The sequence below is a fragment of the Homarus americanus genome, unplaced genomic scaffold, assembly GCF_018991925.1.
Source record: "Homarus americanus isolate GMGI-L3 unplaced genomic scaffold, GMGI_Hamer_2.0 scaffold11221, whole genome shotgun sequence".
NCBI classification, from domain to species: Eukaryota; Metazoa; Arthropoda; class Malacostraca; order Decapoda; family Nephropidae; genus Homarus; species Homarus americanus.
Window position 1 is genome coordinate 1 of NW_024712522.1, and position 106,932 is coordinate 106,932.

Here is a 106,932-nt window from a genome sequence, read left to right on the forward strand (position 1 = left end):
ACAGTACACTCCCTCCTCCACCACACCAGCGTCCTCCAGCTCCCAAGGCATCTGTTCAACCCCCACCCGCCCTCTCACCAGACGTCACGTTTCAGCTTTTTCGTGAGTGGAGGCGGCGTTGGACAGATTACTCCACGATGGTGGACCTTGACAGCATGCCTCCAAACAAACAGCTCATCCAACTGCGGATGTGTTTGTCGCTGGAGACCCAGACAGTTTTGGAGCACACGTTGCACGTGCCTCCCGACTCTACCTCTTCAGTGACGGATGTGCTCGACCTTTTACAGGAGCATGTTAAGGGTAGGAACAACGAGGCTTTGCATCGCCGTGCCTTTACCAGCTGCAAGCAGGCGGAGAACGAATCCTTTGACGACTTTTTTGTACGTTTGAAGAGTTTGTCTGAGGAGATCAACGTCTGCAAGGCGCACAGCCGGGAATGTGAGGAAGCCTGGATCAAGCACGGGATCTTGACAGGTGTCAGGCACGAAGAGTTGATGCAGCGACTCATCCCCATGGACGTTTCCTCCACACTCCAGGTGGTAGTGACTGAATGTCGGTCATACGAGGCCACCAAGTCCGCCACCTCTGCCTTACGGGCCCCACCTGCTGTGAGAGCTATCTCACAATACAAGACGGATAAGAAGGCGGCCAACAACGCGAAGGCTGCCACACGTTCTTCCACGCCTCCGCCTAGTGCTTCCTGTGGCAGCTGTGGAAAGCAGCACAGCCCCAAGACTTGCCCGGCCGCCGACGCACTGTGTCGTGGATGTGACCGTAAGGGCCACTGGTCTAACACAGACAGGTGCCCTGCACAAGGCCGCAAGTGTCAGGCCTGTGGTCGCTATGGACACTACAACAAGTGCTGCCGCCAACCCAAGCCCAAAAGCCCGAGACGAGGAGGACAGCAGTGCACTTCCCTCAGGGTGGTTCGCACGCAGCCCCCTCCAGATGGCCCACGCAGCCCCCTCCAGATGGCCCACGCAGCCCCAAGCAGCAGCGGAGTCACATCAGAAGGGTGGAATCGACCACACGCCCCAGGGCTACCCCTGCCCAGATCCTGTATGGTCACCCTCTCCGCTCTTGCGTTCCTGCACACACCAAGGCCTTTGCGAAGGACTGGCAGACCAGAGCCGAGAGCTGCGACCGCCGCGCTGCTTCACGTGCCCAGGACGCCAATGCTCGGTATGACGACCGTGCCCGCCCTCTTCAGCCCCTGGAGATTGGTGCCCTTGTCCGCGTCCAGGACCCGACGACGACACGTCGGCACAAGGTTGGCATAGTGATGGGCGTCGGCCAGTCGCGGGACTACAAGGTCAGGATGCCGAGCGGCCGTGTCTGGTGGAGGAACCGCCGCTTCCTCCGGCCAGTCCCACCCCCTGCTGCTGGCCCCCTGACCGAGGACGAGTCACCTACACCTCACGAGGATCCGCCCCACAGTGCACCTCGACGCTCGGAGCGACTTAGGACTAAGAAGTCCGCTCAAGACAAAGACTATGAGCGTGAGGGGGGAGGGAGATGTAGGTTATGTATATAAGCTACTGTGCCGAGTAGCAACCCTGTACATAAGCTACTGTGCTAGAGTAGCATTTATATATATAATCACGTGGCAACACTGCACGTGTTATGTGGCAACATTGCCCCGAGGCTGCCATATGGCAAGGCAGCCTCAGTCTGACTGTGTGAGCCGTGCATGGCACACGCTGGTCACCACTTGTATTTCTCTCATCCACAATAAACGGACTCAGTGTTACTCAGTGTTTCCCTAGCCATCACTGCATTCTTCAGGGCACACTAGTAACCTTCAGTCTGGACCAACACCCACCAGTGTCTTGGAATCTGGTTTGAGCAGAAACTCACTTTCAAGCCGCAACTCGAGTATCTCAGGCACAGGACGAAGAGCAGACACAATATAATGAGGTCGCTCACCAGCACAACCGCAGGAGCAAACTTTCATGTGCTCAAAGCCTACTACATGGCCGCCATCAGATCGCTGGTAGATTACAGTGCTCCAGCACTCATTGGACTGAGAGAAGACCAGATAGCTAAGCTAGAAGTTATCCAAAATAATGCTCTTAGTACACTGCCAGATTCTGGGGTCACTAAGTCTAAGGGGATGACTTAACTCTAATCTTAATTTCTAAGGGTAGCTGCCACCAGACCCACTCTGGGCAGCATGTAGCTCGTTAGGTAGCGTGCAGAGTGGACTAGGCATTGGGTTAGGTTTTCCATTGACCAGATCGATAAGGGTAAAGAAGGGTGAAACCATAACATGTCTTAATTGATTTATTCCTTATAAAACATACTGGTAAAAAACATATACATGAATTGGCCTTCCTCAGAAGAACAACGGAAATGTGGTTACCCAGATGGGCACCAGACTCTTACATTAATGGCGTGTCATCCACATACTTATTGCATAACAATCTGTGACCACCTTACCTCGGTCATTCCTTCTTACACTATCCCTTAACACATCAGACTGCTCCACCTGTATGGAATATAGCACCGTCGGTTATCATACATAGTAGCACCATCTCAACACACATGTACACTCCATACCTGCAAGTATGTGACTCCTTGTGACTTTTAGGTATACACAACAGGCACCTCGTTCTCACACCGCCCTCGGTGGGTAAAGACGAGGGCTTCACCTAGAGACATACCAGCACTATTTCTACGCCTGGCATTATAGGTCGCTCTAAGTGACGACCGCAGAGTTTCTGACGGTCTCCTTATTTGTGATTATTCATTTGGAGTGGTGCGCTGGAAATCCACAGGTTCACAGTGGATTGGCATAGCAGGGAGTAGTCACCACCTGTTGTGACGCTCAAAGGGATAATGGCGGCCGAGCGGCAAGGCACTCCGACCACATGGAACCTGAGGTGACGGTAGAACGAGGAAGACTGAGAAATAATGCCTGACGGGCGGTTATCCCACCCCTTAACACATTCCTATTACACTTATATATCCGGCAAAGCTTTAAACTGTAATGACTTCTATTTATAAACCTTAATTATAGGGCGGGATATAGCCCGCTAGGACACTGACCTGAGGTGACGGTAGAACGAGGAAGACTGAGGGCATTGCCCGGCCGCTCCTCATCACGTAGGCCTACAGTTTCCAATCCTTAATTTTCACTTTTGTTTCTTATGGTTCTCACCTGAACACTTTTCGGTATATTGTCACTCATGCCTGATAAACACATATTTTAATCCTAAATTACACACTAAGATAAGGTCTTGGTTTGCTAGTTCTAGGGTAAATTCATGGGGTTATAATATCAACGTGGCATCCGAGGCGGGTACATGACGCGCCTTGAAACAAAGGCTGAATGTTCATGGCGGGGGTGTATCAACTTCACTTAAAACTGTAATGAGGGATCCTCCTCTCACACATTGCACTATTTGAACACGGACATAAGATTCTCTGATCACTGTACCTGTCGTGGGTATATGTCACGTGAGGATACGAAGGTGTATTAAGTTCATACCGACGCATACAAGATATTTCCTTTCAAGTATAGTTTCTGGATCACTTCCAACACCTCACATAGTTCTGATACATTTATCCTTTTTCCAGATCATGGTTCTCATGTATGTTCATATGATATCTGTGGAAGTTATGTTCGCTACACGCTAACAGACGTAAATAGTATGACCTTCAAACCCTGATCCACACTTAGTCTTACAGTACACTAGTCCGGCTCAACTGGACTTTAACATTCATCTTATGCATACCCTGAGTTCTCCTTAATGCTATGAATACATACACTTAATATGATATAACTGTACCTGGGTACAATACAACACATGATCTAGGAACACTGAGTAGGTGAGTTGTCCTTTATCAATGTTTCCCGTTTTCTGAGGTTCTACAAGCGGTGGATTTGAATGTTACATAGCGTAATATGAATTAAATGGGATTTTTAGGAATGACAATGATGTGCGCAGTACATCAGGACCATGCTCGGAGCACCCATGTGGACCAGAATTTGCAATTTGCAAATGGAAACTGAACTACCACCCCTGGCAGTACGAGTCAAGCAGGTGACAGCCGGTCTCCTCGCCAAAATCTGTAGATCAGATAAGCCCACAGCTGCCAAAACGCGAATCAGTGCCTCCCTCCACCTCGACCACAGAGAGCGAGGGGCCACCTGGTCGCACGAGGCAAGCGAGGTCATTCGACACCTGCAAGCAGAAACACTAGTCAAGAACAACCAAGACACACGAGACAATGGTTACGTAGTTCCTCCACCATGGAGCCTTCCACCAGCCACATTCAAAATTACCGACCTAGGCGATAGTAAAGCCAACCTCCAGAAGGAGGACCTCAAAAAAATAACTCTAGAAGCCATAGCCACCGAGACACCGGCTGATGCAGCATCTTACTTCACAGACGGCTCGGTGGATCCAAAACATCATACATCCGGAGCGGCCTTCTACACCCAAGGTCAGACCCTCCGATGGAGACTTTCTAATGACTGCTCTACCCTACAAACAGAGCTGGTAGCAATTTCAAAGGCCCTACAACACGCTGCAACCCAACACAACAAGTCCATCATAATTCACACGGACTCGAAATCGGCCATGCAGGCACTGCAACACAGTCAACCAAGAGACAACGTCCACATCATAACCTCGATCCTCGCACAGCTACAGGAATTCCAAAGACAAAACCGCCCAGTCGTCTTACACTGGATTCCCAGTCATGTAGGGATAGGGGGAAACGACGTGGCAGATGAAGCAGCCAAGACAGCCAAACGCTCTAGTAGCGTACACATTCAAGTTCCAGCAAGTGTGCAACAGATCAAGAATCACCTCAGAAAGACTAGCAAGCTCCACATCCAAAAGAGCTTCCTTCACGCATTTAACGCTGGTTCCCAATCAGCCAAATGGTACCTGGCGGCTACAAAAGGGGAACCACCTTTCGCAGACAAGAAAACACCAAGACAAACCCAAGTTAGCTTTCATCGACTACGACTAGGGTACAAGTGCTCCTGGCAGACGATCGGAAATGACGTCATGGAATGCACCTACTGTCAGGAGCCAGCAGCCAACCCACTTGAACACTATCTCCTCGACTGCAAAGTCACACAAAGTCTCCGAAACAGAACTCAAAACTTCCAAGAAGCACACACAACACCAGCGGCCACTCTAACCCGAAAGGCCGAAACAAACCACATTCACCACCTTCTCCGGGTCATCACACGATACCCACCACCCAGATAGCTTAGAAAGTATCCTCTCCCAGCAAGTGCGGACCCCAGTTCGGGGGGCGCGCCACTCCGAAACTGACCACGTCCAAGAGTGGGGTTTGGTGGTAAGTGTCCACTGATCGGGGGTCCGCTCACACTTGCAACCTGCAGTATCCTTCCATATCTGCAGGTAGGACAACCTCCAATCCCAATCCGGTCTGGCTGCTCCAGGAGCTCCAGCCGGAACCACCGAACGGGCCGCCTATAGGCAAAGGCCCGTGTCGGACTACGGTCCGACAATCTCAACAACAACACACAACTGCGGAGGTCATTCTACTCTACTCTCCTGAACCAGCAAGACCTCTCAACAAGCTCCTCACCAACCAGCTCCCTCAGCAAGCTCCTCACCCAACAGGACCTCTGAGCAAGCTTCTCACCACACAGCAACTCCCTAGCACTGCACTGTACATACAATATATATATATATACAGAAAATGCATTGTGAGTTTCTATTCTCCATCCATCCTGAGTGTGAGATATCTTACATGTACGTACGTATGTGAGCCCATACAAAGAGATAATAGACAAGCAAAGAGAATTTGACAACCGGCCACATGCAGTACGCTACAGGACCTCTGTGGGCTCCAAGAATGGTCGAAGAAATGGCTGCTGAGATTCAATGTCATGAAGTGTAAGAGGATGCACCTGGGGCGTACCAACGGTAAGGAGGCTTATCATATGTCCCAACGGGATGAAGAAACTGCACTATTTGAGACTTAATGTGAGAAGGACCTTGGTGTGTATGTTGACAATGAGCTGAAGTTCTCGGGCCATTGCGAGAAGAAGGTAAATCAGGCAAATAAATTATTGGGTCTGATAAGAAGGTCGTTCAGATATTTAGACGGTTCCGTCCCTCGTAACGATCTTCAAGAGTGTTGTGCTTCCCCATCTGGAGTACTGCCACCCCGTCTGGTCCCCGAGATATGCTAGGGACTGTCAGTTGGTTGAAAATGTTCAAAGGAGGGCCACCAGACTGGTGCCTGCACTTCGGCACCTCAGCTACCCTGAGAGATTGGAGCGCCTGAACTTGCCTAGCTTATACTACAGACGGGCAAGGAGTAACCTAATTGAAGTGTATAAGCATCTCAAGGGGCACTACTCAGTCTAGTGTAAGGAGCTGGTGGACGCTCGCCCCACAAGGGGTCACAGCCCAAGATTGATGAAGCCGCAATTCCAGAAAACTGTGAGGGCAAACTTTTTCGGAGTGAGAGTTGTAAACTCTTGGAACAATCTACCAGAAAGTGTTGTGACGGCACCGAGTGTGAGCTCTTTCAAGACAAGACTTGACCAACACTGGAGTAGGTTCAGGTACATTCAGGAGCCGGTGCATGCCCAGTACTTGCCAATGGTGCGTGACAGAGACGTGACAGATCGCCCAAGCGGCTAACGAGCCGATCATTTGGTGAATAGGATAAAAGAAAAGGAAAAGTAACAGAAACATGACTGATCGCCCAAGCGACTAACGAGCTGATTAGTGGTGTGGAGGATAAAAGTAAAAGGAATAATTTGTAACCTGCAATTTGGTATTCGACAGGTAACTCACGTGAGTCTAGGTTTATCCATGTTTTGGTGAATGCTATTTTATCGATTTTTCGGTACATACCAACGCCCTGATTTCATCCATTTTGTTTCTCATACTTCTGCTGTTTGAGTAGTAGACATTAAAGTTAGTCGCATTCTGAGTCCTCTCTTTGTCAAGTTTAGGTTTTAACTCCCTGCCTAATTTAGTTTTGTCATAATTTCTAACACTATTTCCCTGTAACCTTTCACTTTGTTTACCCACTCCCACTGCAGTCCCCTCCAACCCCGTGCTCACATGTTCCCCTAGCAGTTTAAAGACTTCGACGTCTTTTGAACTGCCCTCTCTTTGTATTTTGTCTTTGGGTAGTTTCACTTGAAAAAAAAATTAAAATCTTAAATATCACGGTTAACGATTCAAATATCTTATGAAATATATGTAATTACTATATGGTATTTAATATATTAAAAATTTAGAGTGAACAAAATATAAAATATTATGAGAGTGATTGTCAGTCTGTTATTCTTTACGGTGAAAACAACGGCAGACTCCTGATCCAACAACAGTAACGCTGCCACGTATTAAATTTTACTACGCTTGAAACCATTTTGAACACCTTAATGTCGTTGATAGGTTGACAGAACCATCTTAAAACCCTCACGTCTTAGGTGAGGTTCGCTAGAAATAAAAGAAGCCTGAAACTACATTGGATAATTAAAATAGGATGCAGTAAGTATGTGCGCTTGACCAGCAAGAGGTGCATCTCACATTGCACCCAATCTGTCTAACAATATATGCTCATATAACTTAATTTTATCAATTTTGGGGCCCACGTTAATTGGATTTTGGTGTAAATGTATACTTGAGTTATGTTGTCATATACCTCAATTTTCCTCGTTAATGTGCAGAATTGTTTTTCATTGTAATGCTCTATTTTGGGATATTCTTCAGGTAAGAAAGGCTAATATTAACGACTATCTCGCTGGTGCATAATTTATTTTGATGTTTATATTCTTACTGTATTTCCACTAATAAGCTCTGATATTATAATAATCATTGTTGGGGTGTTAGGTCAATTTAATTTGGTAATTATTTAGGACTAACCTGCGGCCGTAATTTATTGAAAACGATTATAAAACCGCCGGATTTTTACTGATATTTTATAGTGGATACTGTTTTAGTTTGTGCAAATGTGTTAAAAAATGGATAATTTTAAAATAAACGTTACTTAACGTGTGGGTATGAAGAACAGACCTATCCAACCTAACCAAACAAACCTACCTAACCTTACCTAACATTCTCACCGCTCCCCGGACCCCCTCAGTATATTAAACTGAAAGAACTTACTATGATGTGATGAAATGCGAGGCATTTTCTGGACGTGAGATGTATCGGTGCTTACTGAGCCCGAGCAGCGGAGTGATTTGTTATTGAGATGGCAGGAAATGCGAGCCACAGCATCGATGAAGTGATGGATGATTGTTTCTAAATAACAACTGACTTAGCACACAAACCCAGTTCTATTTCACAGTATTGCTGTGAACAATACTTTGTACCTAAAGGAATGATGACGTGGTCTTTGAAAAACTTTAGCCTCGTCTTTATCCTTAAATTCGCAAATTACGTCCATATAAGACCGGCGACGACCTTCACACACCATGCTGAAAATGAAGCTGCCGCGGGGAAGAGACGAGACTCCTCTCTTGAACGCTGCCTTATTACCGCCGACAAGACAAGCTAGTGTGTGCCTAGGCGCCTAATTATCCATGAAACGAAAAATTGGCACAACAAATGATTATCATATCAGAACTCACTGATGAAAATAATGTAAGGAAATAAACGATAATGAAAATAACTCGTCGGCGGGTTAGTCCTATACATTAAACTTTAATTTAAAGTTAGGTGGTAAAATTGCAGATTACAGCAACCAAAGAATCTGTTGAAAAAAAAAAGGTGAAATTTCAGTCATACACCAGTCTTTCTCTCGCTGTTGTTAATCTATTTTTCGTAATGTTTAGACAATTCTAAGACCTTTTTTTCTATGATATTTCCGCCGGAAATTAAGGATAACCGAGATATTAATTTTTCAATATTATTAGATTTGGTCAGCCACAAGTGTCGCCATTTGGTGTTTACGTCTCACAGAGAAGGTCTGACCACCCATCACGCAGTGCTCCTTACCTCCGTGTTGGCTTCTTAAGCACCTACAGCGCATGTGCGAGGGTGGTTTGGGAGTTTCTTATTGGCTATAGCAATAGGAGACTTATAATTGGGCAAGAGATTTCTGTCTTAGCCAATGAACAATGTGTGGGTGCGTCGGGAGTGGAGATTTGATTTTTCAGTACCATAGTAACCAGATATGGCTGAACAGGTGGAAAGAGCTGTGCCGACATTACGCTAGAGGTTATTTTATGTCAATTGCAGAGTTTCATTAGAAAAATAGTGTTAGGTTAGGTTTGGTTTTGTTGGTTGGTTGGTTGGTATTTTATTTGTGATTTACTCGAAAAAAAAAATTTTCGTTAAAATTAATGGGTTGGGGGAGGGGGGTATCTCAAAAACTACTGATTTCCGGCTGATATGAATATCAAATTCGTTTGAAACTCATCAAATAACATCGGAAAAAAATAACTTTAATATCCAAACAAAGACCGGTGCATAAGTGAAATTTGACCCCCAAAAGTTTTTTTATGATGGTTTTTTGATACGATTGGTTCAAATCTGACATTCGTTTTTAATTGGAAATCACTCGTTTTGGATTTAGCCCCCCCCCCCCTCCTCCCTCTAACAATAATGGGGAAAAGCGTGGAAATTCGGTGTTCTGGGTGGGGGAGAGCCAAAACGAGTGATTTACAGTAGAAGCGGATTCCAAAATTGTCTGAATTGCAACAAGAAAACACCAGAACACAGTACGCAACAGAAATTCTGTTATACTATACGAAAAATAGTAAAAAATAATAGTTCTATCGATTGCGTGTTTTGAATTCCCAGTACTCTATGCTTGCGAACTCATGCAATATAACCAAACTAAACCTTAACATAAGAACATAAGAAAATAAGGAGTCTGCAATAGGCCGGTTGGCTTGTGCATGGCAGCTCCTGTCGAGAGTTACTACCACACTCTATCATCCATGAATCTATCTAGCCTCCTTTTGAAACTTTCCAGCATTCCAGCACTTACTACAAAGTTGCTAAGCTTGTTCCACTCGTCCACCACCCTATTTGTGAACCAGTTCCTTTCTATCTCCCTCCTAAAGCTAAACTTATCCAACTTAAATCCATTGCTCCGAGTTCTATCCTGCTCGGATATTATCAGTACTTTATCTATATCCCCTATATTGATTCCTTTTACCCACTTAAATACTTCTATCATATCTCCCCGCACTCTTCGGCTTTCTAGGGAACGCAAGTTAAGTTTCTTTAACCTATCCTGATATGGAAGGTTTCTAAGTCCCGGAATCATTTTCGTCATTCTTCGCTGCACCGACTCTAGTGAAATGATATCCATTCTATAATAAGGGCACCAGAACTGAACCGCATAATCGAGGTGCAGCCTGACTAGCGCAAGATATATTTGCAATAAGACCTCTGTACTCTTATTACTTACACTTCTAGATATAAAACCCAATACTCTGTTTGCCTTATTTCGAACATTAACGCACTGTTTTCTAGGCCGTAGGTCCGGGCTTACAAGTACCCCTAGGTCTCTTTCACAAGTCGACTTCTCTAGGTTAATGTTGTTAAGGCTGTATACATTGTCAGTATTTGTTCTTCCAATATTAAGTACGCTGCACTTGCTGGTGTTGAATTTCATTTGCCATTTTTCAGTCCACCCCTGCAGTTTATTTAGATCCTCCTGTAATGCATTTGCATCCTGCCCTGAATTAATTTGCCGCCCTATTTTGGTGTCATTCGCAAACTTGCTTATGTCACTGCTAATCCCAGTATCTAGATCGTTTATGTAGATTATGAACAAGAGTGGGCCTAGTACTGACCCCTGGGGAACCCCACTGGTTACACGGCCCCACTCAGATTTAACACCATTTACGCTGACCCTCTGCGTTCTATTGGTGAGCCATGATTTTATCCAATTTAAAACTTTCCTCTCGATACCATGAGCCTTAATTTTTCTCAGAAGCCTCTGATGCGGTACTCTGTCAAATGCTTTGCTAGAGTCTAGGTAAATAACATCGTAATTTTCGTTATTATCTACTACTTCGAAGACTTTCCTAAAAAACGTCATCAGATTTGTGAGACAAGATTTTCCCTTTGTAAACCCATGTTGAGAGTCGTAGATTAATTTGCTTTTCTCTAAATGCGATCGGATGCTATCTGCTATAATTGATTCAAGAAATTTCCCCACTACTGACATCAAACTGATCGGCCGGTAATTTGATGCTGATGCTCGGTTTCCCTTTTTGAATATGAGTACTACATTTGCCTGTTTCCACAAGTCTGGCACAACTTCGGTGTCTAATGATTTTGTAAATAAATTTACGAGGGGTCCGCTAATCTGTTCCCTACACTCTTTCTAGACTCAAGGGAAAATTTCATCCGGCCCTGGGGATTTTGTCTTCTTTAGTTTATTTATCCTCTTTTCTGATACAGTGACCCCTCCGTTAACGAACCCAATCCGTTCCAGAAGGTCGTTCGTTAACCGAAACCATTGTTTCAATGGGTTTTTGGGTAATTGGTTCCAGCTCACCGAAAATTTCCTAAATTCAACAAAAATGATAGAAAAGTTCACTTACTTTGAGGTGTGTATGTAGAAGGCTCCTGGATGATGATGGGATTTAGAATGGGGGTGGAGGAGAAGAAAGAAGAGAAGTCATTGGGGTGGAAGAGAAGTCACCCCATGGCGCCATTTCACCCATAAAATTTTAGCTCTCTGGTGTAATTCAAGATTATTTTCTTTAAATCAACACTGCACTGCATTATATATTGTCAATATGTAAAATATATTTCAAAATGACCAATAATTTGCTTGGAAACACAGAAAAAAAGCATTTAGTTGAAGAGAGTCTCAAGCAAGATGTTACCTCCAGTGAAAACAGAGAGAGACTAACTCCTGTTTGCTGTGTTAAGAGGCTGGATGCCGCGCATTAAACTAGTCACTTTACCTTCAATTATGTTCAATAATTGTTAAAATGACTAAAAAATTGAATATTAAACTTTTAAAATTATTGAATAGTATAAACTTCTTGATATTTACTAAAATAGTAAGGAATTTAAGCCCTAGAACCGATTAATGTATTGGCGGACTGATACTGAAGCTGGTTGCCCGGTCAGTGCAAGCGAAAACATGTTGAGGTCGGTTCGTAAGAACTTCGTTAACCGAATTTTTTTTCGTTAACTGAATTGAAGATCCTTATGGAAGGCAGTTCGTTAATCGAAATTACGTTAACCGAGGTGTTCGTTAAACGAGGGGTCACTGTAGTGATATTCTTTAGTTTCTCTTCTTCCTTTCCCCTAAATATCAGTTCCACCTCTGGAATTTCCTCGCGAATTTCTTTTGTGAAAACTGATAAGAAGTAGTTGTTCAATGCTGTGCTTATTTCTTCACTGCCATTTATCACTTCTCCCCTCCCTGACTTTAAAGGCCCAACTTTGTCCTTGACTTTTGTTCTATATACCTGGAAAAATCCCTTGGGATTCACCTTGGATTCTCTTGCTATTTTGACTTCATAGTCTCTCTTTGCTTTCCTTACATTTTTCTTAGCATTCCTAGATAGTTCATTTTACGTATTTTTGAGCTGCTCCTCCCCTCCCTTTAATTTCTTATAAATTCCTTTCTTTATTCCTTTGTCATGTTTAAGTTTTCTGGTCATTCACCTTGGCTCATTTTTATTTGACCTAATTTTTCTGTATGGTATATTTTGTTCTTGTGCTTTATGTAGTATACTAGTGAATATATTATAGTCATGATCAATTGTTGTGTCATCTATGACCTCACCCCCTTCCTACTGGGGACTGACGTGACTGTTCCCAGGTGACCTCACCTAGGTACCTTCTTAGCCCCTGATAATCCACCAACCGAAAGTTTCGGACTCTGACCATATTTTCATTGTTTTTTGTTTCCCAATTTAGGGTGAACCTGATTTTTCTGTGATCACTGTTACCTAGTTCTTCCCCTACTGTGATATCTCTGATAATATTTTCTTTATTTGTTAATTCTAGGTCTAATATATTGTCACCTCTAGTAGGTTCTGTAATTAGTTGTTTAAAAAAATTGTCCTGTACTGCATCTAGGAAGTCTTCAGATTCATAGTCACCTACAATGTTGTCCCAGTCAATATTTCTGAAGTTGAAATCCCCCATAATGCACAGGTTGTTGTATTTTGCTGCCCTACTCATTTCCTGCCATATGGGCTGAGCTGCTTCTTTCCCAAGACTTGGGGGCCTGTAAATCACTCCCATAATTAGTTTTTCTCTTCCTTCCGTGATTTCTACCCATACAGACTCAGTTCCTATTTCACCCTTTATTGAATTATTAATACAACATTTTAATGTATCCTTGATGAAGAGTGCGACCTCTTCCCCCTTCCTACCTTCCCTGTCCTTGTGAAAAAGGTTGTACCCTTCTATGTGGTACTCTGATTAAAAAATTTTGCTCGCCAGATTCATCCAAGTTTCGGTGATTGCTATGACGTCTACATTCTCGGTACATACAACCGCTCTCAGCAAGTCTATTTTATTTCTAACGCTCCTACTGTTTGTATAGTATACATTTAAACCTACTCTTCCCTGGTCCTGTTTTACCCCTTGTCCTGAGTAACTAATTTTACTTCCCAGGACCTGCTTGTTTTTTGACTCCCACTTTCCCCGACCTCTCTCTACTGGCGAAACCCCCCCTTTGGAGTGACAATTTCACGCTCCAGGGATGCAGACAACGTTTTTACCCCCTCACGAGACAAGTGTACTCCGTCACGACTGTACAGGTAGTCATTGCCATAGAATCGTTGCCAGCTATCAATGAATGCCCAACCATTGTTTGCACAATGTTTTTCCAGTCGGCAATTTATAGCAATTGCCCTGGACAGCCATTCACGACCAACCCCTCTTCCAGGCAAGACACCACATACTATCGGGATCCTTCCCCTATCTCAGATCTTCCCCAGCGCCTCCCGATACCTCTTGAAAAGTTCCTCACTCCTAACCTTTCTTATGTCGTTTCCTCCCACACTAAGACACACTACTGGATTGGTACCCTCCCCTGACAAAACCCTATCTATCCTCTCAGCTACATGCCCTTACCTAACCCCTTAGCCGGGGGCTCTGTCCCTAGACCCCTGGTCAGCCTCCATGAGAATATACATAGCCGTTACAGCATTTCTTACCTTACTTTGAGTCAGGGTTGGAGTCTGAGTCAGGGATTTGCGACGGAAGTGTAATACTGTATAAGAAGATGGTGTTATTTTACTTTTGGGCATAGTGCACCCGAAAGTTATAAACCACTGAAACATTTAGGTCTCCTTATTCTGGGCATTTTGAACCCCCATATATACCAGGTGGAAATGGATAATAGTGACACAATTGAATTTAATATATTTTACTTAGTGTTCAGTCTTCGTCTGTGAGGAGATGTTATTGGCGCATCATGCATGCGCAATACTGACTAACGTCATCCAGTCATGACAAATGATGTGTCGATACCATCACGCGATATTTTTTCGACCAATCACATTTGATTTTTTCAAAGGAAGCATCCCGAGTACGATTTTAATTTAATTGACGAGTTTCACAATGGCCGTGTTGGAGGTTGGTTGTCATTTGTGCACCTACGATTATTTTAAATTTATTGCTGAGTTCTACAAGAAAGAAGATCATGTTATCCAATTCATACATATCCCTGGTCCTTCCACTTCTGACTAAGGTACAGGCAGTCCCTGACTTACGACGGGGTTAGGGACCCAAATCCAGGTTGTTTGTAGAATTGATCGTAATTCGTAAATGCGAAAATAATACATAGAAAATCTAAAATGGGTGTCTCTTTTTCTTCTCAGCACCACAAAACTCTCGGCTATTTTAAAGGGAATTACAAACGAAAATTTTGTCAGTACACAGCACAATCATTAACGTCGGGACTCGAAAATACGTAATTTGAAAAAGATTTGGTACGACTGGGGCGGTCGTATGTCCGGGTGGCCGTAAGTCGAGTACTGTAGGTCATAAGTCGAGGAGTACCTGTATTGTACTTTCGGACATGGCACGCCCCAAAGTTTTAAACTACTGAAACATTTAGATTAGTTTAAGCTAGGCCTTCCGCCTGGCTAGGCTTCAGGTTAAGTTTTGTTAGGTTATATGACTTGTTTTCTCCCCACCCAAAAACCCTGATTTCCCAGGCTCTCCCCCTTTATTGTTGGGGGGCTTAAATGAGCAACTTCCACTAAAAATGAAGGTTAGATTCGTTTAAAACACACCAGAATACACTGGAAAAACATATTGGTCTACCCCTAGGGACTCATGACCTAAAGTAAAAATTTACCCCAAAAATAGTTCTATTGATTGAGTGTAGTGAATTTCCGGAATTCCGTGGTTGCTGTTTACTGCAGTATTACCGATTAGGCTAGGTTAGGTTAAGTTGAACATGGTATTATTACAGTTTCAGCCACAACTCGATTAGACCAATTTTTTTACGTTACCATTAGTTATATCTTGTCAATAGGAACAACTTTTTCTAATACCACTTCTGTCGCAAATGGAAATTAACTGAAAAGGTAAATTCACATAAGAAATTAACGTAAATCTGCGGTCAATCTGGAACTCCCAAAAAAAAAAGTTTCAGGGATTAGCCCACCCGGGCACAGGTCACTGACCCACATCGGGGCCTGGGGGGCGATATTGTAATAATATTAATAATGATGATGCTATTAATAGTAATAATAGTAATAAAGAACCATAAATAAATGCAAAAATGAAAAAAAATCAAGAGTGAGAAACAAAATATGTATGTTGTGTTGTCAATAGTAAGAGAAGCAATTGAGACCCTGCAATTGTGTGTAAATGAGGTAGAAAGTCAGATCAGCAACCTGGGACTAGGTCACAATTTTCGTGATGACATGTTCTTTGACTTTTCCATTTTTTTTTCACGGTTTCTGTGCTGGTTCATATTTATTTACTAAAGTGGTTAATGTTTTAAAGCAAATTCTATTGGAATATGAATGGCAAATGAACAAAAATGAATAAAGGGAATTAAATGAGGTAGGTTAGGGAAAGGTATTTTGAAAATGTATGTTTTATTTCCGTTGACTTTATGTACTATTAACCGACCTTTCGGATTATCCGTCGGCCCTTTCCCCCCATATGTGGTCGGTTAATCGAGGTTTTACTGTACCTTCTGTTTAATATAGCGGGGACGGTGGTTAATATTTAGTAGTCGCCACATCAAACTGAATATTGAGTCATACAGTTGAGTCTGGATTTACGCGGTTTTGGTTTACACGTTTGGTCATTTACGCGGAGCCTTGCCAGAATTGAAATGCTTGATTTACGCGGGAAGTGGCGTGGGCAGGGTGCGCACAAGGTCACCCAGTCATCAAAACATTACTGAGTTCTTCACCCGCCACCCACCACAGCCGGCTCAAGTCATTGATAGTGAGGATATGGACTTTGAGGGGTTCGTTAAAGAGGCCCTGCAAGCCTATGTGGTGGATAGTGATACAATTGATACAAGTGATACAGGTGAGGGCCAATAATCTGCCCTCTGCTTCGGAACCAACCCCCCATCCCCGTATACCCAGCCATCTTTTCTAATAACCTTTGTGTTAAAAAACCTAATACTATTGATATTTCTCTTAATTGTTAATTGTGTGTGCATACCATCATAAAATTAAGATGTTATTTTGACTACAAGGAACGTATTGTGTCGGAAAAAGTGGAGTTTGGGGGTCGGCCCAGTCTCTATTTCAATTAATCCCATATGTTCTGTTATTTCATTTACGCGTTTCTCGTTTTACGCGGTACTCCGTGGGTTCAATTGACCGTGTAAATGAAGACCCAACTGTATGGGGGGATAGAGAAAAAAAATAAAATAATTTATTCTATAACATTTTCTTTGGAAATTTATAGTGTGAGTTATTTTAACTTTTATTTAATAGTATTGACCAATCAGCGTGAGTGTTGATGTGACTTCATAGTCATGCGCTCCAATCAGCATGAGTGCCGATATGATGTAATACTTGTGTGCTAATCAGCACAAGTGTCCATCCGCAGGCAGTTGGATGATGGCATCTGTGTGAGAAGGATGTATATTGGCTAGCTGGCACATTATTCAGCTCATTTTGGGCAATGAAGCAGTAGCTGTTTACATTTTTAGGGTTCACGGTGTTCTTGTTTTATCTGTAGAGTGTCAGTTCCGTGTAGATCGCCATGCATGGTACTGTTCTGTGGTAAGAGACGGACACTGACGAAGTCACCACTTGCTCATTCAAGTCACATGACCATCCTCCTGAATTTCATACTTAAGGTAAGTTTCTGACACACTTGGGCTTGATTAGGTTAGGTGGTTTTTTCTTCAGTTTTTATGTCATTTGACCTTCCTTTTTTTTTTCAATATCTCAACTACTGCTCATTTCCAAGGGCATTGAAGGTATTTGCATTTAACAATTAGTCAGTTGGGTGGTGGCAACTAAAAAAAATTACTGGAATGGCTAGGAAGTTAGGTTAGGTAGGCTTCTTTCGTTGGTTAGGTCAGGTTGTATGGGTGGGTGATAAATCCAAAATGAGTCATTTCCAATGGAAATGAAGGTCAAATTCAAAAGAATCGCATCAAATACCATGGGAAAAAATTGTGGTCGAACAGTAGTTGTGGCTGAAACCGTAAATTGACCAAACCTATAAATAATCATTTTAACGCATTTGCCATAACTACGAGTGTCCACTATAAAACATAGTGAAATTGCAGTGTTTTTATTATTGTTTTTTATGAAAAATCAGCGGTGGAAAAGTCGTCAATAATTACCAAGAAGGAAATGTCTGAAAACTGTACTACCACCAGAAAGAGATGTTCGATTGTGTTCATATTTTTCACAGATGATGCTATTATCATAGTAAGCATTGGCTAATATTTTTTTTACTAACCCACTGACTTGTAATTTGTTTCAATGTTTATTTTCTGTTAACATTACAGCTCCTCCTCGACTTACGACCACCCGGACATACTGTACAACCGCCTCAGTTGCACCAAAATTTTGTCAAATTATGTATTTTCGAGTCCCAGCGTCAGTGATTGCCCTGTCTACTGACAAAATTTTCGTTTGTAATTCACTTTAAAATGGCTGGCAAGCTTAAAAGTGAGAGTTTTGTGGTGCTGAGAAGGAAAAGAGACACCCATATTAAATTTTCTATGTATTATTTAAGCATTTTCGACTTTCGACCATTTTGACTTACGACCTGGATTTGGGTCCCTAACCCCATCGTAAGTTGGGGAGGAGCTGTACTTGGTAAATAAATATATATATATATATATATATATATATATATATATATATATATATATATATATATATATATATATATATATATATATATATATATATATATATATATACAGTCAACCCTCACTTTTCTGAGTTAATGCTTAACCCACAGAATTACGCGGAAAGTGAAAGCAACATCAAAATTGAATAACATAACATGTGGGATTAAATGAAATAGAGACCAGCTGACCCCCAAACTCCACTTTTTCCGACACAATACCTATGTTCTAGTAAAAATAACATCTTAATTTTATGATGGTACATGCACACAATTAATACTTAAGAGAAATAGAGAAATACAGTCGCCAAGTTAATGTCCATTCAAATAATGGACTCGACTCCCTCCCCCTCTTCTCACAGTACACTCACTGGCTCTTCCCGCTGAGAAATTTTGGGGGGAAAACCAGGTATAGTAATAAATAATTCCTCAAACTAAAGTTAGGATAATATAATTGACATTGCTGGATTCCTTGTAAGACCAGGAATATTTTGAATATAAATGTCATATATTTTTCACAAAAGATAACATATTTACTCAGAGTAAACATTACATCTAAAATTTGTATGTCTAATGCAAAATCTATGATGTTTACATTCAAAATGATCATCAAATTGTAAGAATTCCAGCAATGTAAATTATATTCTGGCCGGGTAATTTGTATGAATTTTATGAGCTAAAACAAATATCTTCAGTTAATAAAAAAAAAAATATTCTTCAGACACTATCTGTCAATCAAAGTACCCCACCTTGCTTTCCCCCCTCTTCCAACAGAGCCAGATGGTCAGTCCGTCCCAACCCTCCCCCCAACCTCCCACCAACCCTCCCTTCAAGAGAAAGGGTGGGTGAAAAAACTAGATTTTAACATTTAGTATTAAATATTACCTCAGATTAAAGTTAGGATAATATAATTGACATTGCTGGATTCCTTGTAAGACCAGGAACATTTTGAATATAAATGTCATATATTTTGCACAAAAGATAACATATTTACTCAGAGTAAACATTATATCTAAAAATTTTATGTCTAATGCAAAATATATGATGTTTATATTCAAAAAGATCATCAAATTGTAAGAATTCCAGCAATGTAAATTATATTCTGGCCAGGTAATTTGTATGAATTTTATGAGCTAAAATAAAAATCTTCAGTTAATAAAAAAAAAAAATTTCTTCACACATGCCAGGTGGTCGGTCGCCGGTCCCTCCCTCCCCCCCCACCCCCCACCAACCGTCCCTACTAGATAAATGTGTGGGAATACCAGACTGTTTACCTTTTTAGTAATAAATAATAAATCAGACTAAAGTTAGGATAATATAATTGACATTGCTGGATTCCTTGTAAGACCAGGAATATTTTGAATATAAATGTCATACAGTTGTACCCCACTTAACGCGGTCAATTGAACCCAGAGGGTCCCGCGCTAAGTGAAATCCGCGTTAAGTGAACAACAGAACATATGGGATTAATTCCAATAGAACCCAGCCCGACCCCCAAACTCCACTTTTTGACGACACATAGCTATGTTGTAGTAAAAATTCTATCTTAACTTTATGATGGTATGAAAAAACAAGTAATATAGAAGAGGTTAGGTTAGGAAAGATAAAGGTTAACATAGGAAAAATGAAGGTTACCTAAGAGAAACTAAAAGTTAGGTGGAACACTTACGGTAGTAGAAGAGATGGAGTGGGCATCTCACGGGGATGGAGGCTGGATTTCGGCAGAGGGCAGATTACTGGCCCTCAGGTGCATCACCATCACTGTCACTTACAGTTGTCAGGGCTTCCCTGACAAATCCCTCAAAGTCACTTTCACTGTCACTATCACTGGCTCTGGCTGGCTATGGTGGGTTGCGGGCGAAGAACTCGGTAATGCTTTTTAGACGGCTAGTGTTAATGTTGTCTTGATACACCGTGATGTACGGCTCCATAGCCTGCACCAGCCGGGTATGGAAGACTTCATAGCGGTCATCGTCATTGTCGCGGGAAAGGAAAGACTTCATTTTTTCTGCACACTCCATGGCACCCTTAATATCACTATGACTTAACTTGTCTTCTTCGGAGAATGACGCACCTTCTTCCTCTTCACTGACGTGCTCATCTTCCAACATCTCGTTGGCAGTCACTTCAGGATCTCTGATCACCTCCAGGATGTCTTCGTTGGTGGTCTCGGAGAAGCCTTCAGCTGTAATATTGTGCGCAGCTTCTCTGGCAAGGTCCACTGCTACTGCAACAGTCTGAACCTCACCAGTGACAGGTTGACTCCTCCTCTCAGCTGGTATGCCATGCAACACATGTCTCCATGCGTGACGAATCGTAGCAATAGACAGCTGACCCCATGCCTCCACCAAGAAGTCTACAGCTTGTTTGACGATAAACTTCTTCCAAAACTGTTTGACGAGAACTTCTTGAGTCGCCACCTCTTGTTCCTTGTCCTCGTCGCTTTTACTCTTGCTGTCGGTGTCATCCATCTTACGCAACTCATCCTTGGTGTTGGTAGAGTCGTTCAGGAGCTTGAACTTCTTTGCAGAGTACGCAGCTTTCACATTGCAGATCAACTCCTGGTCCATGGGCTGGATTAATGACGTAGTGTTGGGAGGAAGGAAGACCACTTTTACGTTGGGGTGACGATCCATAAGTAGGGGCTAGTGTCCAGGTGCATTGTCAAGGAGCAACAAAATGTTGAATGGAACATTCTGTTGCTCGCAGAATTTCTTCACGTCGGGAACAAAACAGTCGTCAAACCAGAAAAGGGACAGAGAAGAGGACATCCACGCCTTACGTGCGGTTAGCCAGTGGACATTAAGCTTGTTCATGTCCATATTCTTGTAGGCGTGGGGCTTGCGGGCTGTGTGAATCACCGATAACTTTGGTTTACAGGTACCGGAGGCATTGGTGGTAAAGAGGACGGTGATGCGTTCCTTCTGCAACTTCCGACCCCTTACCTTGCTGGCAGACTGGACAACGAAGGTCTTGGAAGGTAGCTTTTTCCAGAAAAGACCAGATTCGTCCATATTAAACACCTGGTCATCAGTGTACTGTCCTTCCTCCATAACCTCACGTAAGAACGGAGGAAAATCTCTAGCCGCCACACGGTCAGCACTCGCTTCCTCACCACCAATGTTGGTGTTGGTGATCTTGTTCCTCTTCTTAAACCTATGCAGCCAACCAGAGGAAGCATTGAAGGGTTTGGGCTCTGCAATTCCCAGCTTACGTGACACTACTGCGTACAGTTCACGTGCGTACTCCTGCACTGAGCGCGTGTCCACCGCCATGTTGCGTCGTGCCTGACGAATCAAATAACTCACCAACAAATTTTCCACCTTTACCAGCACCCTGTTCTGGCAATACTTGATCATTGAAGCACCTGCAGACTTTGTGATTTTCATGTGTTCTTTAATCTTGGCTGAATCCTTCTTAATAGTGCGAATCGTAGATTCGTTGACGCCATGCCGGCGCGAGAGATCAGCTTGAAGTGTTCCTTTCTCCAAATCTTGAATGATCTGGTATTTCACTTCGTAGCTTAGGCCACGGCGTGTCTTCTTGGGCTTAGGGCGGCTGGGTCCAGGTAAGGAAAGGTTTCTCTCTGGTGGCGGTGGTGGTCCGCCGGAAGCCATTTCACAGAACAATGGATGCACGTATACACGGGGTGGCCTGGAGGGATGAAACTACCGCGGCAGCGTGCTCTTTCCTTCCTCCCTCCCTCCCCGGGTGGACACGTCTTATTACTTTAAACCAATTACAGCTAGCAGCAGAGGGGGGTAGGGATGCATGGCCAATCACAGTCCGATATGTCATATGACATCAGTGATAACGCAACAAAGACACACACTGCGCAACCTTACAGCGCGGCTTGCCCAGGCGGAGGGAGGGAGGAGGGAGAGGCAGGCAGGCGGGTGGCGTGGGCAAATCTAAAAATAGCATCTCGAGCCGGACACTCACCGCGTATATGTGGAAAAAATCCGTGTTAAGTGAAAGTTCAGCTCTGGCGAGGCACCGCGTATATGATAAAACGCGTTAAGTGAAACCACGTTAGGCGGGGTAATACTCTATATTTTGCACAAAAGATAACATACATACTCAGATTAAACATTTTATCTAAAAATTTTATGTCTAATGCAAAATATATGATGTTTATATTCAAAATGATCACCATATTGTAAGAATTCCAGCAATGTAAATTATATTCTGGTCGGATAATTTGTATGAATTTTATGAGCTAAATTAAAAAAAATTATACTTCACCGTGTAAAGGGGTACACCCACAGCGGAATGTGAGCATCCTGGGTTCTGGCAGGGCACAGTGCAAACGTGGAAAAGCGGAATGTGGGACCGCGTAAAGTGAGGGTTGACTGTATGTATGTTTATATACAGTATATATATATATATATATATATATATATATATATATATATATATATATATATATATATATATATATATATATATATATATATATATATATATATATATATATATATATATATATATATATACGAACGAACCCGACGACTTACGACTACGTGGACTAACGACCGTCGGGACTTACGACCGCCGCAGATTTTTTATTAAAAAAAAAAAAAAAAAATTATTTATTTTTTTTCAAATGACACGCATTTTCTATACCGAAACGTTTCCAGTTAATGTAGTCACCATGTATAATTAGAAAATTATGGGGGCCCCATGTGCATTCAGCTGACTACATTAAAGGTTAAGTGCTCAGTCACACTATATCCATTCCTTATTATTTATTACTTTCACTGTACTGTATCCATTCACCATTATTCATTACTTTTACTGTACTGTATTTCATTGTAGATTTTTTATCTATGTCGGACTTACGACCATGTCAGACTTACGACCATGTCAGACTTACGACCTGGATTTGGGTCCCTAACCCCGTCGTAAGTCGGGGTCTAGCTGTATAGTGAAGTCTCTGGTGCACTCTAAGATTAAGAGAGAAAACGGAGGACTCAGGCGTCCTGATGTGAGAGAAAACAGACTCGTATGATGGGGGACCAAATAAGAAAAACATAGCTACATGTTTTGTGGACTACAGTATTAAGCGTACCCTTTTCATCACTTTGTAGTAAACCTAGCCATGCCTATGTGTGTTTTATGATATTTACCATAACATTATATATATATATATATATATATATATATATATATATATATATATATATATATATATATATATATATATATATATATATATATATATATATATATATATATATATGTGTGTGTGTGTGTGTGTACAAGTAAATCACTGTAGGTGCGAGTGATCTAGGTATATGCTGATAACCACAAGGGAGGAAGAAAACACGAAGTTCCCAAGCGCTTTCATGTAATTCACATCTTCAGGGGTGAGTACAGACTAAAGAGATGTACAAAACAAGGTGTATATATACAGAGGAGGGTGAGATCAGGTCCACAATGGTCAGGTATTAGGTAATGACCCTACTAATCTTTAAATAGCACGGCAACAGTCGGTAGTCAGATCAGAGGGTAAGGTGACCCAACCTTCTCACCTGATTACAAATCTTCTTAATTACAAAATTTGTACATGCCATTACTCAAATTCATGATGAATGCTTCGGTATGTTTAATGAGACTAGATTCTATGATGTTCCTACTATCAATTGAATTACAAGGTAATATTGAGGAGGCATTATCCCAGTCAATGCAATGCTTGTTATCCCTCAAATGAACAAACAGAGCATTGGATTCCTGGCCTGTCCTTACACTATATTTTTGTTGTTTAAGTCTGGTTACAAGATCTTTACCTGTCTGGCCTAAGTAAAACATATTACATTCCTTGCAAGGAACTTTATAAATGCAACCAATTCCACAGTTTGGCTGTGTGAGGAAAGAAGGATGTACTATAACAGGTTATTCTAGTGTGACAGACATCCACAGAGAAATGGTGGGCACTGCGGGCAAGACGTGTGTTGCGAGCCCACGGCCTTGCCGGCGGTACACAGGATACCAAATCCACCGAATATTGCTCGTTAAAGTACCTGTAAAAGAGAGAGAGTGAAGCAACATTGTAGTTAAGAGAAAGGGAAGAAAGATTGTCGACTAAAGGAGGAGAGTTAATAAGACGAAATGCCTTTGATTCCACCCTATCTAACAGTTGGACAGAAGAAGAGCCACTCCAGATATGAGGACAGTACTCCAAGTTAGGACAAATGAATCCTTTATATACTTGAAGCAACTGCTCAGGAGTGAAGTAATTACAGCATCTGTACAGCATTCCCAGCTTTCTGGAGGCAGCTTTAGCAATGTTAAGGATGTGTGGCTTCCATGACATTAGAGGAAATGGTGAGGCCTATCTATTTTAGAATTTGGCAGAATGATATCGTCCTGAAATGTGATTGGTGGGAGATCATCTAATTTGGAAAATGTAATTGGTAAATACTGTGTTTTATTACTATTGAATTTAACCAAGTTTCTACCTACCCATTCGGAGATGCTGCACAGAACCTCATTGATAGATTTAATGATATCAGCTCTAGAAATGGATCTAGTTTGAGAGTTAAGGGAAAGTAGGTAATGTGAAGTATGAAGAGTAGAATCATCAGCGTAAGAATGGATAGAATTAGTTGTAGTGTGAAGTAAATCATTGATAAAAAGAAGGAAGAGAGTAGGTGAAAGAACAGAACCCTGTGGGACACCACTACTGGTAGAGAAAGAGCGAGAGAGCGATCCCTCGACAACAACTGCCATGGATCGGTTCTCAAGGAAGCTAGAGATAAGAGAACAAAGTGGGGGATAGAAACCATGAGAGGGAAGTTTAGAAAGCAAAGACTGTCAAATGGTTTGGGGATGTCGAGGGCCACGACGAAAGTTTCCCCATATTCCCTAAGAGGATGACCAAAGATGGATGCAGTAGGAGAGCAGATCACCAGTTGATCGCACCTGGCGAAAGCCATGCTGGTGATCCGACAAAAGAGAATGGCATTCAAGGTGATGGAGAAAATGGGAGTTCAAGATAGTTTCGAAAATCTTAGAGAGGTATGAAGTTAGGGCAATGGGGCGATAGTTAGAGGAATTGGAATGGTCACCCTTCTTTGGGATGGGCTGAACCAAGGCATGCTTCCAAGAAGAAGGAAAAGTTTGGGTTTTGAGGCAAAGGCAAAAGAGGCGAGCAAGCACAGGGGCCAGAACTTCAGAACACAAGGGGGTATTCCGTCTGGTCCATGCGCCTTACTCACATCCATCCTGGAGAACACACCAGCAACCCTGCGAGTGGAGATTATAGGAAGGTGCATAGGTTCAGTAGGAGGGATAGAGTAGGAATCGTCTAAGGTGGAGTTAGTGGTGAATAAGTTGCCAAAGAGATTGGCTTTGTCAGTGGCAGAGTTGGCTATAGTTATCAGGTTGGAAGAGAGAAGGACAAGAGGGAGTGCAGAAGTTATTACAGATGTTTTTGGTTAAAGACAAGAAGGATTTACTGGAGGAAGAATTAGTCTTGCTTTTTATAAAATTCCACTTGGCTCTACGAAGAATAGCCTTGCAACGATTACTAGAAGTAATGAAGGAAGAGTGGGTAATAGGAGGAGGAGATAGTTTCATAACTTGATATGCCCTATCTCTCTCCCTGCATGCAAGAGAGCAGGAGTGATCAAACCATGATTGTAAAGTGAAATTTTTTGGTAGAAGATGGGATAAATGCACTCATACCACCCTGTATAACCCCAGCAATGCTGTCAGCACATACCGAGACGTCCCAAGTGGCAAAGCAACATTCATTCCAAGGGAAGTCGGTGAAGAATCCTCAAAAGGATTGCCAGCTTGCCCTCCGATAGTGCCATAGTTGACATTTAGAGGGGGGTGGGGGAGGTGGTCGTGCCCAGTTTGATTTAATTTAAATAAGATTGTGATCAGAAGACCCTAGGGGTACAGAAATTTAGTATGAATAGTGTGAGGGGTTAGAGGTAAAACAAAGATCAAGAATGTTAGCAAGTTGAATGCGTGTAGGGTGTTTGATTATATTTGTTCCAAATCATTAAGTAAGGAAAAAGAGAGTGCCTCAGTTCCACCTGGGTTATCCCTTGCAGAGCCAAGCCACTCTCTGTGATGTACATTGAATTCCCCAAGGTAGAGGCTCTCGGTGTTGGCGTGTGTGGATAGCAACGACTCATGGCAAGAAGTGAGATAGTCAAAGAGTTCCAACTAGTTGGTAGAGTTAGGAGAACAGTATAGGAAACAAAGAAAAATAGTGATAGTTGGTAGAGATATTTTGAGCCAGATTACTTCATAAATGGAAGATTCAAGATCTGTGAGTCAAGTTATAGGTGTATTCCAGTAGGCTCATACACCTCCCTTAGAACGGAAAGGGATATAAAGGTTGTAGTTGGAGACTTGAAAAGGTTTGGGTGAAGTTGTTTTGGTCAGTTGAAGTTCGGAAAGTAGTAAGAGGTCGGGGGAAGAGGTTTATAGATGGTGCTCCACAGAAGGAAAATTGGATTGCAGGCCGCAAATGTTGGAAAAATGAAGTGTGAAAAAAGCTGATCCTCCAGCAACCGCGGTGCGTCAGTTGAGGCCCCAGTAGTTTGATGATGATCAGGTCGGTCCTGGGGTTCACAACCTTTCCGACGAGTGGAACCCATCCGAGAAGGCCCCGCTTCAATATTAATATCATCTGACATAGGAGAATAAAATAGAATGAATAGAGCAAATCAAGAGTGAGTACGTTTATATTTGTTGTGTTGTCAATAGTATGAGAGACAATTGAGACCCTGCAATTGTGTATAAATGTGGCAGAAAGACAGATCACAAACCTGGTGAATATTAAAGGCACTGATAACTTGTTTCCAGTGTGCATATAAAAAATAAGCAAAACCAATTGAAGTGCAATACTTTTGGGTACAACATCACACTTAATATGTATAAAAATCAATTTCTAATGTCTCTTTGGCTTTGTTATAATACACAACAATTTCTGACTTACTTTATAAGTAAGGATTCAGACAAATAATGCAGCCAATGTCACCAAGATGTGAAAATAGCACATTCTAAATCTTTTGGCTCATGACTTGGAAATTGATAATACCTGTATAAGAGAGCATGTGGTAAAATGTGCCTCCGCAAGATACCGTCAGGAAGGTGGGCAACGTTTTGTCTTGCCCCAGGACACTAGATGGAACACCAAACTAGACTGCCTGAAGATTTATCTAAACAACTGGCCAATTCTCATGACAATCTGTGAAGTCAACAGGGAAAAGATTGATCTCAGAATAAGAAATAAGGTGTCCAACCTTGTGTTGAAGCGGTCTGCAGAGGAACTACTGGCTCGATTGGAGATAGCCGAGGCTCTACATAAGGTGCAGTGACAAATGAACAATTGCTGAAGGAGTTGACATTTGAAAAGGATTATGCACACGCTTAGGAAACACTCAGGAAGTGGCAAAAACAGGGATTTTTTTTTTTCCCCAAGTCATCACCAAGGCTCACCTTCTTGCCAACACAGTCCATCCTTCTCTTCAGAGAAAGGCACTCGGTGAAGAAGTGGTGAATATTGCAATAGAATATGTCAATGAGAATACCCCTCACTTATCCCCACCATCATGAACTTTCAGGCAAAATCATCTTTCCAGTCATTTAAGTTTACTGACACTGTGACCAAGACTGTATCAGCTATTGAATGGTGGAATTCTCACACAAGTGTTTTGGGCAGTGATATACTCTCGGCAGTACAACAACTCCTGTCAGCTGTAGCCCCATCTTCAGGTTTTGAATAAGACTTCTCCTATGGACTTGTTCATTCAAAACTAAGGTACAGAAAAAGCAGCAAAACTTGTGTTTCTATTTATGTCGCTCAATGCACACACACGGCTAATGGTTATGATAATGAAGGTGCTTAAGTGCCTTATGTATGAGGGATTAAAAAAAAAGCATACATAAAATTGCTAAAATGAAATGAAAGTTTCTACCACAAAACCAGGAATTACAAAACCCGTATAAAAATAAAATTGCAAAATATCTTCAAATGAAGGAGTTTGTGTTTCATTGAGATAATAATGTTAAATTGTCAGGAACTTGATTGAGTTTTCTGGGAGCAATATTAATATTTAAAGAATAAAGATATCAAATCTGAAGTTAAAACAAAATTCAAGGCAAAAATTGGTGATGGTCTGGCAAGGTTATGACAGCACTACTGGTGAGTTCACTAAACAGTAGTTTGAAGCCATATACAGGTTGTACCTCTCTAGTCCGGAAACTCCCGTGGTCCGGAATGATTTTAGTTTGTCCAATAGGTAGATAGGCAACTTTTTTTTTTTTTTTTTTACTTATCTGAATTATTATTATTATTATAGGAGTATTAAATTTTTGCCCCTCAGGCCCTAATGTGGGTCAGTGACCTATTCCCGGGTGGGCTAATCCCCTTAAAAAAAAAAAGCCGCGGGAAATTAAGGTTTGTTTACATCCGGCAGTTCGGCTGCTCTCTCTCTCTCTCTCTGCTTGTCTATACAGAGCACAACATTTAACCCTTCAATATATATGAGCAGTAAATAAGTGTTGCTTTCATATTCTTATGTAAAGTAATGACGATATATTTTCACATGTGTGCACTTACATACGAGCAGTCTCACTTTTTTTTTTACCATTAATGGTTAGCTACTTATATTGTTCCATTTATTAACATTAAATAACATATTCATTTTTTTACATTAATTTTACTACAGCTAAACTCAGGGTCTTATTTTCTTCAGTTTTATATGTAGAACCAATCAGCACTGGTTTCGTAAGCTTTAACATAAACAATGCCGGCAGCCATCTCGTCTCCTCTAATATTCCACGTATTATTAATAAATTGTATTGTTAATTTTGCACACACGTACATTAATTCAATAAAAACAAATTCAGAAACATTAATTAAAATATATATGAACAGTAAATAAGTGTTGTTATTTGTATGTAAAAAGTAAAGATCTATAGCCACGTAAAGATGCGCACTTACATACGCGATCTCTTTTTTCTTTACCATTATCATTAGCTACTTCTATTGTTCCATTTATTAACATTAAATAACATTACTTAAAACAACCATATTAATTTTCCTACAGTTACAGGCAAGGTCTTATTTTCTTCAGTTTTATATGTAGAACCAGTCAGTCACTGGTTTTGTAATCAACGAAAACAATGTTGTGTCATTTCCTCGTGTGTTTCAATATTCAACGTATTATTAATGAATTGTATTGCTCATTTTGCACACATAAACATTAATTCAACAAAAAAGACATTCAGTAATAAACAATAATGAATCTTTTATACATAAGAGAAATGACGCTGTTTACACGATTATGCACGTCGTCTGCACGTTGGCGGGCTGTTCAAACCCGTCGAAATTCAAGTTTCCGCCGTCAAAATTTTTATTAATTATTTTTTTGTGTTCCAATAAAATACGTTAAGAATTAAAAACTCGCGAAATTTGAGAAGCTACTATACGACATTTAACCCTTCAAAGAGACCATGATGCAGAGAAAGTGTTGCTAGTGCTTCCAAGCATAAGGCACAAGTCACTATCTATCCAGGAAAAGGGTGAATTTCATGGTCCGCATTTCCAGGGTCCGCACTCGTCAGGTCCCCGAGGTTGCCGGACTAGAGAGGTACAACCTGTAGTAAAATAATAACTTTGAACTACAAAGTTTTAACAGCTTCCTATTATAGTGAAATGACACTGATTGGTCAAGAAAAAAAATATATATATCACATATTATGAAGATGCAAATAAAATACCATTTTCCTGAAATGTACAGTCGCCCTTAACATACGCTGGGTTACGTGTGAACAGAGAGGCCTGCGGATGTTAATAATCCGCTGCGATATGTGCTGCCCTCCCCAAAACCCTGGCCCCCCATCTCCTTATTTACCGTGTATACCTGTGTGTAGTTCGAGTTTTTAAGACCAAATTATTTGGCAAAAAATTAGGGGTCGACCTCTAAACGGGTAATAGTTTTGTTAGGTTGAAAAATACTTACCAGTAACTACCAGTAAACAATGGAAACGATGCACCAACGCACCACCAGCTGTGAGTGTCGGTACAGTTGCCAGGGTAGATCTCTTGCGTCATCATAGCAAGCCCAAAGTAGCCAAATCCATGGTATGGTAGCACAGGACGATGTAAAACATAAAGTATTCATTTATTAAAGTTTATTTATAGATACTGTACAATGTGTACATAAATTTTTTTTCATTCCATTTGAAACATCAATCTTTGTTAATTAAATTTGAAACAAAAGAAAACTACGATACCGCATTTTCATTAAAATATTACATCACAAGTATACTTTACCTTTACTGTGACTGAATGAATATACGTATTCTCAGAAATAAATATGGAAATATAATATTTTTGCTGGAATGACGTACATATTACAGTGGAAAGTGGGATAAAATCATGACGAAAACAATGACTTTCGCTTTCTTTCGTTATTCAAAAGATTTTACCGTAATCGCTTTTCGAATGGTTTTCAGTTAAAAAACTGTTGTACTCGTACTGTATTACAATAATATTCTATCCTATCATTAGCCTTATAATCCCACAACTGAAAACCATTCGAAAAGCGATTACGGTAACATCTTTTGAACGAAAGAAAGAGAAAGTCATTGCTTTCGTCAAAGTTTTATCCCACTTTCCACTGTAATACATACATCATTTCAGCAAAAATATTACATTTCCATGTTCTCAGAAATAAATGGTAGTTTTGTTGAAATGTAATGTACAGTATTTAATATTAAAATGCAAAAATAGCTATAAAAACAATTAATACACCCGTAATGTACTGGCTGGCATCTCGTCCCTGCTCCCGCGTCCAAGGTCACCACTCCTCCCAACTCGCTCCCTCCGCTCCCTCCACCTCCTCACCGTCACTACTGCCGACAACAAACACAAATGTTTTGTGAATAACTGCACTTCCACTTCCTATGTACAGTACTGAACTGTACTGTGCTGTGCATTTTTACAAACAATAAACATGGCAAGAAAAGCTAATAAAAAAAAAGAGATAAAAATTTCACTTTACTGTACAGTTCCTATCCTCGGCGACAGGACGGGGGTCATCGGGCTCATCGTCACTCAATTCCATAACGGGTGGTGAAGTGGGGGCGACGGTGGATTCAGCTGCTTCCTCACTGCCGCCAGTGATTGATGGTGTTAAATCTCTCCTTCGGTGATCAAAGAACATGGTGATGGGGAGTTGCCGTCTCTTTCTTTCATTTCTTCCATGATGTTTTTGTATGGAGCGAAAACGTCATCCATCCCTCGCATGAATTTCAGGGCACGCACCATGGAGGGGTCCATACTATAGGCCAGGTTTTTCAGTGCCTCAATATTCCTGGTCATCTCCCCAACTTCTCCAACGTTATTTCTTGGTGCTCTTCCTCATCCTCTTTCCCTTTCGCTTCCTCTTCCTTGCCTGAGTCTACTAACTCCTGTAGATCCTCCTCGGTCAGCTCAGTGTCGTGCTCTTCAATTAGCTCCCTAATCTCGTCCTCTGCCATGTCCCGGAAGCCTTCAGCAGCCACTTTCCTTGACAGTGCCAGGGTCTTTCTGAATATTTTCATTAAAATCCATCAAAATCATTTTCCTTGTCATCATCTTAAGCACCAAACAGCTCCTCCCAGTCTTCTCCTTGAACAGGGCTAGAGGGTACGTGTTTTTCGAATCGTTTTCAATTAAAAAAATGTTACAGCACATGTATATTTTACCTAAACTGTGCCTGAATGAATATATTCTCAGAAATAAATAGTAGTTTTGTTGAAACGTGATGTATTTCAATGTAAAATAGGATAAAATACATGACGAAAACAAAAGACTTTACCTAACCTTCCAATGTTCAAGAGATGTTACTCGTTTTTTTAATAGTTTTCGGTTAAAATACTGTTATATTACAATGATATTCTATTCATACTGTGCTTGATATACTACATTCACGGAAATGTAATATTTTTGCTGAAATGACGTACGTATTACAGTGGAAAGTGGGATAAAATCGTGACGAAAACAATGACTTTCGCTTTCTTTCGTTCAAAAGATGTTACCGTAATCGCTTTTCGAATGGTTTTCAGTTAAAAACTGTTGCATCACAAGTGAATTAGGCAAGCAAGATAGCAGGTTGTACTTCGCTTAACGCGTTTCACTTTAACGCGATTATATACGCCGTGCCTCGCCAGAACCGAACTTTCACTTAACGCGGTTCATCTAATTTACATACGCTGGAAGCGGCGCTGCTAACGATGCTTAATTAGGTCGCCCAGTCATCGTACCACCGGTTCTTTCACCGCCACCCACCACAGCGCCGCCCAAGTCAGTGATAGTGATAATTATAGTGAGGATATGGACTTATATGGACTTTGAGGGTTTGACAAAGAGGCCCTGGGTAAGCCGCTGTGGTGGATAGTGATACAATTGATACAGTGATACAGGTGAGGGCTACTATTCACCTCCTCTGCCTCGAACCAACCCTCCCCATCCCTGTGTGCTCAGCCAATTTTCTACTGATGTAAGTGTTAAAAACCTAATATTATTGATATTTCTTAATTATTAATTGTGTGTGTACATCATAAAGTTAAGATAATATTTTACTACAACATAGTTGTGTGGTCAGCCAAAAAGTGGAGTTTGGGGGTCGGCCAGTCTCTATTGGAATTAATCCCATATGTTCTGTTGTTCACTTAACGCCGTACCCTGTGGGTTCAATTGACCGGCTTGTTGGCAATAACTGTACAGTAATACAACAGTTTTTAACTGAAACCATTCTAAAGCGACATGATCTTTTGAACGAAGAAAATGAAGTCATTAGCTACCACTTTCCACTGTAATATACGTGACGCTATTTGCGCAAAATATTATCGCTATTCTCAGAAATAAATAGTAGTTTTGCTGAAACGTAATGCATTTCAATGTAAATTCCATAAACTATACGAAACAAAAAGACTTACCTAACCTTCCGATGTTCAAGATATGTTGCTCGTTTTTTCGTAGTTTTCGTTGCAACACTCTTATATTAGTGATATTCTATTCATACTGTGCTGATATAATACATTCACGGAAATGCAACATTTTGCAACTGCTAATGCTGATGTCAACACAAGCGCGGGTTAAGCAGCGAGACGGGATTGAGTGGGAGGAGAGCTTTCAGTGTGAGGTTATGGAGCAGGCGTGTCCCGTGTTCGTTACACGCGATTTGACAATTACTTCAATGTACAGAATATTCCTCCGTGGGGAATCAGCGTATTTGCAAATCGTGTATGCTAAACCAGCGTATGTTAAGGGCGACTGTACTGTATAAGTACAGGTTGTACCCTCTCTGGTCCGGCCATGCTGCGGGAAACTCCGTGATTGGAACGATTTTAGTTTGTCCAATAGTTTGTCTCTCTCTCTCTCTCTCTCTCTCTCTCTGCTTGTCTATACAGAGTACAACATTTAACCCTTCAATATATATATGAGTAGTAAATAAGTGTTGCTTTCATATTCTTATGTAGAGTAATGACGATATGTTTTCACATGTGCGCACTTACAGAATATTCCTCCGGTAGGGCAATCCGCGTATTTGCAAATCCGTGTATGCTAAACCCGCGTATGTTAAGGGCCGACTGTACTGTATAAGTACAGGTTGTACCTCTCTGGTCCGGCATTCTGTGGTCCGGAAACTCCCGTGATTCGGAACGATTTTAGTTTGTCCAATAGTTTGTCTCTCTCTCTCTCTCTCTTTCTCTTTCTCTTTCTCTCTCTCTTTCTCTCTCTCTTTCTCTCTCTCTCTCTCTCTCTCTCTCTCTGCTTGTCTATACAGAGTACAACATTTAACCCTTCAATATATATATGGGTAGTAAATAAGTGTTGCTTTCATATTCTTATGTAGAGTAATGACGATATGTTTTCACATGTGCGCACTTACAGAATATTCCTCCGGTGGGGCAATCCGCGTATTTGCAAATCCGTGTATGCTAAACCCACGTATGTTAAGGGCCGACTGTACTGTATAAGTACAGGTTGTACCTCTCTGGTCCGGCATTCTGTGGTCCGGAAACTCCCGTGATTCGGAACGATTTTAGTTTGTCCAATAGTCTCTCTCTCTCTCTCTCTCTCTCTCTCTCTCTCCACAGATTACAACATTTAACCCTTCAGTATATATGAGCAGTAAATAAGTGTTGCTTTCATATTCTTATGTAGAGTAATGACGATATGTTTTCACATGTGCGCACTTACAGAATATTCCTCCGGTGGGGCAATCCGCGTATTTGCAAATCCGTGTATGCTAAACCCACGTATGTTAAGGGCCGACTGTACTGTATAAGTACAGGTTGTACCTCTCTGGTCCGGCATTCTGTGGTCCGGAAACTCCCGTGATTCGGAACGATTTTAGTTTGTCCAATAGTCTCTCTCTCTCTCTCTCTCTCTCTCTCCACAGATTACAACATTTAACCCTTCAGTATATATGAGCAGTAAATAAGTGTTGCTTTCATATTCTTATGTAGAGTAATGACAATATGTTTTCACATGTGCGCACTTACATATGCGCAGTCTCACTTTTTTTTTTTACCATTAATGGTTAAATAACATTACAGGTACTTCAAACAAGCATATTATTTTTTTTTACATTAATTTTACTACAGCTACAATCAGGGTCTTATTTTCTTCAGTTTTATATGTAGAACCAATCAGTCACTGGTTTTGTAAGCTTTAACATAGACAATGCCGGCAACCGTCTCGTCTTCTCGTGTGTTTTAATATTCCACGTATTATGAATAAATTGTATTGTTAATTTTGCACACACAAACATTAATTCAATAAAAACACATTCAGTTCAGAAACATTAATTAAAATATATATGAACAGTAAATAAGTGTTGCTTTCATATTCTTATGTAAAGTAATGACGATATGTTTTCACGTGTGCGCACTTACATACTCGATCTCTCTCTTTTCTTTACCACTATCGTTAGCTACTTCTATTGTTTCATTTATTAACATTAAATAACATTACTTAATAAAACCATATTAATTTTACTACAGCTACAACCAAAGTCTTATTTTCTTCAGTTTTATATGTAGAACCAGTCAGTCACTGGTTTTGTAATCAACGAAAACAATGCTGTGTCATTTCCTCGTGTGTTTTAATATTCTACTTATTATTAATGAATTGTATTGCTCATTTTGCACACATAAACATTAATTCAATAAAAAAGACATTCAGTAGTAAACAATAATGAATCTTTTGTACATAAGAGAAATGACGCTGTTTACACGATTATGCACGTCGTCTGCACGTTGGTGGGCCGTTCAAACCCGTCGAAATTCAAGTTTCCGCCGTCAAAATTTTATTTATTTTTTTTGTGTGTGTGTTCTAATAAAATACGTTGCATTAAAAACTCGCGAAATTTGAGAAGCTAATATACGACATTTAACCCTTCAATATGTCTTAAAAGAGACCAGGATGCAGAGAAAGTGGTGCTAGTGCTTCCAAGCATAAGCACAACTCACTATCTATCCAGGAAAAGGGTGAATTTCCATGGTCCGGCACCAGTCAGGTCCCGAGGTTGCCGGACTAGAGAGGTACAACCTGTATTAACAAAATCATTGAAAGTCCTTTATATGTCTTTACCCCGAGTTTTTCCTTTTAATGGTAGAATTTTCAGCAGTTCCTCTTTGGTACTCATGTCTTTAAACACCATTCTAATGAAAATGCATAATAGTGTTGTATCGACCACATCACGTATGTCTTTATTCAGTTGTTCACCCAAATCCTCAGTCATAAATTCACAGTGCCTCATGACAGTGTTGCTTGATAACTGAACATCCTTAATAGAAGACAGTACAGTAGACTCGCAACTTACGCATACTTTTCTTATGCGATTTCAACTATACGCGGATTACCCGGGGGTTAGATGACAATTTCCAATTTCAAACTCAAAATTTTCAAAATGGGTCATAAGCGCGCCAAACGCTAGCCTGCCAAAGCTCCACCCTCGCCATCCCACCTCTCTGTCTTCAGTTGCCGCACGGGTATTGTCGGAATAACACCTGCCTCTCGCGTGTGTCAATTTAGTGCACTTAAACCTCTCTCATACTTGTTCCTGGACTGGCTTCATAAAATCTTTATTTTTCAAGATATTACAGTGAAACTTTAGTCACCCTTAAACTATTCTTCAAGAGGCCTCAATGCAGTGCTGATTCCCCTCCTCCCACTTCTGGAAGCAGATCTGGAAGTCCTTATTGGTGAGGCTGGAGAACACCCTCTGCGATGTGTCCTGGATCTCCATTCTGTCCATGATCATCTTCCCATTTAGGTTCAAATTGAACTTTGGAAACAGCCAGAAGTCACAGGGGAACAGATCTGGAGAGTATGGAGGGTGGGGGACCACTGGGATGCCATGCTGTTTCCAAAGTTCAATTTGAACCTCAAGGGGAAGATGATCATGGACAGAATGGAGATTAGATAAAAAAAATCTGCTGAAATGAACCACACTTCCTGAATATTGTACAGTGGTCTTATCAGATTTGCTATAGGCCTACTGTGAACTAAGACACTTGAGTATGTAAGCAGGCTGAGGCTGATCAAGTATTGCCACATTCGTCAGGTTTTATATATTTATTCAGTATTATATTATCATATGATTGGCCTCTTATGGTTCATCATACTTAATATAACATCTTCAGTAATAGAGAAAACCTACAATACAGTACTGTATGTAATTTGTAATATGACTTGAAAATAAAAGGATAAGATGCATCAGAAGGTTATTTACTCAAGATGCGTTTGTGCGAGAGCTTTCAGCAAACGACCAGCTTACAGCTAGGGTGTGTCATACGGAGGCGAATTTTTTTTTTTTAGTTTGAAAAATCGGCCCATGGTATTAATGATGTAGTTCTATGTGCAGAATCATGTGATATCTTCAGATTTGAAAAGTTTTCATTTTTTGCTAGGTAAATTTTAACTTGAAATCTTATGAAAATTCAGTATTCCCACCCTTTTACCAACACCACTAAATAGCTTATTTAAAGTAAAGTAAATGTATCAGGTTAATTTATTAGGATGAAAATGATCCAGAATAGTGAAACGAATGATCTTGACACATTTATTAAATTTAATATTCCTTTAGGAAACAAAATCATCAAATACAAAAACCGGTTTTACTACTACGACCCGGTGTTGCTGCACACCATAGAGAACATGTCTTTCTTGCTTCTGTTTCTACTCATCACCTCCTTGCTGACCACCTGAGCTCGGATGTAGCCTTCCCTCCTCTCCTGGCTGTACACGTGACTGCTGGCCTCGCTCACTTGCTGTACACAACGCTCTATACTCTGGGTGTGCGAGGGCCAGGCAGGGACATGCATGGGGTTGTCCAGGAAAGCTCTGACTTGAACATTGGTGAGGCTGCAGGTAAGAGGGGGCTCACTGCCAGCCTGGATGTTATTCAGATCTATGAGATCAGTGAGGGTCTTGGCACCTAGATTGACTTCAGGAGTCTTCCTGACCCTGAAGGAATCGTCACCAACTGATTCGTCATGCCCAGATCCTCTCACAAGTCTCATATCCAAGATCTTTTTGACTGTCACTCTTCTCTCCTCCTCATCCTTACTGCAGAGCATTGTCTGCAGAACTGCCTCGGGATGAGCATACCAGGAAGATCTCCTCACAGTCTGCTCCACAATCTGAACAACCTTCCTTGGCTGACTCCTCAGGAGCTCAAGCTGGAAGAGAACATGCCTCGGACCTTCGGAGAACGATGACTTGACCTTGGTGTTGAACCAATTTGGCAAGTAGACACTCACGATGAATTGGACAATAAGTCTCAGGTTGTGAAGCTGGTTCCCTTTCAGTTTATGATGAGCAACCCAAATTCTGCAGAACCTGAGAGCCGTTGTGAGCCACCTAGAATGTGAGACTGGACCTATCTGCAGGTAAGCAAGTCTATCAGGCATGACCCCAGTTTTGATGGCACTGCAAATCATGTAACCATAGTACTGGTCAGTACTCAGGTCGTCAATGACAGTATGTGCAAGCTCAACGAGTGGAGGGCCAACTGTGATTTTTTCAAAGCTCGGATTTATTTCTAACTCAGTGGCAGAGTCCAGCATCTTGCCAAGAGGACCAGACCATCTGTTGTTTGAAAGAGTCTTGCCATCCAGCTCCTGGATCAGATGTCTGAGTGGCAACTCGGTGTGGAGGTCACAAACAATCCAGACCAGCTTCCTCCCAATCTTCCGCTCTATCCACTGTATGACCCCCCCTTGCCACCCTGTGTTCGTGTTGGTGCTGTCCCCTCCAATGGCCTGCAGGGTCTGGTCTACGTTCCTCTCTCTGAGCCAGTTCACAATGTTATCTGCCACTATCTCAGCTGGTTTCCTGATGTCATCTTTCTCTGGAGTGAAATGCCACAAATACTTCCCTCCTGGTTCACTGCAGCAGGAGTAGTGTTCCTCCTTCACCATGGCAGGGAACAACTTGTCAGAATCTCCAACTTTCATGAACACTTTAGTGTCATCCCTTCTCCCATCAAAGAACAAACAATTGATTCCATTTTCTCTTATCCCCTTATCAAACTCCTCTTCTAGGTTACTGACAAGTTTCTCCTGAGCTCTCCTTACTTTGTTATGATCTATCACCAGGTGAACATCATCAGGTGTTATCAAACCACCGTCAATCCAGGCAGCTGTTGCTATCTCTGCAGTTTCTTTGAGACCAGTGTGGTGTCGCATGCTGGCCAGAGCTATGCTCGGGATATCTTTCCTATTTCGAATCTTATGCCTGGAAGGTTTGGGATCATTATTTTCTGGGTTAGGGACAAAGTCACCATTCTCCTGGTCAGCACTCGGATCAGCCATGGGGAAGTCATTAAACTCTGAATCAGCTTGACTCCAATCATCGGCCTTTTTTACCTCACCCTGGGCCTTCTCAAGTCTCTTTTCCTCGGCAACTCTTCTCCTCTTCTGTCTCTCTGTGGCAGCCTCCTGTCTCTTGGACTCTGGAATATCTTGGCTAGAAATCATGAGAGCCCCTATACTGCCAGTCTTCGCTCTCTGTGCTTTGACAAATGCCAGTTCGGTCACAGGAATCTTCAGTTCACGCTTGCAAATACAGAAGATGTGGGCCTCGGATTTACAGTCACGATCGCATCCAAACTCAGGACAGAGAACAATTGGGCACTTGCAAGTAATTATGTCAAATAACTGGTCCAGTTGCTTGGCAAAGCTGTCCTTAACTGCAAGTTTTCCTCTCCCAAGAGAGATATCTCTTGCCTTTTCCCAACTGGCTAGCAGTCTCACTAATCTTCTTCTGACTTGTTATGACTGGAGGCTTGAACTGAGCGTTAGCCAGAGTGTACTGTGCCAAGACAGCTTTGGTCATATCACTGGCAATGTCTTTGTTTGTGTAAGTTCTTTGGTTCTTTTCACTGATTTGCCTGATTAAAACACCGTATCTCAAAGCATCTCTCAATGTAGGCAACTCCGACTTCAGGAGCTCTCTCCCAGACCCAAGATAGTGACTGAGATGGCTGGATTTTTGGTTCCGTCCTGACACAAGCAGCCATCGCAAATATTATCAACTTATAAATGCATCAGAATCTGAAACAGAAAAAAAATATTGTTAGTTGGGTTGTTAAAGAATGAAGTCAGAAAGCAATGTTCACTATTTAATTGTAATGCACTAATGCAGCTGTACGTTAGATTTTCGATAAATTTCACGCTAAAATTTACCTAGCAAAAGGTTGCAAAATATTGAAACTGAAATTATTTTCTGTTTATATACACTAAAATCTACCAAAAAAGTGATGGGCCATTAGTTTTAGCTGATCTTCCCTCCTATGACACACCCTATTACAGCAGGGGTCACTATAACACACTGTATAGTATTTGAGAGGAAGATTACCTTCGTAAAAATTTTATTTACTACTTTGAGTTTTATATGATGGATCAATTTTGGCTACTTGTACACTTAAACAAATAATGAATAAACTAGATGCATATGAAAGTGGACCCTTCATTAATGAGCGGTTCAATTTACGTGATTTCAGTTAACGAGTTACCTTCCGTAGTTACCTCCCATAAGGACTTTCAGTTCTTTTAAGGAGTACAAACTCTATTAACGACAGCCTTACGAGAAACACGTTCAGCTGATCGATTCGTCCGCCAATAATCGGTTCTCGGTTTAGCTTTGTTTCCAGTGGAGTAAACATTGAGAAAGTTGTGCTCTTGAATATTTTTTGCATTTTAACATTAGAATTATTGGTCATTCTGAAATTTAGTTAACATTTTGATAATATACAGTGCAGTGTTGATTTAAAGAAAAAATTCTGGAATTAGTTAAATAAATTGTGAACTTAAAATTTTATTGGTGAAATTATCAAGCATGGGTCTGAAGAAATTTCAGAAGGCGATTTCAATTCAAGTGAAACAAAAAATTAAGAAATACGGAGAAGGCATTAGAACCAATGCACTCTGTAAAGAATATGGCATGTCATCATCGACTGTGTCTCCAATTATTGCACCGTTACGGTTAACGGAGATATCACTCGTATACTTACCATATTTTACAGCATGTAGGATGCACTTTTTTGTTTGATAAATGGTTTAAAAACTCAGCCTGCGTCCTATATGAGAATACCCCAGTTGCTGTCTCCACTAGGCTAAATTCGACCTAACCCAACTCCAGAATTGAAAATATGTTAGTAGGTGCTCCCCTACTTATGAAAGAGCTACATTCCTGAGGCTTGTTTGTAAGCCCAACTTTACTCTTGTAGATACCAAACATATTGTAAAAAATGAAAAGATTATGGATATTTAGTACAGCTATACCCTTTAATACAGCCTTAAAACCTGGCTCACTTCTGTTTGTTCTGTCTGGAATTTTCCAGTCTCATCCACATTAAACACCTGTTCTGGCAGGTAACATCCCTCAGTGATGATGTTTGTATCTCTGAAAGTTTGTAAGTTGAACGTTCTTAAGTAGAGGAGCACCTGTATTATTATTTTTAATTACGGTAATAAAAAATTATTATTGTAAGTATAAAAGCTTGATTTATAACTACTGTACTGATGATGTTAACATGAGATGATTTATGTCCATACAACAGATACCCAACTCTTCAGAGGTAGCTAAGCAGTAACCATTTCTGAACTCTTAACAAGCATTACAATCTGTTAATGCCATACGTGCAACGTTTATTTTTCAATCTACAAATACCCGATACCAATGAAAATTTACAGATAACTTTCTTTTCACATTTGCATCTGATAACATCGCTGGCGGCAATGTGGCCAGATTGGACTCGTTACTATAACCACCAGGCTACTGGGCCAAGCTGCGAGTGGTTATGGTTGATTTTCAACTCATATTTTCAGACAGATGTTCATAATATTCTTCATTTATTTTTATTCATTTACATGCACACACCATCCTACATACTTATTGTGAAAAAAGTAAAATAAAGAATTGTCCTAAAGGCAAACACATAAAAGGAATATACAGGGTACATTTCTTTGCACACGTATTAGCTGGTTCAGTTGGGGAGTGGGTGGATGTCCGGTTGATGGGAGGGGGTTGTTGCTAGAGAATCGGTGGAGGCGGCATCTCGGTTGCGATGGTGAACAGGGAATACAGATGTATGTGCAAATGGCGACTATCTTGAAATTTCATTTGGCTTTTATTACGGGTTTGGGAATACAGTATTTTTTGTTGTAACTTATTTATTGATATTATTTGTATTTATTCCTCACATTTACTGGTACTGTATACAGTGGTCCCTCGGTTAATGAACACAATTCGTTCCAGAAGATCATTCGTTAACTGAAAACATTGTTTCAATTGGATTTTGGGTAATTGGTTCCAGCTCACCGAAAATTACATACAAACTAAAAATAAATGCAGTAAAGTGCACTTACTTTGAGGTGTGCATGTAGAAGGTTCCTCGTTGATGATGATGATGATGGGAATTAGAAGTGGGGGTGGAGGAGAAGAGAGAAGAGAAGGCAGTGGGGTGGAAGAGAAATCACCCCATGCTTCATGCCTCCATTTCACCCATAAAATTTTAAGTTCACTTGGTGTAATTCAAGATTATTTTCTTTAAATCAACACTGCACTGCACCGCACTGGATTTACGCGGTTTTGGTTAACGCGTTTGGTCATTTACGCTGTGCCTTGCCAGAATGAAATGCTTTAATTACTCGGTAAATTTGGTCATTGACTCGGGAAGTGGCGCAGGCAGGGTGCGCACAAGGTCGCCCAGTCATCAAAACATTACCGAGTTCTTCACCCGCCACCCACCACAGCTGGCCCAAGTCATTGATAGTGATAGTGAGGATATGGACTTTGAGCGGTTTCACATAGAGGCCCTGCAAGCCTCTGTGGTGGATAGGATACAATTGATACAGGTAAGGGCCAATAATCTGCCCTTTGCCTCGGAACCAGCCCCCCTCATCCCCGTGTGCCCAGCTATCTTTTCTACTAACGTAAGTGTTAAAAAACCTAATACAGTATTACAGTGACCACTCCGTTAACGAACTCAATCTGTTCCAGAAGGTCGTTCATTAACCGAAACCATTGTTTCAATGGGTTTTTGGGTAATTGGTTCCAGCTCACCGAAAATTTCCTAAATTCAACAAAAATGGTAGAAAAGTTCACTTACTTTGAGGTGTGTATGTAGAAGGCTCCTGGATGATGATGATGATGATGGGATTTAGAATGGGGGTGGAGGAGAAGGAAGAAGAGAAGGCATTTGGGTGGAAGAGAAGTCACCCCATGGCGCCATTTCGCCCATAAAATTTTAGCTCTCTTGGTGTAATTCAAGATTATTTTCTTTAAATCAACACTGCACTGCATTATATATTGTCAATATGTAAAATATATTTCAAAATGACCAATAATTTGCTTGGAAACACAGAAAAAAAGCGTTTAGTTGAAGAGAGTCTCAAGCAAGATGTTACCTCCAGTGAAAACAGAGAGAGACTAACTCCTGTTTGCTGTGTTAAGAGGCTGGATGCCGTGCATTAAACTAGTCACTTTACCTTCAATTATGTTCAACAATTGTTAAAATGACTAAAAAATTGAATATTAAACTTCTAAAATTATTGAATAGTATAAACTTCTTGATATTTACTAAAATAGTAAGGAATTTATGCCCTAGAACCGATTAATGTATTGGCGGACTGATACTAAAGCTGGTTGCCCGGTCAGTGCAAGCGAAAACATGTTGAGGTCGGTTCGTAAGAACTTCGTTAACCGAATTTTTTTTCGTTAACCGAATTGAAGATCCTTATGGAAGGCAGTTCGTTAATCGAAATTACGTTAACAGAGGTGTTCGTTAAACGAGGGGTCACTGTATTGATATTTCTCTTAATTATTAATTATGTGTGCATACCATCATAAAATTAAGATGTTATTTTTATTACAACGTACGTATTGTGTCAGGAAAAAGTGGAGTTTGGGGGTCGGCCCAGTCTATTTCAATTAATTCCATATGTTCTGTTATTTCATTTACGCATTTCTCGTTTTACGCGGGCCTCCACGGGTTCAATTGACCGCGTAAATGAAGACTCGACTGTATATTGTCAATATGTAAAATAAATTTCAGAATGACCAATAATTGTACTGTAAAAATGTAAAAATAGTTTATGTTCAAGAGAGTCTCAAGCAAGGTGCTTCCTCTACTGAGCAGAGACACAAACTGACGCCATTCTGGGTGAGTCAAGTGGGTGTTTGGCGCGCTAAAAACTAGTTCCATGTACAGTACTTCAATTATGTTAAATACTGTAATTGTTAAAATGACTAAAAATTTTAATATAAGACATGGAAAATTATTGAATAGTACAACCCTCTTGATATTTACTCAAATGGTAACGAATTTAAGCCCTAAATCCGATTACTGTATTGGCGAACTAATACTACAGCTGGTGAGCAGGCGAAAACATGTTGACACAATTTCGTAAGGATTTCGTTAACCGAATTGAATATTCTTATGGAAGGTAATTCATGAACCGAAATTTTTTTAACCAAGGGATCACTGTATATTGTTTGAAGAAAGCCATGGTTACTCCTTGCTAAGATGGGGGTGTGTATCTTATATGCCGTAAAATATGTTATCTCTTGTGCTATGAAAAATTTCGAATGTGAATATGATTTAGATCTCCAACTTTGGGTTGCAGCTTAGCTTTGAATGCCATTTTTTTTTTTTTTTTTTTTTTTGCATGAATTGTCCAAAACTCACACTGTTGCTTAGAATTGGGGGCAACTTACATTCATCAAAATATGGTATTACATTCTTTGCTTATTAATGATTAGTTCCAATAAGGAAAAAGGAAAAGTACCGTGATATCTCGGCCTATAAGGGGTGCATAAGACGGCCCCCCAAATTTCCATTTAAAAAGTAGCTTTTGAGCTCTATTCGCTGTATAAGACCAGTACCCCAAATGTGACACTTACCCACTGACTCAGTAGTCCTCTACCAACCATCCTTGGTTTTTTAAAATAAGGCCAATTCACTTCAAGTAATGTCATCAAATGTTACCCGCTGGTGTAGTGTAAACACTAGTGACGTCACTGAAGCGTCTGCTATTTACCGGTAACTGGAACTAATGTCGGTGTCGAGTAAAATTTTTCCATTTACTTGAAATGGATTTACCGATTTATTTGTTTATTTATTTATTTATATATACTGTAACATATTAAACACACTGCAAGTATTTTCTTTAATTTATATGCTTGCTTCACACGAGACGATCGGTGGTGGGAGTGTTACCTCGTCTCGGTGGTGGGACTGTGTTCCCACTGTTTACCGTACTTTTTTTTTTAGTAAGTTCTTTTTTGTTATATTTTTTACTAAAAGTGTTATTTTATGTGGATAAAAATGTTACAATGGACTTAAAACTATAAAAAATCATCTAAGCATGCTTGAAAACATACATATCGACACCAAGATCACCCAGATTGACCAACTACATCAATTTCTATAAGAAAAATCAACTTTTGAAGGTCAATATGGCGGTCACCTTGAAAAATGGTCGCCATCTTGAATTTTTAAATGGCCAATCAGGCAGACTTGACTAGTAACCATTAGAGAATTACCATGCCAAATTTGGTGCTTGTACCACCATTTTCATGATTCTCTTGAAAAATTGCATTTAGCTGCCCCACTAATGTCACCACTCCCATCTCAACATGACACTCGTATACTGAAATATTGTATTTCATACTACATATGACTTTACAAAAAGAAATGTCCACGTCTGGTTAAATAACTCTTGTAGATATAATACCAGTTGAATAAACGAAACTAAAAAACTGGAGATTGTAATTACAGTGAAGCCTTGACAACTCCATTATGAAGTTAGGGATTAGATGACGCCAAATACAATCACCTTAATGCACTTTAAGAGAGAGGAGTCACCGTGCCAGGGCTTAATATTATCCTGGACCCTAGAGGTTGATGACGTATTCAGTGTCGGGCAGAAATACATCGATGTACACAGCACATGATCCCAATCAACTCCAGTATAGGTGTTAATAATGTAGAGGTGACCAGGTGTGTTGCACGTTGGTAGTGTTGGATGGTGATGCAGGAAAGAGGTAGTGTGTTGAGGGTGGTGTGTGGTTATGACTCACTCCCACAACCCCCCCACACCACTCACACATCCTCACAACTGTACCACAAAGCCCCCACACTACTCATACAGCATCCTCACAACACTACCACAACCCCCCCACACCACTCACACATCCTCACAACTGTACCACAAAGCCCCCACACTACTCATACAGCATCCTCACAACACTACCACAACCCCCCCACACCACACACATCCTCACAACTGTACCACAAAGCCCCCACACTACTCATACAGCATCCTCACAACACTACCAACCCCCCCACACCACCACACATCCTCACAACACTACCACAACCCCCCCACACCACCTACACATCCTCACAATCACACAAAGCACATCACTACCTCCTCCTAACACTACCACTGCACAACCCCCCCACACCACTCACACATCCTCACAACTGAACCACAAAGCCCCCACACTACTCATACCGCATCCTCCTAACACTACCACTGCACAACCCCCCCACACCACTCACACATCCTCACAACTGAACCACAAAGTCCCCACACTACTCATACCGCATCCTCCTAACACTACCACTGCACAACCCCCCCACACCACTCACACATCCTCACAACATGACACCACCCAACACTACCACTGCACAACCCCCCACACCACTTACAACTCACACTACCACAACCCCCCACACCACTCACACATCCTCACAACTGAACCACAAAGCCCCCACACTACTCATACAGCATCCTCATAACACTACCACAACCCCCCCTACACCACTCACACATCCTCACACTACCACAACCTCCCACACCACTTACACATCCTCACAACTATACCACAAAGCCCCCACACTACTCATACAGCATCCTCACAACACTACCACAACCCCCCCACACCACTCACACATCCTCACAACTGTACCACAAAGCCCCCACACTACTCATACAGCATCCTCACAACACTACCACAACCCCCCCACACCACTCACACATCCTCACAACTGTACCACAAAGCCCCCACACTACTCATACAGCATCCTCACAACACTACCACAACCCCACACCACACACATCCTCACAACTGAACACAAAGTCCCCACACTACTCATACCGCATCCTAACACTACCACTGCACAACCCCCCCACACCACACACACATCCTCACAACTGTACCACAAAGCCCCCACACTACTCATACAGCATCCTCATAACACTACCACAACCCCCCACACCACTCACACATCCTCACAACACTACCACAACCTCCCACACCACTTACACATCCTCACAACACTACCACAACCCCCACACCACTCACACATCCTCACAACACTACCACAACCCCCCACACCACATACACATCCTCACAACACTACCACAACCCCCCACACCACTCACACATCCTCACAACACTACCATAATAAAATTAATTATTTCTAGTGTGGTCGACTTCCTACACAAAGACAGGCTATAAATAGCCGTCTTATCTCAACCTCCTTCCTTCCCCCTACATCCCTCTGTTCTCAGAGAGGTCTTGGTAAATAACTTTTGTTTGTTTATTTTCATTGTTTGTCTAATTTATCATGTTGTATCAAAGTAATATTACTAAAAGTTTTAGGCAGCTACCAAATGGGGAGATTCTACTGCCTGGGAAGATATTGGAAGCACAATGTACAGTATTGTCTAATGGTAGACCCTACTTCCATATGGCATCACGAAAATTGTGACCAAGTCTTAGGTTGCTGATTTATCTTTCTGTCTCATTTACACACAATTGCAGAGTTTCAATTGTTTCTCTTCCTTTGACAACACAACATACATACAATATAATGTTTCTCACCTTTGATCTTTTTTCCATTTATTTATTGTTGGTTATTTAAAATAATGCCAATTCACTTCAAGTATTGGCATCAAATTATACCGGCTGGTGTACACTAGTGACTCACTTAAGCGGCAGTTATTTAATTGGAACTAATGTTGGTGTGAGTAAAATATTTCCATTTACTTAAAATAGATTTGCCGATTTATTTGTTTATTTATTTATTTATAATATACTGTAATACATTAAACACACTGCAAGTATTTTCTTTAATTTATATACTTGTTTCGCGAAAAAGGGAGGCTAGCATTATAACTGGTAGGTGATCATTAAGGACCAAACTCCGAATCCATGACTCCATGAAGTGACTTCTGTTCATCATTTATATCCTAAATTTACCACTGTCGGTAGTTTCAAGAATTAACGCAGTCATTTACTGAATATTCTTTGTAAAAAAATTAATTTTAAATTAATTATTTATAGGAGATAAGTATTATGATCAGTAAATATACAGATATGCATTACTGACCACCTCCGAACACAAGGACGGCTAAAAATAGCTACAGGCGGTCACAGTCAAGGTCACTTTCCCTGGTAGGACTTTGTGAGTGGTTTACCATGTTTCCATCACCACTCTTGACACGCAATATTTAAGAGGTAAGAATTTTATACTTGGTGATTAAGACGACCCCCTAACTTTGGGCAGATTTTTTTAATGTTCAAATTCCGTCTTATAAGCCGAGATATACGTAATTGGAAAATATAAATCTCTTAGTATAACAGACAAGCTGAAAATTATTAAAAGACTTGAGCTTTAATTATTGGAGGATTCACATAAAATATTTTGTTTTTAGGAAGACATTTCTAATTTATGCAATGTTAAGTAATAAAAGATTCCTACATCAAAATGTTTTGGATTTTGAACTTCCTTTTCCCTCCTTTAGTTAGAAATAATGTAGTTCTTCTGTGCAGCACAGTAGAACGTTGATATAACACGAAATACATTCCAAGAGAGGTTGCTTTAAATCGACGTGTTGGTTCAATGGAATAAGTTAGTTTGGTACTTGAGAGAAACACAAAGTGCTAAAAATATGAGAAAAATAAATGGTGTAATGATATATATGCAACAAGCACTCCCTGCAGTTGAGTTGAGAGCTGGTTGGTACTGTTACTGCGTGGTACTGCATTGTACTGCCTGCTGCCTCGCGTCCCTCCCCCTGCCCCGACCGAGAGTCTACCCAGATGCACCTCAGCCCATCTCCTAGAATAAACAAACGCTCATAAATCAACACAGCTAAAATTACGGGACGCGAAATGGTCTGTTTACTAGCGATCAGCTGATGTGAGAGGGTGGTCGAGCTGGCGGCGCACACCACCTGCCTCTCGTCTGCCTCATTCCATCTCTACCACTCATCATGCACTTTCACTTTTCTCTCAACTTAGTTTTTCATTACTGAATGCTATCAAATAGAGATTTTCACCCACCTTTAGTTAGGGAAGTCATCCTCTGAAGAAGCAGAGCCCAACTCGACCACTGTCTAGTGGTGTGGCTGTGGAGGAACCTGACATGTGGAAAGCATTGGATGAGGCCGTGTCTGCTTCTTCCATCTCACCATACATAGTAGATTTCAGGTGGAATTTACCCTTGGCAACATTTGGTGAAGCATAGGTTGCTCTAATTTTCTTCTTGTTGAGCTTGATAGTCCGGACAGAGCTCTCCGACAGTCCAAATTGGCGCCCCACTCCTGAAGCACCACTTCCACGCTGTAGTGCTTCCAGCACCTTGTTTTTCTGCTCCAGTGTAATTGCTTGCCTTGATTTTTTGTACTTTGTGGGAAGTTAATGATGTAGTGGCTGGCTTCTTGGAGAAAGTGGCGATGGTTGATGCATGTGGTAGAAGGAGATAGTGTCACACATTTTGTCCGTTCACTAAAGCGTCAGTGCGAGAACTGAGGATGGGTGAGGGTGTGGGAGGATGGCGGGCAGCCTTGTAGTGTACCCAGAGAGGCGTCTGGCGAGAAAAATTAGGCGGGAAACTTAAAATTGTGTGAATTTCCGTATGACTCGCCATATTTGACTCATGTAAAATAGAAAAGATTCGCTTTAAATTGATACGGTGTCCTCAATTGTGGGTGTCGCTTTAAATCAATAATCTTAAATTGATTTGCATTAAATCGACGTTCTACTGTACAGTGTATCCAGCTGGATTAACAAATTAAACATAGCTATTGGAGGGTCATGTCTAGGGACCCCCTAGTTACTAAGGGGTCCCTGGTAAGGTGTCCTATACCTGTACAGTACAGTATTACATGTCACCTGACTCTGGACTTTACTAGATAAAGGGAGGGATTTAAGCATCAGTCCTCCAACTTTTAAGAAATTTGTGACATGTTTCTAATGTCTTAATGTTGATGAAAGTTCTTTTTTTTTCAGGTAAAATCTAAGTCACTCAAGATGCAGCAACAGATTTTGGTCCTGGTGTTTGCAGGATGGGTGTTGGTTGTCAATATCCTGCAAGTAAAAGCTAGTCCTTCCCAGAGAGCAAATAATACAAATGATACTGAAGGGGCCTTACAGAATGACTTGAAAACTTCAGGTGTTGCTGCTCATCAAGAAGATCTATCTAAGTTAAGTGATTCTCCTCAAGCAAGGCAAGAAAATCAAACTGAGAGTGTCATATCAGATTCCCATGAAGGGCTAGTGGACAATATTACAAATGGTAGTAAAATTGAAGGTGGTGTTGACCAAGGAAAATTAGATTCTTCAACAGAAACATTTCATTTATATGAGAGTATGAAAAATTTTAATACGTCAAATGTTACATTGGGAGGTGAAGACAGTTACAGTGCAAGAAATTATGTGAATGTTAGTATAAAATTGAATGTATCCACAGAAGCCAATCAAAATAATCCAATCACTATTCCTAGTGTTGAGCATTCTGATTTACTGAAAGAAGAAACAAATGGAAGTGTGAACACAAGAATCAAAGATAATGAGAATTTAATTCCTGATAAACCTTTTAAATCGTCTGGCTCCTCATTTCTATCATCACCAGGAGCAGCACCATTACCAGATGTAACACCTTTGTCAAAAGGCATTCCATCACAAGAGAAAATAACAACATTACCACAGGTACCACCTTCATCACTGGGAGGTCTGCCAGGTGGACAAAAGCCAGCCAGAACTCCAGAGAAACTTAATTCCACGAAGACATCAATTGTGTCAAATGTAACTGATGTTATCTCATCATCTACAGAAAGTGTATATATCCAAAAACCAGAAGACAACCTCCCATATCCAGGGGAAGATGATGTTGCTGTCACTGATTCTCAGTCTTCAGAGGTGAAGAGTAACCTGGATTCTCCAAACGAAGAAGGTGAGACAAAATATGAATGGTAAATTAGATATTTTCAGTTATAAAGTAATGTTTTCATACTATTCATAGCAATTAACTCTACCTTGGTGACATTATCACCAAATGATTATGGATTTATCAGAAGCTTTCCCATGTAGCTTCCTCACCCTTCTGTTGGCTATGTTGATACTGTAGCTACTTACTATGGTTACATCCTCATAAAGTGATTTGCAAGATACTCTCCTACAGTGATGGACTGGCCATTGGGAGTTTGGGCATTTTTTCAATGGGCTGGTCTAGCTTAGATACCCTAAGTAAACAGAGACTGGACAATTTCCAATACAGTATTGTGGTGTCTCAGTATTTAGTAAGGTGCATCTGATTATTTTATAGCAGTAGATCCTTTAGGGAATATTGGTACTGTACTTTATATAAATAAAGTAATAAAGCACGGACTTGAAATTAGACTCGCATTTTTAATAAATTTTTTCTGATTATTTGAGTATTTTCCATTACAGTATAGTCTGGATTTACGCGGTTTTGGTTAGCGCGTTTGGTCATTTACGCGGTGCCTTGCCAGAATTGAGAGGCTTTAATTACGTGGTAAATTTGGTCATTTACGCGGAGAGCAGCTGGCGGTCCAGCCGCGCGCCATTTTGGATTCAAACCTCCCGCCATCCCCGCCATGCCTGACTACAAGCGGGTGGAAGCGGCGCGGGGAGGGGTGCGCAGTATGTCGCTGTTGCGTTATCGGTGACGTCATATGACGTATCGGACTGTGATTGGGCCACGCATCCTTACCTCCCTCCCCCACTAGCTGTGATTGGTTTAATGTAATATGACGTGCCCTGCCACGGGAGGGAAGAAGCCGCTGACCTAGCAGGGCCTGCCTCATTGTTCTCAGTCCGCGTATACAGTTCTCTCTTGTGCCAGCTATTCCCCTCACAACTCACAATGGCTTCCTCGGGACCCCCACCACCAGAGAAAAACATTGAATTACCTGGACCAAGCCATGATTGTGTGAAGGAAATCATCGAGTTGCAGGAGAAAATAAAGCTCATCCTTAACAACGACCCAAACAAGCATTGGTATGAAGCGTCTAATAACCATCTGACGAAAGTTATGGAGCCATATATCCAGATCTATCTCGACAACATCAATGCTAGTTGTCAACGTAGTATTGAGGACTTCCTCGCCCGCAACCCACCACAACCACAGCCAGCCCAAGTCAGTGATAGTGAGGATATGGACTTTGAGGGGTTTGTCTGGGAGGCCTTGCAAACCTCTGCGAGTAGTGAAAGTGATTCACCGGAGGGCAAGTAATCTGCCCTCTGCCTTGGAACCAGCCGCCATCCACCTGTGCCAACCCAGCATTTCTACTAGCGTAAGTGTTAAAAAACCTAATTATTATTAATATTTCTCTTAATTATTAATTGTGTGTGCATACCATCATAAAATTAAGATGTTATTTTTACTACAAGGTATGTATTGTGACGGAAAAAGTGGAATTTTGAGGTCGGCCCAGTCTCTATTTCAATTAATCCCATATGTTCTGTTATTTCATTTACTCGTTTCTGGTTTTATGCGGACCTCCACGGGTTCAATTGATCGCGTAAATCCAGACTATATTGTATTCATTTTTTACATTAATTTTACTACAGGGTCTTATTTTCTTCAGTTTCTTATCTAGAACCATCGTCACAGATGTAAACACTCAACGAAAACAATGCCGTCGCGTCTCCACTTGTGTGTTTTAATATTCTACATAGTATTACAGTTGGCTCTCACATTTGGACTCTTATTTAGACTGTAAAAACCTCGCAAAATTCAAATTGTCCAAATTTAAATACAACTTCCTATGGAGAAAATTAATTTGAGTCTGGTATTTTCGATGTTCGGCTAAATTTTGCCATATTTACCCTACCTTTTTGGCGAATTACTACCTGTAATAAAGCAACATCCTAATAAACCAACGAAAATAACACAGATAATGTTAAAAAAAACATTAAAACAACACAGAAAAAGTTTTTATGCTCTACAGCTTCAGCTAGAGTTGAACCTGATGACTTGGCAACTTCGTCATCCGAGTAAAAACACACACGACAACATTGACTATCCTTATGTTTTCAACTTTACCACCACTGGTGGGTAGATTTTTTTTTTAAATTCAGAAATATTAATTAAAAGATATATGAACAGTAAATAAGTGTTGCTTTCATATTCTTATGGAGAGTAATGGCGATATGTTTTCACATGTGCTCACTTACATATGCGATCTCACTTTTTTTCTTTACCATTAATGTTTAGCTACTTTTATTTTTCCATTTATTTCATTAAATAACATAACTTAAAACAACCATATTAATTTTTTTACATTACAGTCAGTTCTGCTATAACGCGATAGTTGTGTTCTTGTAAAATATCGTGTTATAGAAAATCGCGTAATTGAAATAACAGGGCTTATGGAGAAAATAGGGTTAGGTGCAGATTACTCGAAATAAAAAAAAAATTCGTTGTTAGCCTAACACGAAGGATAGCACAGTCTAAATAAATGTTACATTCATATCTAATAATGAAATCATACAGTAAATGTTACACTTTACCTTGAAAAAATATGAATATAACTTGATGGGAAGGGCGATTTTGAGGTTGATAACATCGAGCTTCTCTTCAAGTGTTATATCCTTTCTTTTACGATCATCACCGGGAATTCGATCACCAGAACGCTTCTTGGAGATATTCTTCTTTACCATATTCACAGTTAATACCACAAAATTGGAGAAATAGTACGCAAAAATTGCGTTACAGCAAACAAGCGTTCGCGTTATACAAATATCGTTCCTCTATTCATAAATTGCGTTAGAGCAAATTCGCGTGACAGTGACCCCTCGTTTAACGAACGCCTCGGTTAACGAAATTTCGGTTAACGAACTGCCTTCCATAAGGATCTTCAATTCGGTTAACGAACAAAAATTCGGTTAACGAATTTCTTACGAACCGACCTCAACATGTTTTCGCTTGCACTGACCGGGCAACCAGCTTTAGTATCAGTCCGCCAATACATTAATCGGTTCTAGGGCATAAATTCCTTACTATTTTAGTAAATATCAAGAAGTTTATACTATTCAATAATTTTAAAAGTTTAATATTCAATTTTTTAGTCATTTTAGCAATTATTGAACATAATTGAAGGTAAAGTGACTAGTTTAATGCGCGGCATCCAGCCTCTTAACACAGCAAACAGGCGTTAGTCTCTCTCTGTTTTCACTGGAGGTAACATCTTGCTTGAGACTCTCTTCAACTAAACGCTTTTTTTCTGTGTTTCCAAGCAAATTATTGGTCATTTTGAAATATATTTTACATATTGACAATATATAATGCAGTGCAGTGTTGATTTAAAGAAAATAATCTTGAATTACACCAAGAGAGCTAAAATTTTATGGGTGAAATGGCACCATGGGGTGACTTCTCTTCCACCCCAATGCCTTCTCTTCTTCCTTCTCCTCCACCCCCATTCTAAATCCCATCATCATCATCATCATCATCCAGGAGCCTTCTACATACACACCTGAAAGTAAGTGAACTTTTCTACCATTTTTGTTGAATTTAGGAAATTTTCGGTGAGCTGGAACCAATTACCCAAAAACCCATTGAAACAATGGTTTCGGTTAACGAACTTTTCGGTTAACGAACGACCTTCTGGAACGGATTGAGTTCGTTAACCGAGGGGTCACTGTATAGCAGAACTCGCTGTATGTAATTTTACTACAGCTACAACCAGGGTCTTATTTTCTATAGTTTTATATGTAGAACGAATCAGTCACTGCTTTTGTAAACATTAACGAAAACAATGCATCTCGTCGCCTCGTGTGTTTTAATATTCTACGTACCAGTATTATTAATGAATTGTATTGTTCATTTTGCACACAAAACATTAATTCAGTCAAAAAGACATTTAGTAATAAACAATAATGAATCTTTTGTACACTAGAGAAATGACGCTCTAACCCGTCGAAATTCAAATTTATGCTTTCGAAATTTGAAATTGCGTAGTGTTTTTTTTGTGTCCAAATAAAAAACGTTGAATTAAAAACTTGCGAAATTTGAGTACCTACTGTAATGATTTGTATTGTTCATTTTGCATATATAACATTAATTCAATCAAATACATATTCAGTAATAAACAATAATGATTTTTTTGTACATAGTACTGTATTCATAATAAGATAATGACACTGTTTCCTTGAGTGCGCACATATACTTTGGCATTCCCAATCCATCTCGCTTTTTTCTTTGCCATAAGTGGCTTTACTGTACAGTATAGTTTGGATTTACGCGGTCAATTGAACCCGTGGAGGTCCGCGTAAAACCAGAAGCGCGTTAATGAAATAACAGAACATATGGGATTAATTGAAATAGAAACTGGGCCGACCCCCAAACTCCACTTTTTCCGACACAATACGTACGTTGTAGTAAAAATAGTATCTTAACTTTATGATGGTATGCACACACATAATATAGAAGATAAATATCAATAAGAGAATAATATACTGATCCAGGTAAAAGAAAAATCAAGGTTTAACACTTACGTTAGTAGAAGAGATGGGTCGGCATACATAGTTGGGGGCTAGTTCCGAAGCAGAGGGCAGATTAGTGGCCCTCAGGTGAATCACTGTCACTATCCACCACAGATGTTAGGGCCTCCCTGACAAATCCCTCAGTCACATCACTGTCACTTTCACTGACTTGGGCTGGCTGTGGTGATGTTACGCTGACGGCTAGTGTTGATGTATTCGTGATACATCTTGATGTACGGCCCCATAGTTTGCAACAGATGGTTATTGAAAACTTCATACCGGTGATTGTCAGGGTCGTTGGAAAGGATGAGCTTGAGTTTCTCTGCAAACTCGATGGCATCCTTTACATTACCATGCGTTCACTTCTGTTCTTCTCAGGCTGCCGCACCACCTGCCTCCTCACTAATGACATCGTCTTCCAACATCTCGTCGGCAGTCACCTCAGGATCCCTGATCACCTCCATGATGTCTTCGTTGGTGGTCTCGGAGAAGCCTGCAGCTGTAACACTCTGTGCAGCTTCTCTTGCAAGGTCCACTGCCACTGCAACAGACTGAACCTCACCAGTCACAGGTTGCCTCTGCCTCCCACCTGGGATACCTTGCAACACATGCCGCCACGCTTGACGAATCGTTGCCACAGACAGCTGCCCCCCATGCCTCCACGAAGAAATCAACAGCTTTCTTGACGTTGAATTTCTTCCAAAACTGTTTGACGCAAACTTCTTGCTCCTCGTCGTCGCTCTCGCTATCGGTGTCACTCGGTTTCCGCAACTCATCTTTGGTGTTGGTCAAGTCATTAAGGAGCCGAAATTTCTTTGAGGAGAAAGCAGCCTTCACATTATAAATTAATTCTTGATCCATGGGCTGGATTAATGACATAGTGTTAGAGGGAAGGAAGATCACTTTTTCGTTGGGGTGACGATCCAACAGTATTGGCGAGTGTCCTGGTGCATTATTAAGAAGCAACAAAATGTTGAATGGAACATTCTGTTGCTCGCAGAATTTCTTCACATCGGGAACAAAACAGTCGTCAAACCAGGAGAGAGACAGACCAGTGAACATCCACGCCTTATGTGCGGTTAGCCAGTGGACATTTAGCTTGGTCATGTCCATGTTCTTGTAGGCGTGCGGCTTGTGGGCTGTGTGGATCACCGATAACTTGAGCTTACAGGTACCGGAGGCATTGGTGGTAAACAGGATGGTGATGCGCTCCTTCTGCAATTTCCGGCCCCGACACTTGCTGGCAGACTTGACAACGAAGGTCTTGGTAGGTAGCTTTTTCCAAAACAGACGAGAGTCATCCATGTTGAACACCTAGTCGTCGGTGTACTGTCCTTCCTCCATAACTTTTCGTAAGAATGGAGGAAAATCACTCGCCGCAACACGGTCAGCACTACCACCTTCACCAACAATGTTAATGTTGGTTATCTTGTTCCGTTTCTTAAACCCTTGCAGCCACCCAGAAGAAGCAGTGAAGGGTTTGGGCTCTGCAATTCCCATCTTGCGTGCCACTGCTACGTACAGTTCACGGGCGTACTCCTGCACTGACCGCGTGTCCACCGCCATGTTCCGTCTTGCCTGACGAATCAAGTAGCTCACCAGCAAATTCTCAGTCTTGAGCAGCACCTTGTTCTGACAGTACTTCACCATTGAAGCACCTGCAGACTTTGTGATGCTCATGTGTTCTTTTATCTTGGCAGCATCCTTCTTGATCATCCGAATCGTAGATTTGTTCAAGCCATGCTGGTGCGCCAAATCAACTTGTCTCGTTCCTTTCTCCAACTCCTGCACGATCTTGTACTTAACTTCATAGCTTAAAGCTCGTCGTATCTTCTTAGGCTTGGGGCGGCTTGGGCCAGGTAGTTCAAGGTTTTTCTGGGTTGGTGGGGTTCCAGCGGAAGCCATTGTTGAGAGATTAGCGGGCACACGAGAGAACTGTATACCGAGAACAATGCGACTGACGCGGGTAGGTCAGCGGCTTCTTCTCTCTGGTGGCAGGGCACGTCATATTACATTGAACCAATCACAGCTAGCGGGGGAGGGAGGTAAGGATGCGTGGCCCAATCACAGTCCGATACGTCATATGACATCAGCGATAACGCATCAGCGACATACTGGGCACCCCTCCCCGTGCCGCGTCCCGTTTATGGTCAAGCATGGGCCACGTGAATACAAAATGGCGCGGTGCGTCTGGACCTTTCCAGCCGCTCTGCGTAAATGACTAAATTTATCGCGTAATTAAAGCATTTCAATTTTGGCAAGGCATCGCGTAAATGACCAAACACGTTAACAAAAACTTCGTTAATCCAGACTATACTGTACAGTACTGTACTATACAAATAACCTGTGATACTATTTACAATCTTTATTTATCCCACTCGGTGTGAATATTCATATGGTTCATTGCAAAAATATTCATGTGTTTGCTTACAGGGTACTGCCACAGACCCCGCTAGGGTGTTACCATAATATACGGTATACAGTATACAGTCACGCGCCGGTTAACGTCCTAGATACGTTCTTGAAAACGTGACGTTAACCGAAATGTACGTTGTCCGATCATCACATAAACTTTGTATTTATACTTACGTGTATGTGGAATACTATATACGTACATATACACTTTTACTCTTAAATCACAACTGTAATGTGATACAGGTGATTAATTTTTATCTCTTGTGCAAAATACATGACGTTTATATTAAAATTATTCACTGTTTTACAAGGATTCCAGCAACGGCGGGCAGATGGGGGAGAGAGAGTTTGGGAAGCGAGCGAGGGGGCGTGGGTGGAGGGGAGGTACAGTAGTACGTTTGACAGTTGGCACAGGCCCAGGTCTAACGCGTGTATATTTATCAGTTCTTAAGTGACTAAGCTTCTCTTATAAAAAGCCAGTGAAATGACCTGGGTGAATATAATTAACATTGCTGGTATTCTTGTAACAAACTGATTAATTTGAATATAAACATGCTATAATTTGCACTAGACATAACAATTTTAGTACCATAATCAAATTAGTACATGTGCACTCCAGCTTTGCACTAAGGTCATTTATTCCTATTACGTTTCTTTTAGTATGGTGTGTGCATGTAAATGGATGAAAATAAATGAAGAAATTTATGTAAATCTACCCAAAAATACAGTTGAAAAACTTTTTATAAAATGTACTACAGTATTGTACACTAATGTACTACATTTTTTATATCTTGAGCAAAATATATGATGCTTATACAGTATTCAAATTAATCTCTGTCTTGCGAGGATTTCAGCAATGCAAATTATATTATCCTAAATTTAGTCTGTGATATTTTTTAAAATAAACATAAAGAAATCACCAATCTTTTGTCTGGGTACACAAGGAGGGTGGGAAGAGGGGGGGGGGGCACGGATGTATATGCGATCGGACGTTGTTCGGTTGGACGTTAACCGGCGCATGACTGTATACCATACTACTATTCTGAAATCCGAAAATTCCGTATTCCGAAACACATCTGGCCCCAAGGGTTTTGGATAAGGGATTGTGGACCTGTACTTTTGTTTTGTTTCTGATTATTTGTGAGAGGATTTTCCCATTATTATCTACTTATATGCTGTACAGTATATATATATATATATATATATATATATATATATATATATATATATATATATATATATATATATATATATATATAAAAAAAATAAAAAAATATATATATATATATATATATATATATATATATATATATATATATATATATATATATATATATATATATATATATATATATATATATATATACCTAGACCCCGACTTACAACTGCTTCGACTTACGGCCGTCGAGACTTACGACCGCCTCAGATTTTTTATTAATTTTTTTTTTCTTCAAATGACACGCATTTTCTATACCGAAACGTTTCCAGTTAATGTAGTCTCCATGTATAATTAGAAAATTATGGGGGCCCCATGTGCATTCAGCTGACTACATTAAAGGTAAGTGCTCAGTCACACTGTAACCATTCCTTATTATTTATTACTTTCACTGTACTGTATCCATTCCTCATTATTCATTACTTTTACTGTACTGTATTTCATTGTAGATTATTTATTTAAAAAAAATTATCTATGTCGGACTTACGGCCATGTCGAACTTACGACCTGGATTTGGGTCCCTAACCCCGTCGTAAGTCGGGGTCTATCTGTATATATATATATATATATATATATATATATATATATATATATATATATATATATATATATATATATATATATGCTGTACAGTATATATACTGTATATGTGTGTGTGTGTGTGTGTGTTTAGACACTTACACACAGACAAACACAAAACACATACAAATAAATAATAATTCAAAAATCCTCTCACAAATAATAAGAAACAAGACAACAAAATGTATTAAAACTATTAGTCTACCCTCAAGTCAACTCCGTGCTTTCTTATACAGTAGATCGTTGATATAACACGAGATACGTTCCAAGACAAATCGCTTTAAATTGAATTCACACTAAATCGAAGTATTGGTTTAATGCAATAGTTTAGTTTGGTACTTGAGAGAAACACAAAATACTAAAAAGACTTTTATTAACTAATAAATATGAAAAAAATAAATGGTGTAATGATATACTGTATAGTCTCGATTTACTTGAATTTGGTCATTTATTCGGCACCTTGCCAGACTGACAATTTTTATTTACACGGTTCATTCCATCAATTACGCGGGAAGCGGCGCGGGCAGGGTGCGCACAAGGTCGCCCAGTCAACAAAACATTACCGAGTTGTTTACCCACCGCAGCCAGCCCAAGTCAGTGATAGTGAGGATATGGACTTTGAGGGGTTTGACAAAGAGGCCCTGCAAGCCTCTGTGGTGGATAGTGATACAATTGATACAAGTGATACAGGCGAGGGCCAATAATCTGCCCTCTGCCTCGGAACCAACCCCGCCCCCATCCCCGTGTGCCCAGCCATCTTTTCTACTAAGGTAAGTGTTAAAAAACCTAATATTTTTGATATTTCTCTTAAATATTAATTGTGTGTGTACACCATCATAGAATTAAGATGTTATTTTTACTACAACGTAAGTTTGTTGTCGAAAAAAATGTAGTTTGAGAGTCGGCCCAGTCTCTATTTCAATTAATCCCATATGTTCTGTTATTTCGTTTACGCGTTTCTCGTTTTACGCGGACCTCCATGGGTTCAGTTGACTGCGTAAATGAAGACTAGACTGTATATGCAACACACACTCCTTGCAGTTGAGTTGAGAGCTGGTCGGTACTGTTACTGCGTGGTACTGCCTGCTGCCTCGCGTCACTGGCCCTCCCCCTTCCCCGACCGAGAGTCTACTCAGATGCACCTCAGCCCATCTCCTAGAATAAATAAAACATTGTTTTTTGTAGTATTATACTAAAACAAACACTCAAAAATCAACACAGCTAAAATTACGGGACGTGAAATGGTCTGCTTACTAGTGATCAGCTGATGTGAGAGGGTGGTCTCTCTGGCGCCGCGCACCTCTCGCCTCTCGTCCGAGTCACTCTTACTTTTATCCTTTTCACCACTGATCGGCACTTTCACTTTCCTCTCAACTTATTTTTTAATTACCTTATACAGGTTGTACCTCTCTAATCCGGCAACCTGACCGGACCATGGAAATTGCTGGACCATGGAAATTCACCCTTTTCCTGGATAGATAGTGACTTGTGCTTATGCCTGGAAGCACTAGCACCACTTTCTCTGCGTCATGGTCTCTTTGAAGACATATTGAAGGGTTAAATGTCGTATAGTAGCTTCTCAAATTTCGCGAGTTTTTAATTCTTAACGTATTTTATTGGAACACACACAAAAATAAATAAATTAAAAAATTTGAGGGCGGAAACTTGAATTTCGACGGGTTTGAATGGCCCGCCAACGTGCAGACGACGTGCATAATCGTGTAAACAGCGTCATTTCTCTTATGTACAAAAGATTCATTATTGTTAATTACTGAATGTCTTTTTTATTGAATTAATGTTTATGTGTGCAAAATGAGCAATAAAATTCATTAATAATACGTAGAATATTAAAACACACGAGGAAATGACACAACATTGTTTTCATTGATTACAAAACCAGTGAGTGACTGGTTCTACATATAAAACTGAAGAAAATAAGACCTTGGTTGTAGCTGTAGTAAAATTTATATGGTTGTTTTAAGTAATGTTATTTAATGTTAATAAATGGAACAATAGAAGTAGCTAACGATAATGGTAAAGAAAAAAGAGAGATCGCATATGTAAGTGCGCATGCGCACACGTAAAAACATATCGTCATTACTTTACATAAGAATATGAAAGCAACACTTATTTACTGTTCATATATATTTTAATTAATGTTTCTGAATTTGTTTTTATTGAATTAATGTATGTGTGTGCAAAATTATCAATACAATTTATTAATAATACGTGGAATATTAGAGGAGACGAGACGGCTGCCGGCATTGTTTATGTTAAAGCTTACGAAACCAGTGACTGATTGGTTCTACATATAAAACTGAAGAAAATAAGACCCTGAGTTTAGCTGCAGTAAAATTAATGTAAAAAATGAACATGGTTGCTTGAAGTACCTGTAATGTTATTTAATGTTAATAAATGGAACAATATAAGTAGCTAACCATTAATGGTAAAAAAAACAAAAGTGAGACTGCTCGTATGTAAGTGCGCACATATGAAAATATATCGTCATTACTCTACATAAGAATATGAAAGCAACACTTATTTACTGCTCATATATATTGAAGGGTTAAATGTTGTACTCTGTATAGACAAGCAGATTCAGATTTCAGATTTGCCCCCGAGGGGGCTAGTTTATTGGGCACCCCCTTACATCCTGTGCAAGGTGAAGTGCAGAAGCGTTTACAGCGCCCAACAGGGAAGTATGAAAAGTTCATACTTGCCTTTATGATTTGTACATTAAGGGCATAAAAGCCTGAAGGGTCATAGGTTCTGTCAAGTTACATAAAGTGAGAGAATGATGAGTGTGTGGGGGGAAAGTTCCCGGTATATTTTATCTGTTTATGGCAAAGAGTGGCAGGTCCCTAATAATGTCAAATGCCAGGCCTGTGACTAGGAGGAGGGATATCTGGTCTGGGAGGGAAGAGGTGTTGGTAACGGCTGGGATAGACAAGCAGAGAGAGAGATTGAGTGCAGCCGAACTGCCGTATGTAAACAAATCTTAATTTCCCGGGGCTTTTTTGTTTTTTGTTTTAAGGGGATTAGCCCACCCGGGCATAGGTCACTGACCCACATTGGGGCCTGAGGGGCAAAAATTTAATACTCCTGTAATAATAATAATAATTCAGAGAAGTAAAAAAAAAAAAAAAAAAAAAAAATCTGCCTATCTACCTATTGGACAAACTAAAATCTTTCCGGACCACGGGAGTTTCGGACCACAGAATGCTGGACTAGAGAGGTACAACCTGTACTCTGTATAGACAAGCAGAGAGAGAGAGTGCAGCCGAACTGCGGATGTAAACAAACCTAATTTCGCTTTTTTTTTTTTTTTAAGATTAGCCCACCGGGCATAGGTCACTGACCCACATTGGGGCCTGAGGGGCAAAATTTAATACTCCTGGAATAATAATAATAATCAGATAAGTAAAAAAGAAAAAAAAAAAAAAAAAAGAGCTGCCTATCTACCTATTGGACAAACTAAAATCGTTCCGGACCACGGGAGTTTCCGGCCCACAGAATGCCGGACTAGAGAGGTACAACCTGTACTATCAAAAATAGATTTTCACTCAACTTTAGTTACTCAATTCATCCTCTGAAGATGCAGAGCCCATTTCTACGCTGCAGTGCTTCCAGCACCTTGTTTTTCTGCTCCAGTGTAATTACTTGCCTTGATTTCTTGGTCTTTTGGGGTAGTTAATGATGTAGTGGCAGTCTTCTTGGACATAGTGGCGATGGTTGATGCACGTGGTTGAAGGAGATAGTATCACACAATATGTCCGTTCACGAGAGCGTCAGCGCGAGAACTGAGGATGCGTGAAGGTGTGGGAGGATGGCAGACAGCCTTGTAGCGTACCCAGAGAGGCATCTGGCTGGAAACTTAAAATTGTGTGTAATTTCCATGTGATGCGCCAGGATTGACTCGCGTAAAATAGGAAAGATTCGCTTTAAATTGATAGTGACCTTAATTGTGGGTGTCGCTTTAAATCAGTATTTTTAAACCGAGTCACTTTAAATCGACGTTCTACCATAACATTAATAACAAAGCACGGTGTTGACTTGAGGGTAGACTGACATTTATAATACATTTTTGTTGTCTTGTTTCTGATTATTTGTGAGAGGATTTTCCTATTATTATTTATTTGTATGGTTTTTTTTTTTGTGTGTGTGTGTGTGTGTGTCTACACACACACACACACATATATAATATAAAATAACAGGTAAAAGAAATAATTGTCCGAAGGGCAAACACATAAATGGAATACGTATACATTTCTTTGCACACGAGTAAAAATGTTCCCCTCCACCCTGGTCAGCAAATGTTATTCGTGGAATTGGCTATTTGTGGCCATTTTGTGAACCTAATGTAGTGATGGGTTGTCAGACCACAGCTTACATCTCAGAAACAGTCCAGACTTGACCCGACATTAGGGAGGTCAAGTGTAGGGTAACTCTAGCGGCTGACCAAGGGTTATAAATCAGCCAGGCTCCCCTCTCATGTCACACGGCCCCATCTGAAGATTTCTCCAGAATATACAACTTATAGTCTCTGAAAAAGTCCAGACCTGACCCTACATTAGCGAGGGCAAATGTTAGGAGACCCTTCGCCGCCCCCCCCGATCAGCTCAACCTGACGGCTGGTCTCCCAATATATAGGACGTCCCGAGTCCCGCTCGTAGCCTTCCCTCAGGGGAGCGGCGAGAGAGAGAGACAGAGAGAGAGTGTGTCTTGTAACCAAGAAGGGCCAGCTACCACGTCCCGAGTCCCGCTCGTAGCCCTCCCTAAGGGGAGCGGCGAGAGGGAGTCAGACAGAGAGACACACAGGGATCGGAGGAGGAGGTCCACCACAGCCGAGTCCCGCTCATGGGAGGAGAGTCATGCAAGACTTCCCTCCCTGACTTCCCTCCGGTGTCCTAGCTAAGCAGTCGCCCTCCCGACACCAGTGTTCCAGCTAAGCAGTCTCCCTGCTAGGCCTTCCCCAGGTCACGTGAGTTTTTGTCAGAGCTTTCCATGGGATGAGTTACTTACGTGGGAAGTGTATTCATTTCATGTTCGTGTCCGAGAATCAGAGTGTCTAGTAACGTAATATGATGTCCTAGTAATGTAAATATAATGTCTTAGTAACTTCAATAGAAGGTGTTATTAATGTGTCCATGTCATGTTCGTAATTAATAAAGAGTTGTAACGAAGCGGTGTTTGAGAAGTCGCCCTTAAGACTTAATAGATGTGTATTGACGTATAAGATACGATAAGTGTAAATCCATCATCAAATATCTATCACGGCCACGCTACCAAAATCTTCCTCTCTTTATACTCTTATACTATCAATATTCTACCTATATGTAATCTTCTTCTTGTGAGATTTGTCTCATTACAATGGTGGCAGCGCACTTAACGTAAAACTCACGCCTCTTCCCTTTAGTGTTCAGTACAGTGATAGTTAGAATCTTTTGAAGTAATCTCGTAACTATCTTGACGAAGCAGGCAGTACAAGGGTGGTTGCATTCGTAACATTATATTGGTGGCAGCGTACTATAACGTTAACTCACGCCCTCCTCGTCCCTTGTTATTGGTAACAGTGTAAATAACGTAAACCCATGCCCTCCCTCATTTTAGCCATAACACCTAACTCGTTGTTTGAGTATTGTTCGAAAGTGCGGGATAAGGAGTTCCTGCATAGTAGCGTGAAAAGTGTCCTAGTGTGTCACCGTTACAGCTCAAGTAAATGTCTCTCGTCATGGTATGCGCGAATTTTTTCTAGAAATATGTTCAGTGCTTAACGTGAGTTCTCAGTGTCCCCCACGATCTGTGACATTCTCAGTAGCCCAAGTGCAGTTTGATTGTTGGTCAGTGTTGAACGTAGAAATTGTTTCAGTTATGAAAGCGGTGTCTGTACTAACTGTTATAACTTAACATGTCTTTTAACCTACATCCTCCTCCCTGTCCTAATCCTCACCTCACCCTCCTTACCCTTCCTCCCATCCCTGCCCCGCCCCGCCCCGCAAAGCCCCGGCCTGGCCCGATCAACCACGCCTCGGCTCCTCCCCACCTCACCCGCCACGCCTCGCCCCACCCCGCCCCGCGCCGGCCTGGCCAGCCGCGTCCTGCCTTGCCTCCGTCCTTACCTCACCCGCCTCGCCGCGTAAGACCTCACTAATCCCCCGTCTTTTGTCCCGTAAGCTATATGTTGATGATGGTTAATATAAAGTAATATTGCGATGAATGCAGAGCTTCACTCAGTGGATTTTTATGCTGTTATGATTTGTGATGTACTCTTTGACGCGTAGTGATAAATGATATTAAGTGTAGTGCACAGAGCTTAACTCCCCGACCCAGCCTGATGAGAAAATTGTCGTGACGGAAATAATAGTTACCAAACAGTGACGTAATGTATAAAGTAAATTTTTTTTTTGCGAATGCACTTCCAACTAATCCATCATCCCTTTAGGATTGTTTCTCTGGCAAATATCACACACAGTACCGCCCCATGGCTAGCCGGAATCCAACCACAGCACATATAAGCAGAGAAGGAGAAGCGTGATGAGTGCAGCACCACACCCGCCACACACCACCCCACTTCTTTCAAGTCCTCCCTGGTCTAGGATTAAGAAGATTTTATATTTTTCTACTTTAGGAAGTTAAGGAGTGTGGAATGCAGCGCCACACAATGAACCCTGGTGAGCCCAGCCAGGGAGGGATTCACCACTGTGGAAGGTGTAAGACAGGACGGTCTTTGGTCTCGCCGACACTCACGTACGGAGGGCGAGCCCTGGTCCGCGGAACCTGCCTTACAGTCATCTGAGGAGATGGCAGCCCAAGCAGTGGACCGGCTTTCATCCCGGCCGGAGGGGGCCGACGGCAGATGAACAGAAAATCGTCTGGAATATGTTGAAAATGATGATGTTGCAGAGAAGAAATACAGATGGAGCAGAAAAATTCATCTGGAATATGACGGAAAACGAAGATGTATAAAGAAACGCAGATGAACAGAAAAATCGTCTGGAATATGAAAATGAAGATGTATAAAGAAACGCAGATGAGCAGAAAAATTCATCTGGAATATGAAAATGCTCTAAACGTAGAGGAAGAGCAGATGAACAGAAAAATCATCTGGAATATTATAGAAACCAGGAGGAAGTGTGAAGAAGTCAGAAGATGTGGTGACACGACCTACAAGGTGCGGTATTGAAGAAAGAAAGACGTGCTATGTGATGAATGAAGGCAGGAGACGTCCTGTGCTGACATCAGAAGAAAGTCGACGATGAAAAGGTGGATCATCAGAAGGACCAATCGACTACCGCTGTTGTGCTGCCGGCATTCCCTATTTTCAGATACCAGCTGGATGGAGGACTTGAGCCATGCTGGACCCAACAAATGTACTGATGTTGTTGATGTACATTAAAAAGATATAACACCCTAACATGTGAAGTAGGAGCATTTTTTTGTGTATTTTGAAGTATTTCATTCTCTGATTTTTGTAACAGGTACTACATAGAATGTTTTTTTAAAGTTTAGTCACTTTTTTCTATGAGTTCATTTGATCAATGTTTTGCACTACGAAACACAATGTTGTAGCCATTTACTGACTGAGATGAATTATTATTTTGACACGGCCTGGTTAGGCAATGTAACACCTGTTTTTGTTTGTAGAATGTGATTTGCAAGTTTGCCTCGGACACTATGCTAGATATGAAGGATCTTTAGATCACTCTATGTTCACTTACTGTGTATGTATTTTATTTTTTTCTCCTGTCATAGAAGCTTTAATCTTGGCGGGAGGTATAGTAAGCTTTGTCAGATCAAACTATGCCAGTAGAAAAACATACATCTCTAGTGTTATAATTTGTAAAATGTAAGGATGCATTATCGCCTCAGGGACTATATTAGATACTGCACATGATGTTACTGTCTACTTAAAATGTGTCATCAGTGCTCTGAGCATGAAAGCTTTGGTCTTGGCGGGAGGTGTAGTGATGGGTTGTCAGACCACAGCTTACATCTCAGAAACAGTCCAGACTTGACCCGACATTAGGGAGGTCAAGTGTAGGGTAACTCTAGCGGCTGACCAAGGGTTATAAATCAGCCAGGCTCCCCTCTCATGTCACACGGCCCCATCTGAAGATTTCTCCAGAATATACAACTTATAGTCTCTGAAAAAGTCCAGACCTGACCCTACATTAGCGAGGGCAAATGTAAGGAGACCCTTCGCCGCCCCCCCGATCAGCTCAACCTGACGGCTGGTCTCCCAATATATAGGACGTCCTAGTCCTCCCTCTGCCCAGAGAGAGACAGAGAGAGAGTGTGTCTTGTAACCAAGAAGGGCCAGCTACCACGTCCCCAGTCCCGCTCGAGAGAAGCCCGCCACTAAGTGTAACGAAGTCTCAGCCGGGTCCATCGACAGAGTGCTGTCAACTCAACGTGTAACAGTAAGTGCTGGCTGTGTAGACGGTAGAAGTGCGGTGATCCCGAACCTCCCCAACGATCTACTTAGTGAAGTGCCCATTCTAATTGTGAGGTTAGGTTATACGAGAATACCATAGTCTATCAAAAATTGTATACGAACCCCCCCATTAATCCCCCCCTATTGAACTAGTAAAATAAAGCTGTAACACGCATTGGTGTTTTATATACTACACTTGTACTGTCCCTGTGTTAATATACAGTGTTGACATCACACCCTCGAGACCCGCTACCATTTCCTCTCGCTATTATATTCTACTACTATAACCTCCTAACTTACCTCTTCATGTGAGATTTTGTCTCATGACACTAACCTCAGCGAATTTTAAGGGCATGCTGTACTGTACTGTATATTTAGGTATGATAACGTTACTACGTATCTTGTTGCTACGTTGGTTGCATCTTGCAAAAGTACTTTTTTTTTTTTTTTACGGGATTAGCCCACCCGGGCACAGGTCATTGTCCCACATCGGGGCCTGGGGGGCAAAAATGTAACAATAATAATAATAATAATAATAATACATTGCAAGCTTTACTAAAAAAATTGGTAGATATTGGCTACACTGTAATGAAATATCACCAGAAATGCAGTGGAGTTAACATTAACAAAAAGAGAAGACAAATATATGTACAATATTTGTTGTAGGTACTGTAGGTATAATTGAAATATACAAATAGGTACCCAAGTAGGACGATGTGGATAGATGCCTTACAAACTGAGTAATTTGTAAAGTTGGCCGAAACATGGACTTTTGTTTTCATATTTTGCCCTTATAAAAAAATACACAAATTAGCCAGTACTTTGAATTGGTGGACACCAAATTAGTGAGGTTCAAGCGTAATAATTAATAAACAAATAAATAAATAAATAAAAAATTACTAAAAAAAAATGTATATACCTATCTGTATATATAATATAATAAATAAATAAATTATTGTGCAAACATGAAGAGGGTAATGGGAGTCCCTTTCAGTGGAGCTTCATTCTTGGAGGAGTTGCTGTGTACAGTATTGGAAAGTATTAGATGCAAGATTTTTTTACTTTTTAAACCTAGTGATTAAGAAATGTTGAGATTCGTTGTTAATGACTGTCTCCAAGGGTAGAGACAACAGTCTACTCCACACCATATATTGTGTATGTCAGTACATGATAATAATATGTGATTAATTACTTTCATTTAAGACTACTTTGACTTTATTTTTATGACATTGTGATTTTCAGAGTATATGACTGACGTTGGAAGTGAAGAAGATTCACCAAAGGTCAATAATGGGGGAAATTTCTCCGATGATAAGGACTCGCACTTCTTCGCTTATTTCCTCACCATAATGGTTACTGCCATTATATTCTACCTTGTGTTTCACAATAAACAGAGAGTAAGTCACCAAGTATCTACTGTTATAATAGAAGATAAGTTCTTTCATGTATTGTATAGTATACCCTAGTACAGTGGTCCCTTGGTTAACGAACTCAATTCGTTCCAGAGGGTTGTTCGTTAACCGAAACCATTGTTTCAATGGGATATTCGGAAATTGGTTCCAGCTCACAGAAAAGTATATGCAAAGTAAAGCCCAAAATGCATAAAGTCAGAAACACTCCTAAATCGCCCTTAAATCACTACAGTATTACCCCGCCTAACGCGGTTTCACTTAACGCGTTTTTTCATATACGCGGTGCCTCGCCAGAGCTGAACTTTCACTTAACACGGATTTTTTCCACATATACGCGGTGAGTGTCCAGCTCGAGACGCTATTTTTAGATTTGCCCCACCCGCCACCCTGCCTGACTGCCTGTTTTAGCTCATAAAATTCATACAAATTACCCAGCCAGAATATAATTTACATTGCTGGAATTCTTATAATTTGGTGATCATTTTGAATATAAACATCATATATTTTGCATTAGACATACAAATTTTAGATAAAATGTTTAATCTGAGTAAATATGTTATCTTTTGTGCAAAATATATGACTTTTATATTAAAAATATTCCTGGTCTTACAAGGAATCCAGCAATGTCAATTATATTATCCTAACTTTAGTTTGAGGTATTATTTATTACTAAAAAGTTAAATATTCTGGTTTCCCCACACATCTCCTTGGGACGGTTGGTGGGGGGGAGGGAGGGACCGACTGACCATCTGTTACCCCGTGAAGAATATTTTTTTTTTTTATTAACTGAAGATATTTGTTTTAGCTTATAAAATTCATACAAATTACCCGGTCAGAATATAATTTACATTGCTGGAATTCTTATAATTTGGTGATCATTTTGAATATAAACATCATATATTTTGCATTAGACATACAAATTTTAGATAAAATGTTTTCTCTAGTAAATATGTTATCTTTTGTGCAAAATATATGACATTTATATTCAAAATATTCCTGGTCTTACAAGGAATCCAGCAATGTCAATTATATTATCCTAACTTTAATCTGAGGTATTATTTAATACAAAATGTTAAAATTTATTTTTTTCACCCACTCTTTCTCTTGAAGGGAGGAGTGGTGGGGGGTGGGGGGAGGGTTGGGACTGACCGCGCTGTTGGAAGAGGGGGTAGGCAAGGTGGGGTACTTTGATTGACAGATAGTGTCGTGAAGAATATTTTTTTTTTATTCACTGAAGATATTTGTTTTAGCTCATAAAATTCATACAAATTACCTGGCCAGAATATAATTTACATTGCTGGATTTCTTATAATTTGGTGATCATTTTGAATATAAACATCATATATTTTGCATTAGACATACAAATTTTAGATAAAATGTTTAATATGAGTAAATATGTTATCTTTTGTGAAAAATATATGACATTTATATTCAAAATATTCCTGGTCTTACAAGGAATCCAGCAATGTCAATTGTATTTTCCTAACTTTAGTTTGAGGTATTATTTATTAAAATTTAGTGGTTTTCCCCCAAAAATTTCTCAAAGAGGGAAGAGCCAGCAGTGTAGTGTGAGAAGAGGGGGAGGGAGTTGAGTCCATTATTTGAATGGACATTAACTTGGCGACTGTATTTCTCTATTTCTCTTAAGTATTAATTGTGTGCATGTATCATCATAAAATTAAGATGTTATTTTTACTACAACATAGTTATGTGTTTTCAAAAAGTGGAGTTTGGGGGTCGGGCTGGTTTCTATTGGAATTAATCCCATATGTTCTGTTGTTCACTTAACGCGGATTTCACTTAACGCGGGACCCTCTGGGTTCTATTGACCGCGTTAAGTGGGGTACAACTGTATATATATATACGTACATATACACTCTTACTCTTAAATCAATACTGTAATGTGATGCAGGTGATTAATTTTTATCTCTTGTGCAAAATATATGACCTTTATATTCAAATTATTTGCTGTCTTGTAAGGATTCCAGCAATGCAAATTATATTCTCCTAACTTTAGTCTGAGATATTATATAAGATAAAAACTGTAAGCCTAAAACCCTGGTTGGGAGGTAGGGAACAAGCCAGCCAGCCAGCCAGAGAGGGAGGGAGGGAGTGAGTGAGCGGGGGGAGGGGGGGGTTGATATGTTTGACAGTTTGAGCCGAAGGTCTCCTGTGTGTTTATTTAACCGTCCTACTAAGCTTCTCTCATTTTAAATTGCCATATGAAATGACCTGGGAGAATATAATTAACATTGCTGGAATTCTTATAAGATAGTGATTAATTTGAATATAAACAAGCTATAATTTGCATTAGATATAAAAATTTTAGATCTAATTTAAGAATTTTATTACAGAGAGCAAAAAATTTTTCCTCTTGTGCAAATATATGACGTTTATATTCAAATTATTCACTGTCTTGCAAGGATTCCAGCAATGCAAATTATATTCTCCCAACTGTAGTCTGAGATATTATATAAGATAGAAACTGTAAGCCTAAAACCCTTCCTGGGCAGATGTGGGAGAGGAAGGGAGGGAGCGAGCATGGGAGGGAGGGGGGAGCAGGATGTGAGGTGCACTTTGACAGTTCGCGCCGAAGGTCTGGTGAAGTATTTATTTGTTTATTTATGTCGTTTAGTTGAGTTTTTGTTTTTTGCTCATAAAATTGCATAGAAGTGACCGGGGAGAATATAATTTACATTGCTGGAATTCTTATACAGTAGAAGTCCAAAAATCCGGACTGCTTGGGGATTGGGTCGGTCCGGATTTTCGGATTTTCCGGATTCTCAGGCAGTACTTTTAAAATTAAAATTTAAGGAGGAATAAAGAAGAGATGAACAGGTACATTTTGATAGTTTATTCATTAGCAAATAAAGCATGCTTCATTTATCAAAACGAGCAGTTTTAAAGAAATATTAAGTCAACACTAGACAAAAATGTAAACAAACTGTCTAATACCATGACGAGTCTTGAAATTCCTAAGCCATCCATCACTAAATGCGCACTCTGATTCAATGTTCATTTGCTCCTTAAAAGACTTTGCTTTGGCAATAAGTATCGGCCCAGAAATTGCCATACCTTCTGATCGTTTTAACAAAAACCATTCATGCAACACTTTATCAAGATTTTCTAATTTGGGCCAATGTAAACTTTTTCTTTCAGCAATTTTAATGTAAGGCTCAGAAGAAGCTGTGAATTCTAGAATTTTATTCTTTGCCGTTTTTATATCATAAATTGTAGACTTTCCAATGTTGTATGTTTCCATTAGAACAGCATTGCTCACATTACATTCTAGTTTCTTAATTATTTCAAGTTTGTCACTCAATTTCAATGTGTTCTTCTTTCTCTTCACACAACGAAGTTTATCTACTTTAGGGGCCATTATTATGGGCTTGTACTCTGTACATGGAAAGAGTAGGACTCAAAATTACATACGTTGTCACAGTTTGATGGCTTGTTTTAAAGTGGCGATTGTGTGGTCGTTTGTTGTCACTGTGCAGCTGTGGCATTCACGCATGCACACATACACACAAAAGATTTATAGTGCCTCAAATTTTACATTTCAGTTCAAGCTACCGTATATCTCGGCTTATAAGACGGAATTTGAACATTAAAAAAATCTGCCCAAAGTTAGGGGGTCGTCTTAATCACCAAGTATAAAATTCTTACCTCTTAAATATTGCGTGTCAAGAGTGGTGATGGAAACATGGTAAACCACTCACAAAGTCCTACCAGGGAAAGTGACCTTGACTGTGACCGCCTGTGGCTATTTTTAGCCGTCCTTGTGTTCGGAGGTGGTCAGTAATGCATATCTGTATATTTACTGATCATAATACTTATCTCCTATAAATAATTAATTTAAAATTAATTTTTTTACAAAGAATATTCAGTAAATGACTGCGTTAATTCTTGAAACTACCGACAGTGGTAAATTTAGGATATAAATGATGAACAGAAGTCACTTCATGGAGTCATGGATTCGGAGTTTGGTCCTTAATGATCACCTACCAGTTATAATGCTAGCCTCCCTTTTTCGCGAAACAAGTATATAAATTAAAGAAAATACTTGCAGTGTGTTTAATGTATTACAGTATATTATAAATAAATAAATAAACAAATAAATCGGCAAATCTATTTTAAGTAAATGGAAATATTTTACTCACACCAACATTAGTTCCAATTAAATAACTGCCGCTTAAGTGAGTCACTAGTGTACACCAGCCGGTATAATTTGATGCCAATACTTGAAGTGAATTGGCATTATTTTAAATAACCAACAATAAATAAATGGAAAAAAGATCAAAGGTGAGAAACATTATATTGTATGTATGTTGTGTTGTCAAAGGAAGAGAAACAATTGAAACTCTGCAATTGTGTGTAAATGAGACAGAAAGATAAATCAGCAACCTAAGACTTGGTCACAATGTTCGTGATGCCATATGGAAGTAGGGTCTACCATTAGACAATACTGTACATTGTGCTTCCAATATCTTCCCAGGCAGTAGAATCTCCCCATTTGGTAGCTGCCTAAAACTTTTAGTAATATTACTTTGATACAACATGATAAATTAGACAAACAATGAAAATAAACAAACAAAAGTTATTTACCAAGACCTCTCTGAGAACAGAGGGATGTAGGGGGAAGGAAGGAGGTTGAGATAAGACGGCTATTTATAGCCTGTCTGTGTGTAGGAAGTCGACCACACTAGAAATAATTAATTTTATTATGGTAGTGTTGTGAGGATGTGTGAGTGGTGTGGGGGGTTGTGGTAGTGTTGTGAGGATGTGTATGTGGTGTGGGGGGTTGTGGTAGTGTTGTGAGGATGCTGTAAGAGTAGTGTGGGGGCTTTGTGGTACAGTTGTGAGGATGTGTAAGTGGTGTGGGAGGTTGTGGTAGTGTGAGGATGTGTGAGTGGTGTAGGGGGGGTTGTGGTAGTGTTATGAGGATGCTGTATGAGTAGTATTGGGGGCACAATGGTTCGGTTGTGAGGGATGTGTGAGTGGTGTGGGGGGGGTTGTGCGTGGTAGTGTTAGGAGGGATGGTATGAGTAGTCAGGACTTTGTGGTACAGTTGTGAGGATGTGTGGTGGTGTGGGGGTTGTGGTAGTGTTGGGGATGCTGTAAGAGTGGTGTGGGGCTTTGTGGGTACAGTTGTGAGGATGTGTGGTGGTGTGGGGGGTTGTGGTGGTGTTGGGGATGCTGTGGAGTGGTGTGGGGTGTTGTGGTACAGTTGTGAGGATGTGTGGGTGGTGTGGGGGGTTGTGGTAGTGTTGTGAGGATGCTGTAAGAGTAGTGTGGGGGCTTTGTGGTACAGTTGTGAGGATGTGTAAGTGGTGTGGGAGGTTGTGGTAGTGTGAGGATGTGTGAGTGGTGTAGGGGGGGTTGTGGTAGTGTTATGAGGATGCTGTATGAGTAGTGTGGGGGCTTTGTGGTTCAGTTGTGAGGATGTGTGAGTGGTGTGGGGGTTGTGGTAGTGTGGTTGTAGAGTGGTGTGGGGGTTGTGCAGTGGTAGTGTTGGGAGGATGCGGTATATGAGTAAGTGTGGGGGCATTGGTTCCAGTTGTGAGGGATGTGTGAGTGGTGTGGGGGTTTTGTGCAGTGGTAGTGTTAGGAGGGATGCAGTATGAGTAGTGTGGGGACTTTGTGGTTCAGTTGTGAGGATGTGTGTGAGTGGTGTGGGGGTTGTGCAGTGGTAGTGTTAGGAGGATGCGGTATGGTGGTGTGGGGGCTTTGTGGTTCAGTTTGAGGGATGTGTGAAAAGGTGAACTGGGGGGGTTGTGCAGTGGTAGTGTTGGAGGGATGCGGTATGAGTAGTGTGGGGGCTTTGTGGTACAGTTGTGAGGATGTGTGAGTGGTGTGGGGGGGTTGTGGTAGTGTTGTGAGGATGTGTGAGTGGTGTGGGGGGGTTGTGGTAGTGTTGTGAGGATGCTGTATGAGTAGTGTGGGGGCTTTGTGGTACAGTTGTGAGGATGTGTGAGTGGTGTGGGGGGGTTGTGGTAGTGTTGTGAGGCTGCTGTATGAGTAGTGTGGGGGCTTTGTGGTACAGTTGTGAGGATGTGTGAGTGGTGTGGGGGGGTTGTGGTAGTGTTGTGAGGATGCTGTATGAGTAGTGTGGGGGCTTTGTGGTACAGTTGTGAGGATGTGTGAGTGGTGTGGGGGGGGTTGTGGGAGTGAGTCATAACCACACACCACCCTCAACACACTACCTCTTTCCTGCATCACCATCCAACACTACCAACGTGCAACACACCTGGTCACCTCTACATTATTAACACCTATACTGGAGTTGATTGGGATCATGTACTGTGTACATCGATGTATTTCTGCCCGACACTGAATACGTCATCAACCTCTAGGGTCCAGGATAATATTAAGCCCTGGCACGGTGACTCCTCTCTCTTAAAGTGCATTAAGGTGATTGTATTTGGCGTCATCTAATCCCTAACTTCATAATGGAGTTGTCAAGGCTTCACTGTAATTACAATCTCCAGTTTTTTAGTTTCGTTTATTCAACTGGTATTATATCTACAAGAGTTATTTAACCAGACGTGGACATTTCTTTTTGTAAAGTCATATGTAGTATGAAATACAATATTTCAGTATATGAGTGTCATGTTGAGATGGGAGTGGTGACATTAGTGGGGCAGCTAAATGCAATTTTTCAAGAGAATCATGAAAATGGTGGTACAAGCACCAAATTTGGCATGGTAATTCTCTAATGGTTACTAGTCAAGTCTGCCTGATTGGCCATTTAAAAATTCAAGATGGCGACCATTTTTCAAGGTGACCGCCATATTGACCTTCAAAAGTTGATTTTTCTTATAGAAATTGATGTAGTTGGTCAATCTGGGTGATCTTGGTGTCGATATGTATGTTTTCAAGCATGCTTAGATGATTTTTTATAGTTTTAAGTCCATTGTAACATTTTTATCCACATAAAATAACACTTTTAGTAAAAAATATAACAAAAAAGAACTTACTAAAAAAACGTACGGTAAACAGTGGGAACACAGTCCCACCACCGAGACGAGGTAACACTCCCACCACCGATCGTCTCGTGTGAAGCAAGCATATAAATTAAAGAAAATACTTGCAGTGTGTTTAATATGTTACAGTATATTATAAATAAACAAATAAATCGGTAAATCCATTTCAAGTAAATGGAAAAATTTTACTCGACACCGACATTAGTTCCAGTTACCGGTAAATAGCAGACGCTTCAGTGACGTCACTAGTGTTTACACTACACCAGCGGGTAACATTTGATGACATTACTTGAAGTGAATTGGCCTTATTTTAAAAAACCAAGGATGGTTGGTAGAGGACTACTGAGTCAGTGGGTAAGTGTCACATTTGGGGTACTGGTCTTATACAGCTAATAGAGCTCAAAAACTACTTTTTAAATGGAAATTTGGGGGGGCCGTCTTATGCACCCCGACGCCTTATAGGCCGAGATATCTGATGATTACAAAACTAAAATTAGCTACCTATAATTTACAATTACTTTTATTATTAGAATTATGTAAATTAATTTTTTAAAAGCAACTCATTCATTCACACAACCCACAAAGCCGCTAAATTTAAAAGTTTGGGTTTTGAAAGTCCGGATTCTAGGTGGTCGGATTCCTGGCATCGGATTTTTGGACTTTACTGTAATATAGTGATTAATTTGAATATAAACATGCCATAGTTTGCACTAGACAAAATTTTAGTAATCATTTTGTACATTATTTTGATTACATGTACAGTTCAGCTTGCCTTAGGACAGTGTGTGCATGTAAATGAGTTTCAATAAATGAATAAAGTTACATATATTGAGCCAAAAATAATAGTTGAAAAACTTTATGTAGACAGAGCTTGGATGGCTAAATTTTAGAATGACCAATAATTTTAATACTGTATAAAAAAATGCACAAATATTTAAAGTGCACAATTTTCTTTGATATTTACTCCATTGAAACAAATGTAACCATAAAAGATTACTGAATTGGCTGATACCTCCTCAGCTTATCAGCTGATATTCCAAAACAAACACGTGATTTTTTGTAAGTTTAGATTAATCAAATTTTTAGATTAATCGAATTGAAGTTCTTATGGAAGGTAATTACGTTAATGTAAAGGCCTGGGACTTAGGGATAGAAATCCTAACCAGACTAATCAGGTTCTTAATATAGAAAGTCAAGGACCATGGTTTTCGAGGAATAACAACAACCGCTTGAGATTGACATCTCTTTATTATAAAAAATATAACACAAAACTCTGACACCACTCAACAAACATCAAATAACAATTACGGAGTCAAACAATTAAGGCAGTCAACAGTTAATGGAGTTAATCAATTAATGGAAGCAAACAATTAAAGGGAGCAAATAATTAATGGAGTCAACAGTTAATAAAATCAAAACAATTAATGGAATCAACAACTGGAAGAATCAAACAATGAACAGATATTTCCCACGGCAGGGCCCTGGGGTAAGGTTTTGGAACACGATCCACACTGCAGGGAAGGCCCATTCAACTCACACTGAAAGCAACGCCTTGAAATGACAGGAGGACACCGGGGAACAGACGGAATGAGATGAACTGACGGTCGCGGGTATGCAGTAGTGGTAGATGACCAGAGAATTGACAGTCGTAGGTGAAGGTCTGGGGAACACAGCCCACTTGAGTCCACAGGGGATGTAAGGGATATCACAGCCAGAATTTGACGGACAGCGGGTAGCTAAATAGTGACTGTATATGCTGGGTTGAATTGCCGGTGACCCATAGATAGTTGCCAAGCCGCTTCTCACCTCTGTCCAACCGCCCCCATGTCTGCACCAGCAAAACGAGCGAAAGAAGAAGCGTGTAACTAGCAGGAAGATTGCTTCCGCCCTTACACAGCTCCCAACAAAAAATCTACTGAAAGGTAGATTAAAACTTAAGATTAGTACAAAGCATAATCATCTTACAACAAATGCTATACAGTGGATCTGCTCAAAAGGTCTGCCCCAGGTTGTCTTTTTCCGGCGACGTGACCATATAATGGAACCTATAACTCTGCAGACTTAGAGCCCACCGAATAATCTGTCATTTGCCCCTTGAATGTATTTGGGGGTCATACCATGGGTTTGTGGTCTACCTCTAGGATAAAATTCTTTCTCTCAGGTATAAATCAAATTTCAAACCCCAAAACAAAAATGGCTAGACACTCACGCTCAATGGTATGCATTCTCTCCCCTGTCTAGTAACTTCCTACTGGCATAGGCCACTGGGTGAGTGACATGCCTGAACATATTGGAGGAGGACGGCTCCTAGGCCATGAGACTGGAGGCGCCCGCCCTAAGAACGAAGGTCAAGTGTTGATCAGGCAGTTTGAGGATAGGCTGTGATAGCCAATTCTTAGACTACACCTGGCTGCAGGCTGCCCAGACAAGAGGCTCCTGCGGCCTTCTCAGCAGGTCAGATAAGGTCCGCATACTCAGATGCTCAAATGAAAGCTCTATAAAAGAGATCATACCAAGAAAACTACGAGAGTTTCTTAGTAGTAGGAGGACACACCTCACAAAGGGCTTCTTGTATTTTCAGGTTGTGACTTAAGATGTCGCACTCATCTAGCAAGAATCTAAGATAAATGAATAGACTAAATCCAAACCGCATTTAGATGGTTTTATCACAAAGCTATGTTCCCTTAACCTCTCCAGGACAGCGCTTTTAACGACGCCAAGATCTTTCTCACAATCTGAGGAATATATGAAAATGCTGGTCAAAAAATAAAAAGAAACTCTAGGCAAACCAAGTAAGGACAAGGCGATCAGCCTGATGTACGTGGCACAGGCAGTCACTTGCAGCCCAATGGAAGTCGCAGAATGCATCAATCCTCTACAGTAGGAAATGCAGTTAGTGGTTTCATGCTGTTGCTCATTTATGGTAATTGCAGTGTTTACATAGATCCAAATTGGAGAAGTACTTCTATTTCCTGAGAACTTATGCAAGTCTTACAGGCGGCTCGGCATGAAAGAGAATGATTTAACACCCTTGCAGTCACGGCCATCCTAAAAGTACCATCCTGCTTACACACCATAACCACTGGAGAGCAGTGAGGGGATCGACGACAATTGGATGATTCCTGCTCAAGTAGACGGCCTAATTTTCTTCAAAAATAACTCTGAGATGAATAGGACGGATAAATTTTGGCCTGTACACGCTGAGTGGTTAAAGGAGGGTGTCATGGTGTACAGTGGACGTAGCATCCTGGGACATTTGAGAATACATCCAAAGGTAATCAGGTCTCACACAGCTGGTTCCTCTCCAATCCAGGCTTAAGGGCCTATTGTCAGTCAAGGATTCTATTTATACCTGACTGAATGGCAACCGAGAGAGATCATCCGAGTTCGAAAGCCGAATTACTCTAATTCTCGCAGGGTAGTGAGTCGACTGACTTAGCTTAGAATCGCCATTCAGACATGAGCAAAGTTAAGGTGGGCCCTATGGCGATATTTCTGGAATAAATTAGCATGATATAATCTTAGGCCCTTAGGTTCATCAATGATGTAATTTCATCTTTACTCCGCTTTCTAGGACTTGTAAGGCCCATTCCAGGAAACAAGCAACTTGCTCTTTCTTATCAAGCAGGAGCACTAATACTCATCCTCGGAATAAATTGACGATCTTGTGATTTTGACGTCGAAATAGGCCTTTATATTTGGTGTTACTAATGTCAGCATTCTGGCGCGATCTTATATACTGTGAAAGTTTGTCCCGTAATTCAATGACATTGGTAGAGTCCGCCACGTCTTCTATACTTGTGCCCTCCCCACAGATCCTTTAACACCGAGAGCTGGCCTCTCACGCTCGGGCCGTAGATAATAATGTGTCCTCCCACAGATCCTTTAACACCCAGAAAGGGCTCCCCACGGCTCGCCGTATAATAATTCGAACGCCGAGAACCTGTTCATTTAGAAATTTCTCAGAGCAAATAAAGGATAAGATACCGTGCCACTCCCCTGGGTTTGTCAAGACAATTTGCAGTTACGCTTAGCTCCATGCATTCTCACCCGTCCATTACCACTAGGGTGAAAAAGGGGTGGTAACAGCTGCTTAACTCCCAGCAACTTCAGAAGCCCGCCATCAACTGAGAGAAACTTGAACCCCCTATCCCACAGAATTTCCCCGTGGTATGCCTACGCCAGAAGACAAGCACGCCACGCAATAACCACTCTTCTTAAGGGCAAGGCTTTCCGAAACCCGTGGCAACCAATTAACGAGAGTACATACCTGTGCCCCGCGTAGGAGGAAGGGGGTGAGGAGCGGCCCAACCAAATTCCGGTACATCAAGAAGATGGTTCAGTAATGATGGGTAAGGGTTTAAGAGGAACAGGACGGATTTCTACTCTTATGGATATACACGCTGACACCCCATCACAAATCCTACAAAAGGCTCTAACATCCGCCTCCCATTCCCAGCCAGTAAAATTGATCACAATTCATATGTCTTTTCTGTGAGAGAAGTTCTGCTAGGTGGAGTTGCCAGGAGAGAATGAGTTACGACAATCAGCTGGAACAACAAGGAAAACTGACCTACCTTTGGCTGATTGGGTTTGAATGACACACAAGATCAGCAATAGACTAACACGATGGTAATCTTGAATACAGAATCATCTTCTAGCCTGATCCTCCTCCCGGAAGTTACTCTTTCTCCCTTTACCCCAGAGTGGCACCTCGGTAAACTCCTTTTAGAGTCACAGTCATGCTGCACTTCGGTGAAACCAGGGGATGGTGGCGCCCACCTCACCGTCTCACAGCCAGGATCTTTGCTGGAGGAGGTGGTATGCTGTGGTGGCGAGGCAACGCCAGCAGGTGGGGAGTCGACGTCAGAGGCGTGCCAAGACTGGGCGCCTGATGAGACTGGTGCTGGTGGTGAGGAGAGTTTGAAGGTCCTCCGGTCAGGGTCACGAACACCAAATACTACCACGAGAACACTGGCAAATTTAATGGGAGCTCTTACCACATTAGACCAAATCCAGTAAAATAGGGCAACGAGGTAGCACTTCCAACAACAGGAAACCAACAAATACCCAAATAACGGGTATTACTAACCTTCGAAAGCAGCTGGATAGATCAGCATCAGGCAGGGCTTCCTTCAGAGACAAATAATTATATGATAAATCAAAAGTCCCTGATGATCGGTAGATGCATTATGACCCATTTATAGAACTCCGCTTGACAATAGCTGGGACAGCCCGGGTTCGGGAAACAGAACCCTACCTCGGCTTGGGCGGATGAATGTCCTAGACTTGATGGTATGCCAGGATTCCTGGGGACAGCGGTGAACGAATGTGTCCTATTTCTCCGCAGTTGTGGCATCACACGGCCAAGTGAACTTTCCTCTCTACTCCTGGGGAAGGTTCCTTGAGGTCGGAGGCTTCCAGTTCTGACCAGGAGGTAAGACTAGTAGGCGCTATGACCAGTTGTCGGCAAGATGTACCGCTTCTCCAAGCCGCTGGCTGGTGTTTTTGATGAAAACTCTCAAGTCTGGAGATAGAGAAGACAAAAACTGATCTAACATCATGAAGAGAGACTAAAGGTTTCTTCAACTCTGATGCTCCAGTCATTGTTAAACAAACTATGAAATCAAAACTGCTGGTAATGCTTTCCCGGCTTCTAATCTTCGCTGTTCTTGGCGGAAATCAACACAATAACTGCCAGAAGTCTTGTTAAACTTCTAAGAGAGCTTGCTTCAACAAGAAGCAATCTTAAGATGTCGGCAGACAGGACGCCAGAACTTCTACCGCTTACCACCAGTAGGCTAATCAACTCATGTTTAGCTATCTGGCTCACACCAAGCAGCTCAGCTACCCATTCAAAACCTAACAAGGTAGGAGGCTTATGTCTTTTCCTTCACGGCAAGCTTGGTTTTACCACATTGTCTTTGTATATGGGTCAGGAGACTGGTCTACTTGAAGCATTAATCCTAGCTAGTTCTAGGTCCTTTTTGCCCAACTTAGCTAATCTGAACTCTCTCTCTCTCTCCTATCGCTCCTCCAATCCTCTCCTTTCTGAAGTGCCCATCTCTCTTTTCTGAAGTGCCTTCTTTCTGAAGTGCCTCTCTTTCTGACGGCCTCTCTCTCGGAGCACTTTGGTTAAGACTATATACGACCAGTCTTACTACTGTCAGACCTAGACGGCTTTCAATCTTCTACACCTCTTAAAAGTATACATCCTAAAGGCCAAGAACAAAAGAAAACAAACAACCACCAAGAAATAGCCAAAGGTAACTCACCTAGTGGCTCAATCAGACCAGTAAATGATTTGATCTTTTACCGAGGGAACCTGCTCCACACCCAGCCCAGCTGAATCACTCTCAGGTAACGAAACCGCACCAGGTGAAACAACAACAAAAATGCTATGACAGTAACCACAGTGCACCCCAAATCCAACACTCACTAGTCTCCCCAAGTACAAGGGACAGCAACAAAATTAGCACAGAAGGATAACCACTGAAACACTTGCTTCCGGGCCACAGACAGCAAGGTGGCGCCACGGCAACTACAACAACACCGAACTACTGTGTTAAACCTTAGAAACCAAAGGTCAGAGACTATCCTGCAAGGTCGCCACTTGTAAGACTCATGCATTTAGGGATAGAACTCCCTAACCAGACTAATCAGGCTCCTTAATTAAGGAAAAAGTCAAGGACCATGGTTTTCTGAGAATTACAAATGAATCAGTTGAGATTGACATCTTTACTATAAAAATATAAATACAAAAACCTGACACCACTCAAAACATCAAATAACAAATACGGAGTCAAACAATTATGGCAGCCAACAGTTACTTGGAGTTAATCAATTAATGGAAGCAAACAATTAAAGGAGTGCTAATTACATGTAATGAGTCAGTGTTAATAGAATCAAATAATTAATGGGAATCCGAACAACTGAAGAATCAAACAATGAATGATATTTCTACGGCAGTGGCCCTGGGGAAGGCTCTAGAACACGTGATCCACTGTAGGGAAGGCCCATTCAACTCTTACACTTGTTTTACGCCTTTGAAATGGCAGGAACACCGGGGAACAGACGGAATGAGATGAACTGACGGTCGTGGTATGCAGTAGTGGTAGATGACCAGAGAATTGATAGTCGAGTAGGTGAAGGTCTGGGAACACAACTACCATTTCAGGACCTATGATGAGATCAGCACAGAATTCTGACGGACAGCGGGCAGCTAAATATGACTGTATATGGCGGCTGGGTTGAATCACGCACCCGATAGTCGCTGCTGCTCACTCTCTGTCCAACCGTCAAGTGTCGCTCTGCACCAGCAAACGAGCGAAGTTAGCGAAACCAGCAGGAAGAGACCAAGTCACTCTTACAGTTAACTGGAAGCATATCTACAACTGAGGGACCATCTAGCCTGTATGGTTTTAATAGTGCCCAAATTAATCAATGAGATTATGTACCATAATCAAGTAAAAAAAGAAGTTTTATTTATAGTCAAACAAACACATCATTTGGTGCATGAGGTGGGTGTGTGACTGTTAAAATATATTCAGGAGGGTGTGTGTATTTTGATTTTAATTCTGCCACTTACAGCGGCTATTTATTGTGCACTCCCATACTTGTCCTGTGAGCGTTAGCTAAAAGGATTACAGAGTAGGGTTCAATAAAGGGTCGGTATAACTAACCCCGTGGTCAGGATATTATGGCATTGAATGTTACAAAGTATTTCAAATAAATTTCTTTGTTTAGCCTTTTGGTACATAAGTTGGCACTTATTCAAGAATCATGCGATAATAGGAGGTAGAGGCAGTGTGTATGTATGCCCAAATACTGTTATTCATATTTGCTTGAGAGGTATTCACACATTGTGTGTTTGGTTTTATGATGAACTAGATATAGCTACTATGTGATATAATCTTAATATGTCAGCTTGTCTTGCCATGATAGAAAAGTCTTATGCTATTTCACACACAATGTGCTGTAATCTGTCTCTAAAAGGTTCTATCTTCAATATCTGAGGACTAGGTTCGAAAGTGTATGTAATATGTCGGCCATACACTTTACGCTTAGTCTTGCCCATGTGCTTGAGGGATATACTGCCAGAGGTACTTACATCCTAACCTTAGTCTAGTGTTAAAACATCCTGTAATCTGCCATTGCTCCATACATACATGTCTCAATTGTTTGCACTTGTCTGTTTTCAGTCAAATTCAATGGACAAATTCCTTCCTAATTACAGTTTTAAGGGTTCTTTTGACAGACCCAGATTGTATTCAATAGTGCTTTTGTTAGACGTGAGTTTGGCGAGGCATCAACTCTGTCATGTTTAAGAAAATGTGAGGACCAATAGCTTGATTTAACACCCGTCAATAAGGTATGTATATTTAGGTTCATTAAACAAGACAACATGAGTTGAGGTGCTGCAAGTAAGGATAGAATTAAGATGATGAGACTGTCAGTGATGGTGGTTTCAATAAATTTAAGAGCTGTGAGTATGACAACCAATTTTTTGGAGTGGATACCAGTTGTTAATCAACTCCTTTTCAATTGAATTACTGTTAGGTTGAGCTGTACCTCACACTTTTTAAGAGGTTTCAGTCTGTCAGTACATTACAGTACATGTTGTATGGCAGGTAGGGTGCAAGAACGAGACATAATCAATAGTGTTGTTATTTCATTTTGAATATGTCGGTTTATGTGTTACTAGCTTGTTTTGTTGAACACCTTTAGTTCTCTCTTTAGTGGAGATAATAAGACCAATGTTCTCACAGGCTATGTGTACATGGTTCATGTGGTTTTGTGGTCATTTATGAGTTTTATATGTAAAATTTTACATAGCTGATTTATACAGTTGTCTGTACAATTTACTAATGCATTCATACACAGTAAAGTGACTAAGTATCTACCTTGAGGGCTGCCAAATTGCATATCTTTTAATTTCACCTATGTAACCCTGAAACAGCAACCTCTATATAGTAACCACACATCCAGTGTAACAGCCTAATTCTCCAAAATATATTTATTATTTTTTAAATATAATTGGCTATTACACGCAGCTTTTAAGCCAAGAATGTGGTGTGATCAGCTATTCACCCCATGCACAGTTAGGGAATGTGGTGATGCAATTATGTTAATCTTTACCGTACAGCCATTGCGTTAGGGAGACATATTTTCTCTGATTTCATAAAAGTGTTCAAGAATCATCCTCTCAAAGGTTTTACAGGCAGCTGGTTAGTGATATGGGACAAAAAGCATCAGGCTGTCTTGGTTCTCGTATTGGTACAATAATACTGCTGGTCCATGATAAGTAGTTGGCCTCAGCATGACTAGTACAGCAATGCCAATAATGGATTGAGTGGCACACGCCTTTGTAGTCTGGGAATGAAACAGGTAAGACTTCCATCTTCAGGGCAGTAGACCTACTCTCTGGTGAGAGGGCGCAAGCTAAGCCCCACCAGCATATGGAACATCACACTCATCGCAGTTTGCCCAGCATAAAGCACGATATTGCTTCTCTCTCACAGACTTCTCAGATCAAGGAGTCTCGAGTCCTAGCTTTGTAAACAAGTCATAGCTAGAGACATGAGCAGTGGGTTTGGATGGGAGACATGCCCACTGTTTTTTACCTCTGTTTGTGCTTTTAGCTTCCATGCTTTGCTAAAGGATGTGTTTTGGTTCAGGCTGTTCATATATGTTTTCATGCATTTGGTCCTGAGTTCGTTTACACGCTTCCTGGCGCAGTAAGGGAGGGCTTGATACAGCCAAGCACATGCTGACACTGCCAGGTACACTCTCAGACACTCCCAGGTACAGCCTCTGACACCCAGGCACACCCCCTGACACTCCCAGGCACACCTCTGACACTCCCAGGTACTACTCTAAACACCCCAGATCCACCTCTGACACTCCAGGTGCACACCTGACACTCCCAGGTACACCACTGACACTCCCAGGTACACCCCTCTGACACTTCCAGGTACACCTCTGACACTCCCCAGGTACACCTCTGACACTCCCTGGCACACCCATGACACCCCAGGCACACCTCTGATACTCCCAGGTACACCTCTGACACTTCCAGATACACCCTGACACTCCAGGTACCCAATGATACCACCAGGCACACCCTGACACTCCATGTACACCTCCCGATAATCCCAGGTACACCTCCGATACTCCCAGGCACCCTGACACTCCCAGGTTCACCTCTGACACCCCTGGTTCACCTCCTGACACCCTTGTCACACATCTGACAATCCCAGGTACACCTCTACAATCCCTGGTTCCCCCCTGACACCCCAGGCACACCTCAGACACCCCAGGCACACCTCTGACACCCCAGGTACTACTCTAACACTCCCAGATCCACCTCTGACACTCCCCAGGCACACCTCTGACACCTGTCCACACCTCCGTCACTCCCAGTTACACCCCCTGACACTCCCCAGGTACACCCTGACACCCCAGGCACACCTCTGATACTCCCAGGTACACCTCACACTTCCAGATACAACCTGACACCCCAGGCACACCAATCACACCCCAAGTACAACTCTGACACCCCAGGTACACCACTGACACTACCAGGCACACTGACACTCCCCAGGTACTCCTTGACGCTGCCAGGTACTCCTCCGACACACCCAGGAACACTCTGACACTCCCAGGTACACCTCTGACATTCCCAGTGCCACTGCTGACACTCCCAGGCACACCACTGACACTCCCAGGCACACCGCTGACACTCCCAGGTACACCCCTGACACTCCCAGGTAAACCGCTGACACTCCCCAGGCACACCTCTGACACTCCCAGGTACTACTCCAACACCCCAGATCCACTCCTGACACCCCAGGCACACCCCTGACACTCCCAGGTACACCAATGACACTCCCCAGGCACCTGACACTCCAGGTACACTTGACACTCCCAGGCACACTTGACACCCTAGGTACACCTCCTGACACCTCAGAACACTCTGACACTCCCAGGCACACCTCTGACACTCCCAGGTACACCCATGACACTTCCAGGTACACCCTGACACTTCCAGGACACCCCTGACACTTCCAGGTACACCACTGAAATCCTGCACACCTCTGACACTCCCAGGCACACCAATGACACTCCCAGGTACACCCTCAGACACTCCCAGGTACACCCTCTGACACTCCCAGGTACACCGCTGTCTCTCCCAGGTACACCTCGACACCCCAGTTACACCCCTGACACTCCCAGGTACACCTCTGACAATCCCAGGTACACCCCAGTCAATCCCAGGCACCTCTGACACTTCCAGGTACACCCCTGACACTTCCAGGTACACCTCTAACACCCCAGGCACACCAATGACACCCCAGGTACACCACTGACACCCTGGTACACCTCTGACACCCCAGGCACACCAATGACACAATCGTGCACCCTCTGACACTCCAGGTACACCCCTGCCACTTCAAGGTACACACCAATGATTCTCCCAGGCACACCGCTGACACCCCAGGCACACCGCTGACACTGCCAGGCACACCTCAGACACTCCCACGCACCCTGACACCCCAGCACCTCTGACACCCCAGCACACCTCTGACACCCCAGGTACACCTCCGACCTCCCAGGCACACCTCTGACACTTGGTGCACTCTCACACTCCCAGGCACACCCCTGACACTCCCAGGTACACCGGTGACACTCCCAGGCACACCTCTGACACCTGCACTCCACTGACATCCCTGCTCATCTCTGACACCCCTGGCACACCTTTGACACACCCAGGTACACCTCTCTACACTCCAGGTACACCTCCGATACTCCCAGGTACACCTCCGATACTCCCAGGTACTCCTCTGACACTCCCTGCACACCACTGACACTCCCAGGCACACCTCTGATACTCCCAGGTACACCTCTGACACTTTCAGATACACCCTGACACCCCAGGTAATCTAATGACACTACCAGGTACACCCTGACACTCCCCATGTACACTATACTCCCAGGTACACCTGATACTCCCAGGTACTCCTCTGACACTCCTGGTACACCACTGACACTCCCAGGTACACCTCCGATACTCCCAGGACACCTCAGACACCCCAGGTTCACTCTGACACTCACTGGTTCACCTCTGACACTCCCTTGTACACCTTGACAATCCCAGGTACACCTCTGACAATCCCTGGTTCCCCTGACACTCCCAGGTACACTGACACTCCCAGGTACACCCTGACACTTCCAGATACACCTCTGACACTCAGGTACACCAATGATACTACCAGGTACACCTCTGACACTCCCATGTACACCTCCAATACTTCCAGCCACCTGATACTCCCAGGCACACCTCAGACACCCCAGGTTCACCTCTGACACTCCCCTGGTTCACCTCCCTGACACTCCCTTGCACACATCTGACAATCCCAGGCACACTCTTACAATCCCTGGTTCCCTGACACTCCCAGGCACACCTCAGACACCCCAGGTACACCTCTGACACTCCCAGGTACTACTCTAACACTCCCCAGATCCACCCCTGACACCCCAGGCACACTCTGACACCCAAGTTACACCTCCGTCACTCCCACACTCCTGACACTCCCAGGTACACCCTGACACTCCCAGGTAACCTCTGATACTCCCAGGTACACCTCTGACACTTCCAGATACAACTCTGACACTCCCAGGTACACCAACTACACTCCCAAGTACAACTCTGACACTCCCAGGTACACCTCTGACGCTCCCAGGCACACTGCTGTCTCCCAGGTACACCCTGACACTCCCAGTTACACCCCTGACACTCCCAGGTACACCTCTGACAATCCCAGGACACCTCAGTCAATCCCAGGCACACCTCTGACACTTCCAGGTACACCCTGACACTCCAGGTACACCTCTAACACCCCAGGTACACCAATGACACCAGGTACACCACTGACACTCCCTGGTACACCCCTGACCTCCCAGGCACACCAACACACAATCGTGTACACCTCTGACACTTCCAGGCACACCCCTGCCACTCCAGGTACACCAATGATTCTCCCAGGCACACCGCTGACACTCCCAGGCACACCGCTGACACTGCCAGGCACACCTCAGACACTCCACGTGCACCTGTGACACTCCCCAAGTGCCCCACACCCCAGGCACACCTCTGACACTCCCAGGTACACCTCCCGACCTCCCAGGCACACCTCTGACACCCCAGGCACACCTCACACCCCAGGCACACTCTGACACTCCCAGGTACACCGGTGACACTCCCAGGCACACCTCTGACACTCCCAGGTACCCACTGACATTCCCTGGTTCACCTCTGACACTCCCCTGGCACACCTTGACACACCCAGGTACACCTCTAACACTCCCAGGTGACACCTCCGATACTCCCAGGACACCTCCGATACTCCCAGGTACTCCTCTGACACTCCCCTGAACACACACACCCAGGTACACCTCTGATACTCCCACAGCCACCTCGACACTTTCAGATACACCTCTGACACTCCCAGGTACCCAATGATACTACCAGGTACACCCCTGACACTCCCATGCACACCTCCGATACTCCCAGGCACACCTGATACCCCAGGTACACCTCAGGACACTCCCAGGTTCACCTCTGACACTCACTGGTTCACCTCTGACACTCCTTGTACACCTCTGACAATCCCAGGCACACCTCTGACAATCCCTGGTTCCCCCTGACACCCCAGGTACACCTCAGACACCCATACCTCTGACACTCTCAGGTACTACTCTAACCACTCCCCAGATCCACCTCTGACACCCCAGGTACACCTCTGACACTCCCAGTCACACCTGTCATCCCAGTTACACCCCCCTGACACTCCCAGGTACACCCTGACACTCCCAGGTACACCTCTGATACCCCAGGTACACCTCTCACACTTCCAGATACAACTCTGACACCCCAGGTACACCAATCACACTCCCAAGTACAACCTGACACTCACAGGTACACCACTGACACCCAGGCACACCTCTGACACTCCAGGTACTGCTTTGACGCTGCCAGGTACCTCCTGACACACCCAGAACACTGACACTCCCAGGTACACCTCTGACACTCCCAGGCACACTGCTGACACCCCAGGTACACCGCTGACACTCCCAGGTCACACCCCTGACACTCCCAGGCAAACCACACACCCAGGTACACCCTCAGACACCGCAGTCACACTTCCAGACACTCCCAGGTACAGCCCAGACACTCCCAGTCACACCCCCTGACACTCCCAGGTACACCTCTGACACTCCCAGGTACTACTCTAACACTCCCAGATCCACCTCTGACACTTCCAGGTACACCCCTGACACTCCCCAGGCACACCAATGACACTCCCAGGTACACCTCTGACACTTCCAGGAACATCTCTGACACTCCCAGGCACACTCTGACAATCCTAGGTACACCCCAGACACTCAGAACACCTCTGACACTCCCAGGCACACCTCTGACACTCCCAGGTACACCCCTGACACTTCCAGGCACACCCCTGACACTTCCAGGTACACCCCTGACACTTCCAGGCACACCACTGACACTCCTGGCACACCCCTGACACCCCAGGCACACCAATGACACTCCCAGGTTCTCCTCCGACACACCCAGGAACACCTCTGACACTCCCAGGTACACCTCTGACACTCCCAGGTACACTGGTGACACCCCAGGCACACCACTGACACTCCCAGGCACACCGCTGACACTCCCAGGTACACCCCTGACACTCCCAGGCAAAACCGCTGACACTGCCAGTACACCCCAGACACTGCTAGGTACACTTCAGACACTCCCAGGTACAGCTCAGACACTCCCAGTTACACCCTGACACCCCAGGCACACCTCTGACACTCCCAGGTACTACTCTGACACTCCCAGATCCACCTCACACCCCAGGTACACCCCTGACACTCCCAGGCACACCAATGACACTCCCAGGCACACCTCTGACACTTCCAGGTACACCTCTGACACTCCCAGATACACCCTCTGACACCCCTGGTACACCCATGACACTCCCAGGCACACCTCTGATACCCCAGGCACACCTCTGACACTTTCAGATACACTCTGACACTCCCCAGGCACTCCACGATACTACCAGGTACACCCCTGACACTCCCATGCACACCTGACACTCCCAGGCACCTCCGATACTCCCCCAGGCACACCTCTGACACTCCCAGGTTCACCTCTGACACTCACTGGTTCACCTCTGACACTCTTGTACACCCTCTGACAATCCCAGGTACACCTCTGACAATCCCTGGTTCCCCCCCTGACACTCCCCAGGTACACCCCAGACCCCAGGCACACCCTGACACTCCCAGGTACTACTCTAACACTCCCAGATCCACCTCTGACACACACCCCCAGGCACCTCCTGACACCACACTGCTGACACTCCCAGGCACACCACTGACACCCCAGACACACCCCTGACACCCCAGGCACACCCTGACACTCCCAGCAAACCGCTGACACTGCCAGGTACACCTCAGACACTGCTAGCACACTCAGACAACTCCCAGGTACAGCTCAGACACCCCAGTTACAACCTGGACACCCAGGTACAACCCTGACACTCCAGGCACTACCCAACACTCCCCAGATCCACTCCACACCTCCAGGTACACCTCGACACCCCAGGCACACCAATGACACTACCAGGCACACCTCTGACACTCCAGGCACATCTCTCACACCCCAGGCACACTCTTACAACCTAGGCACACCCTCGACACTCAGGAACACCCTGACACTCCCCAGGCACACCTCTGACACTCCCCAGGTACACCCTGACACTCCAGGCACACCCCTGACACTTCCAGGCACCCTGACACCCAGGCACACCACTGACACCCCTGGCAACACCCTGACCTCCCAGGTACACCAATGACACCTGTGTACCCTCCGACACACCCAGGAACACCTCTGCACACCCCAGGTACACCTCTGACACTCCCCAGGCACACTGCCGACACCCCCAGGCACACCACTGACACCCAGAACACTGCTGACACTCCCAGGCACACCACTGACACTCCCAGGTACACTCTGACACCCCCAGACACCTCTGACACCTCAGGAACACCTCTGACACTCCAGGTGCACACCCTGACACCCCAGGTACACCCCTGACACTTCCAGGCACACCCCTGACACTTCCAGGCACAACCCTGTCACTTCAGGTACACCACTGACACCCTGGCACACCTCAGACACTCCCAGGCACACCTCTGACACTCTCAGGTACTACCTAACACTCCCAGATCCACCTCTGACACTCCTGCACCTCTGACACTCCCAGTTACACCTCCGTCACTCCCAGTTACACCCCTGACACTTGCACACCCCTGACACTCCCAGGCACACCTCTGATACTCCCAGGTACACCTCTGACACTTCCAGATACAACTCTGACACCCAGGCACACCAATCACACTCCCAAGCACAACTCTGACACCACAGGCACACCACTGACACTACCAGGACACCCCCTGACACTCCCAGGTACTGCCTTGACGCTGCCAGGTACCCTCCGACACACCCAGGAACATCTCTGACACTCCCAGGTACACCTCTGACACTCCCAGGCACTGCCGACACTCCAGGTACACCACTGACACTCCCAGGCACACCGCTGACACTCCCAGACACCCCTGACACTCCCAGGTAAACCGCTGACACTGCCAGGTACACCCCAGACACTGCTAGGTACACTCAGACACCCCAGGTACAGCTCAGACACTCCAAATACACCGACACTCCCAGGCACCTCTGACACTCCCAGGTACTACTCTAACACCCCAGATCCACCTCTCTGACACTTCCAGGTCCCCTGACACTCCCAGGTACACCAATGACACTACCAGGTACACCTCTGACACTTCCAGGCACATCTCTGACACTCCCAGGAACACTCTGACAATCCTAGGTACACACCCCAGACACTCTCAGAACACCTCTGACACTGGCACACCTCTGACACTCCCAGGTACACTTGACACTTCCAGGTACACCCCTACCTGGCACACCCTGACACTTCCAGGTACACCACTGACACCCCTGGCACACCTCTGACACCCCCAGGTACACCAATGACACCCAGGTACCTCCGACACACCCAGGAACACCTCTGACACCCCAGGTACACCTCTGACACCCCAGGCACATGGACACTGCACACCACTGACACCCCAGGCACACCGCTGACACCCCAGGTACACCCCTGACACTCCCAGGCAAACCGCTGACACTGCCAGGCACACCCCAGACACTGCTAGGTACACTTCACACTCCCCAGGTACAGCTCAGACATCCCAGTTACACCCCTGACACTCCCAGATACACCTCTGACACTCCCAGGTACACCTCTAACACCCCAGATCCACCCCTGACACTCCAGGTACACCCCTGTCACTCCAGGTACACCACTGACACCCCTGTACACCTCTGACACCCAGGCACACCAATGACACCCAGGCACACCCCAGACACCCCAGGCACCCCTGACACCCCAGGTACACCGCCACACCCAGGTACACCCCTGACACCCCAGTTACACCCCTGACACTCCCAGGCACACCTCTGACAATCCCAGGCACACCTCAGTCAATCCCAGGCACACCCTGACACTTCCAGGCACACCCTGACACTTCCAGGTACACCTCTAACACCCCAGGTACACCAATGACACCCAGGCACACCACTGACACCCTGGCACACCTCTGACACCCCAGGCACACCAATGACACACCTGTGCACACCTCTGACACTCCAGGCACACCCCTGCCACCCAGGCACACCAATGATTCTCCCAGGCACACCGCTGACACTCCCAGGCACACCGCTGACACTGCCAGGCACACCCCAGACACCCCACGCACCGTGACACTCCAAGTGCACCTCTGACACCCCAGGCACACCTCTGACACTTCCGCCACCTGACTCCCAGGTACACCTCTGACACCCCAGGCACACTTCTCACACCCCAGGTACACCTCACACTTCCCAGGCACACCGCTGACACTCCCAGGTACACCTCTGACACTCCCAGTACCCACTGACATTCCCTGGTTCACCCTGACACTCCCTGGTACATCTTTGACACACCCAGGCACACCTCTGACACCCAGCACACCTGATACTCCAGGCACACCTCCGATACCCCAGGTACTCCTCTGACACTCTGGTACACCACTGACACTCCCAGGTACACCTCTGATACCCCACACCTCTGACACTTCCAGATACACCTCTGACACTCACCAGGTACACCAATGATACTACCAGGTACCTCTTGACACCCCATGTACACCTCCGATACCCAGTACACCTGATACTCCCAGGTACACCCCAGACACCCAGGTTCACGTCTGAGACCCCTGGTTCACCCCTGACACTCCCTTGTACAACTCTGACAATCCAGGCACACCTCTACAACCCCTGGTCCCCACCCTGACACCCCAGGCACACCCAGCACACTCCCCAGGCACACATCTGACACCAGGTGCAATTCTCTAACACCCCAGATCCACCTCTGACACCCCAGGCACACCTCCTGACACCCCAGTCACACCCACACTCCCCAGTTACACCCCTGACACCCCAGCGTCACACCCCTGACACCCCAGGTACACCTCTGATACCCAGGCACACCCTCTGACACTTCCAGATACAACTCTGACACTCGGGTACACCAATCACACCCCAAGCACTACTCTGACACCCGGTGCACACCACTGACACTACCAGGTACACCTCTGACACCCCAGGTACCCTTGACGCTGCCAGGTACTCCTCCGACACACCCAGGAACACCTCTGACACTCCCAGGTACACCTCTGACACTCCCCAGGTACACTGCTGACACTCCCAGGCACACTGACACTCCAAGGCACACCGCTGACACCCAGGTACCCCTGACACTCCCAGGTAAACCGCTGACACTGCCAGGCACACCCCAGACACTGCCAGGTACACTCCAGACACTCCCAGGCACAGCCCAGACACTCCCAGTTACACCCCTGACACTCCTAGGCACACCTCTGACACCCCTCCCAAGCACCACTCACCCCAGATCCACCTCCTGACACTTGCAGGTACACCCCTGACATTCCCAGGCCACCAATGACACTCCCAGGTACACCCTCTGACACTTCCAGGTACACCTCTGACACTCCCAGGTACACTCTGACACTCTAGGCACACTCTGACACTCTCAGGAACACCTCTGACACTCCCAGGTACACCTCTGACACTCCCCAGGTACACCCCTGACACTTCCAGGTACACCCCTGACACTTCCAGGTACACCCCTGACACTTCCAGGTACACCACTGACACTCCCTGGTACACTCCTGACACTCCCAGGTACACCAATGACACTCCAGGCACCTCCGACACACCCAGGAACACCTCTGACACTCCCAGGCACACCTCTGACACCCCAGGCACACTGCTGACACCCCAGGTACACCACTGACACTCCCAGGCACACCGCTGACACTCCCAGGTACACCCTGACACTCCCAGGTAAACCGCTGACACTGCCAGGCACACCCTCAGACATTGCTGGGTCACTTCAGACACTCCCAGGCACAGCTCAGACACTCCCATTTACACTCTGACACTCCCAGGCACACCTCTGACACCCCAGGTACTACCTAACACTCCAGGTACACCTCTAACACTCCCAGGCACACCCCTGACACCCCCAGGCACACCAATAACACTCCCCAGGTACACCTCTGACACTTCCAGGCACACCTCTACACTCCCAGGTACACTCTGACACTCCTAGGTACACTGACACTTCTCAGAACATCTGACACTCCCCAGGTACACCTCTGACACTCCCAGGTACACCCTGACACTTCCAGGTACACCCCTGACACCCAGGTACACCCTGACACTTCCATGCACACCACTGACACTCCCTGGTACACCTCTGACACCCTAGGTACACCAATGACACCCCCAGGTACACCTCTGACACTTCCAGGTACACCTCTGAACTGCACACCTCTGACATCCCTGGTACACTTCTGACACTCTCAGGAACACCCTGACACTTCCAGGCACACCTCTGACACTCCCAGGTAAACCTCCTCTGACATTCCCAGGTACACCTCTGAAACGCCCAGGTATACCTCTGACACTCCCCAGGTATACCTCTGACACCCCAGGACACCTCTGACTCTCCCAGGCACCGATGACACTGCAAGATACACCTCTGACATTCCATGTACACATCATACACTCAGGCACACCTCAGACACCCCCAGAACACACCTATGACACTCCAGGTACACCCCTGACACTCCCACACCTCTGATAATCCCAGGTACACGTCAGCACCCCAAGTACACCTCTGACACTTCCAGGCACACCCTGACACTTCCAGGCACACCCCCGACACCCAGGCACACCCTGACCCTTCCAGGCACACCTCTGACACTCGCAGGCACACCAATGACACTCCCAGGCACACCCTCTGACACCTCAGGAACACCCCTGACACTCCCAGGCACACCTCCTGACACCCCAGGCAACCCCTCACACCCCAGGTACGCCTCTGACACTCCCAGGCCACCCTGATAATGCCCAGGCATACCTCTGACACTCCCAGGCATACCTCTGACACCCCAGGCACACCGATGACACCCAGGCACACCGATGACACTCCCCAGGTACACCGATGACACTGCAAAGATACACCTCTGACATTCCATGCACACCCCAGACACTCTGCTGGCACACCCCAGACACTCCCCAGGCACACCCTCAGACACCCCAGGTACACCTCTGACACTTCCAGGCACAACCCTAACACCCCAGGCACACCAATGACACTCCCCAGGCACACCACTGACACTCCCCTGGTACACCTCTGACACCCCAGGCACAATACACACCTGTGCACACCTCTGACACTTCCAGGCACACCCCTGCCACTTCCAGGCACATCACAATGATTCTCCCAGGCACACCGCTGACACCAGGTACACTGCTGACACTGCCAGGCACACCTCAGACACCCCACGTGCACCAGGACACTCCCCAAGTGCACCTCTGACACTCCCAGGCACACCCTGACACCCCAGGCACACCTCCGACTCCTCCCAGGCACACCTCTGACACTCCCAGGTACACTTCTACACTCCCAGGTACACCCTGACACTCCCAGGCACACCGCTGACACCCCAGGCACACCTGACACTCCCAGGTCACTCCACTGACATTCCCTGGTTCACCTCTGACACCCTTGGTACACCTTGACACACCCAGGTACACCTCTGACACTCCCCAGGTACACCTCCGATACTCCCAGGCACACCTCGATACTCCCAGGTACCCTCTGACACCCCTGGCACACCACTGACACTCCAGGCACACCTCTGATACTCCCAGGTACACCTCTGACACTTCCAGATACACCTCTGACACTCCCAGGCACACCAGTGATACTACCAGGTACACCCTCTGACACTCCCATGTACACCTCCGATACCCCAGGTACACCTGATACTCCCCAGGCACACCTCAGACACTCCCAGGTTCACCTCTGACACCCCTGGTTCACCCTCTGACACTCCCTTGCGTACACCTCTGACAATCCCAGGCACACCTTACAACCCCTGGTTCCCTTGACAATCCCAGGCACATCTCAGACACTTGGTGCACCCTGACACTCCCAGGTAAACCGCTGACACTGCCAGGTACACCTCAGACACTGCCAGGTACACTCAGACACCCCAGGTACAGCTCAGACACTCCCAGTTACACCCCCTGACACTCCCAGGCACACCCTGGACACCCCAGGCACTACCCTAACACTCGCAGATCCACCTCTAACACTAGGCACACCCCTGACACCCCAGGCACACCAATGACACCCCCAGGCACACCTCTGACACTTCCAGGCACACCTCTGGACACCAGGCACACCTGACACCCCTAGGCACGCCCTCTGACACTCTCAGGAACACTCTGACACTCACAGGTACACCTCTGACATCCCAGGCACACCCCTGACACTCCACACACCCCGACACTCCAGGCACACCCCTGACACCTCCAGGTACACCACACACCCCTGGTACACCTCTGACATCCCAGGTACACCAATGACACCTCCAGGCACACCTCTGACACTTCCAGGTACACCTCTGACACTCCCAGGCACACCTCTGACAATCCCTGGTACACTTCTGACACCTCAGGAACACCTCTGACACTTCCAGGCACACCTCTGACACTCCAAGGTAAACCCTCTGACATTCCCAGGCACACCTCTGATACGCCCAGGCATACCTCTGACACCCAGGTCATACCTCTGACACCCCAGGCACACCCCTGACACTCCCAGGCACACCGATGACACTGCAAGATACACCTCTGACATTCCCATGCACACATCATACACTTCCAGGCACACCTCAGACACTCCCCAGGTACACCTCAGTCACTCCCAGGCACACCCCAACACACTCACTTACAGCCCTGACACCCCAGGTACACCCTGACAATCCCAGGTACACCTCTGACACTTCTAGTACACCCCTGACACTCCCAGGCACACCTCTGACACTCCCAGGCACACCTTAGACACTCCCAGGTACACCGCTGTCACCCCAGGCACCCCAACACACCTACCACAGCCCCTGACACTCCCAGGCACACCCCCTGACAATCCCAGGCACACTGACACTTAGGCACACCTCTGACACCCCAGGTACTACCCCAACACTCCCAGATCCACCTCACACCCCAGGCACACCCCTGACACTCCCAGTCACACCATGACACCCCAGGCACACCCTCTGACACCCAGGTACACCCTGACACTCCCCAGGCACACCTGACACTCCTAGGCACACCTCTGACACTCCAGGAACACCTCTGACACTCCCAGGCACACCTCTGAGACTCCCAGGTACACCCCCCCCTGACACTTCTAGGCACACCCCGACACTCCCCAGTACACCTCAGACACTCTGTGCACACCTCTTGACACTCCCAGGCACACCGCCAAGTCACCCCAGGCACACCCCCCAACACACACTCACTTCCTTACAGTCCCTGACACTCCCAGGTACACCTCTGACAATCCCAGGTACACCCTCTGACACCCCCAGGCACACCTCTGACACTCCCCAGGTACCATGACTTCTAACACTCCCCAGATCCACCTCTGACACCCCAGGCACACCCCACACCCCAGGCACACCAACGACACCTGGTGGCACACCTCTGACACTTCCAGGCACCCCTGACACCCCAGGCACCCCTGACACCCTAGGTACACCTCTGACACTCTCAGGAACACCTCTGGACACCCCAGGCACACCTCTGAGACTCCCCAGGCACACCCCTGATACTTCCAGGTTACACCCTGACACTTCCAGGTACACCCCCACACACTTACAGGTACAATTCACTGACACTCCCTGGCACACCTCTGACACTCCCAGGCACACCAATGACAATTCCCCAGGTACACACAATTTCTGACACTTCCAGGTACAACTCTGACACTCCCAGTACACCTCTGACAATCCCTGGCACACTTCTGACACTGAGGAACACCTCTGACACTTCCAGGCACACCTCTGGACACTCCAGGTAAACCCCTGACATTCCCAGGTACACCTCTGATACGCCCAAGTATACCTCTCTGACACTCCCAGGCATACCTCTGACACTCCCCAGGTACACCCCCTGACACTCCCAGGCACACCGATGACACTGCAAGATACACCTCGGACATTCCATACACATCACACTCCAGGTACACCCCAGACACCCAGGCACACCTCAGACACCCCAGGTACACCCCTTTAATTCTGGTACACCGCTGTCACCCTAAGGTACACCCCCACTCAGTCACAGCCCCTGACACTCCCAGGCACACTCCTGACAATCCCAGGCACACCTCAGACAATCCCAGGCACACCTCTGACAATCCCAGGTACACTTCAGATAATCCCAGGTACACTGCTGACACTTCCAGGTACACCCCTGACACTTCCAGGTACACCTCTGACACCCCTGGCACACCAATGACACACTCCAGTCATACCCCTGACACTTCCAGGCACAATCCCTGACACTTCCAGGCACACCAATGATACTCCCCAGGTACACCACACACCCCAGGCACACCGCCGACCACAGGCACACCCCAGATAATGCCAGGCACACCCCAGCATCCCCAGGCAAAGCCTTCCAGACACCACAGCAACACCAGACACCCCAGGCACACCTGTGACACCCCAAGTGCACCCCTGACACGCCCAGGCACACCTCTGACCCCTGGTGCACACCTCCGACACCCCAGGCACACCTGGACACCCCAGGTACACTTCTCACACACCCAGGCACACCTGACACCCCAGGCACACCCTCTCACAATTCCCCAGGCACGCCTCTGACACTTCCAGATACACCTCTGACACTTCCAGATACACCTCTGACACTCCCAGGCACACCAATGATACTACCAGGTACACCCTGACACCCCAGGCACACCTCCGATACTCCCAGGTACACCTCCGATAATTCCAGGTACACTCCCAGACACCCCCGTCTACCTCTGACACTTCCAGATACACCTGACACCCCAGGTACACCACAATGACACTACCAGGTACACCCTGACATGCCCAGGCACACCTCCGACACTCCCAAGCACACCTCCTGACACCCCAGGCACACCTCAGACACTCCCCCTGGTTCACCCCTGACACTCCCTGTCCACCTCTGACACTCCCTGGCACACCTTCCTGACACTCCCAGGCACACCTCTCTACACTCCCCTGGCTTCCCCTGACACCCCAGGTACACCAGACACTCCCAGGCACACCTCTGACACTCCAGGTACTACTCTGACACTTGTGCCACCTCTGACATTCCCCAGGTACACACCTCTGACACTCCCCAGCCACACTCTCCGACACTCCCAGTTACACCCCCTGACACTCCCAGGTACACCCTGACACTTCCGATACACCTCTGACACTTGCACACCAATCACACTTCTGCCACAACCTGACACTGCCTGGGTACACTCTGACACTTGCAGGCCACCAATGACACTCCCAGGCACACTCTGACACTTCCAGGTACACCTCTGACACTCCCCAGGCACACTTGGACAATCCTGGTACACCTCTGACACTTCCCCAGGAACACCCTGACACTTCCAGGTACACCTCTGACACTCCAGGTACACCAATGACACTCCCCAGGCACACCACTGACACCCCAGGTACACCAATGACACTCCCAGGCACACCTCTGACACTTCCAGGCACACCCTGACACTTCCAGGTACACCCTGACACTCCCAGGTACACTCTGACAATCCTGGTACATTCCAGAACACCTCTGACACTTCCAGGTACACCTCTGACACTCCCAGGTACATCTCTGACACTCCCAGGTACACCGGCGACACCGCAAGATACACCTCTGACATTCCATGCACACATCATACACTTCCAGGTACACCTCAGACACCCCAGGTACACCCCAGACACCCAGGCACACCTCTGACACTCTATAAGTACACCGCTGTCACCCCAGGCACACCCCCAACACACTCAGTTACAGCCCTGACACCCCAGGTACATTTCTGACACTTCCAGGTACACCCTGACATCTCAGGCACACCAATGACACTCCCAGAACACCTCTGACACTCCCTCATACACATCTGACACCTAGGCACACCAATGACACACTCAGGCACACCTCTGACACTTCCAGGCACACAAACTGACACCCAGGCACACCAATGATACTCCCAGGTACACCGCTGACACCCCAGGCACTGCTGACACTGCAACAATTCCCCAGACACTGCCAGGCACACCCCAGACACTCCCAGTGCCTGTGACACTCCCCAGCAACACCAGACACCCCAGGCACACCTGTGACACTCCCCAAGTGCACCTCTGACACCCCAGGAACACCTCTGACACTCCCCAGGTACACCTCCGACACCCCAGGCACACCTCTGACACCCCAGGCACACTTCTCACACACCCAGGCACACCTTGACACCCCAGGCACACCTTTCATACTCCCAGGTACACCTCTGACACTTCCAGATACACCTTTGACACTTCCAACACACCTTGACACTCCCAGGTACACCTCTGACACCCCAGGCACTCCACTGACACATTCCCTGGCACACCCTCTGACACCCCTGGCACACCCTTGACACACACCCAGGCACACCTCTGACACCCCAGGCACACCTGATACTCCCAGGCACACCTGATACCCCAGGTACCCTTCCACACTCCCTGCACACCACTGACACTCCCCAGGCACACACCCCTGATACCCCAGGTACACCCCTGACACTTCCCAGATACACTCTGACACTCTGTGCACACCAGTGATACCACCAGGCACACCTTGGACACTCCCATGCACACCTGACACCCCAGGCACACCTCCCGATACTCCCAGGCACACCTCAGACACTCCCAGGCTCAATTCTGACACCCTTGCTCACCTCTGACACTCCCCTTTTGTACACCTCTGACAACCCCAGGTACACCTCTACAATCCCTGGTTCCCCCTGACAATCCCAGGCACATCTCAGATAATTCCCCAGGTGCACCCTTGATTAATTCCCCAGGTAAAACCGCCGACACTGCCAGGTACACCCCAGACACTGCCAGGTACACTTGTGACACTCCCAGGTACAGCCCAGACACTCCCCAGTCACACTCTGGACACTCCCCAGGCACACCCTGACACACCCCAGGTACCTTCCAACACTCTCAGAGATCCACCTCTAACACCCCAGGCACATCCCTGGACACCCCAGGCACACCACGACACTCCCCAGTGCACACCTCCTCTGACACTCTCCAGGTACACCTCTGACACCCCAGGTACACTCTGACACTCCTAGGCACGCCCCTGACACTCCCAGGAACACTCTGACACTACAGGCAACACCTCTGACACTCCGTGTACACCCCTGACACTTCCAGGCACACCTTATTCTCCAGCCACACCCTGACACTTCCGCACACCACCACACCCTGGTACACCTCCCTACACCCCAGGCACACCAATGACACCCCAGGCACACCCCGACACCCAGGCACACCCCTGACACTCCCCAGGCCACCTTGACAATCCCCTGGCACTCTGGACACCCCCTGTGTCGCCCCACACACTTCCAGGCACACCCCTGACACCCAGCAGAACCCTCTGACATTCCCCAGGCACACCCTGATACGCCCAGGTATACCCCTGACACCCCAGGCATACCCTCTGACACTCCCCAGGCACACCCCCTGACACCCCCAGGTACACCGATGACACTGCAAGATACACCTCTGACATTCCATGTACACAATCATACACTCTGTACACCCAGACACCCCAGGCACACCTCAGACACTTGCACACCTCTGACACTTCCAGGTGCCACCGCTGTCACTCCCAGGCACACACCCCCACACACCTACCACAGCCCTGACACTCCCCAGGCACACCTCTGGACAAATCCCAGGCACAGTCTCCCTGACACTTCTAGGCACACCCCTGACACTCCCCAGGCACACCTCAGACACTCCCAGCACCTCTGACACTCCCAGGCACACCGCTGCTGCTCCCAGGTACACCCAACACACTCACCACAGCCCCATTAATTCCAGGTACACCTCTGACAATCCCAGGTACACAATTCTGACACTTCTAGGTACACCACACCTAGTACTCACTCTAATTCCAGATCCACCTCTGACACCCCAGGTACACCCCTGACACCCAGGCACACCAATGACACCCCAGGTACACCCCACACCTCCAGGCACACCTGACACCCCAGGTACACTCTGACACTCCCAGCCACCCCTGAGTTCTCAGGAACACTCTGACACTCCCCAGGCACACCTCTGAGACTCCCAGGTACACCCCTGACACTTCCAGGCACACACCCCTGACACTTCCAGGTACACCCCTGACACTTACAGGCACACCACTGACACTCCCTGGCACACCTCTGACACTCCCCAGGCACACCAATGACACTCCTGTGCCCTGACACTTCCAGGTACACCTCTGACACTCCCAGGTACACCTCTGACAATCCCTGGTACACTTCTGACACTCTCAGGGAACACTCTGACACTTCCAGGTACACCTCTGATACCCAGGTAAACTCTGACATTCCCAGGCACTCTCTGATACGCCCAAGCATACCCTGGACACTCCCCAGGTATGGGCCTCTGACACCCCAGGCACACCTCTGACACCCCAGGCACACCACGATGACACTGCAAGATACACTGACACATTCCATGTACACATCATACACCAGGCACACCCCAGACAAACTTATGCACACCCTTGTGACACCCCCAGGCACACCTCTTACACTCCCAGGCACACTGGCTGTCACCCCAGGTACACCCCTAACACACCTAAAGTTACAGCCCTGACACTCCCAGGCACACCTCTGGACAATCCCAGGTACACCCCAGACAATCCCAGGCACACCTCTGGGACAATCCCAGGCACACCTCAGATAATCCCAGGCACACCCTCTGACACTTCCAGGCACACCCCTGACACTTCCAGGCACACCCTCTGACACCCCTGGCACACCAACGACACTCCCAGGCACACCTCTGACACCCCTGGCACACCTCTGACACTCCAGGCACACCAATGACACACTCCAGGTACACCTCTGACACTCCAGGTACACCCCTGACACTCCAGCAAGTACACCCAATGACACCCCAGGCACACCGCCGACACCCCAGGCACACCGCCGACACCACAGGCACACCTCAGATAATCACAGGCACACCCCAGACACCCCAGGTAAAGCCCAGACACTCACAGCAACACCTCAGACACTCCCCAGGTACACCTGCAGACACCCCAAGCACCTCTCTGACACGCCCAGGCACACCTCTGACACCCAGGCACACCTGACATCTTGGTACACCTCTGACACTCCCCAGGCACACCCCACACTCCCCAGGCACACCTTGACACTCCCCAGGCACACCCCCATACTCCCCAGGCACGCCTCTGACACTCCAGACACCCCCCCTGACACTTCCAGACACCTCTGACACCCCAGGCACACCAATGACCTCACCAGGCACACCTCTGACACTGCAGGCACACCTCCTGATACTCCCCAGGTACACCTGATACCCCAGGCACACCTCAGACACTCCCCGGGTTCACCTCTGGACACTTCCAGATACACCTCTGACACCCCAGGCACACCAATGATACTACCAGTACACCGACATGCCCAGGCACACCTGATACTCCCAGGTACAATTCCGATACCCAGGTACACCTCAGACACTCCTGGTTCACCCTGACACTCCCTGGTTCACCTCTGACACTCTGGTACACCTCTGACACCTCCCAGGCACACCTCTTACACTCCCCTGGTTCTCCTGACACCCCAGGCACACCCTCAGACACTCCCCAGGTACACCTCTGGACACTCCCAGGTACCACTCTGACACCCCAGGTACACCCCTGACATTCCCCAGGCACACCTCTGACACCCAGCTACACCTCCGACACTCCCAGTTCACACCCCTGACACCCCAGGCACACCCCTGACACCTGGATACACCTCTGACAATCCCAGGCACACCAATCATGTCTCCCAAGTACAACTCTGACACCGCCTGGTACACCTCTGACACCCCAGGCACACCAATGACACTCCCCAGGCACACCCTGACACTTCCAGGTACACCTCTGACACTCCCAGGTACACCCCACAATCCCTGCACACCTCTGACACTCTCAGAACACCCCCTGACACTTCCAGGTACACCTCTGACACTCCCAGGCATTAACACCAATGACACTCCCCAGGTACACCACTGACACTCCCAGGCACACCATGACACCCCAGGTACACCTCTGACACTTCCAGGCACACCCCTGACACTTCCAGGCACACCTCTGACACTCCCAGGTACACCTCTGACAATCCCTGGCACACTCCCCTGACACTCCAGAACACTCTGACACTTCCAGGTACACCCCTGACACTCCCAGGTATACCTCTGACACTCCTGGTAAGTACATCTCTGACACTCCCAGGCACACCGATGACACTGCAAGACACCTCTGACATTCCATGCACACATCACACACCTCCAGGCACCCCAGACACTCCCAGGTACACCTCCCAGACACTCCAGGCACACCCTGACACTCCCCAGGTACACCGCTGTCACTCCCAGGCACACCCCCAACAC

The 106,932-nt window shown here is 44.1% G+C and overlaps 1 protein-coding gene across 1 annotated transcript; it reads left to right on the forward strand.

The window, feature by feature from the left end:
* Positions 1-7,310: 7,310 nt before the first annotated feature.
* LOC121860559 lies at positions 7,311-69,691 on the forward strand. Its single transcript, XM_042357733.1, has 4 exons — positions 7,311-7,502; positions 17,115-17,235; positions 50,083-51,025; positions 69,468-69,691. The coding sequence occupies exons 1-4, from the start codon at positions 7,498-7,500 to the stop codon at positions 69,689-69,691; spliced, it is 1,293 nt and encodes a 430-aa protein (XP_042213667.1). The 5' UTR covers positions 7,311-7,497.
* Positions 69,692-106,932: the final 37,241 nt, after the last annotated feature.

Coding starts and splice junctions, on each gene's coding strand:
- LOC121860559 (XM_042357733.1), top strand. Junction 17,236..50,082: donor TCCTGAATTTCATACTTAAG/GTAAGTTTCTGA, acceptor TTTTTTTTTCAG/GTAAAATCTAAGTCACTCAA. Junction 51,026..69,467: donor GGATTCTCCAAACGAAGAAG/GTGAGACAAAAT, acceptor TGTGATTTTCAG/AGTATATGACTGACGTTGGA.